This window comes from Herpailurus yagouaroundi, unplaced genomic scaffold (genome assembly GCF_014898765.1).
Source record: "Herpailurus yagouaroundi ecotype Mexico unplaced genomic scaffold, PumYag 187, whole genome shotgun sequence".
Classification (NCBI taxonomy): domain Eukaryota; kingdom Metazoa; phylum Chordata; class Mammalia; order Carnivora; family Felidae; genus Herpailurus; species Herpailurus yagouaroundi.
Genome location: NW_024412418.1, coordinates 34,539,147 through 34,683,325, shown reverse-complemented (window position 1 = coordinate 34,683,325; position 144,179 = coordinate 34,539,147). Strand labels below are relative to the sequence as shown.

Genomic DNA, 144,179 nt, shown 5'->3' with positions numbered 1-144,179 from the left:
CAACCCCCATCCCAAATCTTATAGTGCATTGCCCTGCTGTGTAAAACTTTGGAGGATTGGGGAGACCAAAGAAGAAACCTTCATCCCTGAACCACAGATCCATAGGCCTCTGTGAATTATTTCTGTGATTTTTCTTACATATTTCTGTTGAGAAAGGCATTAGAAATTGTGTGTGTGTGTGTGTGTGTGTGTGTGTGTGTGTGTGTTATTTTAAAGTTCATATATTTATTTTGAGGAGAGAGAGAGAGAGAGCGAGCGAGCAAGGGTGGGGCAGAGAGAGCGGGAAAGAGAGAGAATCCTAAGCAGGCTCCGCACTGTCAGTGCACAGCCCAATGTGGGGCTCAGTCCCACAAACAGCAAAATCATGACCTGAGCCAAAACCAAGAGTCAGATGCTTAACCAACTGGGCCACCCTGACACCCCAGAAATTGTGTGTTCCCACTGTGGGGATATATAGTAGAATGGTAGTGTGTGTGTGAGTGTGTGTGCGTGTGTGTGTACCTGTGTGTGCTTATATGTATGTGTTGGAGGGGTGTTTTTGAAAGATTTAAATTTATCATATTTCTTCCATCTCTATTTACTTCCAAATTGTGCATGGCTCTTGAGGGACATTTTCCTTTGACAAAGTAAAGAGAGAACTGGTAAGACAAATCAAACACTCAAAATGGCTTTTGGGGCACATATTTAAATGCAAGCAATTCCCTTCAACTATATCTCACACTCAAACCTAGGTTATGCCATTCATCGCAGAGAAAAACATCTTTGAAGACCCGAAGATTCTAAAGGTTAATGATAATGATTTTTTTTTTTTTTTAATGTTTATTCATGTTTGAGAGAGAGAGACAGAGCACGAGTTGGGGAGGGGAAGAGAGAAGGAGATACGGAATCCAAAGCATGCTCCAGGCTCTGAGCTGCCAGCACAGAGCCTGACGTGGACCTTGAACTCCCGAACTGTGAGATCATGACCTGAGTCGAAGTCAGATGCTTCACCTGTTGAACCACCTGGGCACCCCAATAATGATTCTTTTAAATGTAGCTGGAATACTTTTGAGAATGACAACATTTTGCAAGATATATTGTATAAAATCCACAGATCCAAGTTTTACATGATTTTTTTTTTCTTCAGATTCGGAGTACATTATTTAAGAAAGCAGTTCAAGCCTATTTTGTCAACACATTTTATGAAATATTTATACTAATTTCTACTTCTTGTTAGCAAAATATAAAATTAATTGTTAGCAGCTGGACTAATTAGATTTAAGCAGTAAATACCTTTTTCCTTCTTTAAATATGTAGGGAAGTCTGATCGTGAGAGCTACTAAAAATAATCAAATGATTTCTGATATTTTTATTCTCAAATTTGAATTACTCCTTACAATGAACACCAAATTTCAATACATATATCCACCTATTTACTGAAAGAATACAATGCCTTTTTTCACATTCCTAGATTTATAATAAATTTGCAATGTTATCTGCCTGTTAGTTTGCATTATTAAAAGTTTAGTAAACATATACTAATAAATCAAATTTTATTTTAGCTCTCTATTATTTTAATATTGACAGTTTTAACATTTTCCCTTAGAGAGTGATTTGTATAATTATTTGTCAGTGCATTTTGGGGCATTTCTTGAAACACATATCAAAGCATTTCGTAATCAAAAATGAAGTTAGAGGCACCTGAGTGGCTCAGTCGGTTGAGTGTCCGACTTCAGTTCAGGTCATGATCTCACGGTCCGGGCGTTCGAGCCCCGCATTGGGCTCTGTGCTGTCATTTCAGAGCCTGGAGCTTGCTTGAGATTTGTGTCTCCCTCTCTCTCTTGCCCTCCTCCACTCACGCTCTGTCTCTCAAAAAATGAATAAACGTTAAAATTTTTGTTTTTAAATAAAAAATAAAAATGAAGTCAGTTCTGTATTGAGAAAAGTTGTCTTGACTGATTGGCTTGGCTGAAAGAACTGTCTTTGCCAATTAGGTTTTAGGGTGGGTGTTTTCCATAAATTCAACAAGCAAAAGCTGTAGATTCAAGGTTTTGATAAAACATATTTGAAACACACACAAATATTTTATTAAAAATTGTATTGGCAAAGAAATTAATAATATTTTGATTTTCCTAATCCCATCTGCATAATTTGGATAACCAAAGGTATTCCAAGTAAAAGAGCAATGGGTATAATTAATAATTATTTGATAAGTCTTGATAAAGTACTTTTGGAATTCTTCCCAGAAATTGAGATAGTGAATGGGCGACTCTAATGATTGGGTAGCAATTGCTTTTGCAAGTCAAGTGGTTTCCATTTCTTTTCTTCTACCAATTGAGAGGATTTATCAACTGGAAGATCATTAAAAATAGTGTCTGATGGGGTGCCTGGGTGGCTCAGTTGGTAGAATGTCCGACTTCAGCTCCGGTCATGATCTCATCGATTTGTGGGTTTGAGCCCCATGTTGGGCTCAGTGCTGACAGCTCGGAGCCTGGAGCCTGCTTCGGATTCTGTGTCTCCCTCTCTCTCTGTTCCTCACCCACTTGCATTCTGTCTCTGTCTCTCTCAAAAAGAAATAAACATTAAAAAAAATTAAAAAGATAGTGTTTGATGATGGATCACCATGTGATTGCACAATTCAGAGTGTACTCAAAGGGTCAAGCAGCATGGCTATAAAAACTCCTCCCATTTGTCTCTATGGATTTATGGAACAAAATTTTTCAGGTTTACATCTAAAAATATGCATTGGAGCACCTGGGTGTCTTAGTTAAGCGTCTGGCTCCTGAATTCGGCTCAGGTCATTGTCTCACGGTTCATGAGTTTGAACTCTGAAAGCACTGGGCTCCATGCTGACAGCGAGGACCCTGCTTGGGATTCTCTCCCCCTCTCTCTGCCCTTCTCCAGCTCACCCTCACTCTCTCTCTCTCAAAATAAATAAATAATCTTAAATAAACCACACAAAATAAATTAAATAAAAACATGCATTAGGTCAATATTCAATAATGGCTACATGAGTTAATGAGAAAGCCTAAAAAGGATACAAAGCCTCATTTATCTCATTAAGACCTATGTTTATAATAAAATTTTCATCTTTATTATGTATAGTTATCAAAATTAGTAATCTATGTTGTGTTGACCAATTGTACTGATACTAATTGTAACAGTACCTCAACCCAGAAGAGAGTATTTTTAAACACTTAGGACCTTATAGTCACAGGAAGTAAAATGACATTTCAATGTTTGTTTGTTTGTTTATTTATTTATTTATTTATTTATTTATTTATTTATTTAGAGAGACAGAGCGTCAGCACGGGAGGGGCAGACAGAGAGGGAGACACAGAATCTGAATCAGGCTCCAGGCTCTGAGCTGTCAGCACAGAGCCCAACATGGGGCTCGAACCCACGAACTGTGAGATCATGACCTGAGCCGAAGTCGGACGCTTAACCGAATGAGCCACACAGGTGCCCCATTAAAATGACTTTTCAAATTTCAGTGATAAATATGACAAGGGTAATCAATAAAACACTTTGAAACTCAAATGTGTTACAAGAAGATGAAATTCTGAGGGGGGGGTGGTTGGAATGGGAACATACATTTAAGGATGAAAAGAAAAGATGTGAAATGTTCACAATGTTGAAGGAAGAGATTATTCGTACATTTTTAAGTGGATGATGATGTTGGTATCAAGTTACATTGCATTTAAGTTTCATTGAATATGTCTAAAAGATGCAATGCTTTTATTTTATGTCATTATCTACAATCTGCTGGAAATTACACCCTTTCCAACTTTGTTCTTGAAACTTATGATGAAAAATTGTCCCTGTCAAATTGAAAATGTGTGAGGGGTCATAGATTTTTCAAAATTCCTTTAGGGATAAATAAGAAAATAAACACTGCCCTAGAATGTGCAGACACTCTAGTTCTATATCATGTTGGCTGTCGTCCCTGCCTCTTGATGGAGAATTGCTTAGGTCGTAAGACCCCTATCTTCTAAGGATGCTCCTGAAGACTGGATCCTTATAGGCTTCGAGAGGACCAGTCCCTGTGATGTGTGCTCCTCAGAACACAGTCTTTCCATACCTTTTGAGTAGGTTGACCTCGAGTAGCATTTCTTTCTGCTGCATCTTTTTTTTGCATTAATGAACTATGCCTCCAATATTCTCTTTCCTTTCATTTATCTCCTACTCCTTTCAGGGAGACTCAGCTGAATTTCTGACTGTTTGCCCTGCTTCCCATGTTGGTATCTTTCCTTATCTAACTCCTAGCATGAGCACTAGTTGCTGGGTTTGAGCAACTTTATCACTTTGACTTTCTTTCCTTTCTGGCCCATTCTTTTGTTTTTCAAGAAAACTCTTCTAGATTTGGCATTTCCCTTATTGAGAGAAATTAAATCAATTAAGGCCTATATTTGCCCCAAACCTCCAATTCTAAAAGATCTTATCCACATTTGCCTCCCCACAATGTATATTCCTACCTAGGAGATATTTTCCTATCAGAACAATAGCTAATCCAAGCCTGTATTCAGTTATAGCTTTGTCTATCTCCTCTTTAGTATGTCCGGTCTTTCTGTGCCTTTCCTCAGGGGCCTGATTCATGCATTTCTCCAATACATTCTTTTAGGACATAGGCAATGCTAGATCTGCATTTTAAAAACCTTTCACCTAGAAATTTATCTAGCAATCCTTTAGATATTTCATGCTGTTCTCTGTAGTCCTTTCCTGTTTTCCAGAACTCTGTTAGCGTATAACAAGTATAACAACCCAAATGATAACCATTTTTATTATATCTTATAATCTGAAGGGCCAAGAATGTGGGCAGAGCCTGGATGAGTGATTCTTCTGTTCCATATGGCATCAACAGAGGTCATTTGGTGTTGTTCAGCTGGCAGATGGTTTGGAGAGTCTTAGAAAGCTTCATGACATGTAGAGTGCCTTGGAGGGGATGGCTGGAAAGCTGGTGTCTACTGAGATTATTGATCAGGGATCCTACACATGGTTTCTCCAGCATGACAGTCTCAGAATTACAAAACTTCTTACATGGTAACTCAGGACTCTGAAAAGAATGTTACAAGAATCCTGGGTGGTAGCTTCAAGGTTTCCCATGACCTAGCCTTAGACGTCCTGAAACATTACTTCCACCAAGTGCTGGCTTTTATTTGTCAAGCAAGTCATTGAGGCCAGCCCAGATTTAAAAGGTGGTGGTGGCAGGAGGGAAATGGAGCTCACGTCTCTATGAGAGGAGTAGCAAAGAATTTGTGGCCATGTTTAATCTACCACACCCTGTCACATCAGCCCACATTTATGTCATTTCTTTGCATGGCTGGGCTGCCCTAACTATGTCCAACTATGGATTCTCTATCTGAAGCTTTACACAGAGGCTTCACTGTATTTTCCTGGCTCCCTCTGAGGAACTTATTCCAGGCTGATGTATGAGAGTTTATCTCTCCTGATCAATTTCACGGGTCTGCAGTCACTGCCTGAGAAACAAAAATACTTTTTCCTTTTTGAATTCCTTATTTAGAGAAGCTAGATTGTGTACATTTCCTTAACCCTTCTTTATCCCTTTTTCCTGGTCTTCAAGATTCAGGGGTTTTGTGTGTGTGTCTGTGTGTGCGTGTGTGTGTGTGTGTGTGTGTGTGTGTGTGTGTGTGTGGTGTTTTTTTTTTTTCTTCTCTGCCTAGTCTGTCTTTAAAAAACTATTTCTGTCATTCAGTCTCATCAATCTTTGCTCCATTATTTTGTCTCTTTTCTGCCACTCTTCTTATGATACAGGGTGAAGCGTACTTTTGACACGTCTTCAGTTTCTCCTTGATTGCCTGAAAAAAATCTTGATTTTAGAGACTGTGTTAGTTTGAAGCTGACACCAAGATAGGATATGATAGATGCCTGTGAAGGATGAAAGGGAGGAAGTGGGGCAGGCATGGAAAACCATGTTGCAGGTCTGAACACAGAAATAAAAGGTGGAGGGAAGACTCGAATAGGAAGAGACGTGGAACTTTCAGGCCAAAGGAGTCCCCTCTAATGGCCACGGGCTGCAGTAGTGCCCCTGCTCTGCTCTGTCACAGCTGGGAGTAGTAGCTCAGGGAGGTATGGCCTCAACAAGGACACAAGGCTGGATCCAGAGGGACAGCAGCTGGGGCTCTCAGTCAGCTCTGCCCCCTGCAGCAGGAGCTCTGGCTCCCACAGGGTGGAGAGCTGCAGATGCTAACGGGACCCAGGATGGAGAACCACTCTCCAATCTGGTGAGAGTTGCTAATGAGGCCAAATATTCTCCTTGTTTTGAGACTTCTATCTTTGCTGGTCCAGGTGAGGTCCTGCCGACTTTGAAGGAGATGGATTCACTGAACTTGGAAAACAGGAAGTCAGATTCACAGGATTTCAGGTCCAACTAACTCCACCACATATCACATGCTTGACCTTGGTCAGATTTCTCATGTCTGTTTCCTCAAGTGAAGTGAGGGTTGGACAAGACTTGCTGAGGGTCCTTCAGCTCTGACATACTGTGACGATTTCAGTGGGGCCTTTGATCTCAAATTTTTCCAAATTTATCTTTATGAAAAGGATGATTACAACTTTTCATTGTCAGAGAACTGATTCACTGAGATAATCTGAGGCATAATTACGGTATACGTGCGTAGAGACATTAGCAAGAAATTATTCTCAGGCGTAAATGGTCTAGTGTTAGCAGATGATTGCAAAAGACATTGGGTTGAATTGTTTAACGTCATGCTAATTTGCTTGAAGTGCAAACACTAATCAGGAACACTGAGTAATTATGATTTAGGTACAAGCCCCCAGTATATGAAATCGGTGTTTTCATGTGAGCATTAATATGACTTACGTAAGTGCTTACGGTATGATGGGGGAGGATTCTAAGAAGGACGTTCATTACAGAGACTTGCAGTAACAAATCTTGGTTATTAATTTTACCTTTTGTTGAATATCTTATAAGAGGCATCTATCAAACCTTAGGGAATAAATTTTACATTTAATGTTGCTTGATTAAATACGCACTTAATCTTAGACTGCTCTCTGTAGAGAATTAGTTTATTGTATGTGTGAAGTATTTTATGAGTTTGAATAAAGAGAAAAAGAGAGTCATTTACCTTGAGCCTTAAACACACTTAATTTTAATCATTTTACAAATGGGGAAACTGAGGCCTAGGGTTTTTTTTTTTTTCTCTATTGCCCAAGATCACAAAATGGTAACCGCTGACAATTTTATTTTGCTTCCATGTGCCGAGTACCTTTAGAAGTCCTTTATTTATATATTGGCTACCTTTTCTTTTATTAAAAAAATTTTTTTAAATGCTTATTTATTTTTGAGAGACAGAGACAGAACATGAACGGGGGGGGGGGGCGGGGGGCAGAGAGAGAGGGAGATATAGAATCTGAAGCAGTCTCCAGGCTCTGAGCCGTCAGCACAGAGCCTAATGCTGGGCTTGAACTCATGAACTGTGAGATCCTGACCCGAGCTGAAGTCCGACACTCAACCGACTGAGCCACCCAGGAACCCCTGTATATTGGCTACCTTAATAAATGGGTATAGCCACCTTAAGAGATAGACGCTGTAAATTCCACCCTGTTTTACACAGATGAAAACTGAATCACAGAAGGGCTAAATTCCTTGCTCTGGGGCACCCGGACACCGGACACCGTGGCAGAACCAGGATTTGCACCCAGGGCAGTTTGAGTCCAGAGTCCCTGCTTTCAACCTCAGGCACACTTCCTCATCAACGTAACATGTTAAAAAAAAGGCAATCTGGCACTAGAACTCAAGTCTATTTCCTTTTAAGTGTTTTTTTTCCCCCATAACGGTGGGTTTAATTAAAAAACAAATCCATTTTGATATTTTAAAATAACATAGCAACTGCTCAGAGCCCCCAGCTCTGGAGGTGTGACTTTCTTGCATGAAGCACCCCCAGGGCAAGTCTTCCGAATCACTGTCTCCACATCTCCCAGGAGAAACTCCAGCAACTAGAATTAATTAGCAGGTAGGAATCATTTATAATCAATGAATCATATGCTTCAAAGCAAATGGCTGATTATGAAGTAGTTTCAAGATACGTGAAAAAGCTTTTTCCCAGAAATAAGCTAAACTAATCTTTATGTCTCATTTGTTGATGAATTTTCCATTTGCTTTTCTTCCTGGTCCTCCCTGGGTCCTAGGTCCAGTCACTTCTAGCCTTCTTACCACAAACCTTAGTTCCCTCAGCTTGGAGCGGTGTGACATTCCTGAGTTACCCACTCTTAGACAGGAATCCCAGTATTGCTATTTTGGCCTGGCTATACAATGCAAATGTCCTCCCAAGGAGTAAGCTACTGTAGACTACTTCTCTCTTTTTTGTTTTGTTTTGTTTTGTTTTGTTTTGTTTTGTTTTGTTTTGTTTTGTTTTGTTTTGTTGGAGGCTACTTCTCTTGACTCAACCCCTGAACCCATTACCCAGCTGGATACCCACCCGTTGGCTATCAGTCATCCCAAACAAACCAATTCTTTGGCCATAGCAGTAGCAACCCCTTGGTTTTCAACTTTAGGGTTGAATTTAACTTCTGGTTTCTGTCTTCATTCGAAGCCAGGAGAACAACAAAGCAGTACTTGTTGAGACCGTCAGTACTGAGAGCTGATTTTCTGTCGATTGGAACGGGGCACATTTGTTGTCGATGCTCCAGGGGTTTGAAATTATCCCGTATTTCTGAAATGTAGTTCAGACCTCATACAGGCTCATGTCTTTCCCAAAGCTAGAACCTCACCACCCCCATACTGGGACTGTGAATGGGGCAGGATTATAATTTCTAGGGGGCTTTTAGGAGCATGGATCCATTGGTATTCCATTAAGGAAGATTAGTGGAGGATAGATGAAGTGAGTAACCATCAGACTTTGCTATCTTTTCTTAGGCACTGGTGAGAAAAATCAATGCCTCAGACAATATCTACACCACGGAATCCACCACAGGGAACCTGTTCAGCCTGACCCAGGAGGGGGCTCCCTTGTGCCGCATCATCGCCAAGGTGAGCTTCACGGTTAGAGGCCAAAGTGACAGGCTTGGGGAGAGTGGGAGGGAGCTAGTTTGGTGGGAATAGCTGGCTCCAGAAGTTGTTGGCTGTATGATCTTGAAAGAGTCACGTCCCCTCTTAAGGCCTTGGTGTCTCCATCTTTAATAGTGGTTAGACCCTCTGATTTCAGCTCCCTTTTGAGAAGAAAGCAGTGCCCCCAGGGTCTCATCCCTATACTCCTCTTAATGTGGTATCTGTTAGGTATATCAACCCTCCTTTCTCATCTCTACATATCTCACCAAACCCAAACAAAACATATCCCCCAACTCAGGTTCTTGATGAATCCCCCAAATACCTGCAGCCACTGCAGTACCACATGAGAAGACAAAATTGAGGGTAACAGTGGTTTTCATCAATTACAATGGGAGTTCTAATTCACCAGCTTCGTGGGTAATTTGCCCCTACACTTGGTGTGCAGACACTTAGGGTAAATACAGGCAATTGATGATCCTAGGCTCTCACCAGGGTCTTCTATTTCATTTTTGCTCATTTTTTTTTAATTTGAGAAATGACATTGCCATGGAGATAAAACTAGTGATCTAATTGGACACAAAGTTATGTCTTTCAGGAGATGTATGATGCCAGCCACAGGAAGATGCTGTGGTTCAGTGGTCCCCAGTCTTGCCTCTGTCTCTCAATCCCTCAGGGGATTTTGGAAAACACAGATCCTTTTGCCCCCACTTAAATTTACTGAAGTCCTGGGATGAGACCTGAGAATCCACATTTTAACGAGCGCTACAGGTAGTCATGAGGCATGGCCACTCTCAGAATCACTCACCTAAGCCCTTAAAGAAATCTGGAAGAGGAGTATGGAAAACAATTTGACAATAAACTTCATATATTGAAAAAAAAAAAGAAAAAAAAAGAAATCTGGAAGAGGAGGGTAAATGCTTGTCAACCCTGCTTAGGGGAGCAGTAAGTCGCATATAACCACAACAGGTAACATTTGAGCGTTGCTGTCTTGCCGTCCACTGTGCTTAATGCCGTTCAGACATTATTTGCTTTAAATCACAAAACCATCCTAGGAAGTTGGTATCAAGTTGTTCTCATCCATAATTGAGGAAATGGTTTAAGGGACTTACTCAAGTTCACACAACTGATCAAGAGTGGAGTCAGAATTAGAGCTCAAGTTTATTTACTTCAGAGCTCATGGTCCCAAAGCCCACAGTGGTGACTTCTGGTTTCATCCTGGCCCTTTAGATTCTTGGGCCAAAGAGTGACTCAGAAGTTCTCAATCCTGATGCATGTTAGAATCGCTAGGGAGCTTTAAAAGTCACACAGCTAGTAAGTGAGGGAACTGGAATTTGAAACTGCCTGCTTGGCAGCAAAGGCTATGCTCTTGCTTACTATTCTGAACTGCCTCTTAGCAACCCTCCTCCTCTTTCTCCTCCTCCTCCTGTTCCTTCCTCTGCCCTTCTCTCTGCCTTCTACAACCTTTGTTATTTTCTGCATCCTTCCTTCTCTCCAAGCATTGTGCTAAGCTCTTCATTCATTATCCCATCTGATCCTCTCAGTGATCTGATGATGTGTAATTATAATTCCCATTTTTGAGATGAGGGAACAGAGGATCAGAGAGAAGGTAAATAACTTGTCCGAGGTCATGCACATTAAGTGCAGAGCTGGGATTTTAACTAGATGTTCTGCCTCCAGAATCTTCATCTCAATCTTCTTGTGTCTCAGAGTCCTTGGGAGAGAGTAGACAGAAGGCTGAAGCAAAGAGAAGATTCAGTGATGACTCCCATCTTCCCAGCCTGGAAGAGGGTGAGACTGGTTCCTCCAGTGGAGTCACCATGTCTGAGTTTCTAGTCCTGACAGTGACACAGGAGCTGGGAGCCCCTGGTGCACTCTACACAGCATCCTCACTGTTGATGCTCAGGTAGTGTGCCCAACACTGTGACAAATTTGGGGCAAATCTGGGCCTCGAAGTGGCCTGCCCCACCTACCTCCTCAGGGCCCAGTGTGGTCTGTCTTTGGGCCCTTCATCTGTCTGAGGTCTGCCTTCTCAGCCTCTTGGGTTCCTTTGAAGACCAAAGAACAAGCCCAGCCCTCCCTGTGATGGTAGTAGTGAGCCCCATCCCTTCTTGAGCGCAGAGCAGAGCAAACTCCCTTGTGCTATGTCACAATTATCCTGCTCTTCTATTATTTCCCCCATCACTAGCCTACATCCCACAAGTAGCCTCCTCAGCTTTATGACAGCTTATCCCAAGTCTGCCTGAATAATAGATGCCATTATACGCATTGGCTTTGAGCCCATAGCTTTCTATAAAATTAAACAAGCTCTAGCCAACAGTGCAATTCTGCTAGCTCAGGCGATTCCCAGCTCTACTCTAAGACGAGTGCTGTTCTTGGGTCCTTGAGGGGTTTTCAGCGTGGTCCACACAACTATCCCATGTACCTTCCTCTGGAGCCTCCTTCGTCCTCTCCCTTCCATGTATTCCAACCCTTGGGAAACCTTTTATGAAGGTTTGAGACATTCTTCTAACCAGGAAGCTTTCCATAGACTGACCCTCACCTGGGTGAGGCCCTCTCACATACATGAACTCAGTTGTTCCCCCAACAGCTTGGTTGTGTAGCTGCCGTGACCCTGTTCTGTGCCGAAGTTAACCCGCAGCAAAGTCAGGATTTGAACCAGAATCCCCTCAGTCTGGATTCAGCATTTCTTCCCTTGAGATTTCCCAGTAGCTAAAAATGCAAAGAAAGCTATTTTCCACAGGCTTGGCAAACAGTGTAATGAGAACCCAATGCAAATGGGTACTGAGGCTTAAATATAGTTATGCTGAGTTCAGTGCCTCCCCAGCCAAAGGAAGGCTGCCACATTGATCCTGGCTCTCAGTCTGGCATTCTTTGGTGCCATTTCTTTGTTGTCTGCTCCAGATGTAAATACCTACCTACCTGTCCATCTATCTATCATATCTATCAATGTATCTATCTGTCACTTACCATCTCTATCATCATACATATAAATATTTTATACTATATATGATTAAATATAAACACACGCATAAAAATATAAACATACATATGTGAACACACATATATAAATGTACCTAGATACATAAGCACATATATGTGTATAAATAACTTATATCTGGAGGGAGGTCAATAATAACCAGCCGGGCTGGCTGGGGAGAACTTAGCACTTCTGTTTCTTCTTACCTTAAACACTAATTTGATTTTACTTAGTAAAATCTGAGTAAGGTCTTTATGTGGAACCCTCATCAGATGTCCCAGAGACCATGAGAAAGTAGGAAGACAGGGATAAAGGATGGTGAAGCAGGAAGTCAGAGGGGGTAAGTGTCTTGCTGCGCAATAGATTGTATCTTCATCAGAGGAGTGATGTGTGTTTAACATCAGAGTGATTCTCTTTGACCCTTCCACAGCCCCCATGACTCCTTGGCTGCCAGAGCCTGAGTTCAATATGGACCAAGGCAGTCTTGCTCAGTGCTTAGCCCAGCGTCTGACATATACTGCACCATGAATAGTTTTTGGCTGCGTGGATGAATTTATCGGCCATATATGATATGCCCGTTTCCCACCAAATGAACCACCCCAACAGGAAGTAGGAATACGGAAGTTAAAGAACGCTCTCAGCTGATTGTAAAATGTCAGAATTTACAAACTCATCTTGGTGCCTGCAGTGATAAGCAGCAAAACTCTTAGAATGAAGAAGGCTGCCAGGCTGATCTTGGTGGGACGCTGGGAAGGGCGGATTTGGGAGGACTTGTTGCAGCGAGTCTGTGCTGGGCCCTAGAAGTCATCGCTGTGGCTTCTTCTAGTTGCTCATTCATTATCTGCGCTGTCAGTCACAGCTGCGCCCCCAGAACATGAAACAGTGCCTGGTGCTCGGTACATTTTTTGTTGAAAGAGTTCTCAGAAATCTGACAGTGGATGATATTTTGCTGGACTCAGCTTCTTACATTTTTTTCAGTTTGGGGAACAGAGTGTAACGGGTTTAGTTAGAGCCAGGGGTGGTGAGGTTAAAGGCGAGTGCCCTCAGGGCCAAGTTCAGATCAATCTTCACAAGTTCTTTACTGCTGCCATCCCCAGGCACCCTTGCAGGCCTTGGGGAAGGGGATGATGGAGGAAACAGGGCAAAGCCAAATGTAGGGTGTCCAACTTCTCCTGCTCTGGACATCCACGGTGGTGTTGCCACAGGTTTGCTGGGCGCCAGGTGAATCTGCTTTGGGATCTAAGAGCCACGGTGGTTCCAGTGATTTCTATAGAATAAATATGGCCAGTTAGGATGAGTGCCTCACCTTACCCCTGGATTCTTCCCAGAAGCCCTCCCAGACTGCGGTGAAGTTCCACAAATTAAAGGTGTTTCCATGCCCAGCTGTCACAAAACAAGTACGCGCTCACACTCAGCTAGGGTGTTTGTTGCTGAAGGTTTTTTTTTTGTGTGTGTGTGTGTTTTGTTTTTTTTTTTTTCTTGCAAACTAGAGTAAAGAAGGGAAAACATGGATGATGTAGATTTGGGTGAATGATTTCACCCATCTGGCTTGCTTTTTTTTCCCTCACAAAATGAGTATAAATTCCAGTATTGATATAAATAAAAGTCCTTTTTTGAGTGCCTGCCATGGTGGTTGGAAGGATCTGAGAAGTAATGGTGTTTTCTGGCAGAGGGAGAACCTGCACAGGGCACTAGGCTTCAGTTCCCTTCACTTGCCTCAGACTTGCTTCTAGAACCTATTTCTGAGGACTCCAGGCTTGTTCTGTGACAGGCTGCTGAGAGGGAGTTGCCAGGTATGTGGAAACAGTGTTGACTGGTGTTGAGGCTGGCCCTCACAAATATGTCTGCCCTAGCCCCTGGCACCACAGCCCCAGAAGCATTTGGACAGTCCTATTTCCAGTTTGGACCATCAAGGGTGACATTTCTTTTGGAGGTGGCATTTCACTGAAGTATGCATTTGAGCATGGAAGTGTGTGAGTGTGTGTGTGTGTGTGTGTGTGTGTGTGTGTGCGCGCGCGCGTGTGTGTGTGCATGTGTGCGTGTGTGTGTGTGTGTGTAGTTTAGGTGAGGAAGAATTCTTTTTTTTCTACCATCTTCTTAGGTTCTCTGGCTGGTGCCCTATAAATCGGGCTGACAATTTTCTCTTAACAGGAGAAAAACAAGCAAAAGTTTATTAGCATATGCATCACGATTACACATGGGAACACTCAGAGATGAGTGACTCAGAGGCTTGGTTAGAACTTGAACTTATACAGCCTCTTAGCAAGAGAACAATACATTTTTAGAGAACTAAAAAAACAGATAACAGGCAACCTGAAGAGCACTTTGAGTCTCTAAGAGTGGCACGTTGTAGGAAGGCAAATCTATGGAAAACTGGTGATAGATGAAGGATAGTAGGTAAAGTTTGTTATGAGGATTCCCCTGATGGCATCTCCAGGCTGTAAGGGTCTAAAGTTATCTCTGGTGATTAACTTTTGTCCTTCCTAATAGAGAGGGAAAGGGGGATATCTCTGTAAATTTATGCCCTCCTTCTGGCAAATAGGAGGAGGGCAGAGACCTCTGATATCTGCTTCTTCTCAGTTGCCTTCAGCTCAAAATAATCTTTACGGCAAAGTGATGTGTCTGGGGTTGGCATATTCTGCTGCGCTAAAGACCCAAAAGCATATCAGCTGAGTGAGGGATGACAATTATTCTTGAGTCAACCCCAGGAAAGGTGACACAGGGAGGTGAAGTGACATTTTCTTTTTCTTGGCAGGAGGGTGGTGTCGTAGCCCTCTTCAAAGTCTGCCGGCAGGATAGTTTCCGGTGCTTGTACCCCCAGGCGCTCCGCACGCTGGCCTCCATCTGCTGTGTGGAAGAGGGTGTCCACCAGCTGGAGAAGGTAAGAGAACAGCTGGCTGGCTGGGTGGGGCTCAAGGTCTCAGAGTCAGGTGGGTAGTGGGCGGGGCCTGACAGATGTGGTGACCACCTGGGCTTCTTCCTCTAAGAACCTATTTTTCCCAGGCATTGCTCTAGTGAGGCTGCTGGGATTTTGACTATGGAAGTTGATGAAAAGGAAAGGGATTGAGGAATTTGGCCAGGAAGGGCAGGGCCCAGAGGGGCACTCAGCACTTCCTGGGTAGAGAGGCCAACGGTCCAGTGGGCAGAACACAGCAGGAGGCAGGCAGGTAGGGTGTGGAGTGGTGTCAAAGTTCAGGGCTGTTGGTCTTTCACTCATGGCCCCAGTGAAGGAGGAGGATCCTGCTGCCTGGGGAACAGAGTGGGCAAGAGAAGGACGGACATTGGCCTGGGCAAGCAAGTGGGGCTCAACCAAGACAGAGGGATTAGGTAAGGGAAACTGAAGCCGAAGTCCAAGTGTATGTTGGGTCAACATGGCACGGGATGAGTGGGGCCAGAGGGAAGGTAGTGATCTGGTAGACCTAGGTGCCTCAGCCCCTGGCCAACCTAGGGCAATGTGACTAATTCTAGCTACCACCCCCTTCCCCATTCTCTCCAGGTTGTAGGGCTGAGATTGGGGGTACCTTGAGTCTGGTCTGTATTGGGATGGGGCAAGCAAAATGCTCCCCTTCCTCTGTACCTCTGTCCCACAGTCTGGTCCCAGCTCCCAGAAAACCTACCCCCCACCCCCAGCGTCTTCACTTTGGTCTGGACTCCTAGTCAGAGGGTCATCTCACTTTCCACCTGCCTCTTTCCAAATCTACTCAGGTTATGGGACAGTGTTGTAGGATCATGGACTCAGAGATGCTTTTAGCTGAGGGTGGAGGATAGATGGGGACTTGGCTCATTTTATAGATGAGAAGGCTGTGGATCAAAATGGGGGAGTAATTCGTCTGAGGTCATAAAGCAAGATGGTGGAAGAGCTAGCACCACCCCCCTGGGCAGAGCACCCCTTCCTGCAAGGGTGGAAGCCTTTGTATATGTGTGCTTAAATAGACAGCGGAACGGGAAAGGGGGCAGTGACAAAACAGACAGGCTCCAGGAAGTAAATGCATTGGGCACCTCCAACTTTCCGTGCTGAATAATCTTCTCTTCTCCCACAAAATCTTCTTCCTTGGGTAGTGGAAACATGGCCAGACTGGTTTTGTTTTTCATTTTCTTTTCCTGCTGGTTACTGGGAAGAACAGGAGGGAAAAAATAGAAGGGACTTAAATCACCAGTCCTCCAAAAGCCGTGGATTTCTTGGCTTCAGAGAGTTTGCAGAGCAGCAGGAAATTTTTAATCCAGGGAAGAAAACCAGCAGGGCTTTTTTTGTTTGTTTGTTTAGATCTAAAAACCTGTGCAGCTGGGAAGTCTGGAGGATATTTTTCCTTCCACCTTCCTGCTGCTGCTCCAAAGCTAGAAGGCACGAATGCATCTTTGCAGGGGCTGCCCTGGCCTGTGCTGATCTAGCCCCCAACACACATCCCTTTTTAACTCACTAGAACCCTGTGAGGTGAGCTCTCTTTATGTCTCCATCTTTTTTTTTTTTTTAACGTTTATTTATTTATTTTTGGGACAGAGAGAGACAGAGCATGAACGGGGGAGGGGCAGAGAGAGAGGGAGACACAGAATCGGAAGCAGGCTCCAGGCTCTGAGCCATCAGCCCAGAGCCCGAGGCGGGGCTCGAACTCACGGACCGCGAGATCGTGACCTGAGCTGAAGTCGGACGCTTAACCGACTGAGCCACCCAGGCGCCCCTCTTTATGTCTCCATCTTAAAGGCAAGGAAATTGAGCCTTAGGCAGTTTAAGTAACTTGTCTAAGGTCACAAAGTACATTCTAGAGCCAGAATTTGGACCCCATCTGCCTGAGTCTAATGCCCAGCCAACCTCACCTCTTCCCTGGTTCACTAGATACTCTCAGAGTGCCTAAAAGCCCCACAGCTAAATCAAGGTCACCTCGCTGCTCCTGGCCAATGTGCTAAGCAGCCCCCACCCCCAACTGGCACAGGAGAAGGTAGTCCTAACTGGGCACTCCCCTCTTCCCTGGCAGCTTACTTTCTATACACAGACATTCCTGAAACACCTCTTTGCCAGGCAGAGGGGGGATGAGGTCGGCCTGAGAAGAGCCCCCTGGTGGTCAGAACAGCGCCTACACTGTACCGCCGTTGAGCTTGCCTGGTGGCTCCACAGGCCTCCTAATTACATTTGATGCTTGCCTGCGTGTGCAAGTGTCCCCTTTGCACAGATGAGGAAGCGGAGACCTGGAGAGCGGAAATTACTTGTCGCACAGAAATACACGGCTTATAATTCATTATTTTAGCAAATATTTATCTACTGCTCTTTGCCAGGCACTGTTTTAGGTGCTGGGAGTTTAGCAGTGAACAGAACAGACAACCCCCCTTGTCCTCATGGAGCTGCCATTCTAGTGCCAGGGGGCGGCAAGTCGTGGCCCGTGGGTCAAATTCAGCCCGTGGCCTGTTTTGAGACAGCCATGAGCTCAGAATGGTTTTTTTTTCTTCTGTTTTTAAATAGTTAAAAAAGAAATCAGAAGAATAACATTTTGTGCCACATGAAAATTATGCGAAATTCACATTTACAGTTTTTGACCCATGAAATTTTAATGGAACTGGCATGCTCACTCGCATAGCTGTTGACTGTCTGCTTTTGTGCCACAGCAGCAGAATTGAGTAATTGCAAGAGACCATACAGCCCCACAAAGCCAAAAACATTGACTATCTGGCCCTCGGCAGAAAACGTTCATTGACCCTGGTCCTAACCGGTAATGAGCACATCGTGACAATAACTAACATACATCAAATACTTGCTTTGGGTGGGCACTTTGCTCAGCCCCCCCTTCCATTGTGTTGGATGATGGTTGCTCCTCTGGTGCTGTGATTATCCTCCCTGTTGCTAGAAGGATGGGAGACTTGGAGAAGTGAAGCACCTTGCCCAAGAGCACACAGCTAAACATTGGTCTAGCAGCCTTGTAATTGTAACGGCAGTTCTGCCCAGCCAGAGCCAGCCTGCACTGTGAACCATTATGCAGACCCAGGACTCAAATCTGACATGTTGAGCCCGATTTCCACCTTCTTTTCCTCCTATCATGCTGCTTCCAAAGTTACGAGAAGTTCTAGACCCAGGAAGGGCCAGGGCCTCTCTCACCCCTGCCACGCCCCCTCCCCCAGGTCCTGCCGACACCTGCCCTGTGTGGTTTGGGCTGCTGAGCGCTGGCCTCAGAGGCTCCAGTGAGGCCGGCTGTTGTTAGTGTCTAGTGGGGAGGGGGGAGAAGCCTAGAGACAGGCTGGACTGTAGAAAGCGCAGCATGACCGGTGAGGCAAAGACGGGATGGGGGGTGTGGTGCCCGGGGCTGTTGCCAGCTACCCACTCACAAGGCCCAATTCATGCACTAGCCAGATAATGTCAAAGTTTCAGCCTTCCGCTGATTTACGGGCCTGAGCTCCTCACTGAGGCCACCTAATTAATTGGCAGTGAGAAATGTGCTGGATTTGGTGAAATTCATCTTTGTCATGTGGCTTTCCCCCCCACCCCACCCCCAATTCCCTCCAACCCTGAAGGGATCCATTAAATCATGCACAGACGTCACTGTCAGAAGTGTGGGTCTAGCCAGGGCACCAGGCACTCTGCCTCGTGATGCCTGAGCTCTGCTTGGCTTGGGGATCTTGTGTGGTCCTAGATTCAATCGTGGATTCATTTATTCACTCTGTGGAGTCACTTCGGCATCCGCTTCCTCATTCCTTCCGCCGTCCGGTCATCCATTCACTCATTCATTCACTCAGTCCATCGCCCACCAATCATGCTACTCATCCACTCCCTCATGACACATCCACCGAGAAGCAGCCCAGGGCAGTGGGGAAACCACGGCCTTTGATAGTCAGGATCTCCTGGTTTGGAACCCAGCCTTCTCCACCTATGAGCTTGTGCTACATTTCCCTGAGGAATTTACTCACCTTTCCAGAGGTACAGTCTCCTCAGTTAAATGGGCATGATGAATTCTACCTCCTAGCACTGCCAGAGGAGGATAGATAGACACTGACAAATGGTAGCTATTACGATTATGGCAGGTGCAAGGCTGATCACTGGGGTTTAGAAAATCAGTGGCCTGAGGAAGATTACAGTCCGGTGGACAGAGGGGTACTGACATGGCAGGAGGAGGGGTTGACGTGGTCAAAGACGCCACCCGGTGCACAGTATGGAGAAGCTGGCTGGGGCCAGAGCTCAAGTCCTCACGTCCTTTCCATTTTACCGATGGGGAACCTGAGATTCAGGAACTTTGTCCCCTCTGCTCATAAACGTAGAGCTTTAGAACCAAGTCTGGCTGGTTTTAAAGCATGTACTTGACACTGTGCTGCCTTGAGAAGAGCTGGCCCTTCTGAAGGGGGGACTGCAGGGGAATGGCTTCCAGGGAGCCAGGCCGTGGGTGTTGGCTTGGGCAGGGCTCAGACCCACAGGGCTGGAGGGGTGAGATATCAGAGACACAGTAAAGGCTGCTCCAGAGGTATCTGAAGGGTCTTTCAAGAATCTATCCTTTTTTCAGAGGTCTGGTTCATCCTGGCCACCGCACACCCAGCATCTCCCACTGAGGGTGGCCGGGGAGAAGCCCAGAAGTTTAGACAGTGGAAAGGGCTGTCCCATGGCTGTCAGAGGCCACAGGCTGATGGCACAACCTCTGCGTGGGATGCTGGTGAAGGCAGCCGCAAGGAGGCCATAGAGCTGGGCTCAGAGGGCCAAGGAGGAGCTCCCAGGGAGGCCAAGGGAAAGTGGCCTCAGTAAAGGCAGAGAGACTCCACGGCTGGCCAGTCGGTGGTGGGGCTGGGTGTCTTTCAGGAGCTCTATGTTCAGTGACCTCTGGGGCCCAGAAGGAGAGACAGTGTTCTCTGAACCCCACCTTGGAGAAGACTGGAGGAAGAAAACAAGGGCCCAGGAGGGAGTGAAGGCCCTAGAGCCATACACACCCCAATAAGAGCAGAGGGACCCTCCTCAGGCTGGGTGGCCAAATGACCGAGCCTGCCTGGACTGGTCAAGGCAGCCTTCCTGCAGGACTGAACAGGGAAGGTGGACTGGCTTACCAAGGGGGAGGACCGTAGGGCTTGGGGAGCCAGATAGGGGGCTGGGGAGCGACCTTGCTTTCCTCTTTATAACATGGGGACACCTCCTCCTTCATGGAGCTGCCATGATGCAGCACAACAATGTGGATACAATGGTGCAATACAACAACGTGGGCGCGGTGCTCAGTGGGGCGCCTGCACAAGGGAGCTCTCAGCCTGTGTTTGCTTCCCTGCCCATTTGTCTCCACCACTTCAGATTGATCTGTAGAAACCCTGCTCCCAAAGAGCTGAGTTCCGAGGATTTGACAACAGTCCTGGCAGATGTTCTGAGTGGTTAGAGGGATGGCCAGGGCATTGTTGGTGCAGGCGCTGGGGTTGGACAGGGCCAGGGGACAGGATGGGGTTGGAGGGGGCTGGGGACTAGAGAGAGACTGGGAATCTGAAGGGCAGGGACCTATGGGTCCAGGGCCATAGGGGGGGGGGGGGGCCCCACTCAAAGCCCAATGCTAAGATGGCCTCAGATAACCTCTAAGAAAGTTCTAGTAATTGCTTCCTCCAGCCTTAAGACCAGACACAATCTTGCTTTCAAAAGAGTTTCTTTTTATTCCCATCCCTTTCCTCGTTGTATTTTTTCAAATAAGAAGTTCACCCTGTGCTGGAGCCAAAGGGAGAGTTTAATGAAAATCGATGGAGAAATTAAAGATGGAGAGAAATTAAAGATGAGCAGGGGGGAAGGGATGAGGGCCCAATATCCAGTCCAAGGAGAAAATCATCAGAGGAATGGGAAAAATTCCTGTCTGTCCCCATGGAGCTCCCTCCCCCTCCACTGTTTCCTGGGCCAGCTTCTCGGGATTGAGGTGCCGTGACATCTGAAGGTCTGGGCTGGAATCAGGGGGTGCTGGATCCAGCTACTGAAATCCCAGAGACCCTTGGCAGGAGGGAGCGGGTGCAAAGGGACTGATGAAGAGGTTTTGCCACTCCTGCTGCTGTTTCAAAGGACTTTCTCTCCACTGCTTTTTCCTCGCAGGGTTGCAGGTGGTCATAAATAGGTAATATTAGCCCAAAAAAGTTAGCAGTTTTTCTTTTCTTTTGCCCATTTGAATCTCAAAATCACTATGTAAGGAAGGCAGGGAGAGATGGTTATGCCCAATGTACAGAGGGGTACATTGAGGCTGAAAGGCATAGAGACAGTGGAGAGCAGAGCCTGGACTGAGAACCCCATTCTTTTGGTCCCAGCTATGGGTTCCGTTTGCTACAGCCTCCCCTCCACACTCTCATTAGCTGAAAAGGGTGAAGTGCGTGGACGCCAGGGCAAGGCAGCTACCCTATCTGGATGGAGTCAGTTCTAATAAATGTGTCAGTGAGGTTGGGTAGGGAGAGTGGGGCAAGAACTCTTTGCTTAGTTTAACTTGCAGCCCCTTCTTTACCTACGAGTAGCTGCTGGAGAGGGGGGTGGAAGAGAACACTTCTGAATGGAGATCCCAGATGCCTCTCCACCTGGGGCTCAACCCACCCAGGCTTATCAGCTCCCCCTACCCCTCATGCCCCCGGGTCTTTGAGTTGGGAGCGGGTTGGGACAGTGCAGAGAACCCCAGGGTTCCAGGTCTGCTGTCTGTGCTGTGACAGACAGACAGGAGTCGGGACTGCCACGGTCACCTTCCCCATCCCTGCAAGGGGGCTGTCTAGAAAGAGTGTGGTTCATCTGCTTCCCTGAGTTTTGAGTCCCCCAAGCTCGTCCCTCTGCCTCGGGAGCAGGGGTGAGGGGACTTTTAGGAGGCCAGGATGTGAAGAGACCAGAACAAAACTAGGCACACTGTCCCACCTCCCTGCAAACCCCCCACCCCACCTCAGGAGTTCACGCTGGGATTACAGGCCAGTATTGTTCAGGCTGAAGGAAGGCCCTGCTGGCTTGGGGAACTTCACCCCATGCACAAGCACAACCTGAGTTTGGAGAAGGCATGGACACACCTGGCAGCCTGAGCTAAGTGCTGCTCAGAGCCAACTGCTTTGACACCGACTCTGTAGGTCCCCATGCGCTATGCAGCAGCGGCCCCTGGTGGATAAGAACAGCAGTGGCACCCTGTCACTGCCTCAGGCTCTCTTCCGGAGCTGACAAGGCTGGTGGGCTCAGGGCTGGGAACCACTGATCAGGCACAGTATATCTTGTGTGTGTATGTGTGTGTGTGTGTGTGTGTGTGTGTGTGTGTGTGTGTGTGTGTGTGTGGCGGGGGGTTGGGGGGGAGGAGAGTAGGGAATGGGAGTGGGGAGGGAGATTTGCAAATTCAAGGCAACAGGAGCTTCTTCCTACCAACCTAGCTTCCTCTAGCAGGAGGATGTGGATACATCTTGTAATCTAACATGTCTCTGACTTCCAGAACCCTTCCCAAGCCCCCCAGTTCTCACTGGACCCCAAGCCCCTCAGCCTGGCACGGAGGTGCCCTGTGAGCAAGCTGCCTCCAGCACATTGTCCCCTTGGTAAGCAGGCCTGGCTTCCACGCCCGGTTTCAGCATTTAGTGTGTGTTCACCTTGCATCCCCTCTGAGCCCTGGTCTCACCTTATGTAAAGTAGAGTGTTAATCCATGCCTTGCGGGCTGTGAGGATGAAATGAGTCCATGTGCCACGAATGGGAGTTTTTCCCCTTTCCCGCCAGAGTCCTCTTCCAAATGTCTTCAGGCCTTCCTTGCCCCGGAGCACCTGCCTGGGCTCGGGCGGCTTCGGAGGGCATCTCACCTGCACTTGCTGAAATTGCTCAAGTGCCCTTCTCTGGATGGCCTTCCTGACCTCTCCTCCCTCTTGGTGCTCACGCTGTACCTGGTGCTGCTCCTGGAGCATGTTCCATGTTGCCTGGCCTCGGAGCTCTGTCTAAGCTTCCTACCAACAGACACCGTGTCACCCATCCCCCTCAGGGAAGCGGCTTGCATACCTAGGTGAACAGTGCTTGCTGCATGACTGGATCAGTACTGTTGGAAGAGTTCTGGTGCATTCCCCCTCATTACAGAAGACAGTGTGGAGGCCCAGTTACTGTTACCACCCAGTGATGTGCAACCGCACATTCCCACTGTTGGCAGCAGGGCTGAGGCCAGAATGCAGGTCATGTGACTTCACTCAGCTACAGCCTGGCACGACCTCTGTGAGCAGTTTCGCACCCAGGTGTGGGGTGGGAGCAGGGAGTGCAGACATTGTAAGCATCTCTTCAGTAAGGACAGAATGCCCCGAGATGCTCTTTATACCATCCGTCCCTAATAATCTGTCCCAGCTTCCCATCCCCTCCCTCTCCTATGGCTCTGAGCCCAAGTTCTTACATCCCCAAGCAGACCTTGTCCCGAGGTTGGGGGTTAGTGGGGATAACCTGGGGCCAGCCCTTCCTTGGCCACTGGTTTGCTGGGGACCCAGAAGGAAGTTTTCTAATCTCTAGGAACCTCAGTCTTCTCATTTAGTGGCGGGAAGTGTGTGTTCTGTTGGTACTGTGGGACGCGTGAAGTAATTCTGGAAGACAACTGTGGTGAACAGAAGTCAGAAGTGCTGAGCCGGCTGGGCTAGGAATTCTGGTGCCTCTTCCCTGGGGTTGGGTGTGTGTTGAGGGGGCGGTGTTTCTCTAGGAGATGTCAGAGGGGAGCTGGGTGCCTCTGTCCCCTGTGGAAGCCTGTGGTCATGTGCATGTCTGTGGTGGGGTGAGGAACAGCAAACCGGGCAAGGTAAAATCTTGGTCAAAGTGCATCGCCTAGGCTGCACCACAAGCGATCTGGGGAGAGCAGCCATTAAATAAGAAGTCCGAGGTCAACACGATGCTAACGCTGGGGAGAAGGGAAGTTGTACTACAGAGAAGCCAGGGTTCCTCAGGGCACTGGACCAGGTGCAGAGATGGAGACAGCATCACCAGCACTGCTTGCCCTCTGGCTTCCAAAGCAGAACAGGTGCTAGTCCGGAGGTGAGCAGGGGAAAGGAAGTTGCTGGGGAGGGGAGGGGACACAGTGAGGAGGCTGAGGGGACAAGAGAGGTATAGGTTTGGGGCAGACTTGACCAGGGAGGACCCACTTCCTGGGAACAGCCCAAGCACCGACAACAGGTCTCCCAAAGCACAGAGCCAGGACCAGTGTCCTCGGTCCCTGCCAGCAAGCAATAGGGCCTCTAGTCCCACTCAGAGACAAAGAGACACAGGGAGAGAGGAGGGGGATGAGAAAGAGGAAGAGACTTAGAGAAGCATGAGGGAGGGAGAGGAGATGGGGAAACACAGGCACAGGTAAGGAACGACACAGTTTCCCAAGGAGTGTTTCATTCTCTTTGGGTTGCTTCAGAAGTATGAAGTCCCTTGCAACACTGTGATAGCTGGACATGAAGTGCCCTGATTGTGATCTGCTCAGGCATAGAGTGATCTCTCATGATGGTTTTAATTTCAGTCTCCCAATAAGCAATGATTTTGAGCATTTTTCCATATCCTAAGTGACCATTTGGTTATCTCTTTCTGTGAAATATCTGTCTGAGACTTTTGCCCATTAAAAAAATGACTTCTTTGTCTTTTTGTTATTAAATTCTAAACTTGGAAAAATATATTGTGCATATGAATCCTTTGTCAAGTATATGTATTGCGAATATCTATTCTCAGCCTGTGGTTTGCTTTTTCATTTTCTTAATGGTGTCTTCTGATGAATAGAAATGCTTAGCTTAGGTAAAGTCTAGTTTATTGATCTGTTCTTTTGTAGTTGATGCTTCTTGTGTTCGTTTAACATACGTTTGTTTTCCCCCAAATCATGAAGATATGCTATATTTTCTACCAGGATCTTTATTGTTTTACGTTCCATATTTATGTCTATGATCTATTTCACATTAATTTTTTTAATGACATTCAAAGTTCAGTGTTTTCCATATGATATCCAATTAAGCCAACAGCATTTATCAAAAAGACCATCTTTTCACCATTTAATTAAAGTGATGCCATTGTTGTAAGTAAAGTGATGACATACGCATGAGTCTGTTTCTGGAGTTTTTTTCTGTTCCATTAGTCTTTTTGTCCATTCTGGTACCAATATGGTACCAAGTCACTGTTGTCTACAATAAAATTTGATATTTGGTAGTATCCTCCAAATTTGTTTTTCTTTAAGATTATCTTGGTAATTCTAAGCTCTTTGCCATTGTATGTACATTTTAGAATGTACTTGTTAACTTCCATAGACACACCTGCTAAGGTTTTGATTGAGATTTCTTTAAATTTTCAGGGGCGCCTGGGTGGCACAGTCGGTTAAGCGTCCGACTTCAGCCAGGTCATGATCTCGCGGTCCGTGGGTTCGAGCCCCGCATCGAGCCCCGCGTCGGGCTCTGGGCTGATGGCTCAGAGCCTGGAGCCTGTTTCCGATTCTGTGTCTCCCTCTCTCTCTGCCCCTCCCCTGTTCATGCTCTGTCTCTCTCTGTCCCAAAAATAAATAAACGTTGAAAAAAAATTTTTTAATTTATAAATAAATTTTGGGATAATTGACATCTTAAACAGTATAGGGTGTTCCAGTCAATAAATGTAGTATACCTCTATTTATGCAGATTGCTTTTAATTTCTTTAAGCAATAATTTGAGTTTTCAGTGTCAATGTCTTGCACATTTTTTAGAGTTATTTCTGGGTATGTTTTTATGTTGATTAAGTGTTATTTAAAAATTATTATTTTCTAATTGTTGCTGATACATAGAAGATGCAATTTTGAATATACTGGTGTGTAGATTCTTTTGGATTTTATGCAGATTTGGATTGTGTACAATTTATGTGATCCATAAATTATGACACTTCTGCTTTCTCTTTTCTGATTTTACTTTTTTATTTATTTTTCTTGTCTTATTGTATTGGCTACAGCCACTGTAAAATGTGAAATAGGAGTGTTGATAATAGATATCTGTCTTGTTACTCATTTGGGGGAATTCTTTCAATATTTCATGATTTCATTGTTAACTGTGATATGTCATTATGCTTTTAAGGATTAGATAACAGGCTTAGAGAAAGTGAGTAACCTGCTCATTTCACCAAGTCAGCAAGTAGTACAGCTGAATTGTGAAGCCAGACTTTCTCCTAAGATTGTGCAGCTTCTACTGTATCACAGTTACTTCTGGAACAGTGATGCTCAACTAGGGATTCCCATCGGCACTGAGGAGTCTTTAAAAATATTGATACCAAGACTCTACCCCAGATTAATTAAATCAGATTTTCTGGTGGTAAAGCACAGGCATGAGTATTTTAAAACTTTCCTAGATGATTCTAATCCTCTGAGAACCAGGCTAAGAACCACTAATCTAGAAGCACTTTTGGTACTGTTCCCAACCCAGCTGTGCCCAGTCGTGCTTTACTGAAAACTTGACTTTTTTTTTTTTTTTTTCACATCAGCACAGGCTTGCTCACCCTAACCCAAAGGGAAGTGAACTTGTTCTCACTGACCTTTTGGTAGTTTCTCACAAACTCCACTGCTTCTACCCCCAAATGCCTTCAGAGCATTTGTTTGACAATCTGCTTTAAAGAAAATCATCTGCTTGACAGGTGATTTTTTTTTTTTTTTTTTTTTTTTTGGTCAATGAAATAAAGTGATTTAGTCCCTGATTTTTAAATTTTTTTTTCTTCAATATATGAAATTTATTGTCAAATTGGTTTCCATACAACACCCAGTGCTCATCCCAAAAGGTGTCCTCCTCAATACCCATCACCCACCCTCCCTTCCCTCCCACCCCCCATCAACCCTCAGTTTGTTCTCAGTTTTTAAGAGTCTCTTATGCTTTGGCTCTCTCCCACTCTAACCTCTTTTTTTTTTTTTCCTTCCCCTCCCCCATGGGTTTCTGTTAAGTTTCTCAGGATCCACATAAGAGTGAAAACATATGGTATCTGTCTTTCTCTGTATAGTCCCTGATTTTTCTCCACCTCAATAACTCACCTCTCTCTACCTCACTGACTTGCTTGCCAGACTGGTTATATAATCCCTTTCATCCATTGTCCCATTCTCTATTACATATTCATATTTGTTTTATCCACTTTGACACTTAGTTTTTAATCAAAGACTCTTATTTGAAATAGCAAAGGAGGTTGAGTGGTGACTGGGATATGTTAGTTTGGGAGGAGAATGATATTATCCTTCTGGAGGCATGTTTTACTTTCTGTAGCTTTCTACTGAGCTGTCAGCTCTACCAGCACTCCTTAAAACAAATACCTCATGTTATAAAGCGAGCCTTTAACCTCTTACCTTGTTCACAGATTCTGTGCTGGACCTTGCCCTGATCTGGTTTACATCCCGTATTCAGATTTTGCTTCTGACCGATGGATTCATTTATTCCACCTAATGCTTTGCCCTGTCCCTTGCCCCACACTTCTCTTTGCTTCCTTAGGTATGACCCTTGCTTCCTTCTCTATGATTGAATTTTCCCTCTGGCTATATCCTGGGCAAACAGATCTGTCCTGCCTGGTCCCATGAACAGGATTACAGCTGCTCTTTGGTTCCCACTTGTCTTTTTTTTTCCCCCCTGCAGACTGTAGGTGTCTGAGTGGATAGAAAGGCAAAGGAGGAAATTTTGGGGTCTTTAGGTCATGCTCCCTCCCCTGTGGCTGAGTTACCACTGCATTTGTGTGATTCTGTTTAACTGTTACAACCCAGTGACCAACTCTTCTGCCTTTCCCTAAAACCTAAACATGCAGAAAGGAACTGGAAAATAGCAGCCAGCACCAGTATATATTACGTACTAGCCAGTGTCCCTTAGATATTTGCGTAAAAGTCACCAGTGATACTTTTCCAATAATCAATAGGAAAACATTACTCATAAACCTGATGTGATATTTACTGTGTATTTTGGGCTCTTCAACTGCATTGGTCTCATGCTCCTTCACCCTCACCTCAGGGAGAATCTCAGCATTCATCAGTTCCCTCTGTGTCCAGATCGCAGGTCCATCAGCCCTGCTGCCCAGGTGATGACCAGGCCAGACCATCCTCATCACCACTTGTACGATCTCCCACGAGGAAAGCTTGGCCTTGGGCCCAGACCCATCCCATTCCATGTAAAAGCTAATTACATAGAAGTGCTTCCACCCGCAATTTCTTTAGGGATATGAAAATGCTTTGATTAGATTGTTCTCCTGGAATCATTAAGTTTATGTCTGGGGATGGGAAGTGGGTGGTTTGAGAATGGAGACTTTCCAGAAATGGGACCAGTGTTTCAGGAAGCTGGCCTCAGGCTGGGACACTCCTGGGCCCATCGTAGGAGCTAAGCTAAGCGGACCCCATCAACCTGATCCTCTCACCAGCTTCTTTCCTCACTGCCATTCCCAAAGGCTGCCCAGAGGGGCCCAGGGCAAAGAGTGGGGAGACTGGGATGGGAGTCCTGGCCCAGGCATTAACGTGCTTCATGGCCTTGGTGATCTCTTTCCATCCCCAGGTCTCTGTCTCCCCATAATTCAGCCTACTGTATTAACTGCCATATGTTGGGCCTCAGCTGGGTGCTGGGGACCAGAGAAGATTGAATACAGGAGCTGCCTAAAGCAGCTCAAATCTAGTGTAGAGTGGACATATAAGCCTATGAGGACAACCTGACGCAATAAGTGCTCTAGTTGTGGTCAGACCAGAGTGGTGTGGCAGCTTGGAGGACAGAGACACTCTGTCTGGGGGAGGCAAGTGCGTGTTCACAGGGGAGGTGACTTCTCACCTGGGTCTGAGAAGGAAGTGGGGAGGGAAGACATGGAAGATGACCACTCGAGCTTTAGGTGAACGGGTTTGAGGGGCCTGTGGAATATTTAGTCAAATTAGCCTTGGAGTTAAACATCAAGGGATCCAGTAGCAGGTTGGAAATATAGGTGTGGATATCAGGAAAGAAGATCAGGGCTGGAAAGCCAGGTTTAGGGGTCATCGTAGTGAGTCAGTCACTGAGGCTACTTGCCTTGGGTACTATTGACTGAGATGGCACAAAGGGGGCTGAAAGGGAAACTGGGGGTAAGCTACCTTAGGTGGATGCAAAGGAGGAGAGACTAAATAAGTGGTATTTAGCTGGGAGGAGATGAGCCCCCCCCAAATGGAGTATCATGGAGTCCCAGGCAGGAGAGAGTTCCCAGCAGGGAGAGGTGTTATAAAGGCCAAATCATAGAGAGACTGGGAGGCTGGTCTCTGTACCAGACAAGTCCCCAAATCCTTTTTAAGCATGTAATCTCTCTCCCTCTCTCCTTTAACTTCTCTATGTGTCTGTCTTTGTTTTTCCATCTCTTGTTTCTTCCTGATTCATCTTTGTACCAGTGCCTAGTTCAGCCCATCATAAGGTAGGTGCACCGTTAATGTCTGATGATCTGATGAGCTTTAAAGAGATGCAGAATTGTACTACTTTTCCCTCTGTTCTCTTTCAAGGGATTATAGTTATTCCTCTTATTGGTGCTGGTCAGGTATTGAAATAGGAGTCACTCCCCTTTAAAAATCCTAGTTCTGGGCTGCATGAGCTGAGGTGTCTAGATGAATGGGGAAACCCGTGGGCCTCAACCCAAAGTGCTGAGGTACCCAGTGGTGTCTCAGTTTCAGAGGAGCTTACAGAAAGGTGAGTAGGACTCAGGGCCCCAGATCTAGAGATGGCTACAACCATCAGATGGGGTTGGGGTGGGATGATGGTACCCCCATGTGGCAGGTGTGGTACACGCATTATCTCCATTAACTTCCAATATCCTCTGAGAGTGGTATTTTTACTCCCACTTATAGAGAAAGGCTCAGAGAAAGTACAAAAGTTGTGCAGCTAGTAATGTGCAGAAGCGGGATTCAGACCCAGGGAGGTATAATTCCAGAGCATGTGCATGTTCAGATGCTACAGGAATTGGTTCAGGTGCTGGGAAGCCTGAAGCCCAGTGGAGTCATCCCCTTAAGGGCCTCCCACTGTGATGAACTGATTGGGTTGGGGCTGCTGAGATAATGAGGCACACGGAAATCAACTTGGGCTAGTGGCATCTTGCTGACAACAGACTAAGTGGCAGGTCATTAGCATCAGAGCCAAAAGCCCAGGAAGTTGACCTATGTGACAATCGACCAAATGGAAAAATGAGCAAAACACATAAACAGGCGATTAAGAGAGAAAATCCAAATGGCAAAACCCAAAATCAAACCAAACCTAATCAAAGTAAAATGAAAACATGAAAAGAATTTTAGCTTCATTATAGAAAGTGAAAACATGCATATTAAAATAAAAATTCTATATACCCACCAAACTGGCAGAAACTTAGAATCTGACAGTACCAAATGTTACAAGAATATGGACTTAAAAGCGAGTTTATACATTGCTGGTAGGACTATAAATTGCTATAGCTGTTCTGCAAAACAACTTGACAACACCAGTGAAATTAAAGATATGCAAATCCTATGAGTTAATAATTCCACTCCTCAGGTGAGACCCCTGGAGAATCTGGTATGGATGCACCAGAAGACACGTGGCAGAATATTTGTAGAGGCACTGTATGTTACAGCAAAAACTGGGAAATGACTCAAACTACCATCAACAGGAAAATACATAAATGAATTACAATAAATTTATACAATGAAATGCCACACGGCAGTGAAAATAAATGGACCTTAGCCACATGCACCAACAGGGAGGAGTTTCCCAAACATAATGCTGACTGTGGAAAAACCAAATTGCTATATGCAGTGTGATACCATTTGTGTCAAGTTCAAAGCCTTGTAAAACTAAATGTACACATGCAATAAATTAGGGAATAATTAAGCACAAAATTCAGGATAGGGGCCCATCCAACACTGAAAAGCAGAGGTATGAGATCAATAACTGCATACAGGGGGCTTTCTGGTGCTATTTCATTCCTAATATTAGAATTTCTGGATGGGATGCCTGGGTGGCTCAGTCAGTTAAGCGTCTGACTTCAGTTCAGGTCATGATCTCGCGGTCTGTGAGTTCAAGCCCCGCTCGGGCTCTGTGCTGACAGCTCAGAGCCTGGAGCCCACTTCCGATTCTGTGTCTCCCTCTCTCTGCCTCTCCCCAACTCATGCTGTCTCTCTCAAAAATAAATAAAACTTTAAAAAAAATTAAAAAAAAGAATTCTGGATATTAGGCATATACATATATAAGTGTTCATTTCATAATTTTTTATACCTCATAAATTTTTAATACACACACATGACACACAGATGTATTCTCTTTTGAAGGGATGACATATTTCCTAATTAACAAGATACCAAAAGAGATCTGAAACATATAAAATAAATTAGAAGGAAAGCAGAACAGTGGACAGTTACACAGATAGGACGACATAGATACTCTTCTCTGGGAACCGAAGGGCAGAAGAGGAATCAGGCTAGGTCAGGGTTACTTTCCTGGGGTCAGCAATCTGTGGAATCCATGTTCCCAAGTTGACTGTTTCTCGGGAGCTGCTCATTCTGGTAGTGGTCTTTGCTCACAGTATCTCCTCCATCTGCAATGCCATAACTCTTCTTTACTCATCTGAAGTGTGTCTTCTTCAGTCAAGTTTTACTCACTTGCATTTATTCCCCACTTAACCCAAAGCCTGCTATGTGTGAGGCCCGGAGCAGCCATGAGTGAACAAACTGTGGTACCCAGGCTTACAGAGCGTCCAGGGGAACAGGGAGATGGAAAGACAAGGGAGAGAGAATCACATCACAGTGGTGCTGCTCCAAATTGTTGGTGCATAAAGTCATCTGTGTGTTTTATTAAAAAGCAGATTCCGGCCTCCCTGGAGTCAATCTTACTGAATAGGTCTGGGGTAGGGGGCAGGAATGTGCATTGAAGAAACGCTTAGTGAATTTAGTGCAGCTAATTCTCCCACTTGGAGAAACAGTGTGATAAATGCTATGGTGCCAGCAGATGTATTTGGGCATGAGCTCCAAGGGCTACCTCCCCCAGCTGGAGTGTGGACATTAAGTCAGGGTGGCTTCCAGCGGCCTCCGCATAGGACGTCCTCATTGGAAATCACATTATAAAATGGTTATTTGTGGATGAGTCACCTGCCCCACTACATGGAACACCCTGCCCTGGCTCACTTCTGCTTGGCACACAGTATGTGCTCGGGAAGATCGTACCCAGCGGGTTTCCTGAGGAGCAGTCTGGGTTGGGAAGCAGGTCTGGTGTCTAGGCCTTGATGGCAAAGCCCTTGGAGACTATTAAGTCCTTGGCCTCTCTAGTGTGTTCTGATTGGCCCATCTCCCCGTGTGTTGGGGACTAGGTTTGGGTCCAGTTTGGGTTTGACCAGCATTCTCAATGGGGTTGGGGAATGCAACTCCATTTGTATCCAAGGTCAGACTGAGGAGACCAGATCATTGAGACCTGTAGCTATAACCTTGGATGGTGCCGGAAGGGGAAAAGGGATAAAGGCCAGACAGGTCTAAGTGGTTTCTTACGTTGTTAGTAGGGCTGCTTCCTGTTTCTAGGCCCAGAGCAGCCCCTTTTCCTTTCCTGGGCTTAACTGAGGCCCCACTCTTAAGGCCTATTAGATACCCGGCATGACTCCAGTCCTGCCAGTGGCCACCTGGCTGCTGTTTGTTCTTTTTTATTAGGCACACACAGGTGAGTTTTATTGCGGACAGCTGCCCCAGCTCCTGTTCCCACATTTGTCTCTTGAGTCTGAGATTGCCAAAGGCTTTTACAGCTAATGGACCTTACAGCTCCCAAGAGCCATTTAAGGGAGGCCCAGAACTCAGTGGTGGTAATTAGTCAAAAGAAACGCTGACCTCTGGAGACCCGCTTAAGTTGAGTGGCAGTAAGTGAGGGTGTAGGGACAGGAGGCCCAGACCTATGGCAGGCATGGGGAGCATCAGCACAGGTTTCTCCCCCTTTCACCTCTCCCTGGCTCTTCCCTGGTCTCATCCCTACCCCCGACTCCTAATAGGGGAAGGACGTCTTGGTGCCTGGTGACAGGGTCCTCAGGAAGGCTGGTGTCCTGGGGCATCTAAGGGGCTGCAGGAGCCCTGCTGAGCCAACCTTGATAAGTTACTACCCACCCACTCACCCAGCCTTTCTCCAGAAAGCCTCATCTACTGACCTTTGATGGTGTCAGTAGGTGGAGGTCTGAGTTACACTCCTCAGGAGGCAGTATGATGTCCTGATAAAAACCATGAGCTTTGAGGCTAGACAATTGGGGTTCAAATTCTCAACCAACTACTTTGAAAGTCTGTGATCTGGGACAAGTCACTGAACCTTTCTGTGCCTCAGTTTCTTCCTCTCTACAATGGGGATACTAATAATACTGGCCTCAGAGAGTTATTACAAGGACTAAATGGTGCATGCAATGCACTTGGAGGGCTGACTGGCACGTAGTGAGCACTTGATAAGCAGAAGCTGTCGTTGTGCCAAGATGAAGTCTGATCGGGGCAGAACTGGGAAGCTGAAGTCTTTATCCAGCATCCCTATCCCACCATGCCAGGTTAGTTCCTCTCTGGTTGGGAAGAGAGAGCAAGCCTCCAGGGAAGCAGCCCTCTTTTGGGGGTGGGAGGGGAGGGTGGTGGAGGACACGATGGGGAGGGAAGGACGTTGATCTCAGCCTAGTGCTGGCCCAAGGAAGGGGGGAGGGAGCCAACATTTGACAAGCATCTTTCCTGGATCCGCATTGCCTGTTTCATCGCCTTAACCCCCAACACCCTGTTGGTGGATGGAGAATACAGAGTCTCAGAGAGGTTGAGCAAGTAACGCCAAGTCACACAGTGCAAGTAAGAGGGGGCTGGGGTTGGAGCTCGGGGATGTGGGAATTCTAAGTGACTGGTCTTTCTACTGTGTTTTGCTGTGGTGGATGGTCAGGGCCTAGCCCTTGGGCACTTGGCTTGATGTCTGCTCTCTAAGAAGCCCGTGGGAGGTCACTGATCTCTGCTGGAGCCAAAGGATAGGCCTTCAGATGCCGGACTTGGGGTCATTCTGGGGGCCTTGCCACCGGGTTGTCCCTGGCTCCACACAAAGTCCTGTCTTGCTCTGGAAATCCAGCGCTGGACCCTGAAAGGGGTTTGTGTCTGTCTCATTACTGTCATGAGCAGTGGCACTCTCCCAGGAGACATGGGAACGTGTCCTCTCTTCCCCTGCAGGTGGACGGTGTTCTTTGCCTGGCCGACATCCTGACCGATGACAGCCACTCAGAGGCCACACGGGCTGAGGCTGCGGCTGTGGTTGCCCAGGTCACCTCCCCACACCTGCCCTTTACTCAGCACCTCGGCAGCTTTCTGGAGAGCATGGAAGAAATCGTGACAGCTCTTGTCAGTGAGTCACCCTGGGTGGGAGGGGCCTGCTGTGTGAGTGGGACTTGTCACAGTTGTCTTCAGGAGAGGCCAACGAGGCCTTCCTGCCCCCCGACACCCACACTCGCTGCACCCCACGTAGCTCCTGAATTGATGTCACGCTAGCTGAAATTCCACTGTTAATGTGTCAGCATCAGGATTTAAAGAGCTCTGTTGTCACGTCTCCTGTTAAAATGCATGCCGCCCTCTGAGAAGCTCCCTGATCTGAGGTCACATTGGGATGAACTGGCCTTTCAGATCGGAGACCAGGACAAGCCCCATGGAGAAGTGTAGGACCTTGAATTTTGGGGTCAGATCCTTGGCCAGAGAGACTCTGATGGGCATTGTTACTAAAGTTAAAGTCTCAGACTATTGCACCCAATGAATGTGGCAGCAATGACGAGGCAAAAAGCTTCTCAGAAGGCACTGGCACACCCCACCCCACCACCTGCAGTCCCCCACCCCGATCCCACGTCATGAGGCCTTGAAAACTCTGATACTTGTAGGTTCCCGTATTCAGATTTATGTCCTCCTGGTTGGAGAATCATAGCCTGAGATCTAGAATACTCTCTTCCTCTGGTTTTCCTTTGCAAAACAGCATAAACCAGGACTTGTCTGGATCAAATCTTCAGGAAACTTGTTTGGCAATCCACATCCTTTCTTTTGTAGGTGCTGGCAAGGATGTGTGTTTCTACTTCTATCCTTATCTCTGCAACTGCGTCCATATCTTATTGAAACTGAATGAAAGTTAATCTCATCAGAAGATTTAGGGTTCACTCTTGGAATCATCACACCAGGGCTGGAAAGATTTGGAATAGCACAAATTTAGGGGCAGCACAGACTGGATTTGGAGTCAGAATATTCGGGTGTGGATTTTTTTTGTCTTTCCATTCATCCCCTCAACAAGTAGCTTTTGTCCGGCAATCCCGTGCGGGCCCTGTGTGAGATGCTACCATCTCACAATTTCCCTAATATATAAAACATGGGGTTGGAGCCATTTCTCTTGAGTCTTTCTGGCTCTAGAATTTTAAGATCTGTGAGTACTTTTCCCCTAATATATAAAACATTGGGTTGGAACCATTTCTCTTGAGTCTTCTAGCTCTAGAATTTTAAGATCTAAGAGTATTTTGAACCTAAGAGTCATCAGCTAAGCTGACTTTATGGCTGATTCTAGTCACTGGGGCAGTGGCACCGATAGGCCAGGCTGGGATAAATAAATTGGCCAATATCCACATTTATTCAAAGTTGAGAAAACACAGAAGTTAATAGTTGTAAGTCTTGGCTGGAGGGAACTCAAGAGACCCTAAAGTTAAATGCTCACTCTATAGTAGGAGAAACCTAGGCCCAGGGAGGTTGAGGAACCTTCTTGAGGAAACATAACAGTGTTAGGATTCACTTATGCCAGGATTCTCTCCTACTCAGCCATCCTCCGAACCCAAGCGGGAACATAAATGAGTTGAAGAGGGCCAGATGGAAGAAGAAAATAAGAAAATTTGAATCTTATATGGAATTGAAAAGCATGAGCACTGACGAAAGAGGGGGGAGGTCACTGATAAACTCCTGTCAATTGTTGCCATGTAGAAAAGGCCAATTTTTAAAGATAAGACAAGATTCCTAAGTTTTATAGAAAATCTCCCAATGTATAAGTGATTGCCAAAATACCCACAAACAAACATACCAAAACCTATATAGTCTAAACGAGCTATCACTACTGCCATTTCTCCATTCTGACTTTTTGCTCAGGTTGGGTTTCTCCCTGAAGGAAAGGATCCTGTTTATTTCACCCTGATGAAGATGCATTGTGGAGTTTGCTCTGAGAGTCAGCAGATAGGATACATCTTCTGGGCAGGATGCCAGGGCTCTGTTCTTTGGTGGGAAATAGCCCTCCAATTTCTTGCTATTCCCTGGAAACCTTTATAAATGAGTCACTGGAATCCTCAACTTAATCTTTCTTACGCATCCCAGGTGACTCAGACTCTAGTTTAAACAAATGTGCACCCAAATTAAAAGGCACTTAGATGGTTGTGTTAATAATTGCTGCGTTGGCGGCAACCATGACTGTATAAGAATTAGTGTGGGTGTTTGGATCTAGAAGAAATCTTTACAGCAAAGTGGGCCAGTGAGTCCTGTCATCTCACTCCAAACTTTGAGTATAGTGAGGTGGCCTGGAAGAGGTTGGCTGTCCCCAATGGTTTCCCAAAATTAGAGCATGGGGCAGTCATTGGAAAAGAGAATATGTAGAATTCTTAATTCCTGGGTGAATCTGTGGCCCTGCTCTGGGTGCTTAGATTGAGATTCTGAGTTGCTTCATTGGTCACACCTGGCTGAGGGGCACAGCACCACCCAGGGGCAGACATTGCCCTCCTGGTAGTGCTGAAGCCTAACTCTGCAGGATCATCACTAGGAAAAAGTCAAAGAGGCCCAAGGATGAGAGGCAGCTTGGGACACAGAAGGAATGGGGACTGGGATCAGGCAGACCTGTACTTGATTCTAGGCCGTGCCAGTTATCTCAATTCCACAATTTTGGGAACATCGCTTAATATTGGAACCCTCAATTCTTCAGCTATAAAATTGTGATGGAAAATTGGGTGGTTGTGAGGATGGAATGATTTCATGAAGTCGGAAATATACAGCAGTGCCTTGCACAGAGTAAACTCAATAAATGGTAGTCTTGCTGTTACTAGTAGTTTCCTTGAGCCTCGGCTTCTACATCTACAAACAGAGGCAGCAATTTTCTACCATAAGGGTGCTCAGAATGTCATGGCACAGGGCAGGGCACAACTAATACTGTTTTCTGTCCCTTTTTAGGTAGGGGCCAGGACTGCATTCACTCAAAGGGCCAAGGGGTGCCAGCTTCAATATTAGAACCTGGATATACAGATTCTTTGTTTGGAAGCCAGAATTAGGGATCAGGATTGAACATAGCTCAACTCTTCCTGAACATTCTCCGCTGGGGGTACTTTCCTGATGTGTGGTTTATCTTCCTGTGTTTTCATAAGGGTGTTATCAGTAGGAGAGGACCTAGACCCAGGAAGCACCTTGACCGATGGTCAAGTTGGAGCTGAGGGTCAGAAGTTAGATCCACTAGGATGCGTGACTAGTGCCACCGTACCCTTTCACACCTCCTCCTGAGGCAGGAGTCCATTCTGGGCCAAGTGGAGCCCGTGGGGGAATGTGTGAAATTGTGGAGGGTAATGGGGTCTGGGGGAGATTCTCTCCTCTTTAAAGACCCATCAGACTCATCGGTACCATTACAGATGGTAAGTGGGGGACTCTGGTTAGGTCTGGGTTATGGCCACTAGAATCAGAAAGACAGAGCCTGACATTCAGGGGCTTGGTGTAAGACTTTTCTGCAGCCATGTGACCCTTATTCTGGGATCAGAGGAAATCCTGAAGCTCTGTTGATGGCAGCTGGAAGGGTAAAGTCCTTATGTTTTAACTTCATCTTCTTAAGACAAATTCAGGAGCAGTCTAATGGACATTGCTGGAGACACAGACGGACTAGGAGCTCTTTTCTGCCTCAGGGCCTTTGTACATGCTGCTGTGTCTTTGGTCTAGAACATGTTCTTCCACAGGTATTCTCCTGATTGCTCCATTTTTCCCTTACAGTCTCAGTTCTCACATTCTTAGGGAGACTCTCCTTATGCACCCCCCTGGGCCTCTGGTTATTCTCTGTCTTAGCACTTATTTGTTTTCTCCCTCACATTAGAATTTGCAATAATTTTATTATTTTCTTTTAAAAGCTCATTTTTTCTCGCCCACTACTAGGATGTAAACTTAACAGGGGCAAAGACCTGCTCTCTGTTGTTCACCATGCCATCCCAAGACAGTGCCCGACATGTAGTGTTCACTCGGTAAATACTTGCTGGGTAACGGAGTAAATGCGGGTCATACACCAAGATTCAAATCCCAGCTCTGCCACTTACATAGAGAGATAAATTTCCCTCTTCAGTAATTACTTTCCTCATCTGTAAAATGGGTATCATAACACCTGCCCAGATGTTCTCCCAGAGCAATTGCCGGAACCAAATGAGATGACTGATACGAAAGCGCTTGGCAGTGAGGCTGCTTTCTCCCTCTTCACCATGCAGAACTGTGCCAAGAGGCGTCATCTGGGGAAGTCTTCCTGCTGGCTTCTGCAGCCCTTGCCAACATCACCTTCTTTGACACGATGGCCTGCGAGATGCTTCTGCAGCTGAATGCCATCCGTGTCCTCCTGGAAGCTTGCAGCGACAAGCAGAGAGTGGATACGCCTTACACCCGGGATCAGGTGAGAAGCTCAGGGGGGATCAAGCACGGGGCCTGTAGCCATGAAGACAGAGGTTAGGAGACCAGGGCGAAGATTCTGGGGAAGAGGGAGACAATGAGGCCTGGCAGCACACAGTCCTGTTAGTCACGTTCTAGGTAAAAGAAAATGTCCTCCACATATCTCGTTGCCTTTGGAGCATCTTCATGAGTCTACTGTGTACCTCGCTTTTCCATCCTGACCGCTGCAGGGCCTTCCTCTGTCTCCATCCACAGCGGTGCATCCCAGAAGGCAGAGACCCATGGGAAGGTCCCCGGACCGCCTCTAAAATTCTGTGTCCCAGACTTGTTGCTGCCTGCCTGTCATTGTACCCTGCAGAGAGTTTCTTCCCTTCTCTGCCTCCATAGAAACAGGGCTGGGAGCAGAGCCTTGATTCAGAGCCTCAACCCCTCTATCAGTCTCAATGTTTTTGTAGAGTTGGGCTCCACGTAGAGTTTTATTTGGAGAAAAAGGGTTTCATTGCTACATGTGTTTGAAAACATTGAATAAGGGGACTTCAGAGCCTTGAGCTCTGAGATTATAGAACTCTATCCTGTCCCACCCCTATCATACTCAGCCTCCCTCTTCCCTACTAAGGGGTGGGGGTGGTGGATCAGGTGGGTGTTAAGCCTCTGTAAATTCCACTAGGTGCTGAGCTCTAAGTTAGAGGATCCTCCGGCCTCCAACTGAGATCCCTGTCTCTTAGCTCCAATCTCTGTTTCTCCTAGCCAAAGCTGCCACTGCTTCCTGTTCCAACTTCTATCCCAGAAACTTCTGGAAAGCCTGCCCTGATGCCTCTCTAGAATTGCCTCCTTTCCCTGCAGGCTACGCCTCACAATGCAACGTTGACTTTTCTAATGATGTTTATTCCTTTCTAGTTATTTTATATAGTTTATTCCCCGGAGGGAAAAGAATAGAAGCCTCTCTGCTATATTATAATCCTGTAATAATCCTTTGGGCAATTCACTCTGAGCCTCACTTGTCTCATCTGTGAATGGGGTTGAACGCTATATACTTCACTAAGTTGAAATAAGAATTAAATTAAACTAATTTAACTTTAATTGTTAATTTAATTAATTAATTTTAAATGATTGGTTATTTAATTAGTTATCAATCATTTGCTTAATTTATTTGATTTTAATTAAATTAAACTGACGAATGCAAACTCCTGGTAGAGTTCCCAGCACTTAGAAACTTAAATAAATGGAAGCCAGCATCAATGTTGTTATTACTGGCCTTTGAATGTGTGGCACACAGCCCTGAGTGGGGAGCCTCCAGACTGGAGTTTCCTTATCTGTAAAATGGGCATGGTCTCTTCCAGCTCAGACATCCTGTAGCTCTATGTGCAGAGACCCTTTTTTTTTAATCAGGAGCAGTGACTGGCCCCCCCTCCTGGAACCTCGTTGATCCCTTGGAAGGAGGGGGCTCGGGGTGGGGAGAGAGCATGAACAAGCTCCATGCAGATGACAGTTCTTTCTGAATCTGGAGTCCAGAGTTTCACTGCCATACTCCCTCTCCCTGATCCTACCTCTCCCTCACCTCCCCCCACCCCGGTCCGGGCTAGACACATCCAGTCTCCCCCCTGCCCCCCACCCCCGCTCTCCATCCTCAGGACAGCTTCACCTTCTGCCCACCTTCTGTCGTGACTCAGAGCAACCACTTAGCTAGTGAAAGCGCAGCCATTAAAGAAACAAATGGCTCTTTCCTGTGGCAGGGGGAGGATTAAAGCGATCAGAGAGTTCTCTGTAATGAAGACAACGAAGATGAATTAGGCTCTGAAGTGCTCACCGCCCCCTGAAACACTTAGGAAATTAAATGCCTGTGAGGCTTCCGGTAATGCATCTGCCAATGACGCCAGTGCTCTGCAGAGCCTCTGGGTCTTGGATCTATATTTTGTCCACCTCCGCATGAACATCTCGGTGAGAACCCCTCTGTCACCCCAGCAAGCTGAATACCCTTAATTTGTCTAACAAGAGCCTTGATGGCCATACCTGTCTTGCACCCACCATTGGGGTGTGGATAGCAGGGAGGGCAACCTTGGATCTGTGTTCTTTCACCCCCCTCTGCTAATCTAGGGGAGCTGGATGTGGCATCCAGAACCCCCTGCCTCACCAGACATCTGTGTGGCCTAAGTTTTCATTCTCAGGAAGTAATTTTTAGGGGGCAGGCTGCCCAAGGAATCCAGCTACCGCCACGACCTGGGGTAGTGAGAAAGGGGCTGCCTCATCTCTGCCCTGCCCTTAAGGTAGTGACACTTAGGGTGACAGGGACCCAGTTATCTTGTCTAGGCCACCATAGAAGCTTTCACTGAGCATGACTTTTTATGGCCTTCAACAATTAATTGCTTTCATAGAGGTGGAGGGTTCATGTTTTCCCCTGAAAACATGTTGCCTGCTTGGTGTTTTAGAATGTTCAGATTTTGTAGTATTTCTGAAAACACCCTGTGAATATCGTCATCAGGATTCCATTACCAGAAATGCCAGTTACTAGGGATTACCATTTTGACTCACATTGCAAAAGCCCTCCATGGTTTATAAAAGCCTTTTATATATCTATGTGACACATAGGACATATTAGAAACAGCACAGGCTTTGGGTTCATTCAGACCTGAGTTCAAATCCTGGCTCTGCCTTTTCCCAGCTGTGTGACCTTAGACAAATCACTTAACCTCTCTGAGCCACAAGTTTCCTCATTTGTGTAATGGGGATAATCTGTTTCCTCCCTCTTCATGTCATTATGATGATTAGATGGCATAATGCTCATAAAGTAGTTAGAACCAAAGTAGATACTCGGTGATGAATGGGCCTGGGGTATGTGACAGAACCAGGAACTGGGATGGATCTGAGACAGGGAATGCCAGCTTCAGGGAAGGAGAGTAGGGCCGAAAATGTAGGTAATGTGGTGGGAGTGAGTGTAGTGTGGTGCGAGTCAATGCATGTGTTGTTCCAGTCTGTGTGTGGGTATATGCAAGTTGTGTGCGTGTGTGTGCGTGGGGGTGGGGGGAGTGTTGATAAAGACTGTGAGCCACTTAAAGGATACGTTTATTTGTGTCTGGATACATATGAATATATAGCTGTCTGGAGAGGCTGGGAGGAAACCAGGTTCACAGCACCCAGTCCTGATCTGTCCCAGAGGCCCCTCCTGCAGTGCCTAGGGAACACTAAGCACAGAGCATCTGGTCGGGCATTTACATGTTCTCTGATCCTGTCAGGCACACACCCCACCTCGATGCAATCCCCAGGGACGGTCCTCTGGCCTAGTTCACCAACAGCTTGAGACCTACATCTAAGGCAGTTTTATGGCCTTGGTGGCTCTCTCTCCTGAGCCCAAATCCCAGCCCTCCTGTCTTGCCTCTTTTGGAGTGAGGGGGGCAGGCCAGGCCTGGAAGATCCCAGTGCCCGAGATTGGAAGCGCTGCGCTTGTTCTAGGGCTAGGCAGGCACCCTCCTGGTCTCCATGCTTGCTCAGCTCTCATTCGCCCAGGCCCCTGACCACGCCTATCAGATGAGGCAAGAGGCTCAGTAGAGAGAAGAGAAGCAGAGGGCTGCACCTTCCCTTGGACTGTGTGCCTCCCTGGGCAAAAAGACCACATCCTTCCTCTCTCAGAACCCTTCATTCTTCAACTTATGTCCCTGTCTTGACTCTTTCTGCTCTTTGGTAGACAACACAGTAGGGAGTGAAAATGGCAGGACAGGGAGAAGCGCTGGGTTCCCCCTAGAGGCTGAAAGGGATTTTGCTGGCTGGTCTTGGCTGCCGTTGACTTTGTTGCTATAGCTTTTAGAGAGTTAACACGGTGATGGTAGAAATCTGAATATTCCATCCAGCAATTAAAGAGCAATGCTAATTACAGTCATATGAAATGTTGGCCTTTTTGTCCTAATTACTGCACAGCATAAAAGCAATCATAAGTTTCCATTAAATGCATCTTAGATTTTCTGTGTTGAAAGTTCTATCACATGAGTGCACCTGCTTCTATCCGGGATAATCCTCACTTGATTTTTATAACGTATGGCCCCCATAGTGTATAGTAGAGAAAATGTTAGTTTACAATATAGAAGATAAAAGGGACGGAGATAGAGTCAGAGTGTGATCACAGGCAGGCATTGCTGAGGAGGTGAGACAAGCCTGGCCCATGCCTTGGGATCAGTTTCAAACAAGGGTTCCAGGAGCACCTGCCGAGGGCCAGAACAGAGTAAACCTTTTTCTCTGTGTGGGTGTTGATATAAAAAGGCTTTGCCAACTTCCTTCTTACCACATGGGGCGTTTCTTCTTGAATCCATGACATGGGTGGTCCCCTGCTATTCTGGCCAATTTGCTATTCATCTCAATTTTCCTAAGGTGGTCAGTCTCTGCGAGGCCAAAGGAAAAATGATTTCAAAATACCACAAAGGTAATGAGTACAGGGGTTTTCTTTGGCTTCCTGCTGGGAGGGACTCCTTCTGCTCTGAGATCTGCCTCCCTTCAGGAATGATCTCCTATTAACAGCACATTTGGCAATAGTGGGTATTGCATTGGTTGCTACTCCTTGACATAATCTTTCAAGGTCTGGATATTTTCAGGCTCTGTTTCCCAGAGGGAAGTTATACTCATTTTATTTAACATATGTTCTGGGTGTTTGACAAAACATTAAGTCATTTAATGCTCCTAACATTCTTATGACTTTATCTAGGGGTACCTGGGTGGCTCAGTCGGGTGAACATCTGACTTCGGCTCAGGTCATGGTTCATGGGTTCGAGCCCCACATTAGGCTCTGTACTGACAGCTCAGAGCCTGGATCCTGCTTCGGATTCTGTGTCTCCCTCTCTCTCTGCCCCTCTCCCGCTCATGCTCTGTCTCTCTCTCAGAAGTAAATAAACATTAAAAAAATTAACATTCTTATGAATTATCTCATATATTTATCTCCTGTTGTAAGCCAAATAATGACCCCCTCCCTGCAAAGCTGTCCACATCCTAATCCCCCAAACCTGTGAATATTCTACCTTACGTGGCCTAAGAGATTTTGCAGGTATGATTGAGTTAAGGATCTTGATATAGGAATATTATTGGTTTATTGGTGTGGGTAACTTATTGGATTATTGATGTGGGTAACTTAATGTAACCACAAGGGTTCTTATAGAGTGAGACAGGAGGATCAGAGCCAGAAAATGAGCTATGGCTGAAGAGGCAGAGGTCAGAGTGATGTACTGAGAGCCAAGTAATGGGAGTAGCATCTAGAAGCTGGAAAAGGCAAGGATGTAGATTCTGCCCGAGAGCCTCCAGGAGAAATGCAGCCCTGTAGGCACCTTGGTTTTAGCTCCATGAGACCCATTTCGGGCTTCTGACCTCCAGAACTACACGGTAAAATTGTGTCATTTTAAGCGACTAAATCTGGTAATTTGTTATAACAGCAATAGAAAACTAATATCCCTCCATCAATCAAGAAAGGTTAACTAATAGGCCAAGATCATATGGAAAATAAATGACAGAGCCAGTATTTGGAACGAAGCGGATCCATATGCTTACCCACTATGTTGCACTGCCTCTCACCTAGGGCTTGAGGCCTAGATCCTCTGTATTCACCAAATAACTGCAGAGGAATAGTGTCCTTTCGCTCAGGAGGAATAGGAGTTAATCGAAAATCATCAGACAGGATTGAATTAGCCTGGGCCAGGGGAAAACTGCCTGCCTCTTGCATTCTTTCCCCCCCGACAGCATTGTTATCATGTATCCTTGTAAACCAGTTGTCCCTAAAATCCCATCCCTGGACTTGACTTCAAGGAGAAATGTTGATCCCCTTTCCTCTCTACATCATGGCGCATACAAGGATGATTCAGGAGGGGAACTCAAAGCAGGGAATAATTGGCATTTATTCAAATTGTGCTTAATTGAATACTTCATCTGAACCTCAGAAAGCCACATGGGGTACGGGCTCTGCAAAGAGGAAGTAATTTTCATTAACGGGATCTAAATTAGTCTGACACAAAGACCTACCCATGCCTGTGACACAGTTAATAATTGCCATGTAATGAATGTGATGCTGCAGACAAAGGTTTCCTTTTCCTTTTTTATTTTGCCCTTCCTTCCTTGCTTCCTCCCTTCCCCTTTGGATCTGTATGTCCAGGAAGCATCTTTCTTCATCTCCCTGGCTGGTGAACGGTCAGCATGTAGTGACTCTTTGTGGTGGGAACAGAGGTTGTGTCCCCTGCAACTGCGAAGCCAGGTGAATTGCAATCTGACACGGACTTGGCCTCATGTCTCCTTCCTCGTAAGACTTTATGCTTCTTGGGGAACCTGCCATTTTTTAACTGCATCTTCAACCCACATTTTCCTTCTAACTCCTTCCTCTTAGCCCCCCCCCCCCCCACACAATCATAAAAGGGGAGGAAAAAGAGCATCTAAGGACTAGCCCTCCTTCACTCCCTTCATAAAGCAGCTGCTGGGGCAGAGTTGCCTTTGAGATAAAGCTTCTGGGGTAGTCTCCTGTCCCTTCCCTGGCAGCCCATCCCGGGAGTGCCTCCGCAGCCAAGCCCCTGAGCAGGTGTGAGCCACCAGGGCCTGACACACAGGGATCTGCCTCAGCACCCTAAGAACACGCGTCCCTTTTCAACATGTGTTTAGTGGGAATGGGGATAGATAGATATTCTATTAATACGGCAGACTTTTTCCTTTCTGTTTAAAAGGAGAGATTTGTTACATGCATTGATTATGCAGAAGAATATGCCAATATTGCACCAATGAAAATCTAGATAATACTTTCTGTTGGTAAACATCACATTATTATGCATTATCCAGTTCCAGAATTTAAGCTGCCTGAACTGTCCTCAGCAGACTGTCAGCTGCTGCCTCAGAGATGGGGACACAGCCTCCAGTTACAATATGCCACAAGCTTTGAAGAACCCTTTTGAGAGAGAGAGAGGACTGCACCAGTGAGAAGTGTTTTCCATTTTATTTTATTATTTGTTTTAATTACCACTCGAGAGTGCTCTCTGCTTCTGTGGAAGTGGGTGCATTTCATTTTGCCATTTACATCAGGAGCCATGTCTTGGGTGGTATCTGAACTAATAGTTAAAACACATTTTCCAATGGAGTTTTGGCACCTTACAGTTTGAGGTCTGTAAGTGGTCCCTTGATGGTCCATCCCTTAATCCAGTTTTATGCAGTGACTTCTGTCTACAACACTGACTATGCCCAGGAATCAGGGTGGGGTGGGTTATTGGCTACCCAGCCCATGCGGGTGTAACCAAGGCTCACTGTCTCCACCTGGTGACAGCATCTCTTTACTACAGTCAGAACCCTTCAAGAATGACCGACAGGGGAAGCTTACAGAGGACAGACTTGTAAAGTCAGCTGAGCAAGAACTTTCTTACCAGATTCCATACAATACCTGACACTTGGGGTGTAATGCTGCCCTTTGATCTTACTCAGGTTCTCTAATTTCACCTTTACGTCCACTGATTTCAGATTGAAAGTAGGTGGGGTTCACTGTCAGGGCAAGAAGCTAGGATGAGCGAAACCCAATTCAGGGGAGGGGCTAGCCACGAGCCTGGCAGTTCTGACTGCATTTCAGGATCTGGGGCTAGAGGTACCCTGAGGAAAGGTGATGGGGTCCCCATCTTTACTCAGGTGACATGGTTATCTCCAGGGGGGTCCTAGGGCCCTTGGTGGGGGCATCCCAGGGCCACATGCTGACGAGTGGGAACCAAGCACTGGGGAAATACATCTGGGAGGCAGGAGCCCATGAGGATGGGCGAAAATACCACGGGAGTATGGGCCACATGGATGGTAAAGACTCACGGGTAAAGGAAAGCTTTGTAGCTCCCGGCTCAGCTGTCTGTAGACAGCACCACTTGGCGCAGGTGTGCCCCTTTCCTCAGGTTCTCAACTCTCTTTTCCAGATTGTGACCATCTTGGCAAACATGTCTGTCCTGGAGCAGTGTGCCTCTGACATCATTCAGGAGAACGGTATGTCTTTCTGGCAGTGTGCACGTGGCACGGATTATGTGGCTGTAAAGGACCACGTGCCTCTGTGTTTGTGTGAAGGCTGTGTGTGTGTACATGTGTGCCTGTGCATCTCCACAATTACATGAGTGTGTGTGTGTGTGTGTGTGTGTGTGTGTGTGTGTGTACAGCTGGGCCAACATGTAATGTTTCTTTGCTTTTGATGGGCTTTAATTCTAGTGGGAGACAGGCAATGAACGAGAAGATAGAGAACGGCGGATGATGATAGTGGCATGCAGGAAATACAGCAGCAGGGAAGGGGATAAAGTAGACCCAAGGTGAGGGGTTAGCGGTTGCTAATTTAACTAGGTGGTGAAGGGAAGACAACTATTTCGTTATGATCCAAAAAGTAAAAATCGATTCCTGCCAGAGGATGCAGAAAGCCTCCTTAAGTTCAAGTTTGGACTTTAAGTCATTCCTATCACACTGGATTTGGCCTCACTTAGAGAGCTGATGTGCCTGAGGAGGGTGTGGGTGGGGGAGTAGGTCAGGGCATGCCTGATCCCCGGACCCCTCACCGGAGAGCGTCACTACCCCACCCGCTCCCCCCGCTCCCACCTTGTGCCGAGGGGGCCACGAAGTCCAGGTGAGGTGGGCCAGGTTTCCTTGGCCAGGAAGCAGACCTGCACAGGCTCTGCTGGAGGATGGGTCTGCTGCCTTGCAGCTGGGAGCAAAGAGTGGCGAGGGCTTCCTGTGACTGGGAAATAAGGGAGCAATTAGCAACCGGTTGGAAACCAGAGACGCTAATGAGGACGAGTGAGCTGAGAGCCCGGGGCCAGCTGTTTCTGCTCTTGTTAAACCCCCTTCTCCCAGGTTGCCCCGCTGTTTTAACAAACACACACGTTCCCCATCCCCCATCCCCCTATGACTAATTGAAAGACATCATTTTGTGTTAATTTTATGTGCTTGAGCTAATAATGAAAAACTTCACCGAGCCAGCTGAGGCTGAGGGGTATCATTCCCGGCCTGTTCCTGCTGCACTCAGAGCCTCCTCAAGGTCAAGTGGTCAGCAGTAGTGGGTGTCCAGAGGCCTGTGGGGTTGGGATTGGAATATGTGGCCACTATGGAGGGTTTTATGGTTTACAAAGGGCTACTGACTGGCTCATTGAGACAACAGTTAGAGACCTCCTACATTGTTCCGAGCAAATGAACACAGAGATAAATCCTTGGCTTTGTCCTGGGAGGAGAGCCCAACTCGGCAAAAGTGATAACATGAAAAAGTGTGAAATCGACAATAAAATAATGTGGCAGAGGAATGGCATAGTGGCTGAGATCGTGAAAACTGGAAACACACCGGGTTTGAATCCTGGCCCCGTAATTTACTAGCTCTGCATTTCCATCTGCAGAATGGGAGTGTACCTACCTCATAGGATAATGTGAGGATCAATATAAAGTTTGTCAGAAGAGTATCTGGCACAGAATGGGGACTGTGCTGAGTGCATCTGCTCTTTTGGTGCAGATCAGTCTCAGGGGGCTCAGCTGAAGAGCATTTGAGGGAGAGACAGTACAAAGTGGGGCATAACTGGAGGGATCAGCAGTGTTGGTGACGCAACCAGGGCCCCCTGGAGCTGAGTGAGATCCTGTGGGCTGGACCGGGCAAGCACTGTTGTGAGGACTGGGCTTTGAAAGGCAGTCCTCTTACCAGGATGCATGAGACTCTCGCATGCATTGGCCTGAAGCCTGGTGATTTTGTCTCTGTCCTGCCCTGAACTCTGCGTGAGTGTTGGTCATGGGGGCTGCACGAAGGAGGCCATCCTGGCAAGTCAGGCACTGTGGCTGCTGTCCTCCTTATGCTGGGAGGCAGGCCAGGGCAGCCCAAGCTCTTACCTGTCAATCCACTGACATTAGTATCCCTCTTTTGGCTTCTCTCTCAGGGGCTGGGGCTGAGCTGGAGAGAATGTTGGGGAGGGAGCATGGTGTTGGGGGAGCTGGTCTCTGAAGTTGTAACCCCCAACTCTTAGGCAACTGTTCTGACATCGAGCCTGGCCAGAACTTAGGAAACACAGTCCGGATTTTCCTAGGCAGCCCCAATTTCATAGCATCCTATCTTTTTCTAGATAAGACTTACAAAGTATACATTTAAAGGAAACTTGGATTTTATGAATATGAAATGAATACCTTCATATTCAAGAATACCTTCATATTCATTCATTTGATATTTATTCAACAAAGATTTGAGCAAAGCACTATTCTTAGATACTTTAGATATTTCCATGCAGGAAACGGGCACAAATCTTTACCCCCTGGAGCTTACCTGCTAGTGTGAGAAACTCTTTGATTCTTTATCAGGTTCCAGGTGCAAACTACAGGGTGGGAAAATGGCTTCTTTACGGGAACCTTAACCAGGAGTTAGTAAAATTTCCTAGGCTTGTGGCTCTTCCCAAAGTTGTCACCTTGGTATCTCCTGTTCATGTGCCCACAGGCCATAACATACATACCTCAGGACATTCACAATCATAACCTTGTCTTAGGAACATTGTGGGCATAGGGAGCCTGAAGACTATGTTCCATTCAGTGGTCTTGGAGAGGGTTTGGAAGAGAAGTACCTTGCCCTAAGGTTAGAGTGTGTGTTGGCAGAGGTAGTCGAGGCAAAAGGTAGGTCTTCTGGGTCCCTTGAGCCTATAGGAAGGAGAAATGGGTCACTTACAAATCTCACCAGGAAGAGAAATGGCCCCTCCTCAGGACTGAATAATCTCAGGGCCATACCTAAGTAACTTATAGCCCCTGTGCATTGAGATCCAAGGGAGTTAGAAATTACATCTGGTTCAAGTAAGATTCAGAGGGGCATGTGGCTGAGGTCCTAGACTGCAACCAACCTCTGTGTGAACTTGGGAAATTACTTTCTCTCTCCAGACCTCAGGTGCTCTTCTGTGAAATGGAGGGGAAGGACAGGTAGTGCCAGATCTCCAAAAACCCTCTGGCTCCACGGTCTAAGGCAGAGGTCACAAACTTAGATGCCTGTGGACCCAGACAAGTAACATAAATGGATGATGTAGACTCAGCAGGGACTGGACCAATCCTATTTAAAGTAGCAAGCTTATAATAAGTTTCAGCAAGTTGTTGTCATGAAGAAATGCGGACCCAATGTCAGGTCAGGAGGGGATTTTTTTTTAGAAACTGACAATCTGGATTTTTATGGAAACCTTCCAATTTTCATAAGAGTGAAATTAAAAAAAATTTAGACACTGTATGGAGCAACAAAAGAAAGCAAAAATACATCTGTGGGCCACGTCTGGTTTAAGTTCTAAGCTGGCCCGTGCCTCTGGGTGCAGGGAAGGGGGTGTGACCTGGGGCAGTTAGGATGTCCCGTAGAAGATGGACTTTTACTACAGCCTGCAGGATGGGAATTCTTTAGATGGAGCATGTGAGGGAAAAGGACCTGCCATGCAGAAGAATTAGGTGACAAAGGCATGGAGATGGGAGTCAATGTGGATTTGGGTTTGTGGGACGATCAGCAGATAGATCTGGTTTCAGGAGAGGGTGGTAAGCCTTCTCAGCTACCCAAGTTCAGGGCTAAAGCTCTCAGTCTAGCTACCTACCCTCCTTCGGGGCTGGATCTATTGCTCATCCAGCCCAGGTTTGGGTCACGTCCCACGGAGGACTCGTCATCTCTGGACCAATCTCAGATACAGCTGCCTCAGAAGTGAAAGAGTGAGGGAATAATCAGGTTACCTGAGTTCTGATACCAGCTTCCTGACTACTAACTGTGGGACCCTGGAAAAGAGACTTCACTTCTCTCTGGGCCTCAGAGTGAATTATATTAGTACCTAGTTCATGAGACTATTGGGAGACTATTAGGGGATCGTGCATTTATTGGGCATTTAGTGTAGCATCACACATGTAATGAAAGCTCAGAAATAGCATTTGAAAAATCAAAAGGGATGTCCTCCTGATGTCCCTTCTAAGTATAGTGACTTAGTACATGGAATCAGAGATATCTCCAGGGCAGAAGGAGTAAAAGAGGTGGCCTTGTCCACCTTCCTTTCTGTGGTTGAGACCCCCTAAGTCTCAAGCTTTTGCAGCCATCCATGCAGCTGGCCCCGGGACGGGGGGCGGGGGGAGAGGCTCCTTGCTGGGGCAGGTACCAACTGTTCATTTTCTCCTGCCCAGGGGTCCAGCTTATCATGGGCATGCTGTCCGAGAAGCCAAGGTCTGGAACCCCTGCCGAGGTGGCGGCTTGTGAGCGAGTCCAGCAGAAGGCTGCCGTGACCCTGGCCCGTCTCAGCCGAGACCCAGCTGTGGCACGGGAGGCCGTGCGGCTGAGCTGTAAGTGCTGTGGTGGGGAGGCGGGCTTGGGGGTGGGAGCAATCCTGATTTCATGGTGACGACAGATGACTCAGAGCAAAGGCGGGGCTGAGGTGAGCCTCGCTCTCCGGGTGCCAGAAAACTCTGTGATGGGGGCCCAGGGTGCAGCCCCTCATCTAGCTTGTAAGTGGGGCTGAAGTTAGAGAGGAAAGGGGCCTAGAGAGGCTAACAGTGGATAAAAAAGCAATTCACATGCAGACTTCCTGCCAAGGACCCTATTCTTTTACTCTCATTCCTTTTCTCATTCATTCGCTTATTCAGTTATTCACTTCCTCATTTGTTGACTTACCCTTCGATTAGTCTGTTCACTCATTAATTCATCCTTTGGTTCATTCATTAACTCACTCATTACTTGATTTATTTACTTTTAAGCCATGTGTTCATTCACTTAGTCACATTTACCCAACTCATATTCTCAGAGTGCCCACTCTGTGCCAGACTCGGTTCCGAGCGCTAGGTATATCGCATTGACCTGACCACAGGGGCTTACAACTTGGTGGGGTGGCAGATACGGAAAGAAAAATATGCACTTGAATGCCATAAAGCAGTGTTCAAAGCATGTCCGTGGCACGTTTGGCCCACAGTGGAGGTAGCCCACATTTATCTGGGTGGGTCGAAGAATGTTTTAGCAAGGTGAGTCTTCAGCTGTAGGTTGAGGCATTATTCCAATGTGATGGTTGAGAAAGGGTGCTCCAGGCAGAGGCATGAGATTAGCCATGGCATTGTCACCTATCATGTAGATATACCTGGTGAACGGCAAGAGGTGGCCCTGGTTTCTGGCTCCAGAAAGACTTTATGGAAGATAAACCTGCAGAATGTATCTGTACACTTTTTATTAATATCTTCTGAGTTAGCTTTTCGTTCTGTTTTTGTTTTTCAGAGTTTGTCAATTTACATCAAAAGCAATTTACATTGAAAAACAAAGTTGATTCTTTACCTTTCCTCTGTAAAGGACTAGGGGCCATTAACCTCCCCAATCTGTAGTTTTCTGTAATTTAAGCCACATTGTATTTTCCGACTGAAATAGGCAATCGGGGAAAAAATGGTATTGGGAAGTCCCACTGATAACAATGGAAACATTAAATATAGTTCTGGAAAAATCAGAAGTACTTACACAGGAAGTTAGGTTCTGTTGCACTTTGACTAAGCTCAGGGTCTGTGGCTGTCCCTGACCAGGGACTATTCACATTCAAGGGGACAGAAAGTTTCCACTACAAGCTCCTCCTCCAGGTGGGTTCAGCCCCCTTTCCCCAGCCAGTTGGTGAGCTGGTGGGGTCCCGGAGCTACCTGCCTCTATAGCGCCCCATGCAGAGGGCCGTGTGAAGGAGGGGGGCACCTCTGGGTCAGGTCTGGCCAGGCCTGTCCCCATCCTGGGCATGACATTCTCATGCGTCTCACACAGGTATGTCCCGGCTCATCGAGCTCTGCAGATCGCCCTCGGAGAGGAACAGCAGCGATGCTGTGCTTGTGGCTTGCCTGGTGAGTTCTCAGTATTCCTCCGCTCCCTCCCTGGGCTTTGGGATTGCAGACCAAGGGCCAGGAGAACTGGTGATGCCTTGGTTGGCTTAAGTAAGCCATGAGACTTCTCTGCGCCCAACTTTCCTCTTTAAAATGGCGATAAAGGTGTTTCGCTTCATTCATAAAACTGGTAAGAAAATTATATGAGGTCATATATGTGAAAGACGGGGAGTTGGGGAACCCCCCACTCGTACTTTTAGTAATCATAAACCTTTGAGTTTTGAGGAGTCTTTTATTTTTTTATTTTTTTTTTTAATTTTTTTTTTAATGTTTATTTATTTTTGAGACAGAGAGACACAGAGCATGAATGGGGGAGGGGCAGAGAGAGAGGGAGACACAGAGTCAGAAGCAGGCTCCAGGCTCTGAGCCATCAGCCCAGAGCCCGACGCGGGGCTCGAACTCACGAACCGTGAGATCGTGACCTGAGCCGAAGTCGGACGCTCAACCGACTGAGCCACACAGGCGCCCCGAGTTTTGAGGAGTCTTAACAGCAGATCAATACCAGAGTGGCTGGTGGGCAGAAGGCTAGGTGGTGTTGGTAATGCCATGGTGTGAACTGGAATGGGAACTAGGGGATGGATGTTTCCTGCCTGTTCCCAGAGGGGCATTGTGAGGAAAGCCTTCCTTCCTCTTGGACAGAGCCCCTTTGCTGGCACTCTTCCAGCTTTCTAGCTCCCCTGTCTTTTGTGGAGTAGGGCTGGAAGTGGTAGGACAGAACAGAAAGTGTGATTCACCAGGATCTTCAACCTGAACCCAACAAGGGCATCTTGGGAGGTCCCCATCCAACTTCTCCTTGCTGTTTGGGTCCACCATGAAAGAATAAACCATACCAGATCGGAATGCATGCCTAGTCTCTATATTCCTCCCTGCTGGGGCTCCACTGAATCCCAAAGCAGAGCAGCTTCCAGCTGGAAGCCAAAGGGAACAGGGAAGCCATTGTATAAACAGGCCATTTGACTTTCAGAAGGGAGTGCTAGGTTCTTGGTTGGTCCTCAGAGAATGCAAGGGGGAAGCGATGGATCTGAAGACCCTTCAAGCTGTTTCACAGTAAAACCCCCTCCTCACCCCATCATTTTTTAGACTGAGCTCTTCTCATTTCTGGGAGCATCATATTGTCATAGAGACAGCAGGGCGTTACAGCCAGACACATCCACCTTGGTTTTGCCATTAATGAGCTGTGTGACATTGGGTGGGTCACTAAGTGGTTATAAATCTTAGTCAATAAATATTTACCAAGTGGTTCTATGTGCCATGCACACTTCTAAGCCACGGAGATATGGCTGTGGGGGGGGGAAGAAGACAAACATCTCTGCTCTCATGGGGCTTTGATTCTGATACATGCAGAACACCCTTAACTTTTTTGTGCCTTGGGCAATCTGGTAAAGCTTCTGTTTCCCTTCTAAGAATAATGTTTCAAATGCATAACCCAAAATATATAGAATTAAGAAGGAAACCAATTCTATTAAAATAATTATTAGAGTATTTATATATATGGTATATTAATATACATACTTTTAATTAACACATTAAATAAGAGATAGCAGTGGGTCTAATGAGTATTGTAACCTTGACTAGCAAGGAGCATAAATGATATTTGAAGGTACCTCCAACAAGTGTACGGGGATATGAAAGGATCTGTGATTTTTATTGGTCCACAAGTCATAGGAATTGCTGAGACTTTGTGGTTGGTTGCTGCATTCACAACTGAAGGAGAGGCTGAGTTTCAGTTGGAAGTTAATAAGCGTAATGATGTAATTTTTTCCTCCAAGTTCACAGGCCTTCTGAATTCTGTCTGGCTTAGTGCGTCAAGTGGAGAGAGTTAATGCCGGGCAAACCCGATCATTGGCCCCAACTACCATTATCTCCACAACTCGGGAAGCCCACAGGTGCCCAGCACTACAAGGCCCTGAGGCAATGGTGGGAAACCAGAAAGCTCCATTCATATATGTGGGCTTGTCACAATTCCTTTTCCATTTTTATTATTAGTTTGAAGTGAAATACACAGAAGGGCTTGGCTACCATCATCAATCACTTGAAGGACTTTCCAGTGGAAAAAGGATTACATTTCTCACCGAAGATGGGTCGTTGGATGCTGAAGAGAGCCCTTCCCTCCCTAAACCACCCTCCTTGTGGTTGCTGGGCTAATCCTAATATTACAATCAAGACACTAACACAATCAGCCCTTCCATGGTTCTCCATTATCTATGGCCTACTGTCTGGCTCCAGCATACCCCTGGGGGCCTACAGGCCCTGTCCAGCTTGTCTAGACCAGAGTGCTGTGAGCCACTATGACACTGTGCCTTGGCCCTCGTCCTAAGCAGATGCCCTTTCTATGGTTTTGCCAGCAGCCTCCTCAATCTCGGACCAAAATCCCTCTCCTCTATGGAGTGTCCTGGGAGGCATCTATGGCTCAAAGGCAGCATGCATCTGGACCTGCTGGCTTAGATTTTTTTTTTTTATTCAGTAGGAAGAAGGTTATGTTATCCAGTGTACCTGGTGTTCTAAGGGGAGGCTCTTGGAATTCAAATACAGGCCTGTCTAATGCTGAAGGTCTTGACTTCTTGGCCAGGCCATCTTGTTTCCAGTCATGTTTCTCCCCCATGTCTAATGGCCCTGGTCTTGCCACCTTGGCTCATGGCAGGTATTTGTATTTCTCTCCCTCTAGTCTGGAACCTTCCTAGGGATGGGGCCCTTTTCCAGGTCTTAGTATCTCCATAGGACATTGGGTTTGTTCACTGTTTTTTGCCTGCCTGAGGGACTGGTAGTCTTGTCTCCCCACCCTTGGGCCCCAGAATTGGAGGGTGTTCTTGGTTTGGCTCCCAGAAGGGGCTCCACATTGGAGTGTGGTCCCCTGGCTGCTGAGATGGGGGCCGCCAGAAGCCTGGCCTGGCAGATGGAGTTGGAGGCTACCTCTCCTGCCCTCCCCAAGGCCTTCTTCTCAGCTTCAAAGTCTCTCTTCAGGTGGAAGGAAGACATTTCAATTATCGTGTCCCACATCTGGGAAAGTGGCAGTGCAGATTGCCTTTCGCAAACAGAATTGATTTTTCCTTAATGAGACGGCTGTCAGTGGGCTGCTGGGCTTGTTTAATGCTTGGGTGTTTTCAGACTGTCTGGGAATGAGATCCTGGGATGACTGGCTGTTAACCCTCTGAGGGAAGCAGAGATGCAAAGAAAGGCTTCAGAAGGCTGAAGGGTCCTTTGAGCCCCGGGACACTGAGGAGGGGGTGCTCAGGGTTGGTTTGGGTTCTTGTCCTGCAGTCTTCCTGGGAACCCTGGGAAGATGAGGGTGTTTATTTGCCTTTGTGTTTTCTCAGGTCTATTTCTAGTTCACCTCTAGTTCCACCAACTCCCTCTTCTGCCTCCCTTGCCGGCTCCTCCCCTGCTCCTACCTCCATCCTATTATCCCCCCACCCCCTGGGCTCTCTCTCTTTTTCTTTGTCACCATTTCTGTCTCTCTCCATCTCCCTCTCATGCTTGATCTCTTTTCTTTACCAGTTCATCTCTGTCTCTCTGTTTTATTTTATTTATTTATTTAAAAAAATTGTTTTAAATGTTTTATTTATTTTTAAGACAGAGAGACAGAGCATGAGTGGGGAGGGGCAGAGAGAGAGGGAGACACAGAATCCGAAGCAGGCTCCAGGCTCTGAGTTATCAGCACAGAGCCCGATGCGGGGCTCGAGCTCACGAACTGTGAGATCATGACCTGAGCTGAAGTTGGATGCTTAACCAACTGAGCCACCCAGGTGCCCCTGTCTCTCTGTTTTAACTATTCCTTCTTGTTCCATTTCTCTGTTGTCTCTCTTTCTCTATTTTTTTCTTGTACCTCATTCTCTCTCCTTATGAGTCTATTTTCTCCCCATTTCATCTTTCTTTGTCCCTTCCTGTCTCTTGCTTTATTTTTACCCCTGATGATGTAAAATATATCAATGGCCTCGTAGCCTCCTCTCCTGAAGATTTCTGTTTCCATCTTTGTGCCTTTTTTATACTAATGGAGTGATTTCTCCTAATTGGAGCCAAGAGGAATCAGAAAGTGCTATGGAGTTCAGCCTCTTTATTTTTTTTTTTAAGTTTATTTATTTTGAGAGAGAGAGAGAGAGAGAGAGAGAGGGAATGTGTGCAGGGGTGGGGGAGGGGTAGAGAGAGAATCCTAAGCAGACTTTGCGCTGTTAGCCTGGAACCAATGCCGGGCTCAAACCCACAAAGTGTGAGATCATGACGTGAGCTGAAATCAAGAGTCGGATGCTTAACTGACTGAGCCACCCAAGCACCCCTCAGCCTCTTTAGTCGTTAGGGGCAATCACACCCCAGGAGAGGCAGGACGCACTAGTGAGAGACTCCTGTAGTCTACTTCTTGTCACTAGGTTTCAGACCCTTCTCACTTGCATAGAGACACATGTCCCTTTTCCTTGATCCAGCTTAGACCTGGCAGCACCTGTTTGTCCAATAGCCAACCTAAGCCTTCCTCTCTTTTCACCAGCTTGGTGGTTTCTCAGCAATAGGTATAGGTAACGAGCTCTCTGCCTGCCTTGGACTCAACGTAATAAGCCAGTGTCCTGGGCTTGCAGCATCCTGCCTGTGTGCATGGGTATGAGGGTCCTGGAGTGGGACTGCCGTGCAGTCTTGGGAAGGCCCCTTTCCCTCACTGAGCCTTTGTCTCCTTATTTCCAAGCTGAAGATCATGATACTTACCTTGTAGTAGTATCCTGTAGGGATTAAATGAAATACTATGTGTAGATACTCCCTTGCTATTCCATTTATTTATTTATTCATTCATTCATCCATTCATTCATTCATTCATTCTCTTCTGCCATTCCAGGTATTCTCCTCTCTTTGTTTCCCAACTCCTGCCTTGTTGTGTACAGGTATAAGAAGAGGGAAGGTATTAATATGCATTGAACACTTAGTACACACTGCCTCAGCTGACCGGTAAAGAGGTCTAACTAGGTGCACAGGCTACACTTACAGCATCAGGTTGCTCTAGTGATAGAATTCGTTTTTTAAAGCACTTATTTTGTTTTGTTTTTAATTTTTTAATGTTTATTTACTTTTGAGAGAGACAGAGACAGAATGTGAGTGTGTTAGGGGCAGAGAGAGAGGGAGACACAGATCTGAAGCAGGATCCAGGCTTCGAGCTGTCAGCACAGAGCCCGACACAGGGCTCGAACTTACGAACTGTGGGATCATGACCTGAGCCTAAGTTGGATGCTCAACCGACTGAACCACCCAGGCGCCCCTTCATTTTTTTTTTTTAACAAATATTTATTGAGCCCTGTGCCAAACCTTGTTCTACCTGCTATAGATACAGAGAAAAATAAAAGAGTCTCTATCTTTGAGGAGCTCAGAGTCTAGTGTGGGAGACAAACACCCACAAGCCAGTTGCAGCCACGGGTGAGAAGGTTGAGGTCAGCCCAGGGGCTGTGGGTGCACAGAGGAAGGAGGGGCTGTCTCTGTTTCAAGGACTCTGGGAAGGTTTCACAGAAGAGGTGATGGTGGGCCATACCTCACAGGATCAATGCACCTGCTGGCTAAAAAAGAGTGGAAGGGTGGAGAGGGACTTTGAGCTGAGCAAGGTCACACAGGCAAAAAACAGGATAGTTTGCTCAGGGAGGAGTGAAATGCCCAGCGTATGGGGGCCTGGGCCGTGGTGTACATTCTGTCCCCACTCCTCCTACTCATCTCCATCTTGGTGGCAGACTCTCCTTCTCCTTCAGCTTTATGACCTTCCTTCCTCTCTCTTCTCCCACTTCCCCATCCCATGATGCTTTGTCAGAACTTTGCTGAATTTATGGCTAAATAAATAGCCCTTGCTATTCTCAGGCTGCTCTAGGGACCTGGAAGCAAGGCTGTTATTCCACTGCTGCTTCTGGTAGATATGGTCTCTAGCATGAACAAATCTTGAGCTTCAATATGTCAGTAAGTTGAGCAGGTTTTTTAAATGGCAGATCTTTGGAATAACCAGATTCCTAAGGTGATTGAAAAACCAAAGTGGCAAGACCATTATTAAGATCATGAAGGCTTTCAGATGACATCCACCATAATGACCAACATGCCAATGACACCGGATGACCAAGTGATAAGGTTACTGTAGTGACCAGGTAACCAAAAGGACTATATGACCAAGGTGTCAGGTGACCAAGGTGACGATTAGCTCAAATTGACTAATAAATGAACTACTTGTACTTCCCAGGACCGTTGAAGGAAGTACATGCACCTGAGCAGAGCCTGGTCTGACCTGCGTCATTTCTTCTGTTTCTCTCTAGGCTGCTCTGCGTAGACTGGCTGGAGTTTGCCCGGAAGGCCTCCAGGACTCCGACTTCCAGCAACTGGTCCAGCCCCGGCTTGTGGACTCTTTCTTACTCTGCAGCAACATGGAGGAGAGCTTTGTGTAGGAAGGGTGGGAGAGGAAAGCCATTTGGCCCCCTTCTCATGCCCCCTCTGAGTACATTCCTGCGATCAACCTGAGTACCCGTCAGCTCCCTCACCTCTTTATTTATACTTAATTTATTTTTTACATGAAATGGACAAGGGCTAAATACTCTAGTAACATCAGGCAGTCTGTGGTCCTAGGAGTCTTTTTTGTTTTTATTTTTGACTTCTGTGACTTTTCATTTGCAGATGTTGAAATGCATAGTGACTAATATGGCAGACTGTCATGGGCGATTTCCCTTCATCTTGCTTTCTCTATTTTCACTATGTAACCTTGCCTCACTTTTCCTCCACTTTGGAACCAGGGTATGCTAACTGCCCAGCAGTCTTTTGGCTTTTTTTCTTTTTAAGTTGGCTTGCTCCTTTCTAAAAGATTTTAAATAAATTTCATAGTTGGACAGAACATACTAGAAGGAAAGCTTTATTCTATACTAAATGAAATCATACGAAATGTGTCTTGTGTTTTCAGATTAAATTACATCTTAGACTTAAGTTCTTAATTCCTACGGTTTCATGTCACAAAATCTTTTCCAACTATTAAAACTCCATAGAGAGTCGTATTGTTTTCATAAGCGCACGAATGGGTCAAATTCTAAGGGGTTTAGTGAGAAGTCAAAGAGATTTCCAAAGTCCCCAGAAACTCAGTTTCCTTAGGCTTTTTTGCTCTTGTGTAACTTCCTGGTGAGTAGGATCCTCAGAGGAGGTGTTAGTAAATGATACCTTTTCAAAAGTATACTTTAAAGTAGCGGTGTGCTACATCTTGCTCACACCAGTTTGCAAGTGACAATTGTGAGAATTTGCCCCCAGTTCTGCATTCAGTGGTCTCATTTTGGTAGCTTGAAATTGGTAATGGCGGGAGTATTCGTACCACAGAAATTAGATGATGTTATAATTCAGAGCTTTTTGTTTTTGTTTTTAAGAACTGGTTTATCCATCTCATTGCTTGAAAGTATCACAAGAATCTGTAAATCCTTCTGAGAGGCTTAATATCATCGTATTGTGATATGATTTTATACAATTCAAGAAACATTTCTTGAACTCATATTACTATTCTAAACGAGTTAACCTAATGTATCATGTCCTGAGCTAAGCATTTCACATGTATTATCTCACTTATTTCTGATAAGAATCACGTAAGACGTCACTATATTATTAAATTACTGTCCAAGATCACTAACTAGTAAGTGGTACCAGGATCTGAACCCAGAAATATCTATTACCAGAGCCTTTGGTCTGAAATCTTATGCTCTTAGAGAACGGTGATGTCAGGGGCTCTCTACCTAAAATGATGATGAAGAAAATGGTGATAATCATAGTAATAGAAAACACTTGTACAATATTTACCATGTGCCAAGCACTTTTTATATCATTTTATATATCCTTATCAGTATACATTAATATTTATTGCTATATATGATTTATTCAGTCATTATGCAACTCTATGAGGTAGGTATTATACCCATCTTACAGATGAGAAAACAGAGGAAACTCATTTTTCACAGTTGTCCATGGAGCTGAAGCAGCAAGTAAATGGCAGGCCCTGGACTCAGACCAAGGTCTTCTGAGTGCTGATACCAAGCTTCAACTTTCAGGAAAAAGAAGGAATACAATTACAAACATTTTTTTTTTAATGTTCACTTATTTTTGAGAGACAGAGAGACAGAGCGTCTCTGAGCAGGGGAGGGGCAGAGAGAGACGGAGACACAGAATCTGAAGCGGGCTCCAGGCTCTGATTGTCAGCACACAGCCCGATGTGGGGCTCGAACTCACAAACCGTGAGATCATGACCTGAGCCAAAGTCGGTTGCTCAACCAAATGAGCCACTCAGATGCCCCAGGAACAAGATTTTTGATGTATCTCACTGAGTTATGCAAATTATCCAAATGTTGACACCTTTCATCATATGATAACGAATTTGACTAATATCACTCCTGATGTCTTCATCGGCTTGAAAGCTCAAATTTTATCATTGGCAACAAATACTGTCAGTTGTTTCCCTTGAGGAAACAAGCTCACTTTGTTTGTTTTTGTGACGATGTCTGCCAAATACTTCAGTCTCGGTAACCATAGTTTTTCTGTCAATTATTTTCTCAAGTGAAAATAGTCTTCCATAGGAAGTAATGAGTTCCCTTTGCAATTCAAACAATCACACAAGTGCTTTTTTCTTGAAACTGACACCCATCCTAGTTCAGCCCGCAGCGGAAGTGCCTTAAGTGAAATTCTCATGCCAGCACTCAGACCATGAAAAGAAGACACCTCCTAAAGGGTCAGTATTTAACTGTTCACCATTTTTTACTACCTCATCAGGGATATTTCTAAGTGAAATTGGTAGTTGAAATTGGTAGTTGAAAGTGGAGGCAGTAATGAATACGATGAGTATAAGAATGGCCTGGTGCTACCTTGATCGTACTAAGGTACAATTTTGCCTACCATGGCTTTCGCACAATTAGTACAAGTATCAACAAGTGACGAAAGGTAAACACACGATACTGAAGAAGAACAAAATTGGAAGACTGACACTACCTGACTTCAAAGCTTTCTGCAAAGCTACAGCAATCAAGACAGTGTGGTATTGGTACAAGAATAGACAAGTAGATGATGCGAACAGAATAAAAGCCTAGAAATATACCCCCCCCCCAAATATAGTCAATTGATCTTTGGAGCAAAGACAATAAAGTGGAACAAAGATAATCTTTTCAACAAATGGTCCTGGAATAACCGGACACCCACATGCAAAAAGAAACAAAGAAATCTAGACACAGATTATATCCTTCACGAAAATGAATTCAAAATGGATCACACAGCTAAATGTAAAACAGAAAAGTATAAAACTCTTAGAAGATAATATAGGAGAAAATTGAGATGGCTTTGGGTGTGATGATGATGGCTTTTTAGTTACAACATCAAAGTCATGATCCACAAGAGAAATAATGGATAAGCTGGACTTCATTGAAATCAAAAACTTCTGCGACAGACAATGCCAAGAGAATGAGAAGACAAGCCAAGACTGGGAGAGAATTCTGTGAAAGACACATTTGGTAAAGGTCTATTCTCCAAAATGCGCAAAGAACTCTCAGAATTTGACAATAACAAAATAAACAGCCTTATTAGAAAATGAGCTGAAGACCTGAACAGATGCCTCAGCAAAAAGGTGTGTAGATCACAAGTAAGCAAATTAAAAGATGCTCTATCATGTCATAAGGAAATTCAAATTACGACAATGAGATACTACTACACGCCTATCAGAATGGCCCACATCTGGAACACTGACACCAATTCTGGCGAGGATGTGGAGAGCAGGAACTTTTGTTCATTGCTGATGGGAATGCAAATGGTACCAGTCACCTCACGAGACAGTGTGGCGGTTTCTTACAAAACTAAACATACTCTTACCATACAATCCAGCAATCGTGCACCTTAGTTTTTACTCAAAGGAGTTAAGACCATGACCACACAAAAACTTGCACATGGATGATCGTAGCAGCTTTACCCATAATTACCAAAACTTGGAAGTAACATGGCCTTCAGTAGGTAAGTTGATCAATAAATTAGTGTATCCAGACCATTGATGCTATTCAGTACTAAAAAGAAATGAGCTATAAACCCACGAAAAGACCAGGAGGAACTTTAAATGCATATTACTAAGTGAAAGAGGCCAATCCAAAAAGGTTATATATTGTATGATCCCAATTATATGACATTCTGACAAAAACAAAACCATGGACAGTAAAAAGATCACTAATTGTCAGGAGTTGGGATGAGAATGGTGAACAGGCAGAGTGCAGGGGATTTGGGGGGCAGTGAAGATACTCTGTATGATACCATATGGTGGATACATGTTATTATACATTTGTTCAAACCCATGGAATGAAAAACACCAAGAGTGAACTCCAATGGAAACTGCGGACCTTGGGTGATGATGGTGCGTCAGTGTAGCCTTATCAAATGTGCCACTCTGGTGGAGGATGTTGACAATGGGGAGGCTGTTTATGTGTGGGGACATGGTGTATGTGGGAAATCTCTGTACCTTCCCCTCCATTTTGCTGTGAACCTTAAGCTAAACAAATGAAGTCTTAATAATAAAGGATAGGAAGAATGAAGAAGAAGAAGAAGAAGAAGAAGAAGAAGAAGAAGAAGAAGAAGAAGAAGAAGAAGAAAGAAGAAGAAGAATAATAAAGGATAGGAAGAAGACCTAAGACTGAGGGAACCAAGAGCCTATTCAAAGGTGCTGGGACTCATGGCACAATGGAAGCTTCCACGTAAGATTCTGGGCGAGAGCGCTCTGCCTTGGGGGAACTGCAGCTCAGTCATGTCTTTCCTCTGGCTATATTCAACTTCGGAATAATTCCCGTACCTCTAACAATATCTTTTGTAACACCCACAAATGCATGCTGTTGCACAGAAGGGAAACTTTATTAATAAGCGAAAGAGGAGGAGGAAGAAAAAGAAGCTCGACACAAAGTAGAAAACTCAGGCCAAAGGCTGGAAGGGTCTGTTTTTCTGTTGTCTGTTTTTAAATCAGGTTATTCAGACAGACAGGACTTTTGAAAAAGAACGTTTGCAAGCGGAATAGAAGGGTGGCATCAGGCTGTGGATGGAATTTATAGTTAGAACCCGGTGATCTAGGAGAGCTCCATGACCTTCCTCTCTAGGCTGTAAAGGGTGGAGGCAGGAGGGCGGGACGCAGTCTCAGCTGATAAGACCCTCAAAGCCCCTGGATTCTCCAGCAGTCTGCAGCACAGACTGTGTGTTTGGCTGCATCTGTGACAGCTTCTGGGCCTCTGGGGCGGGGAATCCCACTCTGAGACTCAGAACAAGGGCGGGGGCGGGGTGGGGGGGGTTGGTGGGAAGGAGACTTTCTTCATAGCTCAGTGGCTCCACCTGAAGTCTGCCCCAAGGTCAGAACTGGTGCTGATCCGATTTAGTGAGTGCTTTCTGCAGGCAGTAAATGACATGTATTAACCCTCCCAATTCTCACATTCGCGCATTAGTTATGGGTACTAATATTCGCATTTGCCATTACAGATGTGGAAATGAGGCTTGGAGAGGTTAAGTAATGTTGCCAAAATCGAATAATTAATACAGATGTGGGGACTGAAACCACACCTGTCTGACTTCAGACATTTATTAGGAGGAAAGCAGGCAGTCAGCACGAGGCACCTACGAGAAGGTAGATACAGTTCTGGACTTTCATAGAACCATAATCCTCCAGCGAACATACCATGAGGGTCTGCCTCAGGCTCAGGAAAGGAAAGTAAAAATGAGTAAGTGCTGGGATTACTTGTGATTTTGGTTGTCAATAAGCCAAAGCCCTTAGAGAAGCTGCAAAGCACACCGTGTAAAACAAATACGAGCTCCGCAACCTATCTCAGTTTGAATCCTGGTTCTACTGCTTCCTCACCGTGTGACTTTGGACAAGGCACATAACCTCTCTGTGCCTCAGTGTCCTCATCTGTAAGAGGGGAGAAGGATAGCATCTTAATCACAGCATTGTCAGAATTAAATGTGTTAAGACCTGGAAAGGGCTTAGAATAAAGCCTAGTGACAGATATTTAAGAAATGTGGCCACAGTTGAAGTCCCAGATCCCACCTTTGCATGTATTCGGAATACCTGGTCCCTCTTGATAGTACCTCATGTATAAACCCATAGTGTGTTAGAAACAGACTTTAATCCTGCAAAGGATGTAGGGACTATCTAGTCCCATCTCTACATCCTACACTTAGAAGTAAAAAGACTGGTCTAGAATTACAAAGCAAATTAATGGAAGAGCTGGGACTTGGGTCCACAAAATAACAACTACTATCCTTTGTTGGAGAACCTGCTCTGTGCCAGGCACTGTAACATACATGACTTCACTGCATTTCTAAGACAACCCTGTTAAATAGCCTTTAGTAAGCCCTTTGTATGAATAAGGATTGAGGTTCAGAGAGACTTTACATCTTGCCCAATGCCATGTAACTGGTAACAGAAGACAAGATCTAAGCAAAGACTATCTGGCACCCAAGCCATGATCATTCCACTTTGGGGCACGTGTGTTTTATTGCATCCACATACACGTAAGCTCAAACACCAGCTTGATTTTAAAAATATAAATACAATGTTTTGGCAAATTCTGAACTTTCTCTTTACTTGAAAAAATAGTTTTCATTTTTAATTACATAATTGTTAAGCACAGATGCATGAGCTTAGTTATTCATTTGTTAAAATTACAATAATAGATATGAAGATTATTTCAGGGAGAAAGAATAGGAATGAGACAGTGAAATATAACTTAATCAAAATAGAAATCCTGGGCAGTTCCTGATCAATACCACCAACACCTCTAAAACAGCTACTCCTTCATCTAGTTTTAGAATAAAGCATCAAAGACAAATCAAAGTAGACACTCTGTGTTATCAATTCCATTTTTGAAGCAATGACAACCTTTGAAAACAATTGTTTTAAAATTCCTTTTTGTTAGAGATTTCTGATGGTCCCTTTGTAGAGATCCTATTTATGTCTACAGTCTTACAGTCTCCTTCCTGTGATTTTTATATGTAATTTCTCTATAGCATTTGAGGCTATACATGACTGATGAAAGCAGAAATTAGAGGTGTGTGTGTGTGTGTGTGTGTGAAAGAGAGAGAGAGAGAGAGAGAGAGAGAGAGAGAGATTGTTTCAGACTTAAGACACTCAAAAGAAACCATGGATTCCAAATAGAAATCCATAGAAAAATCCATAAAGGGCTATTTGCATATTTTCAAATTTTGGATCACATAAAAAATGACTCTTGTCATTTACATGGCGTTTTCTTTAAAGTCCATGGCCACTCTCTTCCCCACTCTGAGACTGAATCAGCCCCACTGCAGCTGTGTCCCACCGTCAACCTTTCAGTCATCTCTCATTTTGGTGCAGGCCATGGTGACCACTTTGACAGCGGGGATGTAGGAGTGACTACTTGTGAGTGAGACTCCTCTGGCTTCTGCCCTCACGGAAGGCCGGGAGAGGAAAAGCTTTCAGGGCAGTTTTTCAGCTCCATCTTGGCTGCCCCCGCTGCCCCCCAGCTGTGCTGTGCTTTCTGCTAAATCGACTAGTCCCTTGAGGTGCAAGGTCGGGGAGGGGGAGGCTAATTTTCAACAGTCTTTGAAAAATTTGTTCTTGAGCCTGCAAACATATTAAAGTGTAGCAATAACTTACCTATACGTTTAAAGTACTTCTAAAGTTAAAAGTTCATCTGGGGGGGGGCGCCTGGGTGGTGCAGTCGGTTAAGCGTCCGACTTCAACCAGGTCACGATCTCGCGGTCCGGGAGTTCGAGCCCCACGTCAGGCTCTGGGCTGATGGCTGATGGCTCAGAGCCTGGAGCCTGTTTCTGATTCTGTGTCTCCCTCTCTCTCTCTGCCCCTCCCCCGTTCATGCTCTGTCTCTGTCCCAAAAATAAATAAACGTTGAAAAAAAAATTAAAAAAAAAAAAAGTTCATCTGGGGAGTTCCATTTAGATGGTTGGTTATGACCAAGGGTGGTTCATTGGACTCATCTGGGGTCATTCATTGCCTTGTACCTGGTTGGCACTTTCCTCATGGAGGTCTTTAGAGAGAATTTCTAGTTTTGAACAAGACATTTTAAAGGCCCATATAGCAGGCAAGGAAAGTGGAGGTCTTTCACATCCAACCTCATTACTCACCTCCAGAAGACAAGTCCGATCTGATTTTCCAGCATTTTACTCAAGGGATCCAGTATTTGGGAGTGACATGGAGCTCTCTTATCTGGGTCCTTCAGACAGTGATAAAGGTGGAGGTACACAAAAGCAGAAGGTGCTCACGAATGTCGGGTGATATGTCACCAAACAGGAAGAAAATGGTCCTGGGTGAAGGCAGTCAACATCTCTTTCTCTGAAATCGCTCCTCAGGAAGGTTCCTATGACTCCATCCATGCTGGCAGCTCTCCGTCAAATGACCAGTGGACATTTGCACTTTCTCTAAGAACTTGACCAGGATGGCCATGTCCTTGTCTATCTCCTGGCACCTGAGTTTGATGGCCTTGTGGAGTACGTCCATGTGCTGGTTGGCCTCCCTCTCCTGCCCATGGTTGGCCACACACACGCCCCTCAGCTGTGCTGTATCTTCTACCTTTAGGATCAAGGCTTCCTTCACTTTGCTGAATCTCAAGTGAGTCATGGCTAAAACCCTTGGCAAGGGAGACCCCAGAGAAGTAGGTGAGGCTCAGGACTGCTCACTTGTAAGAGACTTGGGAGCTTTTCTGCAGATTTCACATTACTATTTAACTCCCTTTTGTAGGGTTGGACGCTCACCATAACGTTGATCAAAGGGCGGTGGGGTCAATCTCCTGCCCCAAAGACCAGTTCAGAAGAGTCAGGACCTGGGACACAGAGCTCATCTTCAGTCTCTCTGCCTTCCTCCTACAGGCATGTCCCGTGGGCTGGGAACCCCCAACTGTCACCCCAGGACTCTCTCAAACCAAACTCAGGTCTTAAATACTTATTCTTCAATTAAAATATCTTCCCTCTCTCCTTTGTTGCTTAGTGATATTCCCCAACATTTATTTGGCTCTCCTCCTGCTGCCGGAAACTTCCCAAACGATGGAAACTCCTCAGGCCTGACATCGTGAAATTGCAGGATCACAAAATGCAATTCAAGATCCACATAATCTTGGCAAGGACTGGAACCAGAGAACTCATGTAGTTCAAGCCCAAGACTCATGTATCTGTTATTACTTACTAATCAGATGACATTTTGAACCTTGTAGATATATATTTTTAAATGATTATTTATTTTCAGAAAGAGAGCTCAAGCAGTGGAGGGGCAAAGAGAGAGGGAGACAATCCCAAGCAGGCTTCAGGTCAGCGTGGAGCCCCATGTGAGGCTTGATCCTATGACTGTGAGATCATGGCCTGAGCCTAAATCAAAAGTCAGACTCCCAACCCACTGAGCCACCCAGACGCCCGGAGCCTTGTAGATATTTTAAATGTTAGTATAGGGAGGATAGTGGTACATTCATACAGGGAAGTACTATAAACAAAGTACCTCAAATTTGCCATGTTGATGCATCTTAAAAACATACTGTTGGATTAAAACAAGTTACACAAGATACCTACGATGTCATTTATATAAACGTTGATGTACACAAAATACTATAAATGTCTGTGGAAAAAATTATAGTTTAAATATTAATTCATGGATAGTGTTATGAGTTAAATTTTGCCGCCCCCCCCACCCTCCAAATTCATATGTTGAAATCCTAACCCTAGTATTGCAACATGACCTTATTTGGAAATGGAGTCATTGTAGACGTAATTGGTTAGGATGAGGTCATACTGGAGTGGGGTGGGCCCCTTATTTATTATGACTAGTGATCTTAGAAATTTGGACACAGAGACAGGCACCTGGGGCAAACACCACATGAGCCTGGAGTTACACTATCAGAAGCTAGAAGCGAGGCCTGGAACAAATCCTTCCCTTGTGCCTTCAGAGGGAGCGTGGCTCTGTCGACATCTTGGTCTCTGATGTCGAGACTCCAGAAATGGGAGGCAATAACTTTTTGTCATTTAGGCTAACCAATCTGTGGCATTTTATAATGGCTCCCCCCTCCCCCCGGCAATCGATATAGGTGGGAAGAATACACATGAACTGTGAGATAATGCTTGTCCTGGGAAGGAAGGGAAGGGAATGGGGTTGAGGAGGAATATATGAGACCTTTAGTTCATTCATAATAAAATAAGAGACCTGCAGTATTTATGGTAAAATCTTACTAATTGTTAAATCTGGGTAGTGAACAGGTGGGTGCTTGTTTATTATTCTGTACACTTTTTTTTAATGTTTATTTTGAGGGAGACAGAGAGAAAGTATGTGTGAACAGGGAGGGGCACAGAGAGAGGGAGAGAGAATACGAAACAGGCTCCAGGCTCTGAGCTGTCAGCACAGAGCCCGACTAGGGACTCGAACTCACGGACCACGAGATCATGACCTGAGCTGAAGTCGGACACTTAACCGACTGAGCCACCCGGGCGCCCCTCTATACTTTTCTTAATACGCGAAGTATCCCAAAACTAATCAAAAAGATGTTTAGAGGAGTGTATCAGCATACTTACAGCAATCATGGCATGTTGTCCCTGGTTGCTGATTCTAAAGCCGCAGTAAACTTCATGCCTGGTCCCAACTTTAGCGGGATTAAGCCCGCAGGGTAAGAGATTGAAGTTGCTGAGAAGCAATCCAGGCGGGCAACACAGGGGAAACCAGAGCTGACACAGACTAGATTTATTTTTAGAAGCAACCACCTATTCACGTGCTCCTCCCTTGAAGGCTTTTTATAACTGAGACTGCTTCATTCACCCTGCTTTGGGGTTGAGATGAAAGGTCAGAATTTTACCAATTAGAGGAGTAGATCCTTATGGAAAATACTGTCTCTGAAGTAGTTACAGCTCACACAATGCCCCGTCTGGAGACAGCTCTTCAGGGCAGGGGGTGAGGTAATTTGCTGTGCTCATACTCGACTTGGAGACAATCAAAGAATTCTTACTGACACCTGCTGGACCTTCTGAATACTTCCCGGTCTAAGGTAGAACCAGGAATTCTGGAACACAGCTCCTCACAGGCTGATTTCAGAGCTCTCTGCCCTGGGGCGGGTCTGGTAGCATTCTGGATATGCAACTTGAAATCAAATTTAAGATCTTTTGCTCACTGTACACATTTAGCATAATGCATCCATGACAGAATGAGGCAGGACATCTAGGGTATAATTAACAATCACTATTCTACGACAGTCTCAGCAACACAAATGCCAATTTGCTTGTCAAATTCCAACGAGAGACGAAGGGGCCATGTGGTAACCATACAAAACAGAGTCCTTTTTGTTTCGAGGACCAGACCCAGCAATTGCTCTGTGTAACAGGAAAGGAAATCTTGTCCAATTTTGGTCCCCTGAGCTGTAGATGGAATTTCACTGCCTGAACATCTCTCCCGAATCAAATTCCAATCCCACTGGTTTTTATGGATCCTTGTGGGAGTCAGTAAAGGTATAAACAGAGGTCCAAGAACCAAGAAGAGGCAATTCAAGGAACTAACACCCAGCACCTTCGCTTGGGTCATGTGGGATACATGCCAATTAAAAGCTCTAGGAGTCATTTGATTTTGTTGTTGCTTAACAAAGACAAGAAAGTGAATTATTACTTGATAACTGTGGTTTGACAGGGAGATTTTTATCTAAAAGTGGGATTATCTTTGAAAATTAATGAAAAGAAGTCCCTTGTGGTATGAATGTTAAAACCTGCTTCTGTAGATAATATTGAAATTACTTTTTTTCCTCCTGAAAAGAAATATTGATCAAGACACAAGTAACTAAATTTTTATCTCTGCCACCCCATAGTCTCCCAATCTAAGAGTTGTATGATTTGAGTTAAAATTAGATTTTCAAGCAAATTTGACTCCTATTTTTATATTTTTGAATGAATGTCAGTTCTCAGATTCTTTCTGTTTAGGAGACAAGATGAAGGAAAAGAAATAAGATTTATGAAAATGCTTGACACTTTACACGCATCTTTGGGTTTTATTTTTAACAGGTACTATTATGCCCATTCTACAGATGGGACACTTTGTCTCAAAGAAGTTCAATAGTTTGCCACCCGTTTCATGACTAGCAAGCAGGAAATCCAGGATAGGAACCCAGTTTTGTCTGACTCAAAAACCCATGCTCTCTCCCTTCGATAACATTGTCTATACTTGATTATAATCGCTGGATGCAAAAATTTACCAAGTTCTACTTGGGTCTCTTTTGTGTACCTAAGCAATTGAAAATGTATGTATATCCAGCATTCAGACTGAAATCCCTTTTCTGTGCTCCAGTGTGGGAGAGAATCAGATGGTGAAAATGGCATAGTGATCAGTAGGCAAAAAGTGGTAACAGCAGAGGTGGAGCTTTGGTTTCACGGCCAAGGCCAGCATGAATCCAATAGGCATGGGGCGGTGGAGAGGATTCTTCCCAGCCCAGCCTGACTGGGGGCTAGGGGAGGCCTGGCTCACACTCCCAAGGCCTTGAGTCCTTCTCAGTCTCTAATCTTAGATGCCAGAGACAAGTTTCTAACCCAGTCTTCCCTCCCAGGATGCAGAGTAGTAACTGTAGATATCACCTGGGTCACTCCATCCACTGCAGTCTTGACCAGGTTCTTTAAAAGGCAACCATAGAACGCAGCTGAGAAGCATGTGTATAATGAAGCAGGTGACCAAATTTATTCATTTCATAAATGTTTATCTAGCACCTCTTCTTGATATCATAGGACAGAATGCAGGTATATGGGCCATCTAGATCTAGGTATAAATCCTTGCCGAGTCACTTACTATTTAATCTAGGACTATTATTTCATATCCCGGCACCATATCCATAAAATGAGAATAATGCCAGCACACGGGGTTGTTGTAAGAGTTAGAAAAAAAAATATGGGATGCATCTAGTATGGAGCTCAGCACATTGAAGGTATAGAACAAAATGCTAGCTATTATTGCTTTTTAAAATGACGCATTTAAAATGATTTTGTGTTGGGGCGCCTGGGTGGCTTGGTCGGTTGGGCGTCCGACTTCGGCTCAGGTCATGATCTCACGGTCCGTGAGTTCGAGCCCCGCGTCAGGCTCTGTGCTGACCGCTCAGAGCCTGGAGCCTGTTTCAGATTCTATATCTCCCTCTCTCTCTGCTCCTCCCCTGTTCATGCTCTGTCTCTCTCTGTCTCAAAAAAATAAATAAACGTTAAAAAAATTAAAAAAAAATAAAATAAAATGATTTTGTGTTATATGGATGGGATAGAACCTGTGAGAGGCCCAGGGACAAAAACAAACAAAAGAAAAAACCCCCTGAAGAACAGGGAACTGTCGCTATGAGCCTTTGAGAAGTGCACATCCAGTATGAGAACCAGAGACATAAACTCATACGGGTGACAGGGTGGGGTAGGTCCCATGACTGAGGTGAGGCCAAAGTTCTCCAGGAGTGCCTCTTATCCTTTACTATGAGTTAATGTTAGTTACTATTATGATTATAACTAATATAATTAGTTATTATTAGAACTGTTGTAACTAATGACTATTAGTTAATGTAAATATATTTTAAAAAGCTACAAATAATATAAGGCCTAAAGACATCGGGGGGTCTGTTGCTTCCATCAATGCACTTCACCAGAGCAAAACTATAAGCCAGGAATCTCTGGGCCAAAGACGGAAATTAGATACTGTTTCATGTATTAATTCTGACAATTAATAGTGGCTTCCTGTGATGCTCTGTCAGTGGGAATTCTGATAAGAACGGGATAGCTACTCTTCTTATATCAAAGTGGCTATGGGCTTGGATTCTGGAGCCAGGCTGCTCTGTTCCTTGTTTAATCCTGGACAAGCTTCTTAATTTCTTCATGCTTTAATGCCTTCATCTGTAAGATGCTAACAATAGCATTACCCGAATCATGGAATTGTGGTCAGAAATAAATTAGTTAATTTCGGAGAGAGCTTAGAGCAGCAACATAGTTAGATATTATTATTATTATTATTATTATTATTGTTGTTGTTATTATTTTCATCATCACTGGTAATTCCTGCAAGCGGTGAGGGAGGAGTAATGTAAGAAATTTCTGTAACATTGTTTGCTAGACCTGATCTAACTTCTCTCCTGCCCCATTCTGAATCTTGAGTTTATTGTCAGCCCTTTGTACACACTGCTTTAGTCCACGTTCCATTTTGGCCTCAGGGAGTCCATTCCACTTTCCTATACCAGAGCCAACATCTAGCAGCAGATTTTCATTCTTTGTGCAATTTCTCAAGGTCCAGTCTTCAAGGTATAGAGTGATATAGTCCCAACCACAGAAAACTTTGTTTGTATTCTTCCAGCCATTTGGTACCTGATTAACCACCTATTTTGCATTAGATTCTTTTTTTTTAAGTTTATTTATTTATTTTGAGGGGGGAGGAGGGGCAGAGAGAGGGAGGGAGAGAGAGAAAATCCCAAGCTGACTCCACACTGTCAGCACAGAGCTGGATATAGGGCTCGAACTCACAAAACCATGAGATCATGCCCGAAGCCAAAACCAATAGTCAGATGCTTAACTGACTAAGCCACCCAGGTGCCTCAGCATTCGATTCTTTATACCCATCATCTCTGGTACTTAGAATAATCCGACAAAGATGTATTTACAAAGGAGGAAATGGAGACTTAGAGCATGTAAGTGGCAATTCAGTTAAGGGGGTAAGATCTGGGATACAAACTTTGATATTTTTGGTTTCAAAGTTTGTGTTTCTTCCTTTCTTACCACATGCTGCATTCTGGAACCTACTGTTTTCAGCACTTGGTTCTAGCACAAGTTAGGGTACAGAAGTTGGCAGTGTTTGTCCTGAGGAATATTGGGAGAGACGGGGAAGTTAGCAGGAGATCCCAGAAAAGAAACAGTCAATGATAGATCAACTGCAGTCAGGAACCCACTTGTGTGCCAAGTATGAGGCTCAGGCTGGACTGACTGGGGTCAGAGGAACAGAGGGGTGGGGGAAGATTCAGAACTGCAGGGAGGCACAGTAGGAATGTCAGGCACAAAGGGAACAGTGGGACTGGGGCTCAGTGGAGGGGACGGGCAGGACCAGCAGCTTGAAGCAGAGAAGCCTCTCCTAATTTTTGGAGTGTGGGCCAAGACTCCCATCTTGCTGGGTCCTATTATCTTACAAGATACCCCAAGAGAGAGAGGGGAAAAGGCAGGTGGTAGCTTGTGCTCCCCTTGGAAAATTAATCCTGTAAAAGGGCAAGAGCACTTGGAACTTCCATTTCCAGCAGTGTGCCAGATACGGGGTACCCTGATTGGCCCTCACTGAAAACAGCTGAAAACAGTGCATAAATTATAGACAACATCTTATTAAAGGCTCTAATGAGCTGGCAAGAGAATAAGAAGCTATAAACCAAGTGAAAGGAGAAACCCAAGAGGAAGCCTTTTACCAGGAGGGCATTTGCTAAACCGGATGAAAAGGAGCTATGGTTTTCAGAACCTTGCATGGCACTGCTGAATTAAAACCAAGTCCAGAACGTGCCCGAAGCAGAGGGTCTGCAGAGTCTAAAGAGAAGCCTGCCAGCGCAAAGTTAGGGCTCTAAAGAATTACACCTGCGGTACAAGGATGGGCTAGAAATAAATCCAAACTTCCAACCCAGAAAGCTGGAAGGAAAACCACCTGTCTTGGTCTTTGGCCCCAATACAGGAAAATGTGCGCCACAAGATGGCGCTCACGCGAACTTGTAGTCTGGATTCACACTATTTGGGGGATTAAAAAAAAAATCTCCAGGTCAAGGATTTTGATCAAAGCGGCTCTTTATTCAGAGAAAAGTAAAATTCTCTGTGGAAGAAACAGTTTCAAAGGTCTCAGAGCATTTCCACAGATAAAGTTCTAAGATGTATGAACGCAGTCAACAAAACAAAACAAAACAAAACAAAAACAAAACCCATGTGGAACAAAATGAAATAAAGCCCTTTGAGAAAGGGCCAAAACAACAACAAAAAGAGCCAGACCTACATTAATATAGATGCTTGATTTTTCAAATACAGTATATAAATAAGAATTTTTTTTTCAGAGAAATGAAACGAGGATTCACAATATTTGAAAAGAGCAAGGCTATTATAAGTAACCAAATGGATTTAAAATAGAAACAATAAAACTTTGGGCTGCCTGGATGGCTCAATCAGTTAAGCGTCTTCAACTGATTGTTTTCAACTCAGGTCATGATCTCAGGGTTTGTTGGATGGAGCCCTGTGTGGGGCTCCTCGCTGAAAGCACACAGCCTGCTGGGGATTGTCTCTCCCCCCTCCCTCTCCCCCTCCCCCACTCGTGTTCGCTCTCTCAATCTCTCTCTCTCTCTCTCTCTCAAAAATAAATAAATAAACTTAAAAAAAGAAACAATAAAACTCCTAAAAATAAGTTTAAAAATAGAGTAATTGAAATGAGAATTCCATAGATGATTTTTTTTAAGTAGGCTTCACAGGCAACAGGGGGCTTGAACTCACGATCCCAAGATCAAGAGTCACGTGCTCTACTGACTGAGCCAGCCAGTCGCCTCTCAATAGATGATTTTAAAAGCACATTAGAAGCTGCTACATAGTGAACTGATGAATTGGAAGATATGTCCAAAAAAAAAAAGTGTCCATAGAAGTCCCTGACGGACAATGTGAAAGAGAGGTTAAGAAAAATGAAATAGAGTCAACAGGTACAACATATGCTAAATTGGAATTCCAGAAAAGGAAGAAGGAAAGGAGGGGGCAGTGATTGTCTTTGAAAAATGTCAGGGCTCAAAATTTTCCAACACTGATGAAAGTCATCACTTTCTCACTCAGAAACGATCGATTTCCCAGCAGGACAAATTAAAAGAAATTCACATGTAGACATATAAAAATAAAACCACAGAATATCAAAGACAAAGACAAGACCTAAAAGGGGGGGGGGGGGGGGGGGGGGGGGGGGGGAGATGGCTTAAAAAATCATCATTAGTGCAAGAGCTTGTTTTTCAATAGCAAAAATGAAAGGCATCAGTGGAATGCTGCTATCAATGTATTGGTTTTCTACTGCTGCTGTCACAACAAATTACCACACATTTTAGCAGCTTAGAATAACATAAATGTACGCTCTCCCGATTCTGTGGGTCAGAGGTGTAGGCTGACAGCCAATTTCTCTGCCCTGAGTTTTACAAGGCTAAAACCAAACTGTCAGCCAGGTGGCTTCTTACCGGGAAGAATCCATCCACTTCTAAGTGCACTGTGGTGGTTGGAACAATCCGGTCCCTTGCAGTTGTAGGAGTGGGATTCTGTTTCTCTGCTGACAATCAGCTGGGGGATGCCCTCAGATCCTGAAGACCTGCCTCTGCTCCTTGAACCTGGGTCTCTCTAGATTCCAGAGCCAGCAACAGTCTCCAATTCTTTTCATGCACAAATCTTTCCGTCTTCCTTTTTGCTACATCTCTCTCCCTCTTCTACTGCATTATCTCTGACTTTCTCTGCTTGTAAAGGCTCTTGTGGTTAGATTGGACTACCTGGATACTCCAAGATACTCTCTCCCGCCCTCCCTTTTTTAAGATCAATAACCTTAATTACGTTTGCAAACTCTCTCTTGCCATGTAACGTAACCTACTCACTAGTTCCTGGTATTAGGACGTGGACATTTTTGGAGGCGGTGTTATTCCGCCTACCATGTATTGAGAGAAAATAACTGTTTGGAAAGCTTTTTCAAGAATAAAGGCAGAATGGCACTCTTAGATAAAAAGAAAATAACTAAAAGAATTTGTCATCGAAAAGAGTTCACTAAAGGGAAACCTAAAGAATATATTTTAAGTGGAAGAAACGTAATCCTGGAAGGAGAATCTGGGAGTGAAAAAATGAGAAGTAAATAAAGTAACAAGTATGTGGGTAAATCTTAGTGAACACCGGATAAAGTAACAGAAGGTTTTGAGAATCAAGAAAACTAAGGTTACACTAAAATATCTGATGACAGTAATGTGTAAGTGGGGTGGAATGAATGTATGCTAAAGTCTTTATATATGTTCTCTGAATGCAAACAGATTTACTGTAAAGGATGTCCTTTAGGCAAATCCTTGCAGGGTCTCTTTGTCATCAACTGATTTCTTTCTTGTTTTATCTGTGTTAGGTTTTGAAATCAGTTACGCTGTCCTCTTAATAAAAGTTATATACATTTCCTTCTAGAATAATTTTTTAAGATAGGGATATTTTGGGTAATCAGTAAAATTAATCAACTAGACCATTTAATATTCTTTGTGGGAAGATTTTTTTTTTAATTTCAATTCCATTTATTTAAGGGTTATTGGACTATTCACGTTTTCTTTTTCTATAGTCCATTTTGGTGCATTTATTCCATAGTCAGTTTTTGATGGATTTTATAATTCATGTCTCTTTTATTGGCATATGAATTTCAGAGTATCCCTTATCTTTTAAAATTCTACTGAATCTGAATTACATCTCATTCTCCATTTCTAGCATTTTTGAGCTTTTATTTTTTATTTATTTATTTATATATATATTTTAACGTTTTTTATTTTATTTTTGGGACAGAACGAGACAGAGCATGAACGGGGGAGGGGCAGAGAGAGAGGGAGACACAGAATTGGAAACAGGCTCCAGGCTCCGAGCCATCAGCCCAGAGCCTGACACGGGGCTCGAACCCACGGACCGCGAGATCGTGACCTGGCTGAAGTCGGACGCTTAACCGACTGCGCCACCCAGGCGCCCCTGAGCTTTTATTTTTTATAGTAACCAAGTTTTCCAGAAGTCTGTAAATTTTATCAGTATATTCAAAAAACTAATTAATGGTTTCATATATTTTTTCAATTTTATGTTATTTTCTATTTCATTTCTAAAAACCCTTATTATTCCTTTAGTATGGTATTTTTCAGGGATATATTCTTTTATTTTTTTTCCCCTTTAACTTTTTTTTTTTAATGTTTATTTTATTTTTGAGAGAGAGAGACAGAGTGAGAGCAGGGGAGGGGCAGAGAGAGAGGGGACACAGAATCCGAAGCAGGCTCCAGGCTGTGAACTGTCAGCACAGAGCCCGACGCGAGGCTCAAACTCACGAACCGTGAGATCATGACCTGAGCCGCAGTTGGACGCTCAACCAACTAAGCCACCCAGGTGCCCCTCCCTTTAACTTTTAATCTTTTTTTATCCTTATATTTTGGCAATAGTTTTTTTTTTCCCCAATCGTCATAATAAAATTTATCTAAAACTTGGAAGTGCATAGCTTTTGTCATAAAATTTTCCAATAGGTTTGTGGTTCTCTCAGGCTAGTAATTCCTGCAGGTACTCAGGAACAAAGTCCATTCGCTCTAAGACCACAGACAGATAAACTTGATATTTGCAGTTCTGACATGATTTCCAGGAACAGGGAAATGTTCTTCCAGAATATAGGGATGAAGTTTCTTTTTTTTTTAAATTTTTTTTTCAACATTTATTTATTTTTCGGACAGAGAGAGGCAGAGCATGAACGGGGGAGGGGCAGAGAGAGAGAGGGAGACACAGAATCGGAAACAGGCTCCAGGCTCTGAGCCATCAGCCCAGAGCCTGACGTGGGGCTCGAACTCACGGACCGCGAGATCGCGACCTGGCTGAAGTCGGACGCTCAACCGACTGCGCCACCTAGGCGCCCCTAGGGATGAAGTTTCAAATGCTTCCTAGGTGTAGAGAAAATGTAAGAATCTGCCCAGGAGTTAGTTTTACTCTTAGAGGTGGGTTATTTGTGTTTTTGGAGAAGGGAATAAAATAGTTTAAAATAAAGGCCTTTCTAGAATTAGACCAAGAACAGAGCAATTTGTTGTATAGGTTATAAAGTTGTTTGCCTATGAAAAGGTGGAGTCCAATCCACGATCTCATGGTAAATATAAGGAAAGGTCCTTTGAGTTCCAGAAAAAGAGAGTTGTACATCTGTATACCATCAGTGATGGGATGAGATGCTCCAATACTAATAGAAGGAATAAAAGAGATAGCAAGACCACTATTCTTCAATGAAACATCATCTGATATTCTTTAAGGCTCAATCTGATGTTATTAAGGCTGTATCTGAGCATTTCCAGGCACAAGCCCACTATTAAGAGAAGAGAGAAACATATATCACACCGAACTGAGGCCAAAAGCGGCACCTTACCAACTGTTCATCAAAGAGATATCATCAAGGCTCACATCAAAGTAAGATGTTTTATGAGATATCCAAAGTACCAGGACCAGGAGGAGATCCATATAATGTGTCTAGGTAATTTCTTGGAATTTTTTTTTTCCAAAAAGAGTAGAAGAATGAGACTTCACAGTTTTTATACCAATGATATGGAATTTTGGAATACAGTAGGCTCAGTACCACAAAAAGGGGTATTAAGCATTTCTTCACAAATAAGACTACACCAAGAGAAGACTGAATAGGACCCAGATAAAAGGAGCATATTGTTTAAAGGCCCCATTGGAATCAGCTGAAGCCCTTCCTATCCTCTATTTTGGGCACATATGCTTTAGAAGGAAAGTTTAGAGTTGCATCCAGCTTCAATAAGAGATGCCCATTCATTCATGGGGAGTGTGCCAAAGAAGGAATGTATATAACAGTTATCAAGGAAGCACTGAAATAGACAAAGGCAGCTGTGGATTCATATACTCCAGATGTTTCTTCAGAAGTAGTGGAGGCATCCTGCATCCCACAGATCAGCTCTTGACCCACATTTTAAATTACAAATCTAAAGGATGTGTCACACTTGTGTTCATCTTTGCTTGGTCAGGGATGAAATTCAAACAATGGATGACACGATGTGATTTTGAAGAGCCACTTTATACATTATTCAAGATTCGAACGTCATAGACACACATTAGAATAGGAACTTTTACAGATGTCTTGGGAACTGCACTGGCCTTTATAGGGGTCTGTTAACAATTTTCAGATCACTTATTGTTACATGTATTTAATTAAGTTGAACCTTCCTGGTTCTGTCCATCATCTGTGAGGAGTGGATCACTACATTTTCCAGGGAGTAAGCTAAGAAGGGCAATAGACCATTTTTTAAATGGGAGGAACTAGGGGCCAGGAGAAAGGCCAGTCAGTATTCTCCCCCATATACCCTGGTTGCTATTGCAGAACTATATGAAGTCCCATGTTCGATGATACGTAATCTCAATATGTACATCTATTAGTAAAAGAGTACTCTGTTGGGGCGCCTGGGTGGCTCAGTTGGTTGAGTGTCCGCCTTTGACTCAGGTCATGATCTTGAGGTTCGTGGATTCAAGCCCCGCGTCGGGCTCTGGGCTGACAGCTCAGAGCCTGGAGCCTGCTTTGGATTCTGTGTCCCCCTCTCTCTCTGCCCCTCCCCCACTCATGCTCTGTCTGTCTCTGCCTCTGAAAAATAAAGAAACATAATAAAAAAGGAAGAGTTCTCTGTTAGAGTCGACAAGATGAGTGAGCCATGGGATGTTCTAGTGCACATAGCAACTGGGCAGTTTGAACAATGGTCATTATGAATTGGAAAAATGCCCCAGAAGAATGCTATATCTTTCCACATACATTCCAGAAGTCCCACTTGTAACGTTCAATCCACTTTCCCAACCACTTCATATCATTTTTAAAGCAAGTTTAGGAAAAAAATATTTCATGTTTGGGTCCAAGAGTGGGGGAGGGGTGACCCTCAGAGATGATGGGCTTTATGCTACATCAAAGTCTTTGTTAATTAAGTAGAAAATAGATGCCATTTTCTATATTTTCCTCTTTTTTTTTTTTTTTTTTGGTGTGTAAATTCAGATTTCTATCTACTCTCATTTTTCTTCTGCCTGAAGAACTTCCTTTAAGATATCTTGTAGCAAAAATCTGCCAATACTGATTTTTTTTTTAAGTTTTGTTATGTCTGAGAAAGTATTTCTTGCAAGATATATAATTCTTCATTGACAGGCTAAGAAAAACAAGACTTTTTTGATTTTGTTTGTCTTTTCCCCATTTTTTCTCTACCATCTTCTAGCTTGCATTGTTTGTCATCCTTGTCTTTGTTCCTCTTCATATAATGCGTCTTTTATCTCTGTTTTTTAAGATTTTGTTTTTATCATTTACTGTAAGCAATTAGATTCTATGATAGGACTTAATGTAATTTTTTCATGATTATTAGGATTTGGGTTCTTTCAGCTTCTTGGATCTGTTTATTATTCTCATCAACTTTGGAAAAGTTTGGCCCATCATTTCTTCAAATACATTTCCTGTTCTACTCCCTCTCCTTTCTTTCAAGGACTTCAGTTACATGCATATTGGGCTGCTTGAAATTTTCCCACAGCTCACTCATGGCCTGTACATTTTCTTCTAGTTAAAAAAAAAATCTGTGTTTCATTGTGGATTGTTTCTATTTGATCGCTATGTCTTCGAGTTCACTAATGTTTTCTACTGCAGTGTCAATGTCTAGCTTGCTGTTAATTTCATCCAATATATTCCTCATCTCAGACTTGGTAGTTTTTATCTCTATCTGTTCAGTTTGGCTCTTTTTTATATCTTCTATGTTGTAACATGCTCCATCTTTCCTTTAACTGCTTAACTTAGCATGCTTCTTGAACATACAGAATATGTTTATAGTAACTATTTTAATAAGCTTCTCTCCTACTTCTATCATCTGTGCCATTGTTAGATCTGTTTCTATTGATTGATTTTTCTTTTTATGGGCCCTAGTTTCATCCTTTTTTGTATGCCTGATGATTGATCAAATGCATCCCAGTCATTGGGAATTTTATTTTGGGGGGTACTAGATATTTTTGCACTCCTATAAATATTCTTGAACTTTGTGCTAGAATACAGTGAGTTATTTGGAAAAAGTTTGGTCTTTCAAGGCTTGCTTATAATCTTTGTTAGGGAGAAAGAGTAGCCGCTAGTTTGGGGATAAATTCTTGCCCCTACTAAGGCAATGCTCCTGTGAGTACTCCACACTCAGATATAGATACCTGTTATTTTGTAATTTAATTATAAGATTTTTCCATTCTAGATGGTGGGAACACAGAATATTCCTGGCTTTGTGTGTGTACTGGAAATTGTTTAATTCCTTTGAATGATTCTTCCCCTAGACTTTGGTAGTTTTCTCACATGTCCACATTGATCACAAGGCAACCCAAAACTCAAGGGAGACCTGCTTATCTACAGATGTCTTTTCTTTCTTTCTTTCTTTCTTTCTTTCTTTCTTTCTTTCTTCTCTCTCTCCTCTCTCTCCTCTCTCCTCTCTCCTCTCCCCTCTCTCTCTCCCCTCTCTCTCTCTCTCTCTCTCTCTCTCTCTCTCTCTCTCCCTCCTCCTCCTCTCTGGCAATCTTCCCTGAACTCTAGCTGCCTTGTACTCAAATTCCATCTTCTCAATTTATGGAGACTACTAGGCTCTGCTTGCATGCCACCTCCCTGCCTGTGGACTAGAAACTCTTATCAGGTAGGATCATGGAACAATCCAAGGTCTCACTCTTTTTGTTTCTCCTCTCTCAGAGAATTTATTGTACTGCATTGATTGAGGTCAAGTGTCTGAAAACAGCTGGTTTGTATATTTTGTTCAATTGTCTAATTGTTTCAAGTGGACATCAAGTCTAGTCCCTGTTAGTATATCTTGACCAAAAGCAGAATTTCCCTCCCCATCAATAATGACATTCAGATATTCATTGACTATAAAGGACTTTGTGTGTTCAGAAAATCCATTCTTGCATATATGTCATCTTTAAGTACATAATAAAAATATAGTTGACATGGAATGCATTCCGACTGCTCCTCTTAAGTAGATAGGGTCCTTGGGGGCGCCTGGGTGGCTCAGTTGGTTATGCGTCTGACTTCGGCTCAGGTCATGATCTCGCGGTTTGTGAATTCAAGACCCCATCGGGCTCTGTGCTGACAGCCCGGAGCCTGGAGCCTGCTTCAGATTCTGGTGTCTCCTCTTCTCTCTGTCCTGCCCATGTTCATGCTCTGTCTCCCTCTGTCTCTCAATAATAAATAAACATTAATAAAATTAAAAAAAAAAAGTAGGGTCCTTGTTCAGTGAAGGATTATTACTTTTTTCCATGTCAGAAACAATTGGATACAAGAATCTGAAAAGCAAGGTGGCAGAAATGGTAATCTTTAAAATATCAGGTAATATTTTGAAACAAATGATTTGAGATATCAACTTATAAGGAGTATGTTTTCAGCCATCCAGAAGAAAGAATGTTGCAAAGAAATTGGGTACTTGAAGCAGCAAGCTATTTGTCATTCACAGCAAGATTGGGCAGGTTTCCTGATTACTCGGGATCTGCCTATTTGATATTGCAGGCACAGCATTTTTAGAACAGTCCTGTAAACTCGACCTAACCCTTCTGAACAGTGGTTATGAAAACTGAACTTTTATATGACTATACAGTTAGCTTATGCACGGTGGAGTTTTTCTTAGTTTTAGTTCCTTGAAAAAATGCCATTTGAAAATAAGAATTACCCTAAATACCTACATTGCTAACTTCTAATTGGCACAGAAATGTGCCATCTGTTATTCATAGAGAAATACAGGATAATCTGCAATTTTTACATTTTTCCATTCATTTGAATCTGAATTCCTTGTGATAAAATATCCCAATTAACCATCAGTCACTGCTTGTGGAACAATGATACTGTACTCAGTATGTCAACAATTTTGTCTTCAGAGGTATAGCTATTTCATTAGTAGTTATTATTATATCAATACAGGAATACTTTTTCCCCTCCAGGTGCTCAAAACATTTAGAATACTCAGTTATCCTTTTGGAATGGGTATTCTGATTAAATCGTTGCCTATTATACATTAAAGTAGCCTATTAAATATTCAATTAACCACAGTTATGAGACTTTTTGGCTTTTTCTACATGTTCTGAGCCTCCATTCAGGAACTAATGTCTGTTTTTCTAACCTGTAATAAAATGGCCAAGGCTTCCCAGCCATCTTTAGGCACCCACAGTGTAATGATATCAGCTTCTCCATTTCAGGACGTCATTGTTCCTTCCTCAGCTGTGATATGGTGCTTCTTTTCTCCATCTATAGCTGATTGCAATTCCTGGTAACTTTGGATTTTGCTTCTTTTTTTCCAAAGACTCTCGTGGAAGTTTCTTCAATAGCAGTGGTGAGGAAGACCCTGCTGTGGAAAGGAGGTGATTTGCCATGGATGAAACAAATCATTTTTTGAAAAGCATCCCACACGACATCTTCATTGTTCAGCTCTATGGGAGTCACAGTCTTGCCCACATTGCTAAGATTTGTGGTGTTCCAGGAATAAACACACACACACACATACACACACACACACACACACACAACTTCTCATATTGCCAACTTGTCTACATTACAGGTCAGATTGGCTTTCTAAACCAATCTCCAACTTGATTCTGTGACAGGTTCTAGTCCAGGAGAGTTCACTTTTCTTTTTTAAAAATTTAATTATTTTGAGAGTGGGGGGAGGGCAGAGAGAGAGGGAGAGAGAGAGAATCTCAAACAGGCTCCTTGCTCTTAGTGTAGAACCTGATGTGGGGCTCCATCCCACAAATTATGAGATCATGATCTGAGCTGAAATCAACAGTTGAACGCTTAACCATTTGAGCCACCCAGGGGCCCCGACAGTTCACTTTTCACCAAGGAAGTTTTGCATTGCAGGTACCACCTGAACAAGTTCACTCTCCTCTTTCTTCTCAACTCTTCAAATAGAATTAGATTGGTCAGCTTAGGGCCACTGCGTTGTACAATTCCCCGGGGCACCATTCAATTGCAGCATAGGTAAATGGTGCCCTGGAATTATCCGATACCACATCCTTGGGCCAGATTATCCTCAGATTCCCCAGGGCCAAATTGTTGATTACCTGTATGCACGAAATCTTGAGAATCATTATGGTTCTTTTGTATAATTAATTAACCTTGAGTTCTTCTTCAAGGGGGATGATCTTCTGCATTTTCAGAGTGCTAGCTTTTTCGTTATTCTAAAATCCTTCACTGAAGACATGTATATGAATACTTTTCATGAGATGAAAGTCTTTTTATCAGATGGCCTAGCTGCTTTTCTATATCCAGGAGGGTTTTGTCCTGTGTGTCTACAGTTGTCTTATCTCAGATGGTGACAAACCACTGTTGCAGGTGCTCAGGCTGCAGGGCTTGGATCAATATGAGATTCTTCCCTTTCTCATAGACTAGAGCATGTCGAACAGCACATTGGCTTATCTCCAACTTCCCTTTAAACATCGACGTTACTTCTTTGGGGCCTGGTTTTTCTTTACTACATCTATGAGGAAACTTTATAAATCACATCCAAACAGACGGCCTGAGAGCTGAGTTGGGGCTAACATTTAAAGCAAAAGGAAATCCAATGGTGCTGAAACTATTTCTGTCCAGGAACAAACACGGAAAGGTCACAATTTATTTCAAGAACTCAATATAACATTAATACAAACTCTGTCCCCGGAGCCTTGCACCCACAGCCTAAGGGTATATATTCCATGTGGGGTCACCCCTCAGTCCCAGAGGGCCTTGTGTGGGGACTTTGTGCATGAGTTGGGGGGCACCTCCTTGTCAAAGAAGCTGATTTAAAAAAAATCACTATGACTTATTTGTCTTTAGATAGACCCAGTCCCTTTCTATTATTGTTACTATTTATTCTACCATCTCATTTTGTGTGCTTTCTATGTGTCTTACTCTTTCTTTTTTTCTTTCTTCCTGCCTTTTTTTTTTTTGGAATTGAATATTTTTTCCCTGTGTTATTTTTTAAAATCTTTACTTATTTCTCTTCTTTTAATGATTACCTTGGAAATGTGTTATGAATAGTTAACATGTCAAAGTCAAAGATTAAACATATACTTATCATCCTCCCAAACATTACAGGGATATTTTAACTTCAGCCATTCATTTGGCTCTGCAATGCTTATGATAAAATATCCCAATTAACCATCCATCACTCCTTGGAGACAATGATACTGTATCCAGTATGTCCATGATTTTGTCTTCAAATATCCTTGCCAGAAAATTGTTATTGTTTGGGGGATATTGATCCTTGCTTGTTTTGTTTAACCTATAAGACATTATTATATTGTTTTGCTTAGTTAAAGTTTGTTTAGATTCACGCTAATTGCCAACTTCTATGCTTATCGTTTCTACTCACATCTTCAGACATCCCATCTTAGATAACGTTATGTAGAGTAATTTTTGCCCAAGCCCACCTGGAGACATGTAAGAATGTATACAGCAGCACCCTCTATAATATCCCAAACTGAAGACAACCTAAATGTCCATCCAACAGTCTAATTAATGGATAAAGAGTTCAATGGGCTGTGGGCCACTGCTATGTGTGTGTGTGTGTGTGTGTGTGTGTGTGTGATATTTCTGAATCAAAGCATGAACAAGTCAGTGTGTGACCTCCAGCTTACTCACCCCCTTCCATGACCTCATCTTGGGGTGGAGGAGCCCCAAGATCAAAGCAGCCCGGACTGCTGAGTTTCGTTCTTCTAAGAAACTTATCTGAGGAGGTGTCTGGATCAGCAGCAGATTTGGTCGAGGCAAGGAATCTACATTTGTGATGTGAAGTCACCCCACTTTTTAGGGTAGTTTGTCACTGCATATAGCCCCGCCTATGTAGACTAATATACATACTTTTACAAAGCTTCTTTTGTCTTCACTCAATATTTGATAAAGTCAACTTTGAAGGCCCGCATTAAAAATTCCAGACAATGCAACGCATAAAGAAAGGTGCCTTTCAAGACAGGTGTAAGTCAGTCATGACTATTTCCAAATTCTTCAGGTTTGAAGGGTAATGAAAATTGATACGCCGAACCGCTGACCTCCTGTTATTTCCAGAGAAGAGGGAGTGGGCAGAGATCAGCGGGCATTCATTAGAATCAGCTGGATGGGGGTTGGCCCGGGGTGGCCTTGTCATCCCTGGCCTGCTTCACATCGTTGTGGAACTTGACCACAGGAGTAGGTCTGGGCTCCCCAGTGAAGTCGAACATTCCTTGTCAGGGATCATGGTGTCTCTTACAACTCCTGCCATCCCCACCCTGGTTCCGGGCCCGTGCGCCATCCAGAGGTCCTTGTTGCTTTGAGCTCAGGAAGCCTACCTTCCACTGCAGCTGAAATTCTTGACAGCCGCTGCATCCTCTCTGCCTTCTCCCACCTTGCCATGCACCTTTGGCCTGGGGGCATGCCAAACAAGACCCAGGGGACGCAGTTTTCTAAGAAAAGCTGACTTCTCCAGCAGGGGGGATTTGCCAGCCGTTGGATGTCATGCGAGACAGATTGCAGACGCCCTGCGTCCGTGGCCATCGGAATCAGAAATGCTTGCCTGCCAATCAGCATTATGGCGAAGAGCTGTGACATGACAGTTGTCTGACTTGTGTTAATACGTCCTAATCTTGCAAACTAATTTTTTCCCCCACTTGGCCGGCCCCGCATTGTGTTCGGCCTGCCAGGGCTCGAACCATCCATCAATCTTAGTTAGTGGCCCACTTCTACCCTGCAGCTGAGAGTGTCCCTGATCTCACTGACATGCCCGCAACCCCCTCGACAAAGCTTCCTTTGCAGCCAGCTCTGTAAGAATGCTGTCATCCGGCTCAGAACAAAGATGCACGTCCTTATCCAGGAGGGCCGACACATGGCCATTGTCTGGCAAGGTTTTTCAGGATGGCTTTTCTGGGGGAGAAAAAATTCCTTGTGGCCTAAGGACAGCATTGTGAGCCCAGTTGTCACTTACGAGCCAGGGAAACGTGCTAAATTTGTTGGAGTCAAGCTCACTGACCTTTCTTTGGACTTAGTTTCCCCATCTGGACGTAGAGGTCTGGGCTGCATGATCTCTGAGGCATTTCTTGTCTCTGAAATTTGATGACTTCGGTCATCCTGCAGCTCAACTGCTTCTCCTGTGTCTGGTAATAGTGACTCTCTGGGTTCCCTTTAGCTTATTATTTTAACATTTTTGAGGTGCAGCGGATGTTACAAATCCCTTGAGAATCTGATGAGAGATACAAACTTCCTCCTTAGAGAAGGTACTAGCAGTATATTTCCTAACATTTCCCGAGGGCTGTAACCCTGAAAGCCCCTTCATGGCTCCTAAGCTGACAATATTTTTTGTTTTATGTCTTACTCTGATTTTATTTCTTACCCTGCCATTTACTTTATTTTCAAAGTTGCCAATGAGTTTTGAATTCATTTTTTTTTTGCATTTTCCCCAAATTAATGTTTTGAAATATTGCAAGACTACAGAAAAGGGGAAAGAATGATACAATGGTTATCCATATATCCTGCAACTAGATTCACCAACTACGGTACTTGCAATCTTCTCCTTCCCCGCCTCCCCTCCCCGCCCCTCCCCTGCCTCTTCCACCCACCCCCTCCTTCTCTTCTTCTCTGTCTTCCACTCTTCTTCTTCCTCTTTCCTCTCCTCTCTTCCTTCCCTCCTCTCTTCCATCCTTTTCCTCTGAATCATTCAAAAATAAGTTGCAGAGATCATTTAAATACTTTCTAAATGCAGGTGGGCCGTCCATTTGAGACGGGGACATAGATAACGACAACTATCTTCATCGGGGAAGTCCTCCTGGAAAAGAATGCATGCACTTTGGGACTAGTGTACCCTCAGACTCAGCCTCACCCGGCCCCTCTATCATGGAACAGAGACATCCAAGTGCATGACCAAGAACATTTATCAGATGTTTCTTAAGCACCTCCTTTGCTGCAGGCCCTGGGCTGGAGGCTCGGTCTTTGGAGATTAATAAAACCCAGCCTCTTCCCTTTCCTCTTTGCTGTTTTGTCGGGGGTCAGGGAGGCAGGGGGGTATGACAAGGACACACACGATCGCAATAGAAGCAGACCTGCTCAGTGCCACATTTGAGTCTGAGATAAGATGCTGTGGGGGGTGGGGGGGGGGAGAGAAAACACTTCCACTGAGGTAAGGGGCTGGGGAGAGGCTGGTAAAATCATCACGAAAGGGATGCCATCTATCCAGTTCTAGAAGGACGAGCATTTGGTGTAGGTCGCTGTGCAAGAAAGGCACGGGGATGGCTTGGAACAGGGCGCTAGGAACAATGAGGGGTTCAGTTCTCCTTTGGATTTGCTGGGATCATTTCTCTTGCGACTGGCCTGTCTCCAGATGAGTCCACGCCCCCTCCCCAACGCCTTTTGGGGGCATCCCCGAGAGGAACTGGTGCTTATTGCTGGAGTTCTTCCTCCTCTAATGATGTGAGAGAGGAGCCGGGTCCTTCTCCTCATGTGACGCTTGGCTAAGGAGCAGGTGATGTCTGTGGCTGCTGTGCAGGCTGGCCTCCCTCCCTGGGCCTGACCCCCCTGCCTTTACCACAGCCGCCAGCCACGACTGTTCACCAGCTGTGAAATCCACTGGAAGGCACCGAGCACTTGTGATTTTCTCAGGAGCCACAAGAGGGGGACCTATGAACACAAATGAGAAACAAGACTTCACCAAAAGGGAAAAAAAACCCACCCAGCTGGGAAATGAACAGCTTTTCTGAGGCCCTCATTCCTGACGCCAGGCTAGCAGTTTCAATCTGTTCTGCTTCTCTATCTCTGTCTCTCTCTGTCACTGTTCTTTCTCTGCCCCTCTCTCACTTTGTCTCTCACTTTCTCTCGAGAATTTCTTTGGGAAAGATGCAAATCCGTTTTGCTGCCTCTAGGCTCGAAACTCCGTTGCCTAATTCTAATATGGGGAAAGTCCAAGATCTGAAGGGGTTTGACTTTAATTTTCATATCAGTCAGTGTGGAGGTTTAGCAGGTCAACTCCTGTCTCCTCACAAAAACAACCTAAATGGACACCGTGCGGCTTCAGTCATACTGAGTGTTAATACTGGCATCACCCTCTGTGCGCCGGGAAGTGTTCTAAAGACTTTCCATGGATGAACCTCATTAATCCTCCTAGATACTCGCTGGGTTAGGTATATCATTATCACCATTTGCTCTGAGGCACAGAGATGCCCAAGAGCTTGGTCAATGTCACACAGTGGCAGAGCTGGGGTTTGAATCAGGCATTCTGGTTCCAGACCCTCTGCTCTTAACCTCTTCACTATAGCTGGATCTCAAGATTAATGAGTGCATGGCGTTCTGAGCATGAGAAGTGATGGCCCTGATACAGCCTGTCGCGGTTAAGACAGATCGGGAGGTATATTTTAGGAGTGATAGTTGAAATTGGGGAGCTGTGGCCGATGAAAGTAACCAGTGATGGAAATAAGATCGTATGAATGAGGTTGGTTGAAGCAAGGGAAGGAGTGTAATGTGGCAAACATGAAATGAAACAAAACAAAACAACTTGAGCGCGGAGGCCAGGAAAAGTGTTCTCAAATATTTGCAGGGATTCTGAGAACTCTTTTAGCTTCCAGAAGCTCTGTGACCTTCATCCGAAGGCTCAGGGAGCTTTCCTGGGCATGGAGACCCTTGAGGGCTTATTTGGCCCAGGTGTTCAGATTCTGATCTGTCCCCAGTCAGATGGGTAACCCATGAGCTTGAAGGAGATTGACCCGAGGTCCTTTGTACCCCCTTTGCATCCCACTCAGCTGTCCAATAAGAGCTTACTTTCTAAGGGTGTGGGATTATGTTGTGTATGTCAGTGATGAAAAGCACTCTGAGATTTACTCACACATCATCGCAGACATACCAGGACTTTCCTTTTCTTTTTTTAAATACTGTTTTATTACTATAAACACAAGGTATGTTGGCTATTGAAAAATTTTTAAACTACAGAAAAGTATGGAGAAGGGTATCTCACATTGTCCTACCATCCTGAGAAAGTCAGTGTTAACATGTTATTATATTTCCTTCTGGTCCTTTTTTTATTCTCCTGCATATATTCTTGTCCATAGTCTTCTTAACAGTCCTGCAAGGGGTCCTTCCTGGAAGAGCTATAAAGAAATGTCACAGTCCATTATGGGGCATGAGCCAGAACTTCCTCCAGCCTCAGAAGAATGGTCTCTGGTGGAAATGTTTCAAAATCAATCTGAATAAGAGGAGTGATGTGATTTCTTCTAGGGTCTCCGGGAGAGGGCGGGGATTTTTTAAGGTACAGAACAGAGTGTGGACTATTCAGATTTTATAATACCAGAAGGGAAGACTAGAGACTGTGGTGGGCCAGGCTCTAGGCTGGGCACTTTACTCACTCATTCATTTATTCAAGAAACACCTGACTGCCTACAGTGATGAGTCCTGGAGGTGTAATGGAGAACACATTGGGCATGCATGGATCCTGCCCCATGGGAAAAAAAAAAACAGTCTCAAGAAGGAGGCTGGCAGGAGGGCACAGCCAGATAATAGAAGAAGGACCTGGCTTAGCCTGAGGCAAGGGTGAGGGGGGCCAAAAAAACCTTGCCCTACAGAAGGGGGACTGAGTCTGTGTTCTAAAGACTTCCTTTAATCTTCCCACTCTGCCCTATAGCAAGGATACCACACCAGCAGAGAGGGACAACTTCTCATGGGCTTTTTAACTCCTAAGATCCTGATATAGCCTTTGAAGTTTCCACAGAATAGTGAAAGGAACATAAAAAATAATCAAGATGAAAGAAGTTACAAGCTGAGATTGAAGCATAAACAAAGAACTGTGGGGATCCAGAATTGAAAGGAGCCATGTCTTGATGGGTAGGGAAAACTTCATAAAAGAGGTGATGTTTGATATGGGTTTTAAAGGATGAATAGGAGTTTGCCGTTCAAAAAGTGTGGAGAAAGATAATTCAGGAGTAGTGGGAAAAACATATTAAAAAGTCACTGAAGTATAAGACAGCCTGACATGCCAGGGGAATAGGGGTGATGAAATGGAGTAGAGGGAATGGTGAGGTGGGGAAAGGACATGCACTTGAAAAGGTAGTATAGCGGGGCGCCTGGGTGGCGCAGTCGGTTGAGCGTCCGACTTCAGCCAGGTCGCGATCTCGCGGTCCGGGAGTTCGAGCCCCGCGTCGGGCTCTGGGCTGATGGCTCAGAGCCTGGAGCCTGTTTCCGATTCTGTGTCTCCCTCTCTCTCTGCCCCTCCCCCGTTCATGCTCTGTCTCTCTCTGTCCCAAAAATAAATAAACGTTGAAAAAAAAAAAAAAGAAAGAAAAGGGATGTCACTGTGAACTATAAACTAGATGATACAACCAAAACAACATAGAAGATCCAAATGAATTCATTGTGCGTTGTTTGGCCAGGCTACTAGGATTAAAACCTGGGGGCGCCTGGGTGGCGCAGTCGGTTAAGCGTCCGACTTCAGCCAGGTCACGATCTCGCGGTCCGTGAGTTCGAGCCCCGCGTCGGGCTCTGGGCTGATGGCTCGGAGCCTGGACCCTGTTTCCGATTCTGTGTCTCCCTCTCTCTCTGCCCCTCGCCCGTTCATGCTCTGTCTCTCTCTGTCCCAAAAATAAATAAACGTTGAAAAAAAAATTAAAAAAAAATAAATAGACGTGGCTATAAGATTTTTATGTAGAAAGATCATTCTGGGAGCTGGATGTTGGTAGAAGTCAGGGAAAAAGCTGCTGCAAGAATCTGAGTGAGGGATGATGAGGACTTGAAGCAGAGAAATAAAAGAGAAATTTAGGAGATAAAGGTCTATAGAAATAGGGGATTAAGAGGTACAAGTGTCCAGTTACAAAAATTTTTAAACGGCAATAGAAATATTTGTAATTTGATACTGGTGACAGATTCGGGGAGTGTAAATGTGAACATTTAAGAGGAAAAATTTTAAGGCAGTGATATTCTCTTCTTTAAAAAATAGAGGAAGAAAAGGTTAATATCTACCAATGTTATGGGCTTAATTGTGTCCCTCACCACCCCCTACCCCACCACCAGTTTCCTATTTTGAAGTCCTAGCTTCTAGTACTTTAGCATGTGACTATATTTGGAGTGGGGTCTTTAAAGAGGTAATCACATTGAAATGAGGTCGCTAGGGTGGGCCCTAATCCAATATGGCCGGTGTCCTTATAAGAAGAGGAAATTTGGACACAGGTAGATGCAGAGAGAAGGCCATTTGAAGACACCGGGAGAGACACGTACCAGCCAAGCAGAGGCCTCAGAAGTAAGCGACCCTGCCAATATTTTGATTACTGACTTCTGGCCTCCGGAACTGTGAGAAAATAAATCTCTCACCCAGTCTGTGGTGATGTGTTATGGCAGCCTTCACAAACTAATATCACTTTAAAAAAAGAAAAAAAGAAAACAAGGAGAAGAGAGCGGAGTAGGTTGTAATTTTAAAAATGTATTTGAATCCTCCTTCTACACTTTCTTCTGAGCCACTAATGGCTTTGTAATATTTCTGCAGAAAAGGAGCTCAGCGGTATAATCAAATTCTCTTTACTAAAGATATAAAAATAGTACAACTAATCAAATCAAAATGGTGTTATCAAAGGAATTCCCATCAAGTTTTCTAACCATTTGCTAGATAACTCTCTCATTTGATTAATTTTTTTCTTTTTCTTTTTTTTTTTTTTTTACGAGCAATTGATCTTTGTAAATTTTCTGTGTGCTAGCAAGTTTAAGTGTTTTAGTGTATAATTATCCTACATTGTGTTTGTGAACATCCAACAAGCTGCCCTCCATTCTTCGTAGACAATTTCAGCCTTGGGTTTGTTTACCTATGATTATTAACATATTGAAATGAAACTGCAGAATTCAGACGATGTATTTCAAATTGATATGTTGAGAGGTTTCAAGAGGAAATTAATGTAGCCAATAAAATAATTTCTATGATCTCCAGGCACTTGATAGTAAGAATGTTATAGAAATTTGTTAATGAGATTATTAGAAACTTATTTATATCTGCCCCAAGTATTTCTGCTAAAACATTCTCTAAAGTGTTAGCAGTCAAGAAAATCTGCTAACTTCGGATGAAGTTGACACATGACACTCTCCTTGTGTAATGGCTACTTCTGGGGAGTCGTGAGCTGGAGAGGGTCTGTGGGCCCTGGCCATTTCAGAAGAATCTGACTCAATAATCTCTTAAGGATGAGTAGCCTTTACTGGACGCTGATGGGACAAGCTATATAAGTTTTTGGGAAACATTTTGTTCTAAACTGAGTTCCATTGGAGTCTGGAGATTGGAGAAGCTATTTTGAACTTCCCTGTGCCTTCTCTGTGCTACAGAAAGTCGATGGTGGCCTGGGGCTATGATATATCTGTGACTTAAGCTCAGAACATCAGCTTCTTGACCATAGGCTGGTTCCAACCCACTAACATTTCTAATGTTAGAAAGTACCAGGTTATGGCCAGGGTATGTCCTGGGCACCAGCAATACCAAAAGAGATGAGTCACTCTTTACTCAAAAAGCTCACAATACTATCAACACCTTGATCACTGTCCACACAGAGCATGAGAGCGGGATGGTAGTCTAGAAAACATGTTTCCTGATCAAACACATGTAAGATGTTTAGAAATGCCAGAAGTCTATTCCTTTCTAAGAGTCATACTACATAAGAACACACAAATTATTCTAGTGTAAAAACACCTATGTGACAATTTCTAGGTAAAATATCTAGAAACGTCTCAAGGAATCCAAAGGAGAAGATACTGACTTTGTGGTGCCTTTCAGTTCTGGGATTTTTGCTGCCCTTGGTCCTCTTGGTAACTTTGTCAAAGTTACATCTCACCTAATCTTTTGCCCAGTGTGCTGGAGTACTCAATTATGCAGCAAGTGTTTAAATAGGCCAAACCTTTTTACAAAGATCCCAAGGGCTTCTTTGAATTCTTTTCCTGTTACAGGAGGTTTTATTGTTTCAAATATTGCTTACAGTCAGTGCGTCACTGGCTGGGAATCTTTGGTTAACCTGAGATTTCACAGTAATAGGAACTGATTGAGTCTCTGGGGTTCATTGTACACATTGTCGGTTGGGTTTTCACTCAGGTTTATAAGGACGATTACAGTCCTACTGGTTTTAACCTCTCATTAGACGATGGACTCCCTGAAGGCAGGGACGGAGGCTTCTTTTTTATCTGTATTTGTTTCCCCGTGTATTTAGTTCCCCCACTAAATCCCCTCCTTCCCTCTATGAGGCATAGAGAATTTTCCATATCTGGTGTCAAAGGAATAATTTCTTTCAAGGCTGTGAACTAGTAGTGTCTGCTTGTCTGAATGTGTTCATCTTTTCTCCTATCGCTTTTATCTTTAAGCTTAGATATTCCCCTTTTCTTGACTAAAGTCTAGGCGGAAGAAAGTTCTAGAAAACCTCAGACTTGACCAACTTTCTATTTGCTTAGCCTACTTACGACTCGGCAATTGCCGTAATAACATCGTCCCAGTGTTAATTTCCCATTGTGTTTCTTGGGTCGCCAGCTCCCTTCCTGCCTCATCACCACCCACTCCCTCAAACCTCATGTGAATAACTAGCACTCTACTAAGGTTAGCTAATGGTGATGACGAAGGAAAAATGAGCGTTTGTAACACTTAGCACTAATAATACTGAAAACTTCTGTGTGGATATCAAGGTGCTTCTTTCTTCTCCCTCACTGCCTCATGTTTTTGACGCTTTTTAAATTGGAAATGGCTCTGTCTTGGGAAAGCATGGAGAAAAATCAGACAAGGCTAAGGTTTTTTCTGTAAATGTCCAGCAGCCCCAACTCAGTAAGCTGGGTCTGCTTCATCCCAAATGGGGCGGCATTGTTCAGCTAACTGGCCTTGTGTTTGAGTCTCTCTGGGGCTCAAGGAATGGTCACTTCCTCGTTCATCCGTCATTCATAATTTGTTCAGTATGACCTGTGGGAGAAAAACAAATGAAGACAAAGTGGCTCCTTCCCTCGAAGGGCTCACAGTCCACTGGTGGAGGCAGACACCCCAGCAGAACATGGCAATGCTAAGCGTGTAAAGGGAAAAGGAGGGGTGGCCGTAAGCACAGAAAGGATGCAGCCTGGGGTTGTGTGTGTGTGTGGGGAGGGAGTTAGAGTCAGCATCTTCATTAGCTGTTAAAGAAGGACTCAGCACAATTGTTCTGTAAGGCTGCAGATAGTATATTATTTGGGCTTTGGGGGCCATACAGCTGCTATCACAACTGCTCAACCCTGCCACTGGAGCAGGGAGAAGTCATAGACAATATATGAGCAAATGGGTGTGGCCGACGCTGTGCTCCAATAAAACTTTATTTATTCATACATAAACAAGTAGATGGAATCAGCCTGCAGGCCATAGTTTGCCGACTTCTACAGCAACAAATAGCTATGGAATGCATACTGTGTGCCAAACACAACACACACACACACACACACACACACACACACACGTTCTCAATCTTTACAGTTGCCCTGTGATGTAGGTGTCATAATCTCCATTTCATCATTGGAGAGGTTGAGGTATTAAATAGGCTAAACTTACACCCAAGGTGAAACAGCTGGTGAGTGGGGATTCCAAGTTTAGGTTGGCCTGAGGGTCCACCCTGTAAGACCACGCTATGCCAAGCAAGCATAGGAGGAAGTAGGTCTTGAGGCCGAAGGAACAGCAAAAGCAGAGGTCCAAAGGCAAGAGACAATACGATGAGCGCATGAAGGATAAGTCGGAAGCAGAGTGGCAGGGAATGGTAAGAAAGCGTTGGATGGTGGGGGGGACTTTGAATGCCATGGTGAGGATTGTTAAATATACAAGGTCGCACCAGCTCCGGGTAGTGGGGGGGTGGGCAACGAACCCATTATTCTGAGTTTGACCCTTCTTGTTTGCATTCCTGGGAGCAATGCCTTAGCTGGAGGGAGGCAGGAATGAGTTCCAGGTTCCTGCAGAGGCAGGGGAAGGGGCAGGATAGGAGAGCCTTTTGACAGATTCTGGCTTTCCTGAGGGCCAGCACAATTTGGGGGATAGCCTGACCCCAGAAGTTCTTGAAGGGTTGGGGGGCAGTCTCAGAGGATCCCACCCACCTCCCTCCTGTTGCCAGCCTGTTTGGCTTGGCAGGGGTGAAGAACACAGTTTGCCCATAAGGCCAAAATTCCTCTGCCAGACGCGAGGTTTAATAGCCATCAGAGCCCCGTAGCTGGGAGAGTTTATAAATTCCCATACTTATTACACGCGAGGCACAAGACTGTTTATTGAGGCTTTTTTTTTTTTTTTTTTTTTAATTAAAGCTCCAGCTCCAGCCCCACCCACACCGTTACCTTAACAGAGTGAGTTATTTCTCTCTCCATCTTGTTAATGGGCTACAGTCACCCCGGTCTCTTGCCTCAGGCGCAGGGAGAGCTCTGCTGGAAATAAAAGTGTCCAGCTTGGAAGGAACAGCCAGCTGCAGGCCAGGCTGGGCCAGTAATTGGCCGAGATGATACTGGAGGCTCGGCTAACAGGCCCAAATTGGTCCCTAATCAAGTCCGACCTGAGAGCTGCTCACTTCCCGGAGCTGCCAATTTTCCTCTCGGAGAGCCCGAGCCGTTGGGCGGGCTTCCGGGCCGCCTGTACAAATGGCGCTACACTGGTTAAGGGCAGGAACACAAACCCTCTTCAGAATCCATTAGAACATGTCACCTGCTTTGTCCTGGAAGAGGTTCGGCTTCACTCATAGCCTTGGTTTCCTGGTGCCAAGGCCTCAGCCTAGCTTTGGGGAACTCTGGAGAGGCTGGAAGCCCATGTAATGCCAGCATTGCAGGCGATTATAATAATCACCTCATCTCCCCTTGCACTCGATGTGCGTCAGAGGATTCTTCACACACGGGCCGAGGATAACTGTGTGGATTGGCCTAGCAAGTGTTGTAATCCCTCATTTTGCAGATGAAGGAAAATCCCGATTGTGCAGATGAGAGGGAAATCTCCATTTGGGGGATGAAGAAACAAAAACTCAGAGAAGTCAAGCAACCTGCCCGAGGTCTTGCGGCAGCTGGTCCTCTGTGGAGCTGAGACTGGACTCTAAGGCCCCTGGCTCTTGATCTGGACTCTTCGTCTCTGGTGCTTTTCTTCTAGGAGAACTAGCAGATTTACGGATTTCTGGGCAGGTGCACTCCAGTTAAGGGGGCCCTGGGACTGGCTTAGCCAGGGGCTTGGAGTGGCAGTAGAGAGTCGTGTTGCTGGGACAGGCAGTGGCCTGTGGGGAGGGAATGTCACAGGGGTGAGGGCCTGAGGGTGTGTACAGGAGTAGAGAGATGGGCATTGTTGCCAGGCAACTAAGCCCACACTGCCCCGGTTACCTAGGTGATGGTGGAATGAACAAGATCTGGGTGATACCAAGGCTGGTCTGGGTATGAATTCCAGTCCTTCACTGTATCCAGGGCTTGGAGGAAGGAGACCTCTTTCTCCTGCTGGTTATCTTCCTCTGGTACCTGGTTCTCACCTCAGCACCAGGATGCTCCTTCCCTCCAGTTATCACCTCCATTTCCTTTATTCCAGGAATGAAAGTACTTACCGATTTCCCCTCCGCAGCTCACCTCAGTGTCTGCCTCAGATTCTGGGACTTGGAAGACAGGGCCCAAGCAAAATAAAGCCAATGTACATTTGTGATTTTTCTGGTAAATGGGAAAGCTGTCCTGGGTCTTCACATTCATTAACTCATCTAATATGAGAGGTGGGCTGGCGCTGGCTCAGGCTGGCTTGCAAGAGCCAAGCGGACGCATTCGGCATCCAGCGACGCCATGTTGGCAACTTGAAGCGGCTGGGGTGAGAGAATTTACACGACGGGAGCCTATCAGCCAGGGCTTTTTGAGTTCGGAAAGCTGGTTGTTGAACATTTACCGGCACACCATTGTCATCCTTTTCAGAACTCAGTGAGAAAAGTATTGCTTTTTTCAATTGCTTAGTTTTTCAAAAGTGAGACTCCACAGGCATAATTAATTTGTTCACGGGCATTCAACTAGCGAGTGGTACTTTCAACATTTGAACCAGCACCAGTCTGATCTCAAAGCCTTTGCTCTTTTCATGCTATTCCATTTATGGTCCTGGTAGTGCTTCAATTACATGTATCAGAGGTTGGGATTCTATTGGGCCAAGTCACAAGCACAAGGCCCATCTCAATGTTCCAAATACTTTCATACTCGTTATATGAGCTTCACAACCATCTTGCAAAGTAGGTAAGTATCATTAGTTCCACCTGAAGTTGAAGACACTGATACTCAGAGAGGTTCAATAAATGTCCCATGGTTACACCTGTAATAGTGAATTTGAGGCTACAACCTTTGTTAACCAACTCTTGGTTAGGAGTTCTTTCCGTCATCCAGCATGACCTCTAACCTTGACAAAACAGATCCCAGCTAATTAAACTCTTCATTGAAATAGTATTTTTGTTTTCCTTCTGCTTATTTTAAAAATATGGAGTACAACACAGTGAAGCAGCCTCATCTGATGGATTTATTAGCAAGAAAGAAAAAGTACATGCTAGGATCAGCCCATATTTAAGTCAGCCAAGTCCCTGCCTCTTTCTGGGTCTTAGGCTGTAATATGGAAGGGGAGCAAAAGGAAGGAGGGGCAGGAAGGCAGGGGCCAGTTAAGGGAACTTGGACCTCCAGGGATTCAGGGACTCCAACCACTCATAGTCCTGGGTGGTGAGAAATATGTTCAAAGAGGATTATTCGTGCAAGTATTTCCTTCCTAGAAAGACTCTAATTCGCCATGTTCTTTGTACAGGTGAATACGGAAAAGATACCCAGATATAGTTCCAAATTTATCAAGTCCCAAAGTGGAATTGGAAGGGTTTTCTCTTTAATTCTAACTAAAATGGGGAACATTAAAGAAAATACCAGGAGTTCTGGTTAACTGAAGTTTGTTGGTCTTTATCAACCCATGGCTGGGGATGCAGAACAAGGAAGGAGGGTGTCTGTGGGTCACGAGAACAGCTGTCGGGGCAGAATCAAAATATACAAGTTCAGCGTGGCACAGATTGACTATGTGATCTTGGGCTGCACCCTGGCTTCTCTGAACTCCAGTTCCAGCCTTTATGAAGAAAGGAGACTAAGACGGGATACGTCTATTTGTTTTGACAATGAAAGGAAGTGGGATTACTAGGATGGAAAGGGCATGGGGGTATTCAATGAGCACATTCAACAAATGTTTCTCACATGAAAAGCCATTGCCTAGCTCACTCTCGAAGCGTTAACTCTTGACTGCTCTTTGTCAAAAATCCACTTGACGTGGCATAAGAAGGGTTAAGTTTGATTCAGCAATCCAACTGATTGTCCTCTTTTTTGCAAGCCTGTTTAGGGAATGAGGCCATTCTGCTGCCACCTTCCCAGTGGCATGATGCCCAGCTGCTTTTTGTAGGCAATGGTGTGAAAAAGATTTTAATAGCCAGTCATGCCCTAGAGTGGGCAGAGCTTATAATTTTCCATGACTTACTATGCTCAGCCCCAATTACTCTTGATTGAATATATATATTTTTAAATCACCTCATTAATAGTGGTGCTTGTGATTTCGCCTTCTATTTCTAACAGAAATCTACCATTTTTTCATGCGACGGTTTCCTAGCCGAGTAGGGAAAAGACAACCAGGATAAAAATTGATCCACTGAAAATAGTTTATGGAGAATATGGGCAGAAAATGTTTTCAAAACTAACGTCAGGGGCACCCCTGGGCCATTCTCTTCCTTTTTATTGAGTCGCTATCTCGCCCGTCAATCTTAGCCATTTTGTTCATCTTTCAGCCCATGAATTCCTTTATTGGTGCAAACTAGTGAGCCCAAGACCTGAAGGACAAGAAATTAAGAGAGGTCATGGATATGAAGTGCCCACAGCACCGCATGTGAAACATGCAGCGGTCATTTCATCGGTGCTCAGACACAAGGATCTCCACTTGGGGCGTGAGCGGATAGGCCTTCTGCAAATTGCAGCATCGGTACAGTTTTCTGGACTTTAGCTCACTGTCTTTGCATTTACACATTCTTCACCTCTCCCCGAACTCAGCCAGGTCCCTTCTATGCTCCCCACGTGCTTCCCATAAAATCCTGCTCTCAAGAAAGGCTCTGATGGCTTTGTTCACAGTGAGGCGTCAAGGAAAGGTAATGTTCTGTCTGATCCCCGGGTGGGGAGGGGGTTGGAAACAGAGGTTTCCCTCCAGATGGCACATCCCATTGGAATTTCAAGCCCAAGTGAAGGAATTCACTTCTTGGAAAGGCAGACATCGTTTAAGGATGGCATAGGAGTTAACCACACAATTTCACTGGTTACTGCAGATAGCCCTCACAGGCTGGGCCGGTCTCATCGGGAAGGAAGCAGCACGAAACAAGGCCAGCCCCCCAGGGCCACACAGCCTAGTAGCCTTGGCACCTAGTGAAATAATACATTCTTCTTCTAGGCCTTGGCCAAGTGAGATGCCTTTCTAGCACCCTTTGGATGCTGCTACAGTAGAGCTTTAGAAACATACCCCCGTTACAGGAAGGGTTCAACCAGGCCAAATCTCCTGGACTTTCTGGATTCTGCTTCAGCCTTGGCAAAACATTTTTAATGGGGCTTTGTGATGCAGCAATTCTATGTCATCAGTACTCCAAGGAAGATCAATGCCAGGAAACCAGCAGAATGAATCTGCCTTCCCAGCACTGCTCAGGTGTACGTTTGCACAGTTTTAGGCTCAGTGTCCGTTTTCCCTGTGTCAATCCCTACACTTGTGGGCTCAAAGCCACTGGCAAGTGGGGTCTGATGTCACTCCTGCTGTTGAAGCAGATGCCCGTCTTGGGGGGCTCTTGATGGGAGACAGGAAGTGAACAGAGACCAGATTAGGGCTGGGTCTAGCTGGGAGGAGTGTGACATTTTGGGAAAAACACAGGCTGTGGAGTCAAGAGAATTGAGTTCAAATCTTCACTGCTCCTAACCCATGTGAGTTGGACGAGCCTTTTGATCACCGTGGACCTCAGTTTTACTTGTCTGTGATGGAGGAATCATTATCTCTGTCTTGACTACCCCTAAAGTTTGCTTTGAGCATTGGATGAGATCCTGCCCTGATGCTACGATCAAGGGGGACCTGCCCCCTGGCCCTGAACATCAGCTTTCCAAAGGGGTTGTGGAGAGTCAGCTGACATCGCCTGAGGAGCAGGGAGGGGGTGAACGTGACTGGCTGCCCTTCTCTCTGCAGGCCTGTGGACCCCGGCAGAAAAGCATCCAGAGAACGTCTGCCCCGGCCCCAGGTGAGATTTGCAAAGATGAGACCCTCGGGCTGAGTGTAAGCCCAGATTGTGGAGGGGAAATTGATAGAAATTACAACTGACAGGTCACAGATTTAAACATTTATTGACTCCAGCTAACTATGCATACTTATTCCAGGGCTACATACACTTACTTTGATCTCACACACACACTTTCTCAACATGTCACAAACGCTTGGATGTTACACACACTTGGCCTGTTACACAAACACACCCATGCAGATGTTACACATAATTTCTCAGATGTCACCCGCACTCACCCGGATGTCACAGACACCTGGTCACAGAGTAGACACTCTTATTCTGTTTGGCCTCAAGCTGTCTTCGGTGCTATTTGGTTACGTGAGACCAAGCCCACTTAAGCCTGCCTAGGCAAGGAGAGGATTGTGTGGAAAGATTAAATCTGTGTCACAGAACTCAGCAGGATCCCCTGAGGGAGTCAGAAGCCAGGGTGGGATTTTTTTTCGCTCTCTCTCTTTTTCATGGGGAGGATTGCCAGCATAGGCACTGCTCTCTCTGCCTCTCTATGAGCTTTTGGTTCATCCTTCTCTTTCTCCTCCGACCTGCTTTCTCTCCTCTGCCCGCATTCAGGCCATCATGGCCATTCCTGCAAGTTAACCCGCCTTTTATTATTTATTTGTTAATACCGTGATACAGTCCACTTGTCCCCATGGGCAGAGACTATTAATCTTTGGTCTTCCTTTGTAATTTTTAGTGTAAACTTTATGTGTTTTCCTTCATGAGGCAACACTTTTTATTGTAGAAAATAAAGAGAAAAATGTAGCAAATCAGCAAAAAGAAAAAAGATTACCTATGGTTACACTCAACGATAACTTTCATGCAAATTGTACTTCTTTTCCTCTCATCTTCGTTTCTGTGTGGTGACTTTTAGAGTTGTGATCAAATGAAGTAGTGTAATTTAGAAATAATATTTTTACATCTTCTGTGGAAATGTGGTTGAAGGTATGTGTCTTTTTTTATGTTTATTTATTTTGAGAGAGAGAGCGAGCACACGCAGGGGAGGGACAGAGAGAGAGAGAATCCCAAGAGGACTCCATACAGTCAGCATGGAACCCGGTGCAGGGCTTGAACTCACAGATCATGAGATCATGACCAAGTGGAAATCAAGAGTTGGGCACTTAACCCACTGAGCCACTCAGGGCCCCTGAAGATATCTTCCCTTAAGTACATACTCTTGCATTAGCCAACCAAGGCTTTGGTGCCTTGAAACGGGCCTTGTTCACTTTGGTCTCAGAGAAGGACCCAAGGGTCTTTAAGCATCTCAGGTAAACTATATTGGACTATGTGGGGGCCAATGTCTCTGGCATCTTTCCTTAAGTCTCACTGATGCACCTGTACACCCAGGAACCCCATGGGCCTTCCTCTCCACAATATTTCTGATTTGAGCCATTCCTGTCTTCCTAACAAGGGGTTCAGGGCTGAGCATTCTCAGGGTACACTCTGTGGTTGTAGACCACATTTTGTAGATTTGCACCTTTTTTGTTTTCGGAAGAGAGACTCCATAGATTCGCAAAGGTATACATGATCAGGAAATTGACGAGCCCTTTGTCCACCATTAATGGCAGAGAGCATCCCAGCCTGCAGGCTCCTCTGTCCTTCTGGTTTCCAGCCAGCCATGCCCATCCCCGGCCAGGGGGAGCAACCAGCAAAAGAAACCAATTTATCCCTCTTCCTCCAGTTTTTTTTTTTTTAAACTTTTGTTTTCATTTTTGAGGTCTGATGCACATTATTCTAAACTGTTAAAAGGGGTGAGAACCTTCCCACACAGAAGAAAATGGAATTGGTATGCAAAGTAGACCCAGGCTTGAATAATTAATTCTGATTTGCATGTTCAGATGAGTCTGAGAGCTGCCCTGGCAGCCAGGAGGGAATTTAGATGCAGGAAGGTGGAGCTTGGCGCACCCAGTGAGGGAGATTCGGCTTCTCCAGGAACCTCTGCTGCCTTTCGCAAGTCAATTCTTTGGCCTACTGGAGTATGAAAACCCAGGGCAAGGGGGAATCGAGACCCAGGGAGGGGAAGTGTCTTGCCCAAACTCACGCTGCAAGTTAGCGACAGGAAAATATTCCATCGTGGTTAATAGCAGGGGCTTAGGGACTCTTGGGCTACCAAGATTCGAATCCCATCGCTTACCTGTTACGTGACCTTGTCAAGGTGTCTAACTCTCAAAGCTTTGGTTTCCTCATCTATAAAATGGGAGTAAATAATAGCACCCACCTCACAGGGTAGTTGCACGTGTTCAATTCAATGCGTCTGGTGGTTCTAAGCATGGAAGAATTGGTGCTTGCTCTTGTGGCCCTTAGTATAAAAATCTTTCTCTTCCTCCTCCTCCTCTTCCTTCTCATCTTGCATGGTGGAACTGTGATGAGAACCCAGATTTCCTTTATCAGCACCATTTATGTTTTGTGAGCCTTAGTTCCTGCTCCTGCTAAATACCCTGAGATACTGTTGCCAGGTACCAACACTGATAATAGTAATAATAGAACCATATACTCCGTGGGCACTCCTCCCCAGGCACTTTGCTAAGCACTTACCAGAGACTTAGGCTCCTAGGGGTGCTGACTCACAAGGGTCCGGGACTCTGATGTTGAGGATGGAGAGGAGGCCTTTGGGATGTCTGATGGGAGGGGGCTTTCTCAGAAGGTCTGATAGTCAGAGGCTATAGAGGCTGGAGCTTGACCAGAGCACACACCCTTCCTTCAGCCTAACTGCAGAGAGGGCTGCTCGATCATCCAAGGGCTCGGTGCCAGTCTGTCTGGCGGTCTGCAAGTCGGAGACCCACGGAAGCTCATTGAGGAGAACGGAAGCCACCGACAGACCCCGGGTATGCATCCTGAAAAGGAGCATGTGTCCTTACTGCTTCTACTCTCTGAATGGAGAAGAGGACCCACGGAGGAAGGGCTTGATGTTGGACAAGCGGGTGGAAACTCTAGAGACAGATTTTAGCTCTAGTTTCATTCTGTAGAATAACTCTGTATAACGATAGAACGGACTTCATTGAGACATATCTGAAGACACTGATAGTTTTTCAATAGAGGCCCCTGGGATATTGCAAAGAGGTTGGACAAGATGAGGCTTAAGGTACAGAGATCCTTGGAAGTCTCTGGCCTAAGTCTCCCAGGCTAAGTGATGAGGCCCTCTTGCCTTCAGGAGGCACAGAACCAGGTTTTCTCCCTACACCTTATAAGATTCAGGAAAGGCCAGTCTCAGGGAGCTGAACTGCCCCCATAACCCTGATAAGACAAAATCAATCTTTTTTTTCTGTATCATGAACCCTAAACTGGAAGGACCTTCACGGAAGTGACAGGCTTGGCCCCTTTGGACCACGGGGCTTATTCTCAGAGGGGGCATAACGTAAGGGAAAGAATACTGGGCTTTGAGTCAGACCGCCTCCACTCAAATCCCAACCCTACCACTCATGTTTTATAACTTTGGGCAGCTTTCTAAACCTCTCAGCCCCTCAGATTTCTTGGGGTCCTGTTACCCACTTGCTGCATCATGAATAGTAGAGATAATGCTTGTGCGGTGACTGGCACAGCATAGATGAATTCTGTAATATGTGCTTTATACATGCACATATTTACAAGGAGGTGGTTCAGACTAAATGAGAGAACACAGGGGAAAGCACAAATGTCACTTTCCTTTCCTCGAGCCCTTTAGGTGTGTCAAGGGGTTCTGTGTCCTCCGACGTGTCACTCCAAGTAAACTAATATCTTTCCTCAAGAAGTACCTATTTCTGTTGTTCCTCAAAGGGAGGCCAAACTGGGACCATGATGCTGACAGAGGATTTGGATAAATGCAAAGGGAAGAGAGCCCTCCAAACAGTGATGGCATTGCCTGTTGATTCATGTACGGGGACATTGTAAGCATCTGTTGTAAGACCTCATGTCTCCGGATGAAGTATTTAGAAGTAGAAGGAGAACCAAAAGAAGTATCCCTGCCCTTTACAACCCAACTCCTCCCTGCCTCAATGTTCTCATCTCTAAAATAGGGGCAATAAATTCTGCTTCTTAGGATTTTGATCTCTATGAGATCAACTAGTGGAAATATCTAGCCTAATGCCTACTTGGCACTCAGTATATGCTTGTGATTCTGAACCTGGAGAGTTAAACTTTCGGGATGGCCAAGGGCTAACCTTGAACTATTCAAAGCCTTAAAAAATTATTTAACTGCAGATCTTTGTATCTTTCTTCACCCGAGGAAACAGTACAATTTAACCTTGTCTTGGGGACTTGAAGTCGTTCATTAGGAACACCAACCAGTGCTCAGACATGCCCCTGGGAAAATGGGTGGGACTGTTTGCCCCCATGATGAATGGAGTCAGAACAAACTTCGACGTCATCGTGATTGGTGAGGCGTCTGTGAATAGTAGCTTTCTTTACAGTTTTAGTTGACTGCCTAGGCAGTAGTAGTAGAAGTTTGGGAACAGAACGTCCAGGAATTTTGTGAGTAAAATGAGTTTCCAAATGCCAGACAGGGGGTTCCCCATGGATAAAGTACATGGGTTTGTGACAGCTCTTTGGGCCAGCTCCCATCTAGATTGCTTTTCCCCTTGAAACCGGATGTGCTCTGGATGCACATAGTGTAAGTTATGACCTATTGTCCAAGTGGAAAACAAACTGCGGAGTCTTGCACTGCCTGGATACAGCTTGTCTCAGAAGCACAGGGGCAGCTGTGGCGAAGCGTTAGCTTCTTGAATTTTTATTTTAACCTCAGTAGTGTCAGAAGTTGTGCTTTCGTATCCATACCCATGTGCACAATTGTGTATGGCTGAAATACAGCTAGATTCAGAAGTTACTGTAATATGGTTGACTCACCTATGGCTGATACTCTTCCTTCTAGGATAAGGTTGTTTGGAAATCCCCAACCTGAAAATTGCTATGCGACTGTGCTTGTGAAATCAGGGGGTAACTCCATCTTCCATTAGCCTCTGGGAAGTCCCGTGCATCTGTAAATACAAAGCTCAGGCAGTCCTGGGTACGTGACAGCTTGACTTACGAATTCGGGTGAGAGTAGAAATGGGGGTAACAGATCTTTTGAATCCAGAGTCACTGAATCCTGAGCCTTCCAAAGTCATGGCCCTTTGCTCTCGTGTTGCATCATTCTAATCCAGAGGAACGGTGTCTGGTTTTGAGATATTTCCTGCCCCACGGAGTGCTAGGATTCTCAGACACTGAGGCCTGGACATACAGAGGTACATGCGTCCGTGTGTTTCTCCGAGCACACACACAGGTGCAGGCACACAGACCCTAGACAAAATCCAGCTGCCATAAGTGCAGTACATATTTATACACAAAGTCCCCAGATGTGTTTTCTTCATCTGGCTCCCTGTCTTTGCCTGGCTAACTTCTTATCTTCGAGTCCGGTTTAAGTTCCCCTTCTTCCAGAAAGTCTCTCCTAATTTCTCTTAATTTGTCTTCTGTGCCTTTGCTATTTGCACCCAACATACTCTTCCCTTCTCCCATCTTAGCACTTGACGTGCTTTATTGTGATTGGATACTAATGGATGTGTAGAGTCCCCCACCAGACCATAGTTCTCTGAGTAAAGATGCCTTTGAAAGATGTTGTAACCACTGTAACTTCACATTGTCTAGTATCACAGATGCTTAATAAAAATCATTGAGTGGATACAAGGAATAGTCATAGAAACCCAAACAAACCCACAAAATCATCCCAATATGTACATTCTCAGAGATGTGTGTACACAAATATGACATAGGCACAAACAAGTTTATGCACTGTTACACCTTCCTCCACTCCCCCCCCCCCCCCACATCCATGTGTATAAGGCAGACACACACTCCCCCAGGCACAGAGATGCAAACATACGGATCAGGCCCACCTGGGTACTATTATACACATACCCACCAGCCACACACACACACACACACACACGCACGCACCTCAAGGAAGATATTTTCTTTGCACTTGTATTCACAACCTGTGCATGCAAATTGGATTTTCGGAGCATTCTAATCCTTTGTTGACATTTATTAAGACAAAACAGAGGTGGGCAGACGCAGCCTTTTGGCTGGGCGGATGCATCTTTGCTGCGATGTAATGTCAGAAGCTGTTGATGCAGAATTAATGCTCACTTTTACGAGTTTATCTTATGTCATAGAGTTGAAAAAAACCTCGGTGTAAATATTCATCATACGGCTTAATTGGTTTGACGTACCGTAGCAACAAGCACGGCGCCAGACGCTTGCTATGGAGGCCTCCGCGTTGTTTCAAAGTCTTTATTATTATGACAGCAAAGTCTTGTTCATTAAAGTTTCACAATCCATTTTCATTAGGTTGAAGCTGAGTCTGTAAATGAACAGTTGCTCTGAAAAATCAAGCCCTCACAGTTCTCGCTGGGGAGGCAGCGCGTCTGTATTAATTATCAGGACGCTGGTGTCGATCGACGATGTTAATTGCACTGATGGCTCGTTATTTGGGGAATTGCCATGCATTTCATGCAGGGATAATAAAAATGAATTTTTAAACAAAGAGACTTAAAATAATATCGAATCTGCAGAGAATACCAACATCAAAGGCGTATCTCAAAGCTTTGAATTTTATCTTTGTGGTCCAAAATGTTAAAGAGGCGCCCGCAATGCAGTTGGTTCCAGTTTGCAGTGAAGGAAAACAAAACAAGAGTTAATTAACTGTTATTACAAACCTTTTCAACTTTAATTTGACTTTCAAATATTAGCATTTATCTATGAACTGTGCTTCTGGGTTTGACAAATTAGTTTTCACAGAACAAGTTTAATTAGGCGTCATTGTGCTTTTATGTCAGTTTTCAGAGCTCCAGACAATGAATGGATTAACTTATTAAAAGTCATCTGTTTAAAAGACTTTGTCGAATGGCAAATGGGTGGGCAAAGTTGCTTGGCTTTGCAGGGAGATGGGGAAAATGATATCGCTGGTTGGGTGTCGGGGGGGGTTGTACATCAGATGAAAAGAGAATTGGCATCCCTACCAGCTGAAGCCTGCTTTCTGGGCACCTCCACCTTCTCGCCCCCTCGGGAACTGAGGGATCTGCGTCCATGTACCAACACAGTGCCTAGGAAAATTGAGTCTAAGAAAGCACTATCCCTATTGCAGAGGAAGGGAATGACACAGAGTCATTACCATAGAATTTAGGGTCTGTTCACATGGCAATCTGCAACTGATGATGCATTGTATTGCGTGAGTCTCTAATTCAGAGGTCAGCAAACTTTTTCTGCAAAAGACATACGGTTTCTGTCACCACTGTGCAACTCTGCCATTGTAGTCTGAAAACAGTCATAGACAATAGGTAAATAAATGGGAATTGCTATGTTCCAATAAAACTTCACGTACAAGAACAGGAGATGGGGGCCATCCTTGGCCTGGGGTTGTTGTTGCCGACACCTGCTACCTGCTACCTGCTGTAGCTGAATGTCATGCGTTGGTCTGGCTGCACCAACCAGAATACATTCAACAAAAGGGGGTCTCCTCTCTACCAATAGGAGCATTATATTTAAAACAGCATCCCTCACCCTGTCTCACTGTCTCTTTGCCAGGCTCTGTTTTCTTCTTAGCATATGTATCATGTGGTGTATTATGTATTTAATTTGTATGTTGTTTGTATCTCCCAACCAGAGCATAAGCTCCAAGAAAGCAGGGCCTTGGTCCGTGGTGATTTCTGTACCGACACAGCATCTGCACAGAACAGGTACCCAGTAATTCATCAGGTATCTATGTGCCGGGCACTGGGAGGGGAGGTAATGTTTGCCCTGGAGATGCTCACCATCCAGTCCAGCTATACCGTAAGTGGTCACAGCAGAGTGTACTAAAAGGTAGAACAGGCAATGACCTTGAACGCCAAGTTGAGGATGTCGGTTGTTATTCCATGGGTGATGGAGTTGCCATGGGGGCCTCCCAGATAGGGGAGGAGGAGGACTGGATATACATAAATATCTCTGCCTATTTCCCCAGGGTCTATAAGAGGCCAAGAGAAGGTGTTCTTATCCACCAGGGATCTGGGTAGCTCTCCTCTTCCCAGCGTGGCCTGTTGGGGCAGAGCAAGCTGTGTCCCTGAAGATTGCCCTCCAGGTATGTTCACTGTAGCCACCCCAGGATTATACACACAGGCCTGGGGGTGGATGCTAGGGCCAGGACCAGGGTGCGGCAAGAAGCCAGCATGCATTACTGAAGAAGGTACTCCCTTAGGTGCTGGGCCTGCAGCTGCACAAACCCAAGGAGAGCACCTTCTTATATGTTGCGCTTCGGGCTTCTTGCCTGCCTTGGCCTGGTCCCAGCCTGGGGAGGCAGCTGGTCCAGAAGGAGAATGGACTAAGTGGCCAGGACTTTTGGCATCTGTTCAGAATGGAGAAGTAGAGGTGTAGAAGGGAACCTGGACTTCCCTGAGTTTGAACCGTGGAAAGAATAGTAGGGCCAGGCAGTGGGGCTCTTAAGGAAGGAGAAAGGAAAGGAGATGGATTTCAGGGGTCCGGGGCCATCGCTGCTCCCCCACCTCTAGATTCTTCTTCTCCAGCTTCCCACTTCTGGGCTTAGTGCCCTTGAGTCCCTGCTGTAGATTCAGCCTGCCTATGCATCAAGACCAGAGGCACACTGGGCAGGCAGGACTGAAACGGCTTTGGTTCACCTCTAGTGGGTAGACATGATAAGCTTCTGTGGGCTGTACATGGTGCTCCCTCTGGAGCTCTCTACAAAGCTTCTGTCTGCTCTTTCACTCAGTTCCCCTCCCCTGGGGTTGTCTGTGCTCAGAGCTTGGCTTTGGCTCAGATGGAGGTCTACCCTTGACTCCCTTGGGATGGGCCATCATCCTCGGGTCATCACCCCAGAGGATGGTTGCCCACCTGCCTGACCCTGTATGCTGGGTTCCCCTCCCCAGGGCCTTATTTCCCTGTAGGAGTTGTCCTGCTTATGGGCTCCTTTAATGTCTGGACACTTCTGAGTCATTCAGACCCTGAATCTTACCAGCCTTAGAGGCCAGTCCCCGGACGTGTCCAAGATTAATCCACAGTTCTCTGCAGAACTCACCAGCTCTAGGAGGTTACTACTAGTGTTACACTCTGGTGTTATACTCTGGGCAAGAGAATTATAGTTTGGCCATTACACAACAGGGAAAGGGGGACATCAGACAGTATCTTACGGATGGAAAGACAATAACAAAACTATGGTCGGGCAGTTGTTAACTGTGCTCCAGACAAGGAGGACGGTTTTCCTTCGGAATCCCAATGTTTAACATTGTTTAACAATACATCTCTTATTGCCATTACCCAAGAGGTACCTCAGTGAGAAGAAAAACAAAATATTATCATTTTGTCCTTATGGCGATCTTTTGAAGATAAAATTATCATTCCCATTTCACAGATGTGAAAACTTTGGTTTGGAGAGATGAGACAACTTGGATTAAAGAGCCAGAAGCTTGTCAGTCTGATCCCAAGACCATGCTCGGCCATGGCTTTCCATGCTGGCCATACTCTGAAATGCATGCCCGGGGCGGGCGGATTTGAGCCCAAGGCCCTCTAAGGGAGCCAAGAACATTGGGCGCCCTCTTTTTTTACCTTATCATTCCCTGGAAAGACAACGATGGCTGGGTGCATACATGCAAATGACATCCAGCTTCTCACTGCCAGATCCCTGAGCACAAGCACTTGTTGTTCATTTCTATAAATGTTAACGTATCAGGATGTATTTTGACACACTACTAAGATAAGTGCTAGAACTGACAATAATAATGTATAATTTATGTCTCTCATATTACCTTCCCATCACTGTGCTTACATTATTACATAAATTAGTTTAATGTATCTGACATTCATCAGATAATTTAAGCATTTGTTCTTTTGTCTCTGTCTCCTGCTTGCAAGCTTCTAGGCTGGAGATCATGGCACCATCGTGGCTCTGATTTGCGGGAATGCTGGCAAAGTTATGGAAGACTTTTTGACATTCACGGAGGGGATTTACTTTTTGTGTGAGCAATGCCATAGGGTACAGACAGCCACGGAAGGAGCCCTCACTTCTGAGGCAGCTGTAAAAATGGCCACGATTCTTCCCATCCCAGTATGTACGCACCCATGCAATGTGACGTCGGAGGTTCTTCCGTGCAAAGGTGAAGTCTGTTTCTCTACCATTTGAATCTGGGATTGGCCATGTGTCTGGCTTTGGCCACACAGGCATTAACAAACTTGTGCACGGTGACTTGCCCTCTTGCTACTTTTGGAAATATGCACTTACTCTCATGTGTGGGAGCCCCAAACAGCCTGTGAGAAGATGAGACCGGTGGCCCAGTTACATTCTTTGCCCCTACTGATATACAGCCAATTGCCAGACATGTGAGTGAGGCCACTCACTGCTCGTGTGGATGAGCCCCATGGGTCCCTGGAAGAACCATCCAGCAGATCCCAGCCTGAGTGGTGACCCATGGAATTTTGAGCTAAATGAATGGCTGCTTTTTAAAGACGATATGTTTGTGGTGATACGTTACACAACAAAAAATGACAGATAGAAGGCTGAAGTTGACTTATAGGGGAGTCCTACCCACAGTTGTTGGAGAAAAGGAAGTATTTCTTGAGTTCCTGCTGTACCTCCAGCCTGGGCCAGGCACTTATGTATATATTATCTCCTTTGGTCCTCACACTGGGTATATTATTTCCATTGTGAAGTTGGCATTGTTATCATCCACATTTTATAGTCCAGGAGACTTGAGATTCAGAATATTTAGTTTGCTTTCCCAAGATCATAAACCCAATGAGTAGTAAAGCCTGGATTCCAACTCAGATGTGTCTGCACGAACATCCTAACCATGAACATTTATTGGGATCTTTAGAAGGTAGAGAAAAGCTTGTAGCAATTAATTCTGAATTTGCATTTTTGCCCTGGTGAGGGACATCCATACGACAACTCCAAGTGTTTGATATGATGATGGTCCAAGGAACATCAGTACAGTGCTGCCATTTGCAAGGCCTCCTTACTTGTATTATCTCGTTAATTAATTAACCTGGGCCTTGTGGAATCAGTATTGATGTCTTTTTTTTTTTTTTTTTCCAGAATAGGCAAGTAGATTTAGAGAGGTTAAGGAATTTGCCACAAACAACCAGAGGACCCAAGACATGAACTTAGAACTCCTAAATCCAAACGCTATGCCTGCTCTCCTAGGCCAAGCCATCTCTCTTTCTAGTTTTTCTCGGGGAACCTCAGGCTGGATGCTTTACCCTCCAATGACCTTGCCATTGACAGAAATGAAGAGAATAGATTCAGAGATATCACCTGAGCACAGGTCTCTGCACTAGGGCCTGGAAGGTTGCAGAGACAAATATGGTTTAGGTCTTGTCCCCTGCTCTCCAGCTGGGGAGACAGCACTCCACAGTATGTAATATCCGGGTCTATGTAGTGCTATTGTGTGGTGGAGTATCATCACATGATATGGTATATTGATGCCTTCTTTTCAAGTGATGCTAACACATGTCCACTTAAATAAATCAACATATCCATTTTCACAGTCACGGCCTGTGACCCTTGGGTGCCCCATGGGGCCCCTCCAAAGTGCATTGCTCTGTTTTCATGTTCACAAGTGTTAGGAAGCAGTCAAAGATTTAAAACAGAAATGTCCAGTATTGGTAAAGGTCTGGAGAAGCTGGTAGAATTGGAAAACTGATATACATTTTTCTGGGGGGCAATTTGGATTAGGTAACAAAACATTCATATATTTGACCCTCAGATTCTGGGAATTTATTCTAAGGAAATTACCAACCATAAAGATATTCAAAGATTTAGCTATCATATTTTTATGATGATAACATTTAATTGGAAAGAACCTAAATATACAATAACAGTTATTGGTTAAATGAAATATAATACATCCACACACTGCACTATTAACCGGTAAGTTCAAATGATGTAGTAGATGAATAACATGAGATATCGTGGAGGAAAAGGCAGATAATAAAATAGATTGTATTGCAGTGTGGATTCACCATGTAAACAAAGTTATACAGAAAACTTCTGCAAGGTTATACAGTCACTCTCCTTATCCACAGTTTCCCTTCCCATGGGTGTCAGTTACCTGTGGTCCATCTTGGTTCGGAAGCAGATGATCCTCCTTCTCACCCATAGTCGGAATGTCAATAGTCACCTAATGCTATGTCATAATGCCTACGTCATTCACCTCAATCATGTAGGCATTTTATCCTCTCATAGCTTCATAAGAAGGGTGGGAACAATACAATAAGATATGTTGAGAAAGGGACCATGTTCACATAACTTATTACAGTATATTACTGTGATTGTTCTATTTTATTATTTATTTACTTTTGTGAATCTCTGACTGTGCCTACTTTATAAATTAAACATTATCTGGGGCGCCTGGGTGGCTCAGTCGGTTAAGCGTCCAACTTCAGCTCAGATCATGATCTCACAGTTCGTGAGTTCGAGCCCTGCATCGGGTTCTGTGCTGACAACTCAGAGCCTGGAGCCTGCTTCGGATTCTCTGCCTCCCTCTCTCTCTGCCCCTCCACCCCCCATTCTCTCTTTCTCTCTCTCAAAAATAAATAAACATTAAAAAACATTATCGTAAGTAGGTATGTATGCATAGTAAGTATGTATGTATGTATCGTATATAAGTATATATAGGGTTTGGTACTGTCTGTGGTTTCAGTGCATCTACTGTGGGTCTTGGAGTACAAATAAAGGAATTTCTATATCCTAAAGTATTAACAATGTCTATTTCTGGGGGATAGATTATGAAATTAGGAGTATTTCTTATTTTTTCTGTATGTTTATTTGTATTTTTTACATCTTCTTCATTGGTGGCTTAAGGCTTTTGTGGTGAAAAAAATAAAAGAGAATAAAAGTCTTTATAGAGCATTCAGAAGTGTAAATAAAATTTTCACAGCATCTGTTTGCCAAAACCTGGAAATCTGAGCAGCACCCATGCGCTGGCTTTGAATTTGATAGACAAGAAGATGCACAATTTAAGAAGTGAGGGATGAGAGAAATGCCATCAGATTTGGGTACCAATATCCCATTGGTTCCTCCCCCATCCCAAAGCTATGTGCAATTCTTACAGAGCTCATGTTTGCTTTTATTTTGATTCAAAACTTATCTAGTACAAAGAGGGGAGGCTTTGGTGTCAGCCAGATATGGGCTCAGATCCAACCGTTTTGCTGCCTGAATGGTACTGGGCAAGTCACATAGCTTCTCCAAGTGTTCATTTCTTTATCTGCAAAGTGGGAATACACAATCTAGCTTGCAGCAACGTTGAGAGAATTAGATCCACTTTGCGTAAAAAGCCAAGCATAGTGCCTGACATATAGTAGGTGTTCAATAAATTATCATTATGGAAGTGTGTTTGTTTTGGTGCTATTTTCGATAAAGGAGCCATACAGTAGGGATACTAGGTCCGTTTTTTCTCTTGTGGGCAAAAGGAATCAGCAACAGCAACGTACTTTTGCAGGGTCCTAAGTAGGGAGTGCTGGTTGCCTCCTGAACCTAGGACTTCTCTCCTCCGTGGCAGTGGCTTTTTTGTTCGTTTGTTTCAACACATTTCACCCATCTCCCTACCTACTGCGCCTCTTTTTTTCCCCATCACTTATCACACAGCAGTGGCATTTTAAACAGGCTCCTACATGTCTCCCGAGGCTCAACCAAAACATCTCCGCTCTTGGGCAGAAGCGTATTTCCTCTTATGGGCAGGTCAGGATCATCATCTCGCGTGTGTAGCACTGTGCATCATTCACCCTCACTATAAACGTGGCTTAACTTAGAATGAGGCTTGGTGCTGGCTCTGCACACCTGTCCTGACGGCAGATGTTGGTAATTGATCATGATACCCTTTCCTACTGAGTCCGAAGTCTTCTCCACGTGGTGTTTTGTTCGACTCTTGCCAATTGATCAGAGGTTGCAAACGAGATGAAAACCACTTGCCTTCTTTGGATGAAACCTGGATGGGTGAGGAAGGGGCGGCAGGGGCTGCGGCTTCACCTGTTTTCGCCTCCTAATTTGCTTCTGGGAGATTAGGAGAAGAGTTTTTTCCTGTGTTTTCTTCCTTTACTCGGTGAAGTCCTAGGGTTAGATCAGGGCTGGTGATAGGTCTCCTTTCACGAGTCTACCTTATGAATTAGTATCTCGACAAAGAGTATTTTGCACAAACGTATTCCAAGGCTGCATGTGGGCTAGGCTCACGTGGTACTGTGGTGGGCTAGAGATGTCTCCCATGGTGTGGAAGGGGTTGGGCAATGGTAGGTGTGCCAGGTGTTTGTCATTCCTGGATTGGATGGTTTCCAGTAGCTCTAAATTTCTGCTTTTCCAGAAAGCCGAAGGCCAAAGGGGAAAGTGACTGGTCCAAATGCATCTGTGGCAAAGCCAGTACTATGCCCTGGGGTTCAGCTCCCTGTCTGGGACTTTTTCACAAAGACCCGAATCCAACATCGAGTCTGGGCAGCGTGAGTGTTCCTCAAAAGGAAATTCAAGTTCTCCGTGAAGGGGCAATGTCAGTCTTTCCTTCCCTGGGACTGAGCCTGGCTGTCCCCGGAGGGCTGTCTGTTCTGTCTGATAGTCCTGGCTTTAGCACTGACCTCTGGAGATGGGCGCCGGGCTGTTCTTCCATGCTACCCAGGATTTCTTTCTGGGTCCTTCCTAAAAGGCTTGGGGAAGGAAGTGATTAGATTCCAAGCCTTTCTCCTGGGGCGGAGTTGGGGGGGGGGGGGTATTTCCCAGAGTGGGGCTTTGCCTAGTCAGGGGGCTCAGCTGAGAGCTACAGGGAAGCAGCAGGGGCTCCTTAAATATGCAGACGGAGCAGCTGCCTTTGATCTCTCCAGCGGCAGAAGCAGCCACTCCCTGCTGAGCTGGAGTGTGCATGTGGGCCTGAGGGTGGCATGTGGGTTTGGGTTAACATGTAAATGAGGGCAGACTGGACCTCAACATGTGCATGGTGCACGTATGTGTGCACACGCAGGTACCGCTACGGGTTCGTGTGTGTTCCTAAGTCTGCAGATGTGTGCCCATATCCGTGTATGGGAGTTGTGTGTGTGCCTGTGTGTGCCATGTGACTTTGTTGGCCTGAGCCCATGTCTACACATTAGCTCATCCAAGATATCGTTATAGCACAACGATGTTATCTGCCCAGCGATCCCCAGTTGGGACAATTTATTCACAGCATTACTCCTTATTCAGAGTATTACTGCTGGAGCCACCGCAGAAGCACAACCAGGTCCTGCCTCCTGGCTCAATTTAATCTGTCAAGGGATGAGTCAATTCCACTCACAAGGTCACGGATGGTCAGGAGACAGTGCGATAGATTGGGTAACTGTTCAAAGCGTTCAGTGTCTCCTTTCCCCCTTCTGATGTCAGGAATGGCTGAATGACCTCTTTTGGCCAATGGCATGAGATCTCAGGTAACCCATACCACACTTGGTTCTAAGAGACTTTGCATGGCTTGCCACCTCTCCCCCTCCCTTCCCTCGGCCATGTGACATGCAGAGAAAGGCTGTTTTGTCACCCTGAGGCTCAGAAAGGAAATACCAGGGAGCAGAGCCACAGCCAACCTGTGATAAATATATAACACAAGTAAGACATAAACCTTCTGGGAGCATACCATGGAGACCTTGGCGTTTTGTTGTGTTGTGTTGTGTTGTGTTTGTTACCGCAGCATAACCTACCCTTGGCTAACTCAAACAAAGGGGCCTGGGATCACTTGTCACATCCCTTGGACTTTTGGTCTTGGAACCAGAAAACACTTGTGTCATTTCTATCTACTGTGATCTGTGGTCCGAGGTTAGGAATGTGTACCCTGTTTCCCATACATGGAGAAACAACTTATTTCCCACAGTTAGCTACACACGAGCTTTTGTGAGAAGCCACCACAGAGAGAAATAGTCCAGAGAAAGAGAGGCCAAAGTAGGTGATGAACTTGGTGAAGTTCATGGTTCTGAGTTTGGTTGTTCTTGAGGCCCAGCTGAATTCTTGAATTCTTTCATTAGTCCCCTCTTAATGAAAGCCAGTGTGAGTTGGGTTTCTGTCCCTTGCACCAAGGCTCTAATGCAATATGCATGTTTTCTTACGACTTCATACATGTGCATGTTACACTGCTATGAGTTTGCACGTGTGTTTGTGTCTGTGCGTGTATGTGCCATGTTTGCGGAAGGTGTGTGTCTGGGTATCTTTGCGGGGCCTGGTAATCATGTGCAGCCATATGTTTATGGCATACAGGTATGTGTACAGATCTGTAACACATAGTTGGTGTCAAACGAATGTTTTCTGAATAAGTATGTTGTACTTTAACACAAGGTGTGCCTGTTGCACAACCAGTGGCTTAGAAGGAACAGCATGGGGAGGTGGGGTTGAGTATGCATGGCAATGTTCCGCTGGGACATCTCTGGCTATACTTGGACTCTGGGCACGAACTACTCTCATGCTTTTATTCCTCTCCAAAGGATTTACACGTTGGTGTCACAGATTGCTCCTTGGGCTTCTATCTGGCTGGGCTTTATCTCATCTTGGTCCGTTGACAGGAAAAACAATTAGCTCAGGCCTACCCAGCCAGCCTCCAGTGGTGCTGGGACAGCCACTATGGAGGCCCAGGAAAGGCCACAGTTTCAGGAGGCATTTCTGGAAGATCACTTAGGTCCGGAGTCAGGAGGACTGATGTCACTCCCAGCCATCTGCTGAAGCTCGGGGTCAGGTGTTTATTGTTATAACAGGGAATTTTAATCAACAGACTTTCTGCATTTGACTTTGGCAGTTTTATGATTAGGTGGTTTGACAGAAACTTGGGACTTGATTTTTGCTATTTTCACGTTATTGTCATGTGTTAGGAAAGTATTTTGAATTGGTGAGGTGGAAAGATTGAAGAGACAGCAGTGAAGGGCAGTGGAGCCGAGACGGCAAGATCACTACAAAGAAGGGAAGCATTACACTTGGGGGCTCTCTGAGTGAGAGCCTGGGGCTCAAAGGAATTTTAAAGATCAGCTGGTCCAACCCACCCCTATGCTCAAATTCTCTGGGTAAATATTAATTGTAATGACTGTAATAATAGCTACTTTATGTTGAGCACCTATTAGCCTTCCAGGAAGTTGTTCTAGTCAGGCTTGATAGGGTTCAGGGAATAGAGACCCACCCAGGATAGCTCTCCTCTCCTCCCTTTCCCTTCCTTCCTTCCTTCCTCCCTCCCTCCCTTCCTCCCTTCCTCCCTTCCTTCCTTCCTCCCTCCCTCCCTTCCTCCCTTCCTCCCTTCCTTCCTTCCTTCCTTCCTTCCTTCCTTCCTTCCTTCCTCCCTTTTCTCCCCCTCATCCCTTTCTCCTTCCTTTTGTCTCCTTCCTTCCTGTCCCTCCCTCCTCTTCCTCCTTCCCTCTTTCCCCCCTCCCTCCTCACTGTTAACTATAAGGAGCTTTTTATTATTCCTGATCCTCGACCCATATCTTTTGATCTTTGTTAGTCTCTTGGCTCAATACAAAACGTGTCCAAACCTTCTTCTGTGGGACTTCTCTGCAGAGATGTGAAGTCAGGTATTGTGGCCCCCAGAGTGGTGTCTTCTCCAGATCCTTTGGCTTCGACTCTGTGTTCCAAGTCCTCTCCCTATCCTGTCTTCCAAATCAAGCCTGTTGAGCTCTCTCTTTAAGCATGCTTCCAATTGTTGACTCTGTCCTCCCTTCCGGGGTATAATTAGTTTGGCAGCAACCCAAACATGAAAACACCCTTCGAGAAAGACTTGCTATGCTCCAGTTGTCCTGAAGTGTCTCATAACCCAGGAGGACCTTTGTGAAGATGCCGGAGGCCTTGAATCCAGTCAAGACGACCAGGTATCATTAGTCCTGGAAAGTTTGGTGCAGCTCAATTCATTTGGCACACATTTAAAGTATGGATTTTGTAGTCAAGCAGACCTAAATTTGGCTCTGGGTCCATAATTTTTTAGTTACCTGATTTAGTAGCAGGGAGTGATCACTCTGAGCACCAGTTTTTCTCATTTGATTTACAAAGGGCTGTCATACCTAACTCATGGGTTTTTCATGAGGATTAAATGAAACCACATGTGTGAAACCCTTAGAACAACGCTTCATCCAACCAACCATTCATTTACCCATCCATCTATTCGGTGTGCTAAGAGTTTTGGGGGTTCACTGCAGGGCAGACAGAGTTCTTGCCCTTCTAGAATTTAGAGTGGCACATACTTGCCATGCACTCAGCAGATATTGCCCTGCTGACCTCTCACATGCTTCTGCACGCACAGGAGACAGTGCTTGGCAACTGGGTGTGGGCAGAGATACAAAAATAAACAAAACAGGGCAACTTCTTTCAAGGAACTGCAGTTTCAGGAGCAACACTATGTTATTGTAGGGTTGGGGAGGGGGCTGACTAAAATTTTAAGCTCAAATTAAACTTTGACAGCAAGTCCTAGAAAGAAACTAAAAACCTTGACTTTCTTAGTGACTGGAAAGCTAGTAGAAGACAATGGTCCAAACTGGACCAGAGGTAGCCTATAGTCATAGAAGTCCAATTTCTCAGAGAGACCAGCAGGGAGAGAACCTGGATCAGGAAGAACGGCTAGTTCTTGTCAGCTCAGACTGGGAAGTATGGGGAGGTGAGTTTCATCAAGTCTGTTCCTGCAGATCTCACTCTGGTTCATGCATTCATTAATTCCTAAACATTCATTGAGAGACTGCTAGGTGCCAGGCATATGTGACATGTTGGTATAGATCCTTCCCTTTAGGCTCTCAGGTGGGGGGCAATTTGCTGACAAACCAGTATAATGAATGCTAACATGGGGAAGGGATGTCATGGCAGCTTCCTATGTTATGGGGATATAGAGAAGGACAATCCTTTTCCAAAAAGAACAGTGATTCTCAACTGGGGCAATTTTACCCCCCAGCGGACATTTGACAAGGTCTGGAGACAGACTTGGTTGTCACATAGGTGATGGTTTGCCATTGGCATCTAGAAGAGAGAGGCTGGAAATGCCACTAAATGTTCTCTGATGTAAAAGATATCCCCCCCCAAAAAAAACCCCAAAGAATAATGGGGCTCAAAATGTTACAAATGCTGCTATTGAGAAACCTTGACCTAGAGGGATTATAGAAACTTTCTCAAAAGAAGAAATACTGAGTTGTGTCCATAAGGATGAAAAATCAACTGGATAAAGAATGCATCTGAGGCAGACTCTCCAAAAAGAGAGACAGTTTATTCAAATACTTGGAAATGGAGTGAGTGCAAGAAAACAAAAACAGGAGCCAGGGGAGAGGGGAAAGGGAGCTTCTGGGAAGTTTACTGTGGTGGGAACACAAGGTCTCAGGCAGGAAAGGATAACAGGAGAGTTGAGTAGTAATCCATGGTCTGAGAGGAATATTTCACTCTAAGAGTAAAGGCTGGGGCATGCTCTCACACAATAGCATTTTCAGGATATTTCTATTGTTTTTGGAATGGCTTGTGTGTCATCCAGAAATTTAGAAGTCATATCTCTAAGAGTCATAGCCCATAGCTTCCAGTGGGACCCTACAGGGCATAGAGGAAGCTTTGGTATGAACATCTCTGGCATCAGACTCTACTCCTTTCTCTTTAGCCTGAGCATTGTCTGGAGGTTTGAGAATTTCTCTAAGGTAAGGCTGAATTTCACTTCCTCAACAAAGGTTGCTGGGAGCTTCCCCTCCTGTTTAGTAGCTATGGGCAAAAGCCTTCTGGTAACGTTTCAAGATGGATCCAGAAGCAGCCAGTTCTTGGAAGACACATGAGGGGTGTAGGGAGTGAGATCTCTGAAGGTGGTCAGGTAAAGAGGGCACATCTGGACCCAAGGGATGGGTGGGTCTATGGAACCCTTTGCTGAGCGTGCTGGTCTAGCATGAAAGGGGTCATTTGGAATGGGATCCCAGGTGCCTTCACTGAGTCGGATGAGACAAGAGCTGCCTCACAATCCTAGATGGAGACCTCCAGTTCTCGCAGGAGGCATCCTGTCATCTGGGGCTGTAGGGGCAGAAGATCATAGAGAATGGAATGACACACGGTCAAGCCACTCCATCTGTGTCCCCTCTCTCTTTGTTTCCCTTTTCTGTCTCTGACTCTGGCCTTTCGTCCTTGGTGTTTTCTCCCCTCTCATTGCCTTCATCTTCTTTCTTTGTTGAAGGTGACTTGAAGCCAGGTCATGAATGCCAAGTTAAAGAACTGGATTTCATGCTAAATTTATTCAGCAGTACACTCAGCAAACATCCACCAATTTTTAGTTCCTGGCATAGAAAGCAACACATTTTAAATGCTCAAGAACCATTTGTTAAATGAGTGTATAGATGTATGAATTTAAGTCTTAAATGTCATGTCCTTGGAGAAGCCTCTTTCAGACCATCTTATGGACCAAACTCCTCCATTCCAGCCCAGTCTCTACACCTTGCCTCATTTCATTTCCTTCAAAATACTTATAAGTATCTGAAATTTTATTAAGATATTTTTTTGTTTGTATGCTACGGTCTGTGTCTCCTACTCGAATACAAGCTCTGGGAAACTAGGACATTTGTCTGGTTCACCTGGTCTCCCCTGTGCCTGTAAGAACATCAGGTATGCAGCAGGCACTCTCAAATATTTACTGGATAAAGAGGTTTATTCTGGATCAGGCCCTGTGATCAGCACTGGGGATTCAGAGCTGAACAAGATGTGGTCTCTGGCTAGAAGACTCTCCTATGTGGGATTGAAAACTCCTAGTAACTTCTGGAAGAGATACTATTGGAGATCCTTTAGAGGTTGACTCATCTGCCATCATGGAGAGAGTATGAGTGTAAGAGACTACTAACACACAACTCCAAAAAACATCAGTGACATAATGCAATCAAAATTCTATTTTTTCTTTCTTCACAGTTCAATGAGGGTAGGCAGCTCTTGCCCAAATGGTGACTCAGGAACCTGGGGTCTTCCATTTTGTGATCCCATTTCTCAACGTCAGAATATGGGCACCATGAACCTCCCATGGGAGGATAGTGAAAGATCCCAAGTGGGGGATTTTTAAGGGCCATAGGAATTGCCACGTGTGATGTTGGTGTACGTTTCATTGGTCACAACCCACTCATATGGTCCCAGCTAACCACAAAGCCTGGGAATGTTCTCCATCTATGTTGCCCAGAGGAAAAGGAAATGAATTTGGTGATCACACAGCTTTTTGTTTTTGCCATAGACGGGATGGAAGGGAGAGGTCATGGACGAAGGCAGGGAGACCACTGGTCCATGAGCACCGGTACCAAGGTAAAAGCAGAGGCCATGTCTGTTGAAAGAGAATTGGACCTGACTATAATCAAACCCAGAAGTTAAAGTCAGGTAATAACATACTGGTTTGATGGATCTATTAATAAAATTACCATGAAACTTGCATCAGAGATGCCTTCTGACTCTGCTCTTGCTTCCTCATTAGAAGTTATTTTGAGGAGGACATTGTCTGCTGCTCTGTGAGTTTGCTGTTGATACAAAGTGATGAGGTTCCATCTTATTAAAAGGATGGTTGGAGCATGGACAGAGGGTGAGAATTTTAGGCACAAGAATTGCCCCAACTTTTTTTGTGGTGTCTCCATTCTTTAGATTTCATGTAAAGTCTTCACCAGTATGAGAGAGTGTCCATTATATGCCTAGCTCTGTGCCAGATGTTCTGGGACTGTAAGAAGGGAAAGATAGGAAACTAGCTCTCAAGTGACATGCGTTTTTCTTCAGGGAGCTTCAAGTAACTCATGTGGCACAACTATGGAACTCAAACGCTGAATACGCAGGTGCTATGTGTTGCGTGGGTTCCCAAAAAGGTGAGGCAAGCATAGGCAGGTGTGGATGGGAACGTGTCTGAGGGAGGTGGCACTTGAGTCGGATTGCCTGGAGTTTCCTGAAAAGTCACGATTCTCTTGGGAGCTTGTATGTTCCATGACTTTGGGGGTTAGATGGGCCTACATTGGAATCTGGGTTCTATTTCTAACCCATCTATGATATTGAGTAAGGGTGGGCGAGTGTGGTACCATAAACACAGAGTTCCTGGCAGAGGAAATGCTAGATAAGTGGTAGATGTTAGATCATAACAGAACGGTGTAAGTATGGTCCCTGAAGCCAATTTTTTTGGGTGTGAATCCCAGCTCAGTCCCTTACTTCCTGTGTGTTTATGGGCAAGCAGGCTAACCTCTCTGTGCCTCAATTTCTTCATCGGTAAAATAGGTATCATGATACTGCCTATCTTGTAGGGTTGCCATGCGTGGTAAATCCATTAATTCATATAAAAAGCACATAACAGGGGCGCCTGGGTGGCGCAGTCAGTTAAGCGTCCGACTTCAGCCAGGTCACGATCTCGCGGTCTGTGAGTTCGAGCCCCGCGTCAGGCTCTGGGCTGACGGCTCGGAGCCTGGAGCCTGTTTCCGATTCTGTGTCTCCCTCTCTCTCTGCCCCTCCCCCGTTCATGCTCTGTCTCTCTCTGTCCCCAAAATAAATAAACGTTGAAAAAAAAAATAAAAAAAAAATAAAAAGCACATAACAGTGCTATGTAAGTTGTAGCTATTATTATCGCTGTTAGAAAGACAATCATGCGGGATGCCTGGGTAGCTCAGTCAGTTAAGCATCCAACTCTTGATTTCAGCTCAGGTCATGATCTCACATTCATGAGTTCAAGCCCCATGTGTGGCTCCACACTGCTGACGGTGCGGAGCCTGCTTGGGATTCTCTCATTGTCTCCCTCTCTCTCTCCACCCCTCCCTGGCTTGCATTCTCTCTGTCCCTCAAAACAAATAAATAAACTTAAAAAAAGAAAGGCAATCATTTTATTTCCACACATGATCACCCCTACACTGAGAAATAGTGGTGTTTTTTCATTGAAGACCCACAGAACAATTCAGGCACTTGTGGGGGCTGTGTGTGTGTGTGTGTGTGTGTGTGTGATGGGAAGTGATGGCCCAACGATGGCACCTTTCTCACGTTGCGACACTGACGTATGTATTTTCAATTCAATTGAGTTCCCATTTTGCTCTACTCATTTGGCAGTAACCACAAGTGCACAGAAAAATATGAATAGACAAGGGGGAAGGTGCACAAATGGGGGGTGGGGCTGGGAGAGTCAGAGAATCAATTTACAGTTTGTCAAGACCAGAGTATTAATGTCCCCATTTTATATATAAAAAAAATAATGCACTGGGTCCTTGTCTGTCATGGATCATAACAGCCATAGCAATCACTTATTGAATACTCACCATGTGTTGGGTGTGTTGCTAAGTGCTTTATAAATGCATTATCTCATTTAATCTTTATAATACCCCAGTGAGTGTTTCAGTGGTCGGTACCCTTTGAAAGGGCTTTAAGAGATGAGCTGGCCTGAGGTCACACAGTTGGGATACGATGGGACCAAGATTAAAACGCGGGGCTTTCTGACTCCAAAAGGTCACAGTCTTAACTTGGCCTGATGTCCAGCCAGGACATGCTAGGACAGCAGCACAAGAAGTCTGCAGTCACTGTCCTTCCTGATGTGTGCGCCCCTGCTCCTGCTGTCCTGACTGTCCACTATTTCTTCTATCACTGTTCCTCTCACCTGGGAGGAAATGCTACATTGCTATAGTCGGAGGTAGGGGGAAGGGAGACACATATCTTAGAATCCACGCTGACTTGAATCGAATCAGAAATAAAACTAAACTTTAAAATACACAATGAAGTAGTCATTTAAACTTTAACATGGGAATGAAGTAGTCATCAAGTGTGTCTGCAGCACCTAATCAGCCTGGCGTAGAGAAAACACACCGTGGTAGGAATGAGGGCTGCCTTAGTGAATGCCCTTCCCCAGGAGAAAGAGGCCCTTGACAAAAATACATACGTACATACAGGAAAAATCACCCACACTTCTCAGATTCTTATTTCCTAGAGAAAATGTCCAGGAACTACGGTTACCACTTTGGTGCACTGTGTGTGTGTGTGTGTGTGTGTGTGTGTGTGATTTTAGAAACGTACTTCTATATTCCTCCAGCTGTAGGCTGAAGGGGTCGATCTTAGCGGTCCCTTCTCTTGGAAAGCATTCCGACAATAATTCAGTAACTCCCTAAAAAGGTGTCCAATGGGAGAAAATTGGGATGTGCCACTTCTAACTGGCTAGCTGGGCTCTCTTTCATCCCCAGCGAAAAATTGTCTAAGGGGAAAATTTCTCAGTGTGTAAAACTGAAAAGCAGAACCCAGTACAGTATATAATTCTAACAATGCCGTATGAAAATGCAGTAAAAATAGAGTCAATTATACACTGTCAAAGCTTTTCTCTAAACAGCTGCCTAACAGAATATGACAATTTTTCCTACAATGTAGTAAAAAATAAAAAGAAGTTCTCTCACAATGCCAACTACGCCGGGCCGAATTCATTAACACTTTATTACCTTAAACTCCATTGTAAGAGAAAAATAATATGACGCAACTTGTCACTTCTTCTTTTCCCGGTTTTGTTACTGTGACACATTAAGATTGGGGCGCCTGCTAGTGTGTTATGATCTACATTTAATGATCTTAACAGGGACTTAGTAAGACATTGTTCGTTTTTCTTGCGCTATCCCTGAGCGGGGTGTTACATGAACAGTGAGACCCAATTATATCATAGTGTAATTTACAAAGGAGGAAAAAAAAGTTCTTTTCATGGCGTGTTCCCCAAGGAGACTAGAAGTATTGTAGCAGTTTCTTGGCTCTGCTTTGCAACAATATAATTAGCTATAATCTGAGCATTTGCATATAGTACAGAGAGCAGGAGTAATTCTCCGCTTGCTGGGTTAGGATGTAAAATGGTCTTTTATAAGACATTCGCTCTCATACACCTAATTTTCCTTAGCACATTTGCATCCATGTTGTGGCTGATCATCACAAATGGAAATTGTCACTCTCAATATGGAAGAAAAATGAGGAAATGCATCATAATGAAAGGTAATTTTTTTAACCAACAGATTTTAATCAAGGGCCTATGGTGGATTCAGAATTGGGGCACAACCCTTATGCCTTTGAGACATAAGTCTGGACTTTATTTTAGTCCAAACTTTATGACTTTACAGTTAGACTTACATTTCATACACCTTGTAATTTGTTGTTGGGGATGTCACGTCCTTCAGTACCGAATCTGGAGCTTCTACTCTAAGCATGGGGTCTTTGCTTCCTTTACAAACAAACAAACAAACAAACAGGAATAGTTTGTGGGATTGAGGAACAGAAAGGAGAGTTTATTAGTTTGCTATGTCTTTCTTGTAAATTGTCCACTTTCTCTCTCTCTCACTCTTAACCACCAAACTTGGTGATTGATCACAGCTCTGTAAACTGAGCACATTCAGTGATTGTACCTTAGGGAGTGGGCATGTACAGTTCCAAAGTGTAAGGCAACAATTTCAGTCAAAATTATCCTTGAAAGTTATACACAATGCCGCTCAAGAAAGTTGAGAAACTCCATTATTAGAAGCCATGGGAACTGAGCTCATCGAGGGAGTAGTAGGTTCCCAGCAATTTCCCATTTCAAGCTCCCTACAGGGCACACCTTGTGAGTGGAATAGCCTCGTGTTGAAGTGATTGTCTCTCAGTATCCTCCTCTCTCTTCCTCTCCATTGCATCCCAACAGAAGGATCTAGTTGGCCACAAGCATGACTGTCTTTCACCCTTGCTAGCATGCAGCACCCATGCTAGTATGCTAGCACCCATGCTAACATGCATGGAATGTTGTTCACCTTCGCTGCAGCACTCATATAGTGCCTGACTCATAGTAGGCACTTGGTAATTTTTTGTGCAAAAAATGATTGGAAGGATTTACCAATCTTTCAACCATCAGCCACAGGAAATATACTAGGAAGACTGTGGTAGCTATCAGGCCCCAAGGTCTTGTTCAACATTACCTTCATACTACTTGGAAAACTCAGAAGATGGTAGAGATGGACTGCTAATGTGTGTTCTCCCAAGTTTGATTTATTTTCTCATTGTAGGCTTGGGAATGTGAAATTCTGTATCTTTGTAATGGGTTGGAGTTGAGTCCTGGCCAGCCAATAAGCATTGATTGGACATTGGGAGTCTTGGACTTCTGGAAATGTAAAACGTTAATGTCATAAGGACTCATAGAAATAACGGAGTCCAGGACTCCAAATTCACAGGTGGGTGTTCTGGGTTGAATTGTGTGCCCCCCGCTTCTTATTTTAAAATCCTAATTCATAATACTTCAGAATGTGACTTTATTTGGAGAGAGTCTTTATAGATGTAATCGAGTTAAAATGGTGTCATTAGGGTGGGCTCAAACCCAACGTAGCTGGTGTCCTTATAAATTACAGAAAAGTCTCAATAATTTTGAAAGAACTCCCATATACCAAACACCCGGGTTGCTGATTGTTAACGATTGCCACGTTTTCCCATAATCCATTATCTATCCATCTGTCTAAAGTATTTCAGTGTGCTTTTCCTAAGAACGAGGGTTTTTCCTTATGTAATTGCAGTACAATTATCAAAATCAAGAAATTTTATATTGATATTAATCTGTAGAAACTATTAAAATTTGCCAATTATCAGGACAATGTCTCTTATAGCACTTTTCTTCCCCCTTGGATCCGGATCCAGTTCAGGACTACAGGTTGCATTTAATTTTCATGAGTCTTTAGTGTCCTTTTATCTGGAAAGATTTCCTAGTCTGAAGATGTTGACATATTCTTAAGAGTGTAAGCCTTCTGTTTTGTAGACTGTCCCTTACTTTGAGTTTGCCTGATGTTTCCTCATGATTAGATTCAAGCGTACGTCTCTGGCAGGAAACCACTGAGGTCCTGGCATGTTCTTCTCAATACATCACACGTGATTCTGGTTTGTCTCACGGGCTTCCTCTCCCCCAACACACTCTACTATGTAGATAAAAGCAACAGGGTGATATGGAGTACAACTAAGGATAACTTTTAAGAGGAAACATCATTTCTTTGTCGCACAGAGGAATTTTATCATCTCTGGAGCATCTTATTTGTACTTTTGTGGGGGACAGATTTATTCTTACTTTGTTTCGGTGAATTTCAAAAACTGCTCAGGTTGCAGAATGCCTGGATTTGGGGCCCTTTCTACAGATTTTTGAAAGATCATCTTTCAAAATGCAAATACCGGAAAACAAACTGTAAAAACAACCCCCCCCCACACCCCCGCCATGTCTTCAGGCAAAACAAGAACCAACAGAAGCTGTTGAACTAAACATTTATCAATTGTTTCTGAATTTTCCTGTTGATAACTTGTTCCTTGCCCATTTGTTCTGTTTCCCGTGAGCCCAGTCTAGAAGTTTAGAGGTAGCTGGATCTGAAATTATAAAGAGAAAAACCTGGGGGGAGCGGCACAGAAAAAGTTGTAGCTAAAGAAATGTTCCTTGTTAATATCACATCTCTGACAAATTGAGGAAGAACTGACAACGTTGAAGGTTAACTGCAGAATCCACATTCAACTGGTGGGATGTTGTCATCCTGCAATGAGCAAAGATGAAAGCTATAATTTTCTACCAGCATACCTTCCCACAAGGCACAGGGAAAGTGGGGAATACTGGTCCCCTCATCTTGGGGGGTGACTTGTGGGCTGATCGCCTCTGACCACTAGCAGCTTTGTGAATCTAAGTTCTCCCTTCAACTTATTACCACTTTCTACGCCTGCTATCAAATAAAAAGACTGGGAAACACCACAGTCACCTGCTTTATTTTCTCCCTTTCTGAAGGCAAGTGCCTGAAGGCAGGACTTGGGTGTCACTCCCCGGTCTTCTGCCACACATAGATCAGGGCCAAGCACAAAATAGTTGCTCAAAATGTATTTCTTGCCTGACAGTTGCTGACGTCTTGCTTCTTGAAGACCCTGTGGAGAGAGGTGTGGCGGGAAAGCAACAAGATGCTGCTTGAGGGGCGCCTGGGTGGCTCAGTCGGTTGAGCGTCCGACTTCGGCTCGGGTCATGATCTCACAGTCTGTGAGTTCGAGCCCCACGTCGGGCTCTGTGCTGACAGCTCAGAGCCTGCAGCCTGCTTCAGATTCTGTGTCTCCCTCTCTGTCTGCCCCTCCCCTGCTTGTGCTCTGCCTCTTTCTCTCTCTCTCTCTCAAAATAAATAAACATTCAAAAAAATTAAAAAAAAAAAGATGCTGCTTGAGGGGCCACTTTGTCAACAGCAGTTGATGTGGAGGACAGAGAGCCTTCTAAAGCATAGCTTAAAGAGCACTTTGAATCTAAAATAGAGCAATGACAAAGTGGTGAAAGAAGAGACACCTAACATACTTCTGGAAGAAGAGAGCGAACCCAATCCCTGACAGGATTAGCAGGTTAATTAAAGAATCTATTCTGATGATGCTGGCACATCTTCAGTTCAGACTGACATTAACTCAAGGCACAGGCCCCAATCTATCTTTTCCACTGGCTGCCGTGGAGCTGAAATGCTTACCAGACAAGTTGATTCTTAAAGACCTTCTGGATGTGTGTGTAATTGTATCCCAGGTGGAACCCTCTCCAGGAGAGCTCATGGATTCGCAGGAACTGGATTATCTGATTAACTCTTGACTGCCTAGCAATGGGCAGTGGGTAGCATGGGCAACAGGAAGGAAAAGTTGAGAGTGAGGAAAGTAACAGTCTCTGGGCATCTGTAATCATGGTCCTAGGCACATTGCACAACTTATTTCCCTGGATATGGTGGTAAGAGGGGCCACCGTGCGGTCAGATAGGCTGGGGTTCAAATCCCAGCTCTGCCATATTTGGCTGGGTGACTGTGGGTAGGCCACTTTTTTGGTAAGCCTCTGTTTTCTTATCTGTGAAACAAGTACAATAAATACTATTCTACTAGTTTCTCAGGACAAACATGGTGGCTTAAAACAGAGGAAAGGTATTCCCTCACAGTTCTAGAAGCCAAACACCCAAAATGAAGGTTTCAACAGGGTTGAGCTCCCTCTAAAAGCTTGAGGGGAGAATCCTTCCTTATCTCTTCCAGCTTATGGTGACTCCAAGCATCCCTTGGCTTGTGGATGCATCACTCCAGTCTCTGCCTCTGCCTTCATGCTTCTCCTCTGTGTCTTCTCCTAGTCTGTCTCTTACAAGGACACTCTTCGTTGAATTTAGGGTCCACCTGGGTAATCCAGGATGTTCTCATCTCAAGATCATTAACTTAATTACATCTGAAAGACCCTTTTTCAAAATAAGATCACAGGTTCCAGAGGCATATCTTTTTTTGGGGGGGAGGCACCATCATCCCACTAAAATCTCTATTGTACTTTTAGTTTGGTGGGAAGGTTAGTGATTAGAGATTATATATGTGGCATTTATTTATCTTAGCACATAGTAAGCACCCAGTGAATGCAACGACAGACAGCTGTGTCACACACAACATTATGAAATTTGGAAGCAGGTCTTAGCCAACTTTTTTTACACGTTGAAGTAGGTTCAGAGAGGTTTATTATCTTTTTCAAGGTCACCGAACTGGGTTTTCTATCCAAAGCTGAGTAAACCACAAAGTCTGTGGTTTAGCCCCTCGCCAGGATGAGTTGTATCCCTCAATATAGGCGCCGAGACAAAGATTTGGGTACAAGTAGACTATTTAGAAAGTGATTCCAGGAAGCAGCGAGGGAGTGGGTGACAAAGAAAGGAGAGAGACCAAGGAAAGCGGCATTAGTGAGTGGGTCACTGTGTGGGCACCTGGGTCCCAATCCCACCAGCGCCGCTTGAGTTATCAGTGGATATGAGAACCATCCACCAAGGCACAGGGTCAGCTGAAGGGATATTCCAGGGGCATCAAGAGGAGGCTCTCCTACTCCTGGAAACTCTGTTATGGCAGTTCTCGGAGGGTCAAGGTGAGCTCTGAAATTAAGGGTGGGAAAGAGCAATAGAAGTCAATCCGAGCCTTTGGTAATTTTGGTCGGGCCACTCTCGGAAGGTGTGATAGAATCCCAGATTCTCGGTGCTGGAGGTGACCTTACAAGTCACGTCGTCTGGCTTTACTCCCTATGCTATAGTCCCCTATACAATATCCCATATCCTCATATTTGTCCTCCGTGGTCATCCAGGGCCACTACATTGATACTTGCAGGACCAGAGGGCTCACTAACTCCTGAGGCAGGCTGACCCATGGCTTTTTAGCTCTTATTGTGGACAAAATTCCAGGTTGAGACAAGATTTGACTCCTCAGGTCTTCCACCAGTGGAATTCAGTTCTTTTCCCTGGACACACCTCCTTCCTAAGAGATCGGTTTTTGCTTCCACAATACTTTCAGCTCTCTAATCCTGCTCTGTCCCTGCCCTAGAGCTGTGGCTCTTCGGAGACACTGTGTTCTGCTCCTGTAGAGCTCCTGCTTATAATGGCATAGGAAATAACTTAAGTGGTTTTAGAATAAAATATAACTGCCCCCTCAGGGACAATTGGAGCATATGGCGTAGTGAGAAGAAGGTCCATTCAACAAATGCCAGATAAGCGCTTACTTTGTGTCAGATCCTCAGACCCGTGGCCAAGAGTCTGTTGGGAGCAATGGACATAAAAACCACCAACTACAATGTCCACTATAAAGGTCTTGAAAGGTCATTTTAAGAGGGGCAGAATGAGGTGTACCATGCTTACCAAAGTCTGAAGGAACACATGCTCCGAGTATAGCAATTTCATCAAGGGAATTAAGGAAGACTTCGTGGAGGTGGCATTTGAATCGGGTTTTGAAGGTTGGTTACGATTTTAACAGATTCTATTACTGACAGGAAAGGAATCTGAGAATATGGGAATGGTACAAAGTCCTGGAAATTAGGCTATGCATGCTTCCCTTATGGAACGACGACTTGTTAAGTGTTTTTAGAGTTTCGGGGGTGTGATGTATATGTGCTTATGTGGTTAATCACCTATGAGGATGGTGTGATAGATGAAAGACTCATTTATACTGTATTGTAAGATAACTGGTCTTGACTTATTCATTAGATGATAGGAAAGTCTTCAAATGCTTTTGCACAATAAATAGAAATATTCTGGTTTTTTTTTTTAATTTTTATAAAAGGGCTATTCTAATACCACTGTAAAGGGTATCCCAGATTGTGGGGAAATTGGAGACAGGGAGACCAGGTAAGAGGTGACTGCAGAAATTCTACGTAAAACACTTCACTCACCCATTCTTCTATTTATCCTCCCTCCCTCTCTTCCTTCCTTCCTTCCTTCCTTCCTTCCTTCCTTCCTTCTTTCCTCCCATCCATCTATTCATCCAATCTTAAGCATTTACATGCTAATCATTGTGCTAAGTATTAAGGTTTTGGAAATAGGAAAGAGATTTTTTTTAATGTTTCTTTCTTTATTTTGCCACAGAGACAGAGAGTGAGCAGGGGAGGGACAGAGAGAGAGGGAGACAGAGAATTCCAAGCAGGCTCCGCACTGTCAGTGCAGAGCCCGATGGACATGGGGCTCGAACTCAGGGACCGTGAGATCATGATCTGAGCTGAAATCAAGAGTTGGATACTCAATTGACTGAGCCGCCCAGGTGCCCCAAAGGAAAGACATTTTCTATCTTCAAGAGGCTTGTGATCCAGTATGGTTGAATGAGGGAAGTTAAGAAGAGAGGAAAGATAAAGAGATGTTTCAGAATTGTAGAAGGCTCTCATCAATGTCTAAATACATGTGAGTGGAAATGAAGAGGGAAAAGGAGGAAAAAGACTTCACACTAGAAAGTCTTAACACCTGAACTCTAGGCCCAACCATACTGTTCATTGACTGTGTGATCTTGGGCAAGTTCTAACCCTCTCTGGTGCTATTTTCCTCATTCACAAAGGTTAGACTTGATGATTTCTTTCAGTGCTTGACATTCTAGGGTTCTATTATGCTATTACTTACAAAGAGCAAGAGTGAAGGTTAAGAACTGGTAAACTGGGGGAGGTGGATTAGGCGGCAAAGGAGTGGGTCTGGGGCAGTGTGAATCTATGAGAGAATAGTGGAGACAGATGCTATAGTAAGCACAGTTATTATTAAAGCTTTGTTCCATCAGTTCATCTTCCGGCTTCTGACGTGCTTCCCCTCTTCGGGCTCCAACCTGTCTGGTGTACTCTCAGAAGCCTCTGGTGTGGCACAAAGGGCACCTACTCTGAAGCCGGATAACCACAGTTCCTTCTCCTCCTTTCTCAAGTGGGTCTGGGCCCTTGGCAGGTTTAAGGCACTTTCAGATTCACCAGTCCCAGACTATCAGGGGACTCTTGGACAAGGACACGGATCTCCCTCCTGCTCTACGGCCTGGGTACCTTGTCACTCTGGGCTATAGCTTGTTTATGCTCCTCCCCTTGGCCTCTCCTTAGGGTCTTTGTCCAATTTGGCAAAAAAGAGCCACTAAGGTTATAAAGTCAGGGACTTAGGAGGATATAAGTTGTCACTGATTCCAGAAGACTGGGACCTCTTAAGGGCAAAGGCCACACATGGGTACTTGCTGAATATCATCCACAAACACATATCCTAGTCCATAATTGATCTCAATCAATGATCATGGAATGAATGAATGAATGAATGGAACCAATCATATACAAATGACAAAACTGAGGTCCAGGATGGCTAAGAGGCTGCTGAATTAGAGCTAGAGTATTATCTTAGTGCCCTTCCTTCTTGGTTGCAGCTCTTCACAATGAAAACAGTAATATATGCCCTGAAAAGACAGCTGTTGTGAGCATTAAAGCTTCTAGAATGGTGCTGAACACATAGTTTGCGCTTAATAATTTTTAAGCTCTAGGGCAAGGTTACCCAGAGTGTCAATGGCAATCTCCTGATCTTTGGGGGAAAAAATAGGGGTATAATGTGAGGAAACCATTGTTAGAAAGGTTTTAAAGACCATGGAAGCCTCGTCTGTCTATGGCAGCTCTGGATACAGTCTTGTTAGGAGAGGGATGGACCCAGTGACCCGGACCTTTCCAATCCCTTTTGATTCTTGGAACGAAGGATGCATTTCTGATCCTGACCATTGGGTGGCACCAGTCTATCAGGTTAGGTAGCTCACAGAGTCACCAGGGCCTCAGCTTCCCAGCAGGGGTGTTGAAACGGGTGGGGGGGGCCGGGAGCAAGCAAGAGTGGGGTGGGGGAAGGAGCAGCTTAGAGAGTCCAGGTGTTTGTGCCTCTGAAAGTCTGTGTGTGTGTGCCTTTGTGCACAACTGGGGTCGGGGCCCCGCCCGGGCTGTCTAAGCATTATGAGGGCGTATGTGCATGTGTGTGAGTATGTGTGAGCCTCTGTGTGAGAGCTAACAACTTGGAGAAAGGGGTCCTTTGTTTCTCTCCTGTTTATGTGCAGGGAAATCATTTGACCTAAATGAAATCACTCAGCCCCAGGGATATTAGTATTAGGCTGTGGGTGAAGTCAGGTTTCAGGATGTGACATTTTCAAGATGTTAGAGCCATTACAGTTTGTTTTATCCACACTCTCGTTTCTCAGATGGGAAAAACTGAGGCCAGAAGAAGTCATAAATGTGCTGGGCTATGCTACAGATCCTTGGTGGGCTGGCCAGGGTTCCAGCTCCCTGACCCCATCTACCAAGGTCTCCACATTTGAGCTTCTGGCTGCTTCGGGGCAAGGATGCTGGACCATCCAAACAAGATGGCTGACCTCTAGGAAGAAAACTCAGCAATAGGGAGTCCATGACCCCCGCTCAGTCTAAGTCATAATTCAGTATGAGCATCCTGGACTTCTCCACCCTGCGTTTGTTTCACTCCTTACATCTGGGCCCAGAGCCAGCCCCGACAGCCCCTACCATCCATTTGAGGGCAGCTAATGTTGTTCAGGGTGCCATGGTAGGCAAGCAACGGTCAGAGGCCAGAGGCCAGATTTCTGGTCTTCTACCCTGTGTCCTTTTCCTGACATCCTTGTCTTTGCCTCACTCCCGGGGCAGTCTTGCCCTCAGTCTGTCCCCTTATCTGTTCCATCAGTGGCCCAGGGACCAACCCTCTGGGGGCACCAGGCAGCTCTAGCTCTACCTTGTCAAGGTCCCTCAGGGTGTCTCCATCCCCTTTAAGAAGGACCTGGAATCCCATCCAAGTTCTGATGATGGTAATAAAGATTTGTACATGGAGTTGGCCTGAAGCTGGCCAAAACAATCCTAAGAACTGTCATTTGTTTTTCCAGTGTTTAAAGGGGCACCTGGGTGGCCAAGTGGGTTAAGCGGCTGACTTTGGCTCAGGTCATGATCTCGCAGTTCTTGAGTTCGAGCCCCACATCAGGATCTGTGCTGAAGCTCAGAGCCTGGAACTCGCTGCAGATTCTGTGTCTCCCTCTCTCTTTGTCCCTCCCCCACTTGCTCTCTCTTTCTCTCTCTCTCTCTCTCTCTCTCTCTCAAAAATAAATAAACATTAAAAAAAATTTTTTTTAAGTATTTTTCCAGTGTTTGCTCCAGGCACTGTGCTGGGTTCTGCTGTGGAGTCGGACTCCCAGGCTTGGAGTTTGGCTCCATCAACCAGCTCCATGACCTCCTAACTTCGGAGTGAACGTCCTAACTTCGGAGCCTCCTATCTTCTCAGTTTCTGCATTTTAAAACTGGAAGTGTCATTAGCACCCACCACAAGGGTTGTCGAGAGGTTTGAATGAATTGACATAGCGAATGGAGCTGAAACTAACAAATCTCAGTACATGGTGTTATGCTCTCATCCTCAAAACACCCCTGCCCAAACTGCCAGGTCTGGTGATCCCACTTTGTGAAAGAGGAAACTGAGGCCCAGGGTGGTAACGTGTGTGGTGACACAGCTGGTAAGTGTGGAAGTTACAACGGAAGCCAAGTCTGTGGATTCAGACCTTAGGCCAGTCCTCTGAGATCCGTAATTGTCCCATCAACTAAGCGCAGACGCAAGGAGAGGGGCTCCTTTCTAAAACAAAATTCAACAAATCAGAATAAAGTACTGCATGTTTATACACTTATATATAATCGTAAGAGAGCAATAGGAAAGTTAAGGGGAAAAAAATTTTTTTTAAGTGGCCCTCTTCTAGACCTAATGTTTTCATCAAGCACCGAGTCTATCTTGAATACTAATAGGTTGGTACCAGGGTGTTTTAGGAGAGGGACACATCCCAGAAACCCCTCCTGGCCTGCCAGGAATTCTTTACTCACAGCTCCCACCTCTCCCAATCTACCCATCCTTTGTCACTTAAATGCATCGCACAGGAAGGGTCTGGACTTGGTAGGGGATGGTGGGTGCCCCACAGACTCCCGGCATAGTTCATAATCACTGCCCCTTTATGGGCTCTGTGCAAATGCATGGTCGACTTTATATAAAACATAGTTATGAGCACTCATTATGGCGGGAGGTAGTAGTTAATATAAAAATTACCCCATTGCAGATGTGTGATGTCAGGCCACTAATGAACCAGGCTGGCAGTCTGGCGGGTCCCACCTAATCCAAGGGGGGACCTCTGGACCGCTTTACCCCAGCCGGTGTGGAGCTTTTAACATAAGGTGATATTTGCTGGGCTGCAGTTTCCTTCTGACTTCTTCCCCAGATTCTTCCATCATTGGAGGCTCCCTGCATCCCAGGCTAACAATGAACTTCCAGCACATCTGTACCCATCCATTGACCCAACCGGTATCTTTGGAGCACCCACTCTGTAGAGCATTGGAGAAAATTTGATGAACGCTATCAACTCTTCTCTGCTTCCATGGATCTGGCAATGGGCACCTCTGGATCTTACGAGTGGCATTTATAAGCCAACCCGATGCTCTTTGGGATCCAGAAGGTCTGTCTGATCCTTGCTTGTGCCGAGCCAGCTGGGCGGGTAGGCTGGTAGCTGAAGTGGCTAGAGGCAACAGTTGAGTACTGTGGGGCAGGGGTAGCGGGGCGGAGGTGGGTACTGGAGAATGTGAACGGCTCAGCAGGAACTCTGGGGTTGGAACCAGGAGCCAAATCAGCAGACCAGACCTCCAGGAGAAAGCGAACTGAGTCTCCAAAATTCCATGTGTTACCTATAGTTTACTCTTCGCTTGGTAACCAGAGTGATATTTTAAATACTTAAATCATATGGTAAAGCTCTTCAATGTTTCCCCCTTATGCTAGTTATAAAATCTAAACCACTCGCCTTGGCTTATAAGGGCCTGGATGGGCTGTCCTTTGCCTGCTTCTGAAGCCTTGTATCTTACAGTCCTTGCTGCCCATTTTCCCCATGGACACTGGCCTGCTTTGTCTCCCTGCAGCACTGGCAAGCTTAGCTCGGCCTCGGGGACTTTGCACTCATGTTTTATCTGCCTGATATGCTGTCCTCCTAAATTTTCTAAAGCTTGGCTACCTCTTGTTATTCAGGTCTCAATTCAAATATCACCTTGGAGAATCCTTTCCCAACCATCCTTTCAAAACCAGTTTCTCCCTGCAGCTCACTTCCTTTCCATCACACTTCCCTGTTTTGTTTGCATGGTTGAAATGATCATGAGTTGAAATAATATCGTTTGTTTATTGTTCATATCCTTTCACTGGACTATGAGCTCCATGAAGCAAAGGAACTCATCTGGTTTATTGCTGTATCCTTAGAGCCTGGAAAACCACCTGGCACACAGTAGAATCCCAATTACATTTGTTGAGTGAATGAGTGAATGAATGAATGACTGTAAGGTGAAAAGCAGGTCTGGGAGTGAAATGAGAGGACTCAATGTAATTTCTGTCAAAGAACCACTCTGGCCACTGGCTTGTTTTCATTATCAGCTGCAAAGTGTGTAGAAGGTTCTGCTTATCTAAACATCCTAATGGATCGAAGGTCTGAAGCATTCGGGAATATGTGCATTTATGACGTTTACTTAGAAGTAGGCTTAAATGGCCACGGAGCTATTATTTACATGATCGCTGGGTATGAATCATTTCTGAGTTGAGATGGTGGGAGGTTTGATCCCTTCATGTTAGAATTGGTCATGGGATCCTTGGGAGGACATTGCCATGTTGTGATGCCTGAGATGTGATCTGGGTCAGATTCTCAGAGACCTGGGGAAGCCTGCATTCCCAGCAGCAGTGCTCTCAGAAATGTAATAGATGCTCTTATGACGCGATAGGAAATGTAGGGAAAGTCTGCCATCATCCATGTGAGCTCCTAGAAACCAATGTTCTATCAACATCCAGGCAGTAAAAGAATCAAAATTCGCCCGTGGTATATCAGTGTCTCCACAGAACCAACAGATTTTATTTGTCTGTTTTTCTTCTAGGATTTGTCCCTATACTTCGAGTCAAATAATTTTCAAAATGTTCGTGTGCAAGGCATCACTCAGTTGTTTAGGAAGACCTTACAAAGAGCGTAGTGTATCTCAGTCACAAGTAAGGTGTTGGAATGGAAAAGGTGAACGAGACTTGATCAAGCTCTCCAAATCTTTGCAGACCAGAGGGAGGCAGATGTGACCATTATCACCCCAAGACAGAGCAGTATAAGATGTGCAACCAGATCACGTGGGTTCAAACCCTGGCGGGGTGTCTCTGGGAGAGTTATCTACTGACTTTGTGTCTTATTAGCCTTCTCATCAGTAAAATGAGGGTGATGAAACTGATACCTCGGAGGAAATACGTCTTGAAAAGATTAAATAAATTAATACCTGGAAAGTGCTAAAACAGGGTCTGAGACATGGTAAATGCCAAATATACTACTGATATACTGATATAGCTCTAATAAGGCAAAGTGTTATAGGCTTTGAAGAGAGAGGCACAAGGTGCTCTGGGGGCATGTAAGTGCTAGAGGGCAGGGGTTACTTCTTGCAGAAGATGAAGCTTCTAAGGGGGAGGCAGCATGATGTCAAGGCAAGACTAGGATCACTGGGAAAGAGGGGCCTCTTCTTGAATTCTGCCTTCATTATTTATCAGCTTTGTGGCTTCGGACACATTATTTCATTTCTCTGTGAAATAGGTATCTCACAGGAGTACCGTGAGGATAAAAAAATTAATAAAATGACATTTGTGACATTTCTGACACAGGTGGGTGCTGGGAAAAGGGACCTCACTAGGTCCATAGGGACGCTCGCCGCAATGGAGTATGTGATGCCCTGCGTCCTGCCTTCTAGAGCCTTCTTGAGGATTGCCTCATTGGAAAGAAGCTGACTCTGAAGGGCCAGTCCAGCGCCAGAGCTCCTCATGGGTTCATTTGAAGTCTTTATCAGGCCTGCGTTATAGCTCAGTGTCTGCCTCCTCCCCTTCCTACTTCCTTCATCTCCTTTATTAGTCAGCTCAGGCCGACTAATGAAATACCACAGACTGCCGGCTTCAACAACACAAAGTTGTTATCTCACGTTTCATTAGGCTAGATATCTAATGTCAAGGTGCCAGCAGTTTAGTTTGTGGTGGGGCATCTCATCCTGGCTTCTGACAGCGACCTTCTTGCCATGTTTTCCCATGGTCTTTCCTCTGTGCTCACATGGAAGGAGAGAGCTCCAGTGTTTCTTTCCCTTCTGATAAGGACACCAGGCCCGTCAAGTTAGGGTCCCATCGTTACGATTTCACTTAACCTTGATTACCTCCTTTAAGGCCGTATATCCAAAAATAGTCAGGTTGAGGGTTGGGCCTTTAACATATGAAGTTTGGAGGGGCATAATTCTCTTTTTTACAGGTGTAGACCCTAAAATTCCAGAATTACATTTCGTAATAACCTCCTCCTGCAGATGTCTGTCTCTTGTTTGCTTTCTGAGGAAGCCGAGCTGCAGAGGCACACTCCTGAATCATCTCAGTGCACATAGTGCCTAGAACATAGTGGTTACTCAATTAATTAATATTTAGTGAAGGAATTCATATTTAGATTTGAATACCCTGTGAAAGATTACTTAGCACCGGTACTCGTTAATAGTGAGAGAGGATAAAAATCCATCTGTTCTCTTATTATTGAGTTTGTGTTTCAGTATTCATGTGCACAGACACAACAGACTTCAGCCCAGCGATGGTGGGGTCAAATCCTTTATTTACTGAGTTAGGAAAAAGATCATCGGACAGACCTAGGTCCCAGTTGGGAATGACTGAAGGGAGGAATGGGGAAAGAATTTCCCTTTATCAACTGCTTTCTGGAAGCCAGTGTTGTGCCAGAAGCCTTGTTGGCACATATTTTCCTACCTACTTCTTACAACTGGCCTATAAAGCAGGATCCTGTGTTAACTCTCCTTGACAGATAGAGAAACTGAGGCTTCCTTCTCGAGGTCACATGGCCAGCCAATGGCAAAATTGAGAGTAAATTCTTGCCCAGCGCCAAAGTCCCCGAGAGGAGAGCAGGCTTCTCTGATTCCGCTGCTTTTCATAGAAGCAACTGCTCCCAGGCTGTGCCCATCACCTCCTGCCTCTCCACGTTGGTAGTGACACGCCTGCCCACCCTCTCCCTCCCCAGCGTCTGTGCACAGGCCCCATCCCAGCTGCTGTTTCCCAGAGGCCTTTGCAAGGCTGAGGAACCAGACCTCTGGGGGTAAGCCTGACACTGGAAGTTAATGATTATCCGTCGAGACAAAACACTTGTTTACATGTTGCCATCATTAGAGGTTCCAGCCTTACCTCTGCTGGGCCTCCTGCCAGATGTTTGGAGGGGGTTTTCACAAGCTGTGCAGTTTACTAAATACAAAAGCACTCACATTAAGGCATTTTAGTATTAGGCTGTGCAATTCTGATAATGGGTAATTTGAATTTCTTTATCTGGAGCAAAAGGGACCAAGACATTCTTAGAATTTGCTCAGCTGGGACACACAGATGGTTGCCGGAGACATGGGGATTCTCTTCTTGAACCCCCCACTGAGGAAACAATTTGGATCAAGGACCCTTTTAGCTCGGGGTCTGGCTCCTGGTGGATGCTGAAGCAAGTTTCCTTGGTGATACCAGAGGAGACGTCATAGGAAAGTAACATTTGCACTTGATATTGGAAGACAGTTCTTGTTTTCCAGGTAGTAAGAAGGGACTGGGAAGGGCATTCTGGAGGAGAGAATGGCATGTGCAAAGAACGGAGGCATGGGGGTCTGTCTTGTTGAGGGCAGAAAGCAGCCGCCATAACACTCAGCACTGGCTACTGTCAGGCCCGGTGGCTCTTTATACCGGTGGTTCTCAGATCCACTTGAATACTGGGATCCTTGGAAGAGCCTTAAAAAATTGCCCCGTCCTCCTCTCCAGATCCTAATTTAATTAGTCTGGGATGGGATTCAAGCATCAGTATGTTTGAAAAGGTCTCCAGACTCTTTCTAACACACAAAGTAGAGACCGGTCCTTACATCCCAGTGGCTTCTCTCTGTCCCAGCTTCGGCACACAGGTGTTGGGGAGAAACTTCGGTCAACTTCTCAAATTTGTTACTGAGTGTAACTGAAGTGCACGATGGGACTTCCCGAGTGCTCAGCCTTGAAGGCACCATTTCCCTTTGGGCTCAAGAGGCACACGAGGCACCCTCTTTCCTGTCACAGCCCATTAGGGAAAGAATAACTTGCACAAAGGGCTCAACTTTGACCAGATCCGGACCGCATCGATCAAATAGGTAAACACTACCAATAGGGCCCCCATGCCTTTACCTACAACTCTCCTACTGCTGACTTTTCTGGATGAAGAAAAAAAAATGGTAAATTATTCAAGGTTGGGGAGAGAAGGTTTTGTAACTGTGAATTGTAAGGCGGCTGAATAAGAAACTATAGTAGCCTATACATATTTTATCCCTATTTTTTTCACTCCCTTGCAGAAGAAGATTTCAGTTTTCGTTTCTCCCAAGCAGGACTGCTCACTTTGACATTCCCCGGGTGTCTGTAGTACTAGGCAATAATTAAATATCAGGTGCATAAGTTGCTCTTTAATTTGACATGTGTGCTCCAGGCAATAACGGCACGCAGTGCCATGTGGGAGTGTAATTGCTAAGGAATAAAATCTTGTAGCGAGTGAGATCATTGTATCAGGTACGGTGTGACAGCTCATTTGATCATTATGCCCAGGCTAAAGAGTTTGCCTAATTAGTTTCCATTAAAACTCACCCTTTAATCAAGAGTTATTCTTGCATAAAGAATGTCACTCGGTCCAGATGAATGAACAATGGTTTCCCCTCGAGATTGGACTCTCGGCTGCACGGGGATGCCATATGTCTTTTCAAACAATCCACACCCGGCCCTCAGCTGGGAAGCTTGAGCTGGAATGGCTGGTATGAATGGAGAGGAGGAAAGGCATTAGGAGGAGAGAATTGGGTACTGCCAGCCCTGGTGGATGGGACTTAGGATCTAAGGGAAGCCCCCTGCCAGTCACGGAGACATAGGATTCCAGAGTCTTCTATATACAGAGAGAATGGGGAGCGCAGATGGGAAGTGGCTTGGCCATGGTCACACAGCAAGTTGTGGCAAAGCTCACGTCGGGACCTAGTTCTTCTTATTCAAAGATCAAAGCTCTTTCTTCATCAAATGGTGACCTCGATTCTCGAGCTTCTTAGAACCGAGGACATGGAACTCTCCCTCCTGACCCACTCTGAGTGCTGGGTTTTGAGAAAGCAAGAGTGAGAACAAGTGCTGGGGACGCTCAGCACTCAGTCTTGTTTCATTTCCTTCTACTAGGATCTGGGGCCAACATACCCTCCATTTAAATCCCAGCTCTGTCCCTTAATAGTTGCATGACTTTGGGCAGGTCTCCTAAACTCTTCAAGAGTTTTCTGGGGGACGCCTGGGGAGCTCAGTTGGTTAACTATCTGACTCTTGGTTTTGACTCAGTCATGATCTCACGGTTATTAAGTTTGAGCCACATGTCCGACTCTGCACTGACAGCGTGGAGCCTGCTTGGGCTTCCCTCTCTCTCTCCCTCTTTGGTTATCCCCCACTCATGCTCATTCTCTCTCTCTCTCTCTCTCTCTCTCTCTCTCAAAATAAATAGATACATAAACTCAAAAAAAGTTATATTTTTTACCTACAGGGTAGAAGTCATGATATTTACCTTCTGGATAAAAGGATGATTCTCTGCATACGTGGGATTCAGAGACACCTCTTCTCGATTTGGGTTTCCCCAGTGACTCTAGTACTCCTGCAATCGTGCATCCCAGGATGGGGTGTAACTCAAAATCATTTAGACTTTTGACAGTCTAGGTCTAAGGATGGTTTATCTTCACCAGGTGATTGATGGAAGCAGTTTGACATCAGATTCAGATCCCATCCAGGGGTAACTGATGTGCCAGCAGCATCTAGTTGGTAGAAGATGCCACAACTGAACTGGGGGCCCCACAGAGAAAGCACCAAGTCAGTGTGACCATGGGCCTTTCTTTTGCTTTTCCTCTCTGGGCCGGTGATGTCCTAGTTCGTCAGTGAGAGGTTTCTGTGCTGAGAAAATGTTTGCCAACATTACTAGGGGGCTTATTGCTGGAACCCCACCCACTCCCATGAACGCCCCTCCCTCCATGTGCTGATGGTTGCTAAATTTGTATCTTTGGCCTTGGTCTTCTTTCTTTGAACCCTGAACTTCCTAGTCACTAGCTGGACACCCCACACTTCAGAACAACCCACTGGCTCCTGAACTCATGGCTCACCTACTTCTCAGCCTCATTTACTGTGTGTGTGTGTGTGTGTGTGTGTGTGTGTGAGTGTGTGTGTGTGTGTGTGTGTGTGTGTGTGTGTTTTAACTGACTTTGCCAAACGCTGAGACATCCAAGCTAAGTAACCTCAGGACATGTGATGCAGTGAAAGAACGTGAGCCCCCTCATCAGAGCCTGACCTGGGGCAACTCACTTAAATGGTCTGAGCTTGACTTATTTTCCTTAGATTTAAAATGGGGGACAATTATACTACACATCTGCCAAAAATCCTCCCAATTAGACTCTTGCTTGCCCTTCAACATTAGCCCTCATTACTTTCCTTCAAGTAGCCTTTGCTCCAGACACACCAGCCCCTGCTTTTCCCAAAATCAGAGCGATTACCTTCGTTCGTGCCTCCATGCATCCGCACACATTGGTGTTTTCTGCCTGAAATATTTTTTTTCCATGCCCACCTGGCAAGCTCCTACCATTCTTTATGTCTCCATTCAAGAACTCTCTTCCTTAAGCTTTTCTTGGGTTTCCCAGACAAAGTTGAGGGGCTTTCTTCTTTACTGTCTTACAGTACTTTTCTACCTATATTCTGTTCTATTTTTAATATCGTTTAGCTTTCCTTTTATATTTTCAATTGTTTCCTCAGTCTGATTATTTTTTTTCTTTTTCCTCAGTCT

At 45.0% G+C, this 144,179-nt stretch overlaps 1 protein-coding gene and 2 long non-coding RNA genes across 3 annotated transcripts in view; 2 read left to right on the top strand and 1 right to left on the bottom strand.

Moving 5' to 3' along the window:
• The window catches only part of INSC (INSC spindle orientation adaptor protein), a 127,481-nt gene extending 68,307 nt beyond the window's left edge, over window positions 1–59,174 (top strand). Inside the window, exons 6-13 of the mRNA XM_040495741.1 lie at window positions 8,876–8,989; window positions 14,740–14,865; window positions 33,984–34,155; window positions 38,264–38,442; window positions 46,331–46,397; window positions 50,544–50,699; window positions 52,141–52,217; window positions 58,517–59,174. Of these exons, the coding sequence (XP_040351675.1) occupies window positions 8,876–8,989; window positions 14,740–14,865; window positions 33,984–34,155; window positions 38,264–38,442; window positions 46,331–46,397; window positions 50,544–50,699; window positions 52,141–52,217; window positions 58,517–58,645 (1,020 nt within the window). The 3' untranslated portion in view covers window positions 58,646–59,174. The remainder of the gene's footprint in view (window positions 1–8,875; window positions 8,990–14,739; window positions 14,866–33,983; window positions 34,156–38,263; window positions 38,443–46,330; window positions 46,398–50,543; window positions 50,700–52,140; window positions 52,218–58,516) is intronic.
• A 34,649-nt stretch (window positions 59,175–93,823) lies between these two features.
• On the bottom strand, window positions 93,824–113,253 carry LOC121043733 (uncharacterized). Its single transcript, XR_005797010.1, has 3 exons — window positions 113,225–113,253; window positions 103,399–103,540; window positions 93,824–94,831 (listed from the first exon to the last, which is right to left on the bottom strand). It is a non-coding gene; the product is annotated as an uncharacterized LOC121043733 (long non-coding RNA).
• LOC121043732 (uncharacterized) lies at window positions 101,047–111,938 on the top strand. Its single transcript, XR_005797009.1, has 4 exons — window positions 101,047–101,144; window positions 108,793–108,865; window positions 109,129–109,245; window positions 111,030–111,938. It is a non-coding gene; the product is annotated as an uncharacterized LOC121043732 (long non-coding RNA).
• Window positions 113,254–144,179: the final 30,926 nt, after the last annotated feature.